The sequence below is a fragment of the Coffea arabica genome, chromosome 2c (genome assembly GCF_036785885.1).
Source record: "Coffea arabica cultivar ET-39 chromosome 2c, Coffea Arabica ET-39 HiFi, whole genome shotgun sequence".
Taxonomy (NCBI): domain Eukaryota; kingdom Viridiplantae; phylum Streptophyta; class Magnoliopsida; order Gentianales; family Rubiaceae; genus Coffea; species Coffea arabica.
In genome coordinates, this window is record NC_092312.1 from 30,651,261 (window position 1) to 30,766,018 (window position 114,758).

At 35.1% G+C, this 114,758-nt stretch overlaps 3 protein-coding genes and 1 long non-coding RNA gene across 5 annotated transcripts; all 4 read left to right on the forward strand.

Annotated features, from left to right (window-relative positions):
- Window positions 1–43,108: 43,108 nt before the first annotated feature.
- On the forward strand, window positions 43,109–58,927 carry LOC113727172 (protein transport protein SEC31 homolog B). Of its 2 annotated transcripts, XM_027251183.2 has the most exons (22): window positions 43,109–43,698; window positions 44,654–44,726; window positions 44,864–44,986; window positions 46,058–46,154; window positions 46,238–46,274; window positions 46,397–46,502; window positions 46,584–46,641; window positions 48,837–48,934; window positions 49,060–49,179; window positions 50,182–50,224; window positions 50,902–51,011; window positions 51,100–51,227; window positions 51,338–51,893; window positions 52,017–52,109; window positions 52,663–52,848; window positions 52,959–53,172; window positions 54,182–54,273; window positions 54,365–54,553; window positions 55,902–56,027; window positions 56,107–56,359; window positions 58,129–58,367; window positions 58,462–58,927. In XM_027251183.2, exons 1-22 carry the CDS (start codon window positions 43,382–43,384, stop codon window positions 58,549–58,551), a joined length of 3,348 nt encoding a protein of 1,115 aa, XP_027106984.2. In that variant the 5' UTR covers window positions 43,109–43,381; the 3' UTR covers window positions 58,552–58,927. The 2 variants fall into 2 exon arrangements, with proteins under 2 accessions (XP_027106984.2, XP_071931789.1); XM_072075688.1 differs by lacking the exon at window positions 55,902–56,027 and having other exon boundaries at window positions 43,174–43,698; window positions 58,462–58,893.
- Window positions 58,928–69,272: 10,345 nt separating this feature from the next.
- On the forward strand, window positions 69,273–77,837 carry LOC113727174 (cyanidin 3-O-glucoside 7-O-glucosyltransferase (acyl-glucose)-like). Its single transcript, XM_027251186.2, has 13 exons — window positions 69,273–69,547; window positions 69,649–69,718; window positions 69,809–69,864; window positions 73,911–73,986; window positions 74,078–74,149; window positions 74,354–74,441; window positions 74,556–74,811; window positions 75,816–75,931; window positions 76,051–76,271; window positions 76,540–76,568; window positions 76,648–76,735; window positions 77,177–77,267; window positions 77,417–77,837. Exons 1-13 carry the CDS (start codon window positions 69,329–69,331, stop codon window positions 77,664–77,666), a joined length of 1,632 nt encoding a protein of 543 aa, XP_027106987.1. The 5' UTR covers window positions 69,273–69,328; the 3' UTR covers window positions 77,667–77,837.
- A 9,734-nt stretch (window positions 77,838–87,571) lies between these two features.
- Window positions 87,572–93,084, forward strand: LOC113724250 (cyanidin 3-O-glucoside 7-O-glucosyltransferase (acyl-glucose)-like). The gene is made up of 13 exons (XM_072077277.1): window positions 87,572–87,775; window positions 87,871–87,940; window positions 88,026–88,081; window positions 89,197–89,272; window positions 89,371–89,442; window positions 89,643–89,730; window positions 89,876–90,131; window positions 91,040–91,155; window positions 91,292–91,512; window positions 91,787–91,815; window positions 91,894–91,981; window positions 92,500–92,590; window positions 92,770–93,084. Exons 1-13 carry the CDS (start codon window positions 87,599–87,601, stop codon window positions 93,017–93,019), a joined length of 1,590 nt encoding a protein of 529 aa, XP_071933378.1. The 5' UTR covers window positions 87,572–87,598; the 3' UTR covers window positions 93,020–93,084.
- A 9,666-nt stretch (window positions 93,085–102,750) lies between these two features.
- On the forward strand, window positions 102,751–105,162 carry LOC140035906 (uncharacterized). The gene is made up of 3 exons (XR_011839802.1): window positions 102,751–102,942; window positions 104,256–104,317; window positions 104,981–105,162. It is a non-coding gene; the product is annotated as an uncharacterized lncRNA (long non-coding RNA).
- Window positions 105,163–114,758: the final 9,596 nt, after the last annotated feature.

Below are 114,758 nucleotides of genomic sequence, written 5' to 3' on the forward strand. Positions count from 1 at the left end.
TTTATGTTTACTTTAACTATATATAGCCTCATAAGAAAAGATAAAAGGAACTTAATGTAGGATAATTATCTAAACAAAACTCATCAATTCCTTCATTCTATCTAATTAAATTTAATAAATTATCAAAAAAGACTAGTTCCAAAAGTCATCTTTTTTTTTTTGTTAATTTGCAAAGCCAAGTGCACTTACTGGTTATTATTGACATTCCTCATCAAGTGTCATGAGTGCTTATCATTTAACATCTGATGTGAAAATTGAAATATTGAAAGACACTGGGGAGCATTTTGCATTTTCTGCACACATGCTATCTTTAGCATTTCCAAAGGAGAAAAAATAATCTGCGAATACTACACTCAAAATTAACTACGGTCTGTAACCACTTTAATGCTTGGCACGGAAATAGAATAGTTCTAGCCTCTAGAACACTACCAAGGAATTGTCAACACTTATTTTACCTCCGGAAATAAACTTTAAAAGTTCCACCATCCATCTCCTAAGGTAGCACCATCAGCATCACCCCCAATTGCGGCATCAGCATCAGCCCCAAAATCCGAGGTAGAATCATTCTGATATTTGGGGATGTATTTTTTCAACGACATGAACACATCTGCAGCAGTCCTCCAAAAACCTTGAGTACAAATTGTGGACCTAATGCCCTCTAATAACTTGCAAATCATTTTGTGATCTACGATGCTTTTCTATTGCAATGGGAAAAGGGTTTTCTCTGTTTGGAGCAGACTTCTCTGTTTCGAGGAGGATAGTTCCAAAAGTTATCTCATTAAATAAATAAAGGCAAATTGAAAATGAAAAAAAACTGAAACGAACAGTTACTAACACTAGTTTTACCAAGAGTTACCATACTTTTAATATGAGCATGAATATATGAATAACAGATACATCAATTAGATAGATTGCTGTTTGGTTTATTAATTTGAGATTATGTTTTGATGGTTTAATATAAATTTTGGAAAGGTAATCATTTGTTGATTTACAACTTTGAAGGAGAAATTACAAGAACAATTGTGTGAGGACCCGAAAATTTCTTATTTTTATCGAATATTAATGGTTTAATTAAGTATTTATCCACCTGTTTTCCCCAAATAATTTATTACGACCATTTTAAATCCATTTGTATGGAATAATGTCTTCATTATGCTTTTAAAACGTCCCGTTAACAACTTCAATTTTCGGAGGATTGTTTAGGTGAGAAATAATGAACACGAGTGTTTCAAGATGATATTATATTCGAGAGTATGATTATCCTGGGGAAATTAAGAACGGACAATAGCAGATTAAGAAAAGTTAATCGAGAATTAAAGGTGAATAAGTTCTAAGTGAGCATATACTACTCACGCGTGGATAGTTTTCCAAAAGACGCATGGATACAAATTTATTGGAGATTTGAGGAGTTAATACTTGACTCATGTGAGGACTCGTAAAACTCCTATTAAAACCCTATTTTGAGCTTATTTAATTAGTTACTTGTTCATTTATTTCGAGTATTATTTTCAAGACCTATTGAACCTAATTACGTGGAAATATAGCTTCATTATATTTTTAAAGTGACTTGTTTCAAAAATTAATTTCCGGGAGCGCGTTTTGTGAGAACAGTGAATAGTGCTTGGAAATTTTACCCGATTGAGAGTACAATAGGTTTGGAATATTAAAGACTTATACAATGGACCTAAATTAGGTATTTTAACGATTAAATACTCAAGTGATAGTTATTAGTATTATCGTTATAAGGATTTCTTGGAGGTTTCGCGTTATCGTGCTTAAATTGGTGGTACGCGTTTTCACATGCACGATTTTAATTGAGGGACTTTAGACCCTTATTTTGGGACGAATAAGAGTGAATAATATTTACATGAATATAAGTGCATTAGAGGTTTAGTGTACTAGTGAAACAAATGCGAGAGAAATCGAGCCCAAATGCACCCTACGCGCACTATTGAGAGTTGACTTTTGCTCCATTTTACACCACACAAATGAAGCTTCTCTTGGAAGCTAAAATTGAATCAACTCTCTCTCTCTCTTCCTCACTAGAGCAGCCGGCCAAAGGGGAGCAAAGAACAACACCCAATTTCTTCCATTTTCTTCTTCATTTCCCTCACCGAACTTGCACCATTTCACATCAAATTTTCACTACACTTAGCTTGTTACTTGGAAAGTTCATCTAGCTATCAAAGGAACTCACTTTCCACGGTTTTCTTGGAGCTTCAAGGGACCGAAATTCCGCTCTTGTACACCCACCAAAGTAGGTAATGATCCAACACTGTAATCTTGGCCTATGGAGGTTGTTTTACACTTAGGAGTTTAGATATTCATGTGGGTGGCTTGTTATTGTTGGAAAATTTTGAATGTGGGCTCTATAAACTCCCACTCTTGGGTTGATGGCTGATATGGTGCTTGATGATGGATTTAATGTTGGTTTATTGTTCAAAATGATAGATTAATAGTGCATAGCTAGTATAAACTTCAAGGAGTGCATGAGAGAAAAAGTTTCAATTCTGCCCCTGTTTTGATCGTGTCCCTTTTTGTGAAATTTTGAGGGTTTAATGACTTGTATATGATGTTTATATATTGTATGGATAGTGTACAAAATTTCATGAAAAAATATTGAGGTTTGGTTGGTCAAAGGAATTATTTTCGTGAAGCTAGTAAACCTGGAAACTGTTCCCGTAATGCTCAGACCAGCTTTCTTGTTTCGTCCATACCTCTGTGCTCCGATGTCAAAATTGAGTGCTGTCAGTGGCATTTGAAACTAGACATTCCCAGCTTTCCAACGCTATAAAATTCACGTTCTGGTTCCATGTGTGTGAGCCGAACAAACCATTTAAAGTTGGCTATTCTGTTTCTCTGTTTTCCTGGAATGAAATGCTAAAGCTGCGACTTGAGGCTCGAATTCGAGCTAGTTGTGTGCTGAATTTCAAAATGATTTCTTCTGTGAAATTATAGCTCTATGGATTTATTTTCTAATTCCATAAATCATGCTCAATTCGGAGTTAAATTGAGTGAGTTGTGATCAAAATATGGAACCTGCCCTGCTCTTGAAAACCCTTACTTTTGGACAGAATTGATGCAAGGCTTGGTGTAGACTTGCTAATTGAATTTCTTGGTGTTAGTCACCCACGAATATTGTTTTGGGATGCCCTTAGACCTTTTCTATGTAAATGGACCATGGTTGAGGTACCCTCTAGGTTAAACGTTTTGAAAACGGCAAAACGGAACTTACAAGGCAAATTGCCTTGGAAACTTTGAAATTTTGGTGATTTAGTTCACCAACTTTCCGTGCATATTTATTCAAGAAATTTGGTAGAGGAGTAACCCTCATATGGTAGTATGTCCATACCAAATTTGGTGCTATTCCAAAGCCGTTTCAATGTTCAATCAAACTTTCAAAGTTCATGATTTAAGCTGAAAAACCCTTGTTTATCAAGGAAATTTTGGTAACTTTGGGTCACCATATCTCGGTGCTTAAAATTCCATTTATCATTCCTCTTGTTTTGTTATACTTTTGGATTGCAACTCTAATAGATTTTAAAATTTCAAAGGGTAGTTCAAATCGAGTGAATTTTGCCGAATTTTCAAAGTTGACCAAAAACCAACTTAAAACTACCTTGGTAACTCAAGTTACCAACTTTGAGCCAAAATTTGAGTGCATTCCACTTAGATTCATGGAAAGGTGTCTTCTAGGAAATTTTAGTACTTTGGAAGACATTTCCAACGGTACCAAATTTACCAATTTTTGACATGTAGAAAATAAGTTATGATTTTTCAAAGATTGCACCAAAAAATGAAAATTTTGAAACTTTCAAAAGAAATCCGCGCGGGAACTATTCTACCAGAATCCGGCCTTGAATCTGGCCAGTTTCTGGCCAAATTAGCGGCCGGATTGGTGATGGGATTTGAAAAAAAAAAATGGAGGCTAGCCACTGCCTCCAACCCGGGCAAGAATCCGGCCGGACATCCGGCCAGGTTCCGGCCGGATTGTGACGTGGCCCGCCTCCTTCAGATTTCGATCATTCGTTTTGCAATCTTTTTACTCGTACTTGCTTCTGTCCAATGATTTCAAGAATAATAATCCGATTTTACTCGAGTCTTGTACCCTTTTGCGAATCCAACTTCAAAGACAAACTCAAACGAAATTTCCAAAATATTTCCAAACCCTACTCGTGTTCAATCTTTCTCACCACTTGGGGACCAGTAGTAATGGTTTACTATTCGTTGTTCAGACATGCACGAGGACCTTCAAGAGGATCCTACGGTGGAAGTTTGAACTCTCGGTTGAATCTACTTGCTCGCATAACTTGATGAGTGTCAAGTGTGTATCTACTTGAATTCTATGGACTTGATTCATGCTTGGCTTGTCGAATTACATGCTTAGCCTCCTTGGTTTTGAAAAAAAATGGAGTTTGGTGTGTACTTTATCGCACTCGTTCTCATTTGAAACAAATGACTCATGCTTAACATGATTTACCTGGTTTACATGACTTGAAATACCTGCTTAGACCTGTCGAATGGTTTATTACATGACATGGTGTGCTATCACTGCATACGTCGTTGGAGTGAATCTCCTCGACACTTACATGATACATGGGGGACGCCCAAACTCATAGGCTGACCTTGGGACTCGAGCCGGCATGGGTTTGGTCGGGAATCTTGGGGAACCATGAGAATCACATGATAAGTTTGATCTATTTGAGAGATCTTGCTTGGCATACTCGTGGAGTATAGCCTTATAAATGTCGTGCAGGCCCGAAGCGGTGTAGGGTGGACGGATGAGAAGTAAGTGGTGATCTACGGTTTGGAAATATCAACCCGGTTGACGGAGAGTCATCGCGGGAAGATATACGAATGAACTGGCAAAGCAAGTGGAACTTTGCTCTTGAGAGCTACTATATCCTTGAATTGTTTCTGTTTACATTTCGTTGGATTTATGAATTACTTGTAATTTATCACTTGAACTGTTATTTGGCCTTGTTACCTTGACAACGTACTTGCATATGTGTTCCTGACCTCACGAGCGTTTTGCTCACCCTGTAGATTTGTTTTCCCTAACAGGATTGGATTTGGAGAAATGTTGGAGAAACTCCTCTTGGCGTACTCTTGTTTTAGGGTTTCCGTTGCACTTTGGGGTTAGACTTGTGATTGATGTATATTTTGAATATTGATGTATTTCGAGATCCCGATGTAATGATTGGGCGGATGTTGAATATTGATAAGTTTGAATGCTTACGCACTAATTGTATTTATGATATTTAATCGTAACGTCTAGTGTTGTATTAAGTTTGGACGGAAATTACTTGAATCCTGGCGAGAGTTGGGCAGGCGTCCCGCGGATACCCTTTGATTCGCCTTAGGGAGAAGTGGGGGCGTCACAAATTGGCTATTAAAATAAGGTAAAAGTATTTCAAGCAGATTGTTGAAATATTGGTGTTCATTTATATGTTTGTGGAATGAAAAAAAATTAAATTCCAACACTTTTGGATTGGTTTTAAATAAAGGGTATGAAGCTATCATATACATGCCCATGAATATTTTCTTTTTTACAACCGTTGTTTTATATTAGATAATGGTGATAAGTACCTGAGTTGTGCACCTGATTTGTTGATATTATGCATCTGAATTATGGTGGACATGTGATGACTCAGAAAAAAAATTATTATCTTACCTCCCAACTATTTACATTTCTATTTAAATTATATTTTTATAAAATCTGCATTCATTTAGTGAATTATTTGTTAAATGATAAATGAGTTTCTCTTGTTTGCTTAGTTTAACCTTCGAGCGATTAATTTCTTAAAAATTGTTGATTTCGTGACTTATTAGTGAATTTGGCCAAAACCCTAGGAGAATATAAGTTAAGATATTAATGAAGTAAAGAAAGATTTTGGAGTTAAAAGAAGATTAGAAAAGCTAAGGGTGGATAATAAGAAAGTTTAAGTAGGAGACACTATTGGATACTATTCAAAGTTGACTTTACAAACCTTTCTTGTGGCTTGAATATTACCTCTAAAGAACAACCAAAAGGCCTTCATTTCTTCACTAGGCTGGCCAAAACTTGAGAGAGGGAGAGAGAGAGAGAATGTTCATCCTTCTTGAAAATTTTGAAGATCCAACTTTTTCTTCCACCAATCTACTTGCACCTTTGGATGATCTTGAGAGAAAGAAGCTCCTAGGGGTTGATCTTGCCATCATCTTGAGTTAATCTTGCTAGGGTTTGAAGTTTTGAATAGGTAAGTGACTAATCTACTTCATTCTTTTGCTTTTCAAAGAAATTTGGTCTAGATTTTGGTAGATTTATGGTATTTATGGAAAACCTATGATGGATTTGAAAGTTCTATGGAAGTTTGATATTAGATACTCCAATGATCTTGGATTACTTAAATCTTGATATATTTGGCTAGAAATTAGTGGATTTTGTCTCTTGAGATCCTATGGGTTAATGATGGATGAAACCCTTGAGAATTTGAGTATAATTTATAGTGGATTCTTGTCTCTTGAGATCCTAGGGTTAATGATTGATGAAACCCTTGAGAATTTGAGTATGATTTATGGTGATTGTTGGTGAAAATTGGAGTATATATATATTGAAATTTTGTTTAGATGATCGATTGTCATGGGTAAATTTTTATCTTTATTTTCCTTGAATTTGTGGCTTGTTTGTGCATTAGTGCTGGAAATTTTTTAGAGAATTTGATGCTACTTAACTCTATGTATATTAATAGAAGTATGTTGAAAAAATTTGTACGAAAATGAAGTGGTGGTGTGGGCTATTTGTTGGAAAAAATAAAGTCGCCAAAAGCTGAAAAAAATGGCCTAAGCCGACCAAATTTGTGAACTAAAGTTCTAACTTTAATTTTTTGTTATAAAAACTATTTTGGGTGGAATTTAGCTCAAAGGGTTCTAGTGGACATTGGACTTGGTATATATAAAGATTTTGGATCAAAATTTTGAAGTTTTAAGGGAGGAATGTAAGATTTCCTCCAAAGTTTAGTAGTTGACAATTTTATGGACTGATTTGACTTTGAATCATTGCTTTTAATGAAACTTTGGTTGGTTTAGTTCAAGAAAAACTTATTAAAGTTTGATTCTTGTTTGTGAGATGCTTTCGGGACAAAATTACGAATGTAGGTATTCGAAAAGTGGACTTTTACAATGATTTGCATGCTAGAAAACTATTGTAGGATCGGGAAGCCTTGTTTCAACTCTTGAAATGCTTTTGCCCAATGGAAAGTTGTATTCTCTTACCTGAATTGGCGATTTGAAAGCTTGATGGGTTGAAGTGTCTTGGACACCAAAGTTGACTAATTTGAAAATTAAAGTTTTTGTGCTTAAGTGAGTTGATTTGGTGAACACTATAAATTCACTTATATGTTGTATTTGTCTGTCAGGGTTGCAATCTGATCGTGCAGGCGATCCTTCTGTGGACGCTTAAGTGCTACTTGATGAGTGTTCTAAGTACATGGTAGCGCTATACATATGCTTGATATGTCAATGAGTTTGAGATATGTGATATGACTATGAACTGTCATTCTTTGAACTTGTTTATGAACGGTTGAGTATATGTACTTTATCGCACTCAACCCTACTGAATTGTTATTGGTATAGGTGATTATGATGTGATATTAATGATATGTGGGGCCCTGACCCAATGGCTAGTTATTCGAGATTAAGCCGACAAGGGTTTGGTCGTTTCGATTGGCGAACCTTGGATAGTATATGTATGTTGGATCCATACTGTATTGGGTATACTCGAGTAAAACTAATTTTTAAAAATTTGTGGTATGCGGGCCCGATAAGAGGTGAAAGGTGGAAAGAGTGGTGTGAACTGGTGATTCTACATGGACATGAAAGTTGACAGAGTGTCAACTATTTGAATTACTGATTGATTGAGTGATTGCTAGTACTCAGTATCTGTGACGCCCCCACCTGTCCTTAGGACGAACCTTAGGGTATCAGCGGAATGCCTGCCCAACTCTCGTCAGGACTCACGCACTCGTTCAAATTTAATATAGAGCCACAAACATCCAACGACTTAAATAAGAAGTACTTCGAATATACAAGTTACAACTTCTAAGGTTAACAATTATAATTACAATCCACTAACAAAGAGTAACAAAAGTTACACTTTAAGAGTCACCAAATTCATACAAAATATACTAGCTTTCACCAAATCGCTAGTCTAGATCCTCCAATCCGCCTCGAAAACCTATTAAGGAAAACAAACTTAAAGGGATGAGCGAACGCTCAGCGAGGCCAAGAAAACTTAAACAAGCAAGCACGTAGTACCAATCAATCAAATAACATACTTGAAAGCACTTTCAACATGAAGTTTCATTTCAATACACAAGTAGGAGTTAACACACAATGAGCATACATGAGCTCTCAGGAGCTATTCCCACGTCTCGATCAATTTGAACCATTTGAGGTTAACCCTCCGTCAACCGAAGTAATAACACGACCGTAGTGCTCCACTTACTCCTCCATCCAACATAACACCCATTCGAATTTGGAACCAAACATATATGAAGTGACGATACTATTCGAGTATGCCTAACGAGATCTCAAAAGATCAAGTTATAAAATTTCTCAATGTTCACCAAACTTCTCGACCAAGTCCTTGCCAGCTCGAGTTATAAGATTAGCCAATGGGTTGGGGCGTCCCTACAAGTATATTTGGTCGATGAGACAACACTCCAATCGACTTTGAATCGTTCAAAGCACTGAGTCGGGATGAGCGGTACCTCCCACCCAAATAGAGTGTGATACATCTAGCCGCTTAGTGCTCACGAGTTAAAACATTTCATGTACAAGTGCAAGTTATATATATTCATTTGATAAGAATCATTCAATCACAAGAGAGGGAGGATAAGGGCGATAAAGTACACCCTCACTCGACAAGTTCACGTATCATATATATAGCACTTGTACATATATCATTTCAATCACATTAGCATTTAACATGCACTTGACACTCACCACAAGTCAAGGGCAAGACAAGGGTAAAGCGAGAAGTCAGACAAACTCTTCGGCGTTCTAATGACCACGTGAGACATGCACAATCACAATTACCTAGGTGCTCGACCAAGGTTAATAAGAAAGACATTTTCTCGTTACTCACTTTCAAGATAACAAGTTCGAGTCAAATTAAAGAAGCTTTTCTCACTAAATCATTGAAATAATGCTCAAAAAGAGTTCGAAGGTCATTTTTTATTCAAGTCATAATAAGTAATCTCAATTCCAACAGAAAGTGCCATTTTCACTTTTGACACAAAAATCGAGAAAAAAGGGATGGATGGTTTTCATCTCCCAAAACTTCAAATCTCATGTCTAATCTTTAGAATATAAAGAGCATTCATTTTTTTCCAAACTAATGGAGTCAAATTCATTCAAAACTCTACTCATTATTATAGTAAATATCAAAGCTAAGGTTCCAAACTTCGAGTATAATACTAGTGAAATTCACCAAGAATTACTTTAGTCAAAACGCTCTCTTTTTAGAGTTCAAACTCATGAAAATAGAGGTCATAGAAATAGGGGTTGAAGTCTATAATTTAAGTATGAAGAGAGGTACCATTAACCAAGGAAGTTGAACAACCAAGAAAACGTATCAAGAGAGGTTTAACCCTTTGGAAACCGGATTAAAAATGAAGGTTTAAAGTTCCAAAGGAACCTTGTGTCCAACCATGAAATTAAACTTAAAACGGACCAACAATTACAAAGGAAGATTGGAAGTACTTAAAAAGGTACTTTGTTTGAAACCAGAAAATTTTCAGCTTGGTGAGACACTATTTCGAAAAATCATATCTCGAGTTTTGTAAATTCAAAAATTAGAAACTTTATACCATTGGAAACTAGACTCAATGCACTAAAACTCTTTAGAAGATACTTTTCTCAGTATCCAATCTGAAATCATTCAAATTTTAGTTCAAAATCACTGTTCTAGATAGGACAGGGCAAACCAAGCTTGCAATTTCAGTAAAGTTTGGAAATTCGGCAAAATTTGTAAAAATGTAATCAGCCCTTGAAATTTATACCACAATTAAAAATCAAAATCTAGTTTCAAATGCAACCAACGAAACTCAATTCAGACCTTTTTACACCAAGATACAACAGTTCTAAGAAAACTGATTTTTAGGAGCTGTTTTACGAAATTTTCAATTCTGATGTACTTGACAGAGTTTTAAATCTGATCACGACTAACGCTACACAACTCAAAATTTAGCGTGATTTATGGAATTGAAAATTAGGTTCAAAATTATGCAAACCACTAGAAGGAATTGTCTTCAAATTTATTTTGCAAGATAGGTAAAACTGAGCTACAAACTGCAGCTATGACTGTTCCTCAGATGAAAGCAGCGAGGAAATTCAGTCATCTTTGGTGGTTCACTATGGCTCATAGGAAATGAGTTAGGAGGTGCATTTCATACCAACGGAAAGCTCTTGGAGTCTAGTTTCGGATGCCATAAATAGCACTCGATTTCACCTCCCAGAAAAAAAAAGTTATCATCCAAAACGTGAACACTAGTCGGGTCTCCTGATCAAAAAATTTTCTATATTTCTTCCTCATGTTAACCCTACTGTAATACAAACAATTGAAAATTTTTTTGGAAGATATTCAACACACATAACCACTAACATGTATCAAGCATTATTGCACCAAAATAACATCAAAATTCGAAGTTACCATGAGGGTTTCAATAAGCCAAAATTCGGACAACATGCATCTCTCATCTTCTAGCTTTCTTTTCCAACTTTTCAACTAAAACTAAGCCATATCTTCTCAAAATAAGCAAGCAAATAAACATTGAAAAAACTTCAAGGCCTCTACCTATAAAGCCACCTCAAGTCCACTACCTAGTGTCAAGGTTCTTGTGAACCCATCAACAATCCAACAACTAATTAGCTAGGCTAACTTGGAAAAAGATGAGAACTTTTGGATGATTACATTGCTTCCAAGATGAAGACTAATCACTAGTGTATGAGCTCTTAAATCATCAAAGTTTCTTCCTTGATCAAATCACTTTCCAAGCTTGTATGAAGAACCAATAGAAGAAGCAACTTTAGAGTGTTTTGTTGGAGGAAAATGGAAGACGGGAGCTGAAATTTTGATAGGAAATGAGGGAGGCGAAGTCGGCCAAGAGAGAGAGGAGGAAGAAAGGTTTTAGATGGTAGTTGAGTGATTTGATAGTGTGAGAAGATGAATGACATAAAGGTGTCTTGATACCCCAAAAGTCAACAACCGATTAGTGAGCAATTAGTGCTCCTAATTGAGTTTAATATAACTCACTTACCTCTAATCTCTCAGTTAACTTTTCTTAGTCTACTATTAATTATCCTTAATTCTCCAAGATTAATGTACTCTCGGATCGAATTTGCCTCAAAAAATGTGCATTTATTATTTCTCGCTAAACGAGCCACAGAAAAATTAAATTCACTAACGAAACGTTTTAAAAATATAAATGAGACATTGTTCCATGCAAATGGATTTAAAATGGATGAAATAAATTATTCAAAATAAACGGATAAATAAATAATTAAATAAGCCAGTAAAATAAAATAAAAGTAAGTAAAATAAAAATTCAGGTCCTCACAGTATTCTTATTGGTTTACATATCGATTTTATTGATATGCTTATATAGTACTTCTTGTTTATGTTTCTTGTTGACTTAAGAAAATGTGAAATCTTTGCTCTCTTGAATTGCATGTCTTTCTTAGACCTCACTGGGCGCAAGCTTATGCCTTTCTTTTGTTTTTCTTAGCAGGTTGGTTGGTGATTCACAGAATTAGCACTTAGCTTTTGTTTTAGTTAGACTAAATAATCAGGGTACTATATTATTTTGAATGGGAATTGTAAGATTAAACTCTCTTTTGTATTTTAAGTTATTTGACAGACAATTTTATGTATTAGTTACATTTAGTGTATCTTATGGTAAGTCTGAACATGGGAGAGTCCTAAGCAAGGTTTGTTAACGAATCCTGACGAGAGTTGGGCAAACGGTCCACTGATATCCTAGGGTACATCCTAGGAAGAGGTGGGATCGTCACGGGAGAGGTATGAAATTGACAAAAAGATGGATATCTACATCACAGTTGTGACTCAGTGTTTTAATTGTTACATTACTTTTTTTCATCAAATTTTCTCACACTTATATATGTAATAATTCTTAGAACATAACAAATGTTAATTTAGCATATCTAAAAATAAATAGACAGTCTGAGTGGATTTTATTTTTAATTTTAAATGTCTATGTGTGGATGCATGCTAGCTGTTCAAATACACTAGAAAGGCACTTACTACATGACCATCATATCCAACAACTTTGATAATTGTGGTTGTGCATATTATTAGATTCAGAGTAGAATAATTTTCAATGTCTACTTTCTTAGAAAAATAAAACGCATCCTACACAAATGTACATCTACCACCTCATCCTTGATGCTACAATAAAAGATCTAAATAGGAAAAGGGCAAATAAAAGCTAGAAAGAAAGGGCAAATAAATTTTATTAGGAAATGCTAAAGTAGCAAATATATATAACATAATAAAGTGTTGAATTATATTGTAAACCAATGATTCTTAGATTGGTACATTTGTAGGGCCCAGACATCAATACAAAGGGGCAGTATCTATTGAAATGATTTGTTTTTGGAGTTGTCTACTAGATTGATAAATCCACAAAATATGGATTTAAATGCTAGGTTAAGCAGAACTCCCCGACTCTTGCAATTATCATTACAGAAAAAGCACTATCAGTAGTACTGCAAATACCCCTATGAGCAAGGAAATGGTGAAAAAGATAAATTACCCAATTATTGACAAAACAAATAAAAAATACATGACTCAGTAGTAATTTAACCAAAAGACCTTTTAAGTGATAGCCCTTCGTCCTCTTATCATCCTTGATGTGATAAATTTGGATTATATATTATCATTTGCTTTGTATTATTAGAACTACAATTTACAATTCACTCTATTAGTAAATTCTTTCTTTTCTTTATATTTATTGAACTAATTAGTTTGGACATTACTACAAACATTGGCTTGCTTATTGTATTTTTATCTTCGTTATCTATTATTTTCTTGAAAATATTGATAAGAATGTTGATAATATCTACTTATGGATCCAAAATAATTTCAGATTGTTTGTACTACTTGGCAAGTAGATACGAAATTTCCTATAATTTTTCTCATAATACCCTTATAAGAGAGAAAATAAAGAGATTTGAATTCTAATATAGTTTAGTCAAAAAAAAAATGCCCAAAAAATTTTCTTCTATTCCTTACCAACAATAACTAAGAAGTAGAGAATTAGATAATCCAAATGCATTATTAGTCTATTCTCTAGTGTCGCATAAAATTTTCTAACATTTTCTTAGATTTTGGTAGCTTTGTTTCATTCAACAAAATTTAGATTGTGAAAGAATTAGATCTGAATTTCTACACTCTTATAACTTAAATTGTTAATCTTTTAGACTTTCAGTGGTACCATGTCTGCTATCAGAAACTAATATCAAATTTTTTGTGTGAGATTATTGAACTTCAATTGATTTGATCAAAGTGATATTTATTAGCATAAAGATGAAATTAATTGAATTAGTATAACTTCTTTAGTTGCCTTGTAGGATCCTTCTTCTTATGTTGCTCCTTAAAATTGTCTTGCTATTATATTTTGTATTTAACTTATACTAACTTTTTATCTAAGTGATTATTCAATGTGGGCATTTCAGCTTTATATGATGTTAGTAAGATTTCAATCTTCTTCTTATCTTTCAAAAGATGAAAATCAATTGGAGGCAAGAAGTTAAAGGCAAGCAGTGTAGAACCATGAAAGTTTATTGACTGAGTCATTTAATTTTTAGTTATTGACTTAGTAGTAAGTTGCATCATTTTTAGAAAAAGTACAGTTGAGGTGGTTTAAAAAGTCACATTTTTCATAGGATTTCGTGCAGGTGTTTACAAGTCTTATTCTAAGCATGGTAATATAGAGCGGAAATGATGCTCAGAAAAAGATACACGATATATTGTCTAATAATTAAAAAAAACTTAGGAAACTTAAGAGAAAATTGTTTGAATCAATTTAAATATTTTTCAAATTAATTAAGGTCCTATTATGACAACCTTAAGTTATAACATATTTATAGGCATAGAGAAACCAAAATATTTAAGAAAATAAAACAACAAAAAACCCTGTAAATCACTAAAAGATGTTGATGGCCATCTTAAAGCTGTTCTAGCATCTAGCTCAGTGCATCTGTATAGCCTGTGAAGTCTATCTAAGCAAAAAACTATCCAGACTCATACGATCTTAGATTTGACTCTAGGTCCTCAACTGATATGGCAAAAGATTCACCCTTTATAGGACGTTATAGCATTGCATTCTTAATAAAACAAGACTGTTTAGCTCCTCTAAGATGATGTTCGAGATAATATGATCCACTAAATTGGTTTTCAAATTTTATTTTTCAAATGAACAATGCCCTTATTAGAAAAAAAATGTAAACAACTAGAAAACTAGGAAAGTACTTGAAATTAGTTAAAAAAACTATGAAGAATACTCTAACTAGGAACCCTCAAAGGCTCATTGCACAACTTTATTGAAGGCATAAGGCTAGATAAAAATTCAAGTTCATGTATATTAGACTCCCTCATTTTAAAAGAACTCATCTTCAAGTTTCATGAAAAAACTCGATACAGATAAATATGTAAAATATTGCTACAATGCTTTCATGAATTTTGTAATATCTCTGCTCTCTCAAGAATTTGTTCTTCCAATAGCTTCATGTCTTTTTAAAATCCTTGTACAATGCATAGGATTTTGACAAAACATGAAATCTACTATCTTCTTGGTCTACTATTATTAAAATAGATTTTATCTTGCCTTCTTTAGTGCATGAGTATCTACTTGCTTAGCCTTCAAGTGAAAATTCTTAATAGAAGAAAGTTCATTAAATTCAATTTTTACATATGGACTGACATTGGTTAAAAGTAACTGACAAATTTGGTGGCAGTAAAACTATTAGAAATTCATCAAAAAATGAACTCTTCAAATTTAGCTAACAACTATTGATTCATGATTGAGGAATTGAATTCATATTCGAATGCCATCCATACCTATCTCATCTTCTTCATTAGATTCACAACAAATTTTTCTCATTGTTCTTGCGGTCATCCTTTACTATGTCAGCCGATAATATAATCTTCAAGATCTATTCTTTAGCTATAAAGTTTTTAAAGGATAGCATGACAATAGGTTCATCAAAATCAAAGTCCTAATTGTATTTTTATTTTATACACATCTCCTATTATTTTACTATTCCAACCATTGCAGAATTCCCATTGTTTTGTCAAGAAATTATCAATGTGATCAAAACAATTGTTTCATTTAGTACTAACTGATGCTGAAGTGATTTCAAAAAAAAAAAATTTTGTTAGATCTCTCTAGAAGATTCTGTTATGCAAAAGTTTTATTTTTTTTGACCAAAACCCTCTTATTTGATCTTAAGAGTTTTTGAAGTTCTATGATACGATGACTTTTACAAGTTTAAAAAAATTGGTTTGATTTAGTTAAAGGAGGAACCAAATGTTTTACTCAATTAATTATGCATGGTTCTAAACAAACTAGGAGGCATAGACGCGCTTTGCGCAAAGGCAATATAAAATGCCCAGCCCAGTTTTGCATAAAGCAAAAAGCAAAATATATGAAGTAATAAAAATAGTAATTTATGCAGAAAAATTATGCTGATTATTAGTAAAATTCAAAAGTGATGGATCATTAAACATGTAGTCTATGGAATTAAACCTGTTCAATAATTTGTTTTGGATGTGGAAACCATTTACAAAAGAAATCGCAAAAAAAGATAGATACCATAGCAAATGATATAAACCAGAATCTACCTTATTTAGCATTTTTTTTAAATTAAGAATTAAAATGTATCAACAAAAGGCAAAGAAATAAAAAATATCGCTTTTCATTTTAATTAATATGCCTAGACGAAGCGAAAGTATTACAAAACAAAGACAGATTTGTTTTCTATTTCCTCTTTGAACCAATTTATCTTTTTATCCACATTTTAAGCTCTTCATTTGTATATATTAATTTGAAACTTCAGATTACCAAGTTACAATTTTACCAAGAATTTGATAGTAGTTGCAAGACAACAGAGACAAAATTTAGATTAGACGAGTTATCCTAGTAAACGAAATATGGTTCTGATTTTTAATTAATAATATGCTCAAAGAAAGCAAAATTATTACAAAACAAAAAAAACACACTAATTTCCTCTTTTCTTTTCAAGGTAATTCATTTATTTGTCTACAATTTAAACCCTTTAGTTTTTTCATGTTGTTAGTTTTCCTTGCTTTTCTCATTGCCGTGCATTACCACCAACAATGCATGGAGATAAGAAATTATAAATCGATTAAGAGTTCTAAGAACATGTGCCCTTTATTTCTATACATGAATAAAAAATGAATTGATTTTTAGTTCTCTTAGTTCTGTTTAGAAGATAAGTGTCCATTTGAAAACCAAGGCTCGGTAGTTACACATCTATTGTTGTAACTGTTCTTTTGGCATTAACCAAGGAGCTCTACTACTTTCTGAGTCGCCATAATGCTCACTTGGAGACTCCTGAACTGACAAGTCCTCATCTTCCCAAAGGATTGAAGAATATTTGTTATGTAGGGGCTTACACAAGCCAAAGCCGGAAAGCGTCAGATGACCATTTTTATCAAATATTAGGTTATTTCGTTTTATATCCCCAAACGAATTAGTATTTCAAGTAAATATCAAATTGCAGACGTGTATTATGCACATAAATCTAAATAAGACCAAAAATAAGTTCATTTTCAAGCATGTCTCAACTACGTTAAGATATTCAACACAAATCCGTAACTCCAGAGTTTAAATATGAGCATCAAAATATTTTCAACTCATTGCAGCATCAATAATACCTTTGTAATACAAAATTAAGTAAAAAGTAGAAAAGTACTTCAATTATGGTGAAGCTACTGGGCATGATACATCAAGTCATGCTATAAAACTCACAAGTAATTAAGAAAAATTCCACTTAATTTGGACGCCATCAGACCTTAAACAGTTAACATATAGACAGTTTGGCACTTGAATTCTGAGGAAAGAAAGACTTGGCACTACCTATGCAGTCCAAGTATTTGTTTCAAAATTGATTTGAGGAATAGTCATGTGTACCCACATATTCAAAAAGAGACGCTACACTCTCCAATACACAAGGTAGTATGAAATTGGAGAATAGGAATACTCTCCAATACACAAGGTAGTACACTGCAATCACATGTATTGGTACCTATGTACATAATTGTGTTAATGAATCGAATGTATAACAAGAATACTTTCAGCAATGTAGAATCGGGCAACATCTTCAGAAAGAATATCCTCTCTCATCAGCAAGGTCATGATGTCCCCACCAGCTAAATATTCCATCATAAGGTATAAAAAATCTGAATCTTGGAAAGAATAAAAAAGTTCCACTGTACAGACTGTCAACCTCTACAAGCAAATTCCTCTCAAAGCGAACATGCTCAACCTGGAATGGAGTGAAAAAATTAGCAAGGACACAGGTAATCATGCTTGGTATACATTTTAGAATATGGAAGTCAAGAATTTAATCATCTTTTTCCCCTCTTCCATGCATATAGCTATTGCATTCAGAATTTTCATTTGGCCAATCAAATACATAAATTTTCCCTATTACTATATCAATTATGTAACTACTATTCTCTTCTTATAACCTTGGCTTTTGCATTTATGTTTGGATAATTTTCTTTCACAATTAAGAGTCATGAACGTGGCTCTTACAATCTTAATAACTCCTGATATTAACCCAATTGCAATTATGAGGTAGATACCATAAAATCTAGAAGGAAAACAACCAAATATGTTTACTGTGTTTTAAATTAGCAAGGTCTCACCTGTCCCTGCCTGAGCATATCTGACTTCCTTAATTTCTTTAAGGCAAATGTTTCTCCTGTACTAAATATTCCATGATAAGGTACAAAAAATCTGAATCTTGGAAAGAATAAAAAAGTTTCACAACACACTGACTGTCAACCTCTATAAGCAAATTCCTCTCAAAACGAACATGCTCAACTTGGAATGGAGAGAAAAAATTAGCAAGGACATAGGTACTCATGCTCGGTATACATTTTAGAATATGAAAGTCAAGAATTTAATCATCTTTTTCCCCTCTTCCATGCATATCGTTATTGCATTCAGAATTTTCATTTGGCCAATCAAATACATAAATTTTCCCTATTACTATATCAATTTTGTAACTACTATTCTCTTCTTATAACCTTGGCTTTTGCATTTATGTTTGGATAATTTTCTTTCACAACTAAGAGTCATGAACGTGGCTCTTAAAATCTTAATAACTCCTAATATTAACCCAACTGCAATTATGAGGTAGATACCATAAAATCTAGAAGGAAAACAATCTAATATGTTTACTGTGTTTTAAATTAGCAAGGTCTCACCTGCCCCTGCCTGAGCATATCTGACTTCCTTAATTTCTTCAAGGCAAATATTTCTCCTGTATTTTTAGTACAACACAATCCAACCTGCATACCAACAAGCATGCTTGAACTCTTAGTATCAAAGCAATGTATAAACAAGTGATCCATTGAAATGTAGAGAGAGAGAGAGAGAGAGAGAGAGAGAAACCCTGTAGTAGTCAACATCTGCATCAATTTCTTCTGGTTGGAATGACATTGCTCAACAAGATAACTATAACTTCATCTTTTACAGCCTACAGAGAAGTAAATGTGAGGAAATTTTTTGAAAATTTTGAAACCATGAACAGAATCAAGAGTTTCTACCGAGCAATCACTTGGATTGACAACTTGAAGCATGTCAGCTAAGAGATCCAAAACATCGCACATAGACCCTATGCTTGACAAACTATAACCACAAAAATAATCCAAAGTCAAACTATAAGCTAACCCAAAAAGATAAAGTAAAACGTATCAGATATAGAACACAAGATTTAGGAATATTATGTAAAAATTTCAAAGGTAATATTAACCTTAAATTTTCCATTTCTGCAGCCATGGCTGCATCAAGCCTAGTAGAGGAATTACTTAGCATTCCATAACCAAGCTGTTGATGTCATGGTGTTGGATGCATCATAAGCAGTGTAAATTGTAGAAACCAAATTTTTACTCGTTTTTGTTTTAATTATCTCAAAATTTTATCTTAGACATTTTTGAAATCATTTTGGACATCAAATCTTTTAATTTTGTTTTATTTGTTAATTTTATTCATTTTTGCTTATTTGTCTATTAATTTTAAGATTTAAAAAAAAAAAGAATTGCTCACAAAAAAAAACATTCTTTAAATTTTTAGATTCAAATTAGGAAGGTTTGTTGTTTATTTTGTTAAAAAAAAAAAAAGAAAAAAGAGGGAAACCCGCAAGCAGGTTTTGGGCAGTTTAAGGGGTTCTGAAAAAAAAAAAAAAAGAAACCATGCGATGCAGTGAATATATGAAAGATAGCAATTTCCACTGTTTCGGAGCTTTCCAAACATTCGGAACCTTCCGGACACAATAGCTATCGGATGGCCAGGAGAGAGGCGTCAAGCTGGGGTGGTTTAGAAACCATTGGATGGTAGGTTTAGGAGTCTAGGGGTGCCTTTAAAAGGAAAGCAGCCGCAAGAGAGCAAGGGGAAGGTTTTTTGGGGAGAGCAAAAGAAAGAAACCGAGGGTAAGAGTGACGGCTAAGCATTGGAGAAATAGAAAACATCAGAGGAAAAAGGAGAGCTGGGGGGAGGATCGGAAAGATAGAAAACATCGGAGGAAAAAGAAAAGCTGAGGGTTTTTGGTGGGGGGCAGCTGATTAAGAAAAAAGAGAGAGCATACAGGGAGTTCTATGACGGCTGGGTTGAGAGAAAATAAAAGAGAACAGCGACGGAGGTAAAGAACTGAGATGGTGGGTCGGCTAAGAAAAGAAAGAAATGGCAGAAACAAGGGATTAGAAAGTCAGAAACCTACGCGTGAGGAAGAAAAGCTAGGAAATCCGTGAGCTTGGAAGCGAAAAAGAAAGGAAGATTGCTGGGGGGGTTGTTGACTGCTGAAGGAAAGCTAAACTAGAAGGTTTTCGACCGTGAGGACGAAGAGGGATTTGCGTCATCATCATCGCTCTTCCATTGCCGCTCTTTTGAAAGTTTGGCCGAATCATCCGAGCCCTTTCTCCCTTCCTCGATTAAGGTACCGTATTCTTCTTTTAAAGTTGAAAGCTTTTTTCTTTTATTTGCATTTCTTTGCTGTTACTGATTCTGTTTTTGCTTCAATATGGCTAACGGTTCTTGCTTGGGTATTGATAAATCTGGAGTTTGGGTAATGAGTCGGTATTTTGCATGTTGGTGTCTTGGCCGAGAGAAAATGCAGAAAAATCTCCACCTTTGCAAGACTTTTTGCCCCCACCTTGCACGCTCTTGTTCCAGAATTTTCATTTATTAGTTTGGTTAGTTTAGTCGATGATTTTGAGACTCTATGTTTTGACCTTCTTGAGCCTATAACAAAAATGGACATTGCTGATTTTCTGTGCTTGTTTAAGAAACCAAGGAAGTTGTGGTAGGTTTTTCCAGATTTGCATGCATAATAGAGCACAGGAATGAGAAGTTTGATATGGTTTTGAGTTTGATTTTTGATTTAAAATGGCTGAGTGAAATAAGCCAAAAAACGATAGCAGGAATATTGCAGAAATTTCTTGCTTAAGGTTTGCATGTTTGAATGATCGAATTTCTGTAATTTTGTTGTTCAAAACCAGAATTCCAATGTTGGTTGTGATTCAAGTTGTGTTCCGCAAAGTGAAAAACTGCATCTAAAATCTAGCAGCTAGTGGAAAGTTGTTAGATGAACCTGAATTTTGCAAGTTTCTTTTTCACTCTAAATCTTTCTCTCCCTTGTATGGTATCTTGATGATGAATTTATGAAGCTTAATGAGAGCCTGGAGATCGGACTTTTCTTCTTGTTAGAATTTTGTTTGCCGCATAAGGTTGTTGAGGTTCCAGAGTTTCAGGTGAAAATTTCAGATGCAGAAAGCTTTCTTCGTGCTTTTGCATGCAAAAATAGCTTTTCAAACTTGCACCTTGGCCCCTCAAGTTTCCCCTTATGCCACTATGACCCAAAAATTTGGAAAACTAATCAATTTGGTCCCTGTAATTTTTGCAGCAATGTTACAAAGACCCAATTAAGTTCTAATTTCTTGCAAATAGGTCTTAGAATAATTACAATTTGAGCCATTACTTGACCTTTTCTTACTCCTGGACCTTTGAAGTTCCTAAAATGTTTCAATTGGCCTTGATTGGTTGGTTAATGGTTGTTATTCGGTCCTTAGTCATTTTGCTATTTTAGAAAATTGATCAATGATTCACTTTTGCTTGGAAATTATGCTAAGTGTTATGTGCTACGTGTTTATAGGTGATTGGCATGTCTATTTGCTTTCTATAGTCATAGATGAATGTGATGGATGAATGCGTCGCCGTGGCTAGTTCAACGCTGGCCATGGTCTTTCCCCTCGAGCTCTCGCAAGTCCAATGCTTGTGAGAGAATTTTAGAAAAGGGCTAGTCCAATGCTAGACCCAATAGGCCGTCCCCTCTCGTTAGTGCATATTTGCATGTTTCACTTCATTTCATGCATTTTTCCTAGTTTTTCTAGCATCTGGCATGCTCCTCCAACCCTTTTCCCTTCATTTTAGGGTTTTGCATTTTCATGCTAGTCATAGGGTACATTTGCTTGAGAGTCCCCTTTCGATATGGGAAACGCGCGAGTGTGGCTACAAAATAGCCTTAGCACGCTAGTTCTCCCTTCTAATCAAAGGAAAAATCAAAGTCATGAAATTAGGAGTCATCCCGTACCCGACTTGATGCATTCCTCTAGGTTCATACATTCTCATTTTTATCATATCACTTTTATCACTTTCTTTATCCACATCCTTTCACTACTTATATTTTTCTCAATCCACATGCCATGTTTGCATATTTTTCTTCTTTTATCATTTATTTTCTACCTCACAAATTGCACCCAATTGCACTTATATGTATCTACTATCATATTTTCATCCATTTGCACACAAACACCTTTATTTTCTCAATTGGCACACTTGCACTTTTCTTACATTTGCACACTTGCACTTTTCTTACATTCGCACACTTACACTTATACTTGAGTCCTCATTTGCATTAACCATGACCTCCATGAGGGCTTTCCTTATTGGCCACCACAACCCATGTGGTTGGGACCAAAAAGCGTCATAAGAGACATTTTAGATTTAGAATTGCATTTTTCTTTCTTTTTTCATATCCATTAGTCACGTCCAACATGCAACGCATATTTTGGGTTGAAAAATTAGGAAAAGTGAGGTTAAGTCACGCAACTACCTTTGGTTAGGGTAAGGGAGTGCCTTAGGCCTTGCCTTTGCCTTCTTCCTTATCAAATGTGACCCCCGATCCCTTTCTTTAGTTACGTAGACCTAAAAGTTCTTTAAAAGGGTTTGTTTATTTTTTCGTTCAAAAACAAAAAAAATCATTTTTGGGTGACTTGGTACACTCTAACTCTATACCAAGTGGCGACTCCATTTTTTCATCCAAAAAACCCTTTTTGAACTTTATTTGGCCAAACCGTCGCATTTCACAATCCCACGGCCTTCTATTTTCACTTTCACACACGTTCACATACATATCTCACACACTACTCACACATCCATTCAAAAAGTGGGGCGCGACAACTTGGCGACTCCACTGGGGATTTCCTAAGTGGGTCCGAGCATTTGATTTAGCCATTCTTCTCCTTTTTCTACCCTTTTATGCATAGCATTTGGATATTAGGGTTGCATTTTCCATTTTAGGACCTTTTGCCTCGCACGCGTATCAAACTACTCCCTCACTCACGTATGTATGACTGATTGTTTGGATGTATGTTTTACTTGTTTTATCTCGCGCTTTACATTGCATTTGGGTGGGGGACATTACCCTAGAGTCTCGCGTTGATCCTCGATCCCTCCCCTCCAAAAGAGCACTAGCATACGTGCATACGCTTTAATTTTTTCACCCCCCATTTATTTTTTTCTTAGTGGCTTGTCACGCCACTCCACCCTGTTAGAATTTTAGGCGACTCACTTGGACGTGTGATCGTGACACGACGTGTGCGCACGATCCGAGGGGCCACTTAATCTTCCGCTTTAAGTTTTGGGTTAATAGCCTTTAGCTTTTAGTCGAAAATTGAGGATTTTTGATAGATTCACTCAGACATGTGCCGTGACACGACGTGTGCGTAGCAATGTCTGGGGAATCGCTCGAGCCACCGACAAAGAACCTTGGGATTGATGACCTTTGATTTCTAAGTCTGAAGGCTCGGGGACCTAAAACCTATCGAGTCTAGATGCATTAGTGAGCCCTAATCTCATGCATCCATGATAGTTTTACCTAGGATAGCGTCTGCCTTACCCTATTAAGGACACTATTCACGAGGGGAGGGGTCCAACCCCTTTCACCTTTTTATTGCTTTATTTCTTTGTGTTGATTTCGTTGCTACAATGTGTTATGTGTATTTATCTGGCTGAACTAACTTTTCTTGGTTTTGTGTCCCCATTGCATTCACAAACCCTAGCAAATAAGAGGTCTGACATGACTTTCTTTTAGAAGCCTACCTGTGTAAATAGGATATTGCATGTTTAAGAAGTTTTGGTATATTTCGTTCATAAATTAATAATGTCATATCATTTTAGGCTTACCCTGGCAAATGAAGGGTCCCTTAGGTCATGTTTCATTTCAAATTGCATATTTTACTGCTTTAATAAACTGGCATCACGCAAAAATCCTAGAAAGGGAATGTCATTTAGGGGATCCCGTGTTAAGAATAAACCACCTCGTGTCTCGGATATTTAATCCAAGAAAACTTGCACGTTTACATTTTGTATCATCCGAAGGGGTAGTGCACGAGGTAAAGTAGGATCCGATCATTTTCAAGAGCGATCTTTGGGATATGAGCGTCTAATAATCACCTTTTGGTCATTTCGTCAACATTGGTAAAAATTCCTTGCGTAAAGAACATTAATTCGAAGAAATTCACAAATAATTCCTCACTATTGAGATGATAAATGAATTGAGACCAAAATCTGATTTTAGAAGGCTCATAAACCAATGCATCGCAATAATTTTTTGAAACTACCAGTTGATAGATTGCTTTTTAAATAAGCTGTTAATTCCATTCAATCCATTGGACCATTTCATTCATCAATTTCATCCAGTCCATTTTATCAACTTGTTCATTTTTAAGGCAACCTAGTCGATTTGGAATTCATTTGACCAATTTACCCTTTTTTAGGGCAATCTAGTTGATTTTGAATAAATCATCAATTTCAATCAATTCATTTGACTAATTTACCCTTTTTTGGTCATTTGGTTGATTTTTGAATAAATCATCAATTTCAATCAATTCATTTGACCAATTTACCCTTTTTAGGATGATCTGGTCGATTTTTGAACAAATAATCAAATTTCATTCAATGCATTTGACCACTTTTCCCTTTTTAGGGTGATCTTGTCAATTTTGAATAAATCATCCGATACATTTGACCAATTTACCTATTTTTAGGGTGATTCGATCGATTTTGAATAAATCATCATTTCGCTTAATCAATTGATTTCATTCATTTGATTAGTTTAATTCATTTTTAGGGTTATCCATTCAATTTTCAATAAATTTTCAAATTTCATTCAATGAATTTCACCATTTTACCTCTTTTTGCACATCATGCGTCGATCAAAACAAGCAATCCATTCGGACTTTGTTCTCATTTTTAAGACAAATGTCTCTTCTCACTCCAATTGGCCAAGTTTTCAAATCATTTTTTTCACTCAATCAGTTGATCGGGATTCATCAGGTATGGTATAGTGCCTACCCTAGAGGATTGCATTTTCAAGATAGGCCTACCCTTGGCATAAAAGGGTTCCCCCATAGGACATGCATACCGATTTTGCAGTTTTACCTACTAACTCGGGGTATTTTTCTTTTGTTTTCTCCCCTCCCTTGCATGCATAAAAATGCTTTAATAAGGTGAAAACATTTTTCCATGTTTGCTAAATTTGAAAATTACAAGTATTACCTGGTTCTTGGACAAGCCCTACAATGTAAATTTGAAAATTCATCTGAGGGCACTCGTGTAAAACATTTAAGAGATTTCATTGCTTAAAGGAAAAGGAGACTATTAAGAGAGAAAAGTATGTATACACGTGTAAAGGAGTTCTTTAGAATTTTTCTCATATGTATTGCTTTTAAAATTTTTCAAACATTGGCAATAATGAAGCTTTTGTTCAGACAATTATTTGTTTTGTATAATACTCGTGTACATTTCATTCTTTTGCTCATTGGAGATTTCATGATGAATTTTAAGAAAATAAAATCAAATTGAGATTTTCTCAACCTGCAGCCTGAAAATTCACAAGTGTATACTTTCTAAAATCCTTACATACACTAGATTGGTGATCCAAGTTATACAGTAAGAGTGCTCAGAAAGAAAAAGGGTGAACGGTCACTCAAAAGGCCCAATGAGATACCTTGTCTCCTTCACTATACAATTCCTATTTTGCCCACCGCTATTTGCCCCCTCCAAAAAATCAGTCACATTGATTGATAAATTGTAAATTGGGGAAATTTTTGCTTGAAAATGCTCACTGGTCTAACCGATCCAATCCACATCTAAGTGAAAGCAAAAATGTGCATTATTCTTATTTGTTTTGAAAATTTGAAATGATACTTCGAGCATTCTTTTCTCTACCTATACACATTTTATCATTTGCTCTCCCATTTGAGCCTTTGAAAGAGTAATTTCGTTTCAAATAAGAGCCCTAATGATCACTATCCTATATTGAAAAATTTTCAAATATCAAAAAGGGAATGGATTTTCAATGACCATTTCGTTACTTTGGTTATCATGAGGTGTAAGAATGATACTTTGGCCATCGTTTCTACAACCTAAACACTATTTATCCCTTGCATCCTCATTTGAGTCAAAATTGGAGGTTTTTTTCAAAGCATCTATGATCACACCCCACATTGGGGAGGGAGATTGGAAAATATTTCAAAAAAAGAGAAAAGCAAAAATGCTAAAAGAAAAGAAAAGAGGGAATCACAAATTGGAGAAATTTGAATCTATCTGGGCTTCAATTTTGAAAAAAAGAAAAAGGAAGGGTTTTGTCCGACGAACTACTTATGGAGAGTCTTCCTCAGTCAATTAATTCAGATACATGCCAGAAATTTTCCATTAATGAAAGTTTCCTTTCAGAGTTATTGTAAGGAACAGAATAAAAGTCAGGCCCTTTTCTTTTCCGATCAAGCATTCTATCCCTAGTTATCCCTTTTGAGCCTTCAGAATAAAATACTTCATTTGGCAACCCCTGAGAATCGCAAACTCCATACTGGGGCAAGTTTGAGTTGACAAGGAAAATTTCAAGAAGTGAAAAAGTGAAAAGCCACAAAATCAAAAGACAAAAGAAGAAAAGAGAACCTCAGTTCACAAATAAATTGGGGCAAATTTTGAAAATTTCAAAGAATGGCAGAAGATCGAAAAATCAAAAGAAGAAAGAAAATGAAAGAGAAAAAGCCTCAATTGAGCATAAACTCTGGGGCAAGTCTTGATTTAATCCTAAAATAGGGTTGGCACAACAATGCGATCTCAGATTACTTAAATCACTCTTGAAATCTGCCTTCAAACCTTAACTTTTCTAAGCACCTCACCTGACCCCATTACAAAAGTCGAAAGTCCTGACTTCTGTTCTTTGCAATGGCCCGGTCAAGAAAATTTCTGATGCCGAAAAATTTTAACTGTATTTCTGAATTGCTTGGGTATGGGGTTGACGCTACTCACCATGTGAAAACCCACCAAATTGAAGGAAAAGAAAAAGAGGCGAAAAAAAGTAAATGCAAGAAAATGCAGAAAAATTCGACGCTGAAGTCCTGGTGAATGATGAGAAAAATACAAACAAAGTCTAAGTTTTTTTGAGTTCAAAATAGGAGCAATTTTGGAAAAATGCGATCTTCCGTACAATGTCCTTGACAGTCTTATTCTTTAACTATCGTTTTCAAGCCACATTACAAGCTCATAAAGTCCATCGTTGACTTATTCTTTCATGACAACCCGAAATGAGGATTATACTCATAAGAAATCCATCGATCACTCATGATCATAAGGGTATAATCAGTTTTCGCATGTTTAGCTATCGTTTCTACCCATCTGTTGCAAGCATATAAAACCTATGTGTTGACTAAGTTTTCTTAAGAAATAAGGGTGACAAACTATTTGTTTTCACTAAGATGTGGAATTGAAGGGATTACATACCAGTTGGTACAAGAATAAGACAAATCTTGACCTCTCATTTCCCAATCAGAATTAATGCCCCACTCGATTGGTCCTGAAAGATGAGCCAACAAGAAGTGGTGACCCGTTACCCAAAGCATCGATGCAAAAGTAAGGAAGAAATCTTTTGTAATTTGGCATTATTTCAAGAAATTCATCATAAAATTTTCTTTTTGGAAACATAGTTTCTTACAATGTTCAAATAAATGGAAAGTCATCCAAATAAGTTTTTGCAATTAAATGGCCCATACTGGGACAAAATTTTGTTTATAAGATTTCGTGACAACAAGCCCACACAGGGGCAAATATTTGTGTAGTCTAATTGAAGATTTCGTCCAAGAATCAAATAATACATTTTTCAAATCAATCACGCTGCCCTTTTCATAAAAATTTGAGTGCATGTAAGCCCCCCTGTGCAGGTATTCATAGTTGAAATCGACGAAAGAGCATCTGGTGATGTGGAAGGCTGATGCCGAAGAAAGAGAAGAAAGAAGGGAAAATGGCCCTACACTGGTGGCAAATTATTTTTGGAAAGATTCTCTCAAAAAGAATAAAAAAGAATCAAAAAAAAAGAAAGAAAACAGTCAAAAATCAAAAATCAAGTTCAATTTCTTGTTTCTTAGAAAATCAAATTTAATTTCTGATTATTTTGACAAATCAAATTCAATTTCTTAACCAATTGGATGGCAGGACTGGGTTTTATCCCACTGATCATTCACAAACTTCACAAAAATCATGTTGGAACTGGGTTTTATCCCGCCAACCTCGGCAGAACTGGGTTCTATCCCGCTGACTGCTTACACCACGTTGGAACTGGGTTTTATCCCGCCTACCTCGGCAGAACTGGGTTCTATCTCGCTGACCGCTTATATCACGTTGGAACTGGCTTTTATCCCGCCAACCTCGGCAGAACTGGGTTCTATCCCGCTGACCGCTTATACCACGTTGGAACTGAGTTTTATCCCGCCAACCTCGGCAGAATTGGGTTTTATCCCGCTGACCGTTCACACCCCGGCAGGCTCGGGTCTAATCCCACTGACCAATTCATTACATTGGGGCAAATTTTTGGATAATTTTTCAAGCAAGTCTTATACAGTTTCTTCTTCATACCAATATTTCTTTTATTTCGCCACTAGCCGTGGGTCTATCCCATTTACATTTCCGTCCGGGTCTACCCCGTGGGTCTATCCCATTTACATTTCTGTCCAAGACTATCCCTTGGGTCTATCCCATTTACACTTCTGTTCGGGCGAGTCCCGTTTAAGTTCTTGTTCGGGTCAGTCCCGTTTAAATTCCTGTTCGGGTCAGTCCCGTTTAAAATTCCTGTTCGGATCAGTCCCATGATTTTAAATTTTATTCGGGTCAGTCCCACGATTTTAAGTTTTATTCGGGTCAGTCCCATGATTTTAAATTTTATTCGGGACAGTCCCATGATTTAATTTTGTTCGGGTCAGTCCCATGATTTAATTTTATTCGCCCATAATTTAATTTTGTTCGGATCAGTCCTATGATTTTAAATTTTATTCGGGTCAGTCCCATGATTTTAAGTTTTATTCGGGTCAGTCCCATGATTTAATTTTGTTCGAGTCAGTCTCATGATTTAATTTTATTCGGGTCAGTCCCGTCAGTCCCATGATTTAATTTTGTTCGGGTCAGTCCCATGATTTAATTTTATTCGGGTCAGTCCCATGATTTTAAGTTTTATTCGGGTCAGTCTCATGATTTTAAATTTTATTCGGGTCAGTCCCGTCAGTCCCATGATTTAATTTTGTTCAGGTCAGTCCCATGATTTAATTTTGTTCGGGTCAGTCCCATGATTTTAAGTTTTATTCGGGTCAGTCCCATAATTTAATTTTGTTCGGGTCAGTCCCATGATTTAATTTTATTCGGGTCAGTCCCTTCAGTCCCATGATTTAATTTTGTTCGGTTCAGTCCCATGATTTAATTTTATTCGGGTCAATCCCATGATTTAATTTTATTCGGGTCAGTCCCATGATTTTAAGTTTTATTCGGGTCAGTCCCATGATTTAATTTTGTTCGGGTCAGTCACATGATTTAATTTTATTCGGGTCAGTCCCATGATTTTAAACCTTGTTCTGGTCAGTCCCATGATTTTAATTTTGTTCGGGCCAGTCCCACGATTTTAAACCTTGTTCGGGTCAGTCCCGATTTTAAATTTCTCGTCCGAGTCAGTCTCATCAAAGGGGGCCAGTCCTCATTTCAACAAATCAACAGTCATCGATTAGTTTGCAGGTAAAAATTTTTGGTGTCTATTTCTTTGTCTCAAATTTTTCCAAAACTCAGACAAAGAGGGACAAACTATAGACACCAAATTTTTACTCGTTTTTGTTTTAATTATCTCAAAATTTTATCTTAGACATTTTTGAAAGCATTTTGGACATCAAATCTTTTAATTTAGTTTTATTTGTTAATTTTATTCATTTTTGCTTATTTGTCCATTAATTTTAAGATTTTTTGAAAAAAAAAAAGAGAATTGCTCACAAAAAAAAAACATTCTTTAAATTTTTAGATTCAAATTAAGAAGGTTTGTCGTTTATTTTGTTAAAAAAAAAAAGAAAAGAAAAAAGAGGGAAACCCGCAAGCGGGTTTTGGGTAGTTTAAGGGGTTCTGAAAAAAAAAAAAAAAAAGAAACCATGCGATGCAGTGAATATATGAAAGATAGCAATTTCCACTGTTTCGGAGCTTTCCAAAAATTCAGAACCTTCCGGACACAATAGCCATCGGATGGCCAGGAGAGAGGTGTCAAGCTGGGGTGGTTTAGAAACCATTGGATGGTAGGTTTAGGAGTCTGGGGGTGCCTTTAAAAGGAAAGTAGCCGCAAGGGAGCAAGGGGAGGGTTTTTTGGGGAGAGCAAAAGAAAGAAACCGAGGGTAAGAGTAACGGCTGAGCATTGGAGAAATAGAAAACATCAGAGGAAAAAGGAAAGCAGGGGGGAGGATCGGAAAGATAGAAAACATCGGAGGAAAAAGAAAAGCTGAGGGTTTTTGGTGGGGGGCGGCTGATTAAGAAAAAAGAGAGAGCATACAGGGAGTTCTATGACGGCTGGGTTGAGAGAAAATAAAAGAGAACAGCGACGGAGGTAAAGAACTGAGATGGTGGGTCGGCTAAGAAAAGAAAGAAATGGCAGAAACAAGGGATTAGAAAGTCAGAAACCTACGCGTGAGGAAGAAAAGCTAGAAAATCCGTGAGTTTGGAAGCGGAAAAGAAAGGAAGATTGCTGGGGGGGGTTGTTGACTGCTGAAGGAAAGCTAAACCAGAAGGTTTTCGACCGTGAGGACGAAGAGGGATTTGCGTCATCATCATCGCTCTTCCATTGCCGCTCTTTTGAAAGTTTGGCCGAATCATCCGAGCCCTTTCTCCCTTCCTCGATTAAGGTACCGTATTCTTCTTTTAAAGTTGAAAGCTTTTTTCTTTTATTTGCATTTCTTTGCTGTTACTGATTCTGTTTTTGCTTCAATATGGCTAACGGTTCTTGCTTGGGTATTGATAAATCTGGAGTTTGGGTAATGAGTCGGTATTTTGCATGTTGGTGTCTTGGCCGAGAGAAAATGCAGAAAAATCTCCACCTTTGCAAGACTTTTTGCCCCTACCTTGCACGCTCTTGTTCCAGAATTTTCATTTATCAGTTTGGTTAGTTTAGTCGATGATTTTGAGACTCTATGTTTTGACCTTCTTGAGCCTATAACAAAAATGGACATTGCTGATTTTCTGTGCTTGTTTAAGAAACCAAGGAAGTTGTGGTAGGTTTTTCCAGATTTGCATGCATAATAGAGCACAGGAATGAGAAGTTTGATATGGTTTTGAGTTTGATTTTTGATTTAAAATGCTGAGTGAAATAAGTCAAAAAACGATAGCAGGAATATTGCAGAAATTTCTTGCGTAAGGTTTGCATGTTTGAATGATCGAATTTCTGTAATTTTGTTGCTCAAAACCAAAATTCCAATGTTGGTTGTGATTCAAGTTGTGTTCCGCAAAGTGAAAAACTGCATCTAAAATCTAGCAACTAGTGGAAAGTTGTTAGATGAACCTGAATTTTGCAAGTTTCTTTTTCACTCTAAATCTTTCTCTCCCTTGTATGGTATCTTGATGATGAATTTATGAAGCTTAATGAGAGCCTGGAGATCGGAATTTTCTTCTCGTTAGAATTTTGTTTGCCGCATAAGATTGTTGAGGTTCCAGAGCTTCAGGTGAAAATTTCAGATGCAGAAAGCTTTCTTTGTGCATTTGCATGCAAAAATAGCTTTTCAAACTTGCACCTTGGCCCCTCAAGTTTCCCCTTATGCCACTATGACCCAGAAATTTGAAAAACTAATCAATTTGGTCCCTGTAATTTTTGCAGCAATGTTACAAAGACCCAATTAAGTTCTAATTTCTTGCAAATAGGTCTTAGAATAATTACAATTTGAGCCATTACTTGACCTTTTCTTACTCCTGGACCTTTGAAGTTCCTAAAATGTTTCAATTGGCCTTGATTGGTTGGTTAATGGTTGTTATTCGGTCCTTAGTCATTTTGCTATTTTAGAAAATTGATCAATGATTCACTTTTGCTTGGAAATTATGCATTATTTGATCATTTTTAAGCTGTAAGTTGAAGAAAGATTCGATGATTTGGTGAATTCAAATTGAATTATTTACATTTTATCACTAAATTGGTGCATTAATCCCTTGTTTTGATGGTTTAGCCCAAGTTATCTCTTTCTTTGGTGGCTCTAGACCGAGTTGAGTTTTGTTTACATTACTAACATCACAAACGGGGGAGGTATAACTTCTTTTATCCTTTTTATTGTTTCTCCTATGTGATCCAACGTGCTAAGTGAGAATTGCATGTCTACTTTGCTTTCTTTGCTTTTCCTTAATTCCTTTCATTTATTTCATTTACTTTTGCTCTTATTAAGTCATTCTTTTATTTATTTATGGGGTATGTGTACACCTCTTGGCTTGTAATAGATAGGGTTGGGAGAGCATTTTTATTCATTTTCCCTCTTCCCATTTGTTTTAGTTAGCAAATGTAATAGTTAGGGACTTAATTGCCTTATGTGCCTTGCATGCTTAGTTGCTACGTGTTAATTTGCTTTATTAGGTTCTTGCATTTAGTCGAGCATGCTAAATGTTATGTGCTACGTGTTTATAGGTGATTGGCATGTCTATTTGCTTTCTATAGTCATAGATGAATGTGATGGATGAATGCGTCGCCGTGGCTAGTTCAACGCTGGCCATGGTCTTTCCCCTCGAGCTCTCGCAAGTCCAATGCTTGTGAGAGAATTTTAGAAAAGGGCTAGTCCAATGCTAGACCCAATAGGCCGTCCCCTCTCGTTAGTGCATATTTGCATGTTTCACTTCATTTCATGCATTTTTCCTAGTTTTTCTAGCATCTGGCATGCTCCTCCAACCCTTTTCCCTTCATTTTAGGGTTTTGCATCTTCATGCTAGTCATAGGGTACATTTGCTTGAGAGTCCCCTTTCGATATGGGAAACGCGCGAGTGTGGCTACAAAATAGCCTTAGCACGCTAGTTCTCCCTTCTAATCAAAAGAAAAATCAAAGTCATGAAATTAGGAGTCATTCCCGTACCCGACTTGATGCATTCCTCTAGGTTCATACATTCTCATTTTTATCATATCACTTTTATCACTTTCTTTATTCACATCCTTTCACTATTTATATTTTTCTCAATGCACATGCCATGTTTGCATATTTTTCTTCTTTTATCATTTATTTTCTACCTCACAAATTGCACCCAATTGCACTTATATGTATCTACTATCATATTTTCATCCATTTGCACACAAACACCTTTATTTTCTCAATTGGCACACTTGCACTTTTCTTACATTTGCACACTTGCACTTTTCTTACATTCGCACACTTACACTTATACTTGAGTCCTCATTTGCATTAACCATGACCTCTATGAGGGCTTTCCTTATTGGCCACCACAACCCATGTGGTTGGGACCAAAAAGCGTCATAAGAGACATTTTAGATTTAGAATTGCATTTTTTTTTCTTTTTTCATATCCATTAGTCACGTCCAACATGCAACGCATATTTTGGGTTGAAAAATTAGGAAAAGTGAGGTTAAGTCACGCAACTACCTTTGGTTAGGGTAAGGGAGTGCCTTAGGCCTTGCCTATGCCTTCTTCCTTATCAAATGTGACCCCCGATCCCTTTCTTTAGTTACGTAGACCTAAAAGTTCTTTAAAAGGGTTTGTTTATTTTTTCGTTCAAAAACAAAAAAAATCATTTTTGGGTGACTTGGTACACCCTAATTCTATACCAAGTGGCGACTCCATTTTTTCATCCAAAAAACCCTTTTTGAACTTTATTTGGCCAAACCGTCGCATTTCACAATCCCACGGCCTTCTATTTTCACTTTCACACACGTTCACATACATATCTCACACACTACTCACACATCCATTCAAAAAGTGGGGCGCGACATAAATATAGGAGCAATATCTAATGAACACTTGGAAAAACCCACACTGGAACACTGATACATGTAGAATCACAGATAACACGTAATAATCAACGTGGCTGCAAAGTGGCTAATGCCAAGTTAGGCAATAAACAGCATTCATAGAACATTATGCAATTAATGTGGTATTGCTGAAAAGAAGTCATTTGTCAGCTTCATTAGAGTGCTTTCAAGATCTGCTATAGTCTACAATGTAACATTATGCTTACATTGTTTTCTCATTTTTATTTTTTTTAATTGTTCTTTATACATAAACTATACAACTTGCTCTTTCTTAATTTAATAAATCTTTATTCCACAAGTCCAGTTTATCTTTAATAAATTTTATTACTTTTGAGTTGAGGGTGTATCAGAAAAAATTCTGAAGCAAATATGACAAAACTGAAGCAATACAATTCAGCATATAAAATAGCTATCACCAAAATAAAATTCAGATAATAAAAGCATTCAAAGGCTAATGGAATCAAGCGATAATAGAAGCTTTATAAACCAACATATAAGCCCATAGATTCCTAAGCAAACAGTCAGCTGTAATCCAAAATTTGACTTACCCTTAAGTCCTCATACCCCTAATAATACTGGGAATATTTTCCTCCAGGGCCACTTGCCAAGAGTCAAACAACACCAGTATTTTGTCTCTAACATGCATATCAGTCTGCAAAAAGAGTTGAAACAACTCCATTGGACTGAATCCTAAGTGACAACTTAAGCATGCATCCATCCAAAAAGCAAATAAAACTTGAGATACTTTACAGGTAGGGAAATCAAGGTCCAAAAAAGAACTAAGATTTAAAAAAAGAGAAGAAAACGAAACAAAACCAACCTCAATTAAATGACTTCTGAGGGTTTCAGGTTTCGTGGGTCATATCTTTGTTAATCTTGAAAACAGGTCACGTTAAGCATTTTGAAGGCGCATACTTAAAGAGTATATAAACTTCCACAGTCTTAGTAGTGCAATTGCACAACATTATTAAAAAGACTTTCTAACTACTCCCAACTCCATAGCAGCATTCAACTATTTGAATGTGATCACTATTAGAGACAATAAACTTGCAATTTGTACATACTCTATGGCTCATGCCACAGGCAATGCTCTTTTCATCATTGATAGATCATATACGGACCGATGAAAGATTCGAAGTTGTAATTTAACAGGAGCACCGCAATGAAGACACCCTACTTTCTTATTCAAATATGCAATATCACGAGCAGAGGATATCTGACTCGAACAAAATCTTCTTCCAATGAACTCACAGGCATGCGAATAACAGAAATCCAATTGAAGCTAAAATATTAGCACGTTGTGTCATACTTTCAGAAATGGCTAGTACAGCCCCAATCAGCAAAAAAAAAAAAAAAAAAAACCACACATGCAGAGTTATAACGTAAGGAAAACTAAAATGTTTATCAACACTCAGACTCATAGTCCCTTGCAAACGAAGAAGAGGAATAAACTTGAAGCAAAAAGGGGTGGAAAAGAAACACCAAAACACCAGTTTTTTAAAAAAATCCTCTGAATAAGCAAAAAATACAACCAGCCAAGGGGGAAAAATCACTAAATCACCAGCTCTTCATACCCTAGAATTTGAAGATATTTTGAAACACCAAACCAAAACATCACAAAAAAACAAAGGCATATTCAGATGCAGAGAAACAAGAAGAGAAGAGAAAAGAAAAATCCCTTGAAAAATAAAAAAAATACAACCAGCCAAGAAACAAAAAAACCACTAAATGACCAGCTATTAAGCCCTAGAATTTCACGATATAACATCACAAAAAAAGCAAAGAAGTCTTCGCATATAGACAGCGAAATAAAAAAAGAATCAAAAAACCAAAAATACCAAAATACTGCTTGATATTGATATTTCACCTGCAAAAACAAAAAAAAAGAGGAGCAAAAATTTAAAAATAAAAATGAATGCGAGGGAGTGGAGATCCTGGGAGGGGCGATGGTGAACTTGAAATTGAGAGAGGCGGAGGAGGAATCTCAGGGTTGGTGGGAGAAGGGAAACTTGTGATGGTGGGTGTAGGAGGAGTTGATAGAGGACATGGAGACGATACAGTGGTAGAGGAAGAGAGAACGAAGAGAGTATGAGGAAATGAAGGGCGAGAGGGCGGAGATCTAGGGAGGAAGTACAGATGCTGATGACGGCGAGGATCTTGCGATGGGATTCAAAGTCCTAGAATCCCAGGATTGATAGGAGAAGGAGAACTTGTGATGTTAGGTGTAGAAGGAGCTTATAGAGGTGAGGGAGACAATGTGGTGGCGGAGGAGAAGAGAACGGAGAGAGTCCAAGGAAAAGATAGATAGAGAGAGAGAGAGAGAGGGAGGAAGGGACGGAAAACAAATGAGAAGAGAAAAGGAAGAAAAGAAGAGAGGCGGCGTTTTAGTCTGACCTAGGCCTTGCACGATGCGCTAAATAGATAAGAAAGATAACAATGGAGATCGGCGAGCTCGAGCAAGTCACCTGGAGATCGGCGAGTCAGCAGTCACCTGAAGATCGGCGAGCTCGAGCAAGTCAGTAGTTACCTAAAGATCGGCGAGCTCGAGGAAGGTGAAACTCCGTTAAGGATAAGGATAGGAGCCTAGAAAAGTTACCCGAGGAAGTGTTTTCATGAGGCCAGCTCAAAACAAAAGACACCCGAAGGAGACATGTGAAACCAGCCAATAGAAGGCAATACAGTAGCAAGATATCCAGCGGACAAAAGAGAGCGAAACGGGCAAAGCGAAAAAATGGTAAACCATAGGGAAATGACCGGAAGAGATGAAACTCCATTAAGGAAATGAAGCTGGAAAAGTTTTTCACAGGGCATTGAAATGCGAAGACGATACACAAAAGAGGATAGAAAAGAGGTCGGATAAAAAATATAATAAACCAGCTAATAATAACGAAGCAAGCTGCCATAAAAAAAATAAAATAAAAAGACAAGCTTTTGGCACGTGATACCGACAATGAAAAAGCAAATGAACAGTAACGCCCTTTGCCTCTTAGAGTGTTATGTGAATAATGAATCTAGATGCTAAAAAAGTTTACAAAAGGATTTAAACACTCAATTGGTTAGTTAACCAATCGACCCAAAAAATGAATAGATATTTTGCTTCAAAAGAATCTGATCATCTTAATTCAAAAAAAAAATCCTACTATTTTACTAGTGAAAGTTTTCTTCTCTCCTAAACTATCCTAATGGGAGTTTTATTTAGTTTTTGTTAGTTTTCTTAGATCTAATAATTTTTTCATTTCTATATGTTAAATTTGGAATTTCTTGGGTCTTCTCATCATATCTCAGCATCAGTTTTGAACTTGGATTAGTTGGATAGCAGATTTGAGAGAACAAACATGCATAGATATTTATGAAGGAACTTATTCAATTGTTTAGATTTGATGTAACTTTGTTAAATTTAATGATTCCTCATATCAGATATATCTGCATCGTATTCTATGCATTTTTTAACATTAGTGCAGCTTTTTTTATCAAGCAAATCATGCTGGATCATTTTCAGTCAGTCTGTTAATAATATTAGTTTCTGTTTTATTAAGAAAAAATGAAAGGCATAGTACAACTTAGTGCTCAGTAAATTTTAATTTTCTTTGTGAAAATCTAATACTTACAGGGCAACTACTTTATACAAAGTTGGATAAATCAGGTGCTGTTAGAGTACTTCCTCCATTTGTTACCCTACATTTTTTACCAAAATACTAATTTGTTATATACTATCAAAATCATACAAATACATTTATTATTTAAAAGTAAAATTTAAGCCATCAACATCATATAATTCATAGTTTATAGCTCTTTGATTACATAATTCAAGATTCATTAATAGAAAAGATGAAAAAAACACAAGAATCTTGGCAATGGCAATATGAAATTCCTAAACTAATTGCTTGAACTTTTTCCATTCAAGGAAACTCAGTAATTGCATATAAACAAACTTTAATTTGAAAAACTATACATAAGCATACCAATATTTTATTTGAAAACTCAACATGAATCAAATTCAAATGGTTGCTGCAAGTTGAATTAGCACACAATTTACACATATATTGCGAAATGATATCTATCAAAGTTAATAAAACTATTGTTTACATAATTTGGGTCATCTTAACCATTTATTTTACACATATGTTGTGAAACAATATCTATTAAAGTTAATAGAACTATTGTTTACATAATGTATACCATCTTAACCTAGAAAAGAATTATCTAATTAAGAAATGTGACAACCTAGTAATTAAACTGTCATGTGCAGAACATATCATGTGATGCCCAAGTATTATTTTCCTTATGGTTGAGTTCCTAATGAGTTAGTGGAAGTTGGCTCATTAAATGTTTGGACCATCTGAACGACTTGTAATTTTGAGTAATATCTGTTCAATGTTGAGGGTGAAGTTGAACTAGGATGCTCAATTATCCAAAGATCTTTGGTTTGTTTGAATAGTTCGGATGAAGAAAAATAGATATGTAATTGTTTGCCTTGCATCCAAACACCATTTGCCTTGTTCTTGTTCATCCAGAAAGCTTTCTTTATGAGCTCTATATACTAGGACCATAGAACTAGGATCAACATTCTCATGCCACAAGGATGCAAAACTAAGTATATTAAATTCTCATTGTAGGTGGGAGAGGTGACTTGGATAGCTTGAATTGTGCTTGGAGATAGTTCAATTATTTAAGTAATTCACATATACTTTGATAGTGTAAACTACTAATGTGAATTTTCAAACTCTAGAACTGGCTTTTATTCTAACTCTTAACATTAGAAAATTGAGATTGAATACTAAAAAAACATCTTGTAGGAGGAGCAATTGTGTTTCATTTAAGTGGTTCATATATTCTTTGTCTTATGATTTTTTATGACTTTAACAATATTAAAAGTTTACTTTTCAGAACAAATATACATGCGTTCTATGGGAAGCATTTTGGGGGATCCAAATTTCAAAATTAAGACTCATAAAAAGTGGCATGAAGAATGAGATAAACAAAAACTGTGGCAGCCATGGTGTTGCCGGAAGATATAATCCATCACATACTTTCTTTCCTGAATCCAAAACAAGAAGTCAGAGCTAGATATATGCATTTTATTTCTTTATTATGAAAATGTGATACAGTCAATTGATAGCAATACTTTGATCTTGTTAAAATTTTCATTACTTGTTAACAGTCAATGAGGCTAATCATGACTTTTTATGAATATTTGTCATAATCATTAGGAGGAGGAATATTTAGGATTACAGTCCTTCAAGTTTTTCCTGGGAGTATGAATATTTGGCCCCTTGACAAGAGGAATAGTTAAAATTGAATTTCTAAATTGTCTATAATTAGAGAGAACTAACTGTGTATCGAGTTTATTATGAAAAGATTGAGCACAATGTATATGAATTTGACTCAATATAATTTGATGATCACATTTCACGAATATGCACTTAGACTATTTACTTAATGATATCATGAAATGTATTATACTATGCTAACATATTCAAGCTAATGGATAAATACATGCATATTTATTAGGCAACATATACTTCTTTTGTTAACATTTTCTTGAATAAGATCATGGCAATACATGGGGCTATTGATAAATTGGAAGACATGGCACGTTTCTCTTGTTGACAAGCATTTAAGTTCCTGTTTGGATCATTTGATTTTGCCTTATAATGTAATTATATATGTTAACTTGTATATTGCCTTATAATGTAATTAATGGATTGTGTCTCAAGTTCCACACGCGAATGCTCTATCCAGGTGCATGAGACATTTTTGCTTAAGATGCATTTATCTAATTTGGTACCTCTCCAAATCAGAAAAAAAGACACATGTTGTTTCACCAATTTTGTGTTGGTACTTCAATTTATGATTGTCCTTTTTTCTCATGAATTTATAGTTAAATTTTACTTTTGACCTCTTGAATACAACTATTTTTCTTTAATCTCCAAAGAAGCATTATTTTCTTCTTCCTTTTTCTTCAAAGTATTACATGCAAGATTCTTAGAATTTTGGAGTTAGAATAACTTGTGACTAAAATCCTTATACTATATAAGAACGAGTTTAAAACTAGATTTCAACCGCAGGGGTGAGGCTATTTTGGGAATGTGAGAGTGTTTGAAGAATAATTGGAACATTGAGTACAAGTCATTATAGCTTTAATTTCACTATAATTACTTATATAACCTTTTAGACATTTAAGGTTAGGGATATGTTTGGTATGTTATAATGTTTGGTGTAAGTTGAGTAACAAGTACAACCGAATAAAACTTGTATTTTGATAGAATTACATAAAAGTCCTTTTAATCATTTATTATACTAACATCCAAACTTTCCAATTTCCTGAAACCTTTCTCATCTGTTAAGGAATTAATTGGATGTTTACATAATTTGATTTTAATTAAAATTAATTAACTTAGTTATTATCTGAACAATCATTATCATATTTATGTCCCCATGTTTAGCCGATACCCTTTCTTCTTTTTCTGTTTCACCTCTTTGATTTTATTATGGCTATTAAATATTTTGTGGAATGCATAACTTTTCTTTTAAATTGAGATGAGTTCTTTGGATTTATCTTCTTCGATTGTAATTTTTTTTGGGTTTGTTTTCTTCGATTGTAGTTTTTTCTTCTGATGATTGGTTTATTCAAAAACTCCATATAGTTTGCCTTTTGATACTTCTAATTCCAAAAACTGACTAATTATATTGTTTTTCTTAGTAGATTCCCAAGTTTTTGTCTCTGGTCAAAATACAATTTGAGATAATGTTGTCACTTTCTAAAATAATCAGAAAAGTAATTTTATCATCTTCTCCTCCTTAGCCAAGGTATTATCTCTTTATTTAAGTCAAATAACCTTATTTCTCATGAATTTTCTTTTATTATTCTTGACTCCAGGGATCTGTTGACTACATTCCAACAGTTATGGTTCAAGTAGTTATTTTTTCATGTAATATGATTTGGAATTCAGCTTGTATTTATTTTAATTGGGAATGTTATGATTGTAAAATTTATTAACTTAGAATTTTGTACTTCATTGAAACTAAAACAGAAAATTAATCATGCTACATAGTACTAAGATGTCATTTGTACTCTATTTGCTTTCCATGTTATGATCTCGTTCTTGTATTATATTGTTTATATAGTGTCAAATACAAAAAATTTATTTTTTTATACTCTATAAAAGAATTTGTAGTGAAACTTGATGAGTTTAAATGCTTTAGCTACAGCACCATTTTGATTGCATTGTATTAATTCATTTACTCATAATTGTATGTTGTACAATGATAAATAATATTTCTTGATTTAATTGAAGCAACTATTATCCATAGTTCAAACGAGTCAATTAAGTAGAGATGTTATATTGGATACTTATACAAGTAAACATTGAAAAATATCATTAAACAGTTTCTACCTATAGTTTGCAATTCGAATTCATATGAGGAATTTCTTCTGATTTTACTTACCATTTTCTATAATTTCAAATTTAGAAAATATTATTTGCACCAATTTTTTATAATCAAGATAGTTTCAATTCAGATCTTTAACAATTATGCAGATTTGAACTTATGTATGAAATTATAAAGAAATACCCCTAGCAAAAAACACCAAATCTGAATAGTTTCTACAAAATTTTGAAAAAAATCACTTAAGTTTCTTATCTATCTATCATTTTGGGGCATTATTATCTCTGTAAGAAACATGTGATTAAGTCGTATTATACCCACCAAATTATATAAATAGTTAGTAAACAATAAAATTATTTTAGATTAGATTGGACGCAAAGTGATTGATGGATAAACTTGACTTGATAATTCAGGTTGAGCTTAAGTCGAGGGAGAAATCAGAAGCATTGCTTGAGGGATCTTTCACGAACATATATAGATTCGAGAGATGAAGGGTCCAATTGATACTTTAAAATGTTTTATCATCTTGGATAAGTTTTAGAAGAGACCTTTGGATACTTTTCAATTGCACTTCAAACATTCTTATATTTTCAAATTACCCTTATCTTTGCAGTTGAAATTCAAACATAACCTTTGATCACAACGGATTCTTATATAGTATAACGATAAAGATGTCTTATTGCACATTATTTTTATTGACTCACTATGTAACTTATGATTTTTTTATTAAAATTACATGATAAAATCATCATATTTCAGTTCCTATACTACAAAATATTAAACAATAATTATTAATTATCTTGAATCACAAGCACCAAATTCCCGCACGTCGCGCGGGCTGTCCCTCCCTAGTTTGGTAAATATAAATGGCAATGAATGATTAAAGGTCATTCATGCCTTGTACTCCTGCTACTAAATGATAGGGGCTATAGCTACAATTGATCCATTACAAAAAGTCAATAACTAATGGCATTATGACAGTTGTATTATATAATTTAGAATAAATCCTGTATATACTAATAATGTGTATAGTATTATGGATACATGAATGCTACATAAGTGAAATTTATGTTTGAAGCGTAGCATTCATCTAAGCATAGCACTGTATACGCGATAAAGGTAGAAGACTAATCGTATAATTTATGTACTAACATGATAAATGTCAACTTCAAAACCACAAATACGAACCTGAAACTATAACTTGCACAAGCGAACATTAATGTCTTTCTATGTTGCATTAATTCCGTACACTGCATGACGCAATTGCCATCAGTAATTGCAGAGAGCCCTTCATGCGCAATAATGCCATGCGAGGAGGAGTCAAGAAAATTGAGGTGAATATTCTGGGGTTCTGATAAAATTTTTGCAATTTACAAGATTTGCTTGTAATTTGATAAGTTAATTCCAAGAATCTGTTTGGATTGGCCATTTTTTCAAAAAATAAAATTTTCAAATATAATACTATAATAATTAAAAAAAATATTTTATCCATATAATATATCAAATATTTTAAAAAATTTTGATAATAAAAATTTTTCATATATATCATTATAATAAAATTTTTCAAAAACATAAAAAAAAAATGTTAATCTAAACGGAGCGGAGCAGGCAGCATAATTAGTTCAAAATACAATATGACTATGCGCATAACTCACACCGTTCAAAAATTCTCTCTCATTTTTTCCTTTTGGGCTTAACACCACTTCTCTGGTGGCTCAGCCTTGGCACGGCGCCCATACTCAGGTAATTAGAGGTCGCAGAGGGGCATTTCCGTCCTCCAGCTAAATTGATATACAAGTGTCTACGTGGCAAACCCTCGTTGGATAACATGACTAATCACTCAAATTAGTTCCCAAATTCTCAATCTTCCAGTTCTAGAGAAAAATTCGAGTAATAGAAAGATAAAAAAGAAAGAACAATAGAGCGAAAAATCAGGCACTACTCTCACTCGCTGCATCTCTTTCTTCTTCCCCTCTCGATCTGTTCTTCTTCTCGGTTTTCTCTCTCACACAGTCACACAGTGGGTTTCGGAACCCTAACCCTAGATCGTTGGATTTGATAGGGACATAGAGATTTAGATTTGTAATTGGGGGTGATGGCGTCTATAAAAGTGGTGAACAGATCGGCCTGCGCGGCGTTCGCTCCGGAGGGGCCGTATTTGGCAGCCGGGACGATGGCGGGGGCGGTGGATCTGCAATTCAGCTCGTTGGCGAATCTTGATATCTTCGAGCTGGATTTTGCGTCGGATGATCGGCAATTAGTCTTAACTGGCTCCGCTCCGAGCACGGAGCGGTTCAATCGGTTGTCTTGGGGGAAAGGGCCGTCGGATTCTGAGGAATTTTCGCTCGGACTTATCGCGGGTGGACTTGTCGATGGGAACATTGGACTGTGGAATCCAAAGCGTCTGATCTCGTAATTCGATCTGAATCCCATTTCTTTTATAATTTGATGAATTGACGAAAAAGCTTGATTTTTCATCCGTGTGTTGCTTGAAATATGCTTTCTTTGATGGTTGTTTGTTGTGCAATTAGTGCATTCTTGAATTTGAGGATCGGAAGGCTACGGATTTATAGTGATGCAAGTGATCTTTGATTGGATTGCCACATAAGCACCTCCTGGATGGAAAAAAATTCCAGTGAATTTAATAACTGTCATTAAACGTTGATTTTTATAATTGAATCTGTTTCTTGACGTGCTTTTGATTCATAATGTGCAGTTCTAGAAATCTGGAATTAGAAAATGGTTGTGGTTTGGGGTGAATGCTTGTCTTTTTACAGTACGTAGTTTTTTTGGGAAACCAGGATACCAACCGGGGTTTGAAGGATCAATTTTGAAGTGGATGAATCTATTTGGCTCAGTTTACTCTAATTATTGGGAAATTAATTTGGCTGTTAGGTAAGCTACGGTTGGTTGATATTCAGTTGATGGCATAAGTTTTCCTAATGCTTAATCAATCCAGGTAATTGAGATTTGGGAATGGAAAATTGCATTTTGACCTTTTATTGAAAAAGGGGAAGAAGTTTTCACTTAAAGCAAATTTTATGCAAGGGCATCTTGGCAGATTAGATTGGTAATTGAAACAAATGAATATGAGGGCAGTTAAATCCTTGCTTCATAGACTGTGATTTGACTGTTATCTCGAAACTTTGGGGTTAACAATATCAACATTGCTTGTGAAGACGTAAAAGTAGAAAAACATTGGTTGCGAAGATGTAAAAAATGAAAAACATTGGTTCTGAAGATATTGCAGTATCTGATCTATCTGAATTTTAACTCTGTTCATCCGCTTCTCTCTTCTTGTGCTTTTTTTTTTTTATTGGTATAAAGCGATATAGCCAATCCTCACTCAGTCTATGGATCTTTTCAGTGCTCAATCAGGTAATAGAAGCTCCGAGGCAATTGGTGCTTTTCTTTGCCATCTTTCAAGGCATAGAGGGCCTGTAAGTGAGCTAATCTGCTTTTTTAGTGCTCCTTTTTCATTGTTTTCTTTGTTCTGTGAGGAGAGGTAGGGCTGTTAATTTTTTCTTTACAATCAGAGAATGCATGATGCGAGCCCTTTGAACCTTCTAATTTTCAGGTTCGAGGACTGGAATTCAGTACTCATACTCCAAATCTGATTGCTTCTGGAGCTGATGAAGGTGATGTTTGTATATGGGATGTTATTAACCCAACCGAACCCACTCATTTTCCTCCTCTCAGGGTATAGCCTTTTACTATATTTGCTCTTTGTAGAATGGCTCTTCTACTTTTGCTTGTATCTCAACTTTTGATGGATCATAATTTTGTCAAAAAGATAATTGAAACTGTTGCCAGAATATTTTCTGCCTCTTCCTGAAATGTCTGAACAAATATTCAAGAACAATTAACTCTAAGAGAATAACCTGAGTAGTAGAAGTTGTTGAAGTACTATTACTAATTGGTTACTGTCACAATGCTGCCAATCCTTCTGCAAAATTTGTTCTGGGTACATCAGTTCCTCGCATGGAATTGCAGTTTCTATGGAGATTTGATTTAATTGTAAAAATATCATCATGCAGCTTTTAGACTACATTTTCCTTTTTTTTTATGCAATTTTATTTGCTGACAGTGGGAAAGTGTGAAATCTAATGCTTGCCTGTATTTTAATGAGGTCATACTGTTTGGACCAAGTAGCGGGAGTTTATGCATTCTAGATAGATGATTTTCACCATTTGTTTTAAATGTTAGGCAGTTACTTTGGTAGAGATTGTTGGGCCACTAATTGGCTTTGGAATTTTTTGGAGATGTATTTTACTAAATGAAATACATGTTCCTGGATTAAGTGTGACAGAACCATTAACTACCTGTGTCTTCTTAATCCAGTGATCAGTGTATCAGCTTTCTTATATGTTATTATCAAATTGATGTGTGGTTAGTTATAATGAACAACCTCATAATAATTAAGGCGATTGACTTGTGGATTTCCATGGTTTATGTATGTTCAAAGAAGTGATAGTTTGGGATGTGGGTTTAATTATTCAAAATCCTTATTTACAACTAAGACAACTGGATGATGGATTTCATGGTTTGTGTTAAATTTAAGGGTGTGCTAAATTATGTTTATTTCCTAGTGAGAAGGTACCATACTTACCTCTAGCATTAAAAGTACTGCAATTGAGTCAGTATTTTCTGCACTTGGCTGAAAATTTCTGTTGTTTTGCTTTGATCACTAAGTTTTCTTGGATTCTCTTGCTTGCTTCGATGTGTAAGTTTTCTTAAGGTATTTCACTTAGTTTTCTAGAACCTTTTGCAGGGTAGCTCGTCTGCCACTCAAGGTGAAATATCGTTTTTATCATGGAACTGCATAACTTCACACATATTGGCCTCAACTTCATACAATGGCACAACTGGTGAGAAATGGCTACTTTTAGTGAAATGTTTGCTGCTTACCCGTTAGTTGTAACTTGGACTTTGAAATTTTCTGTAATTTCAGTGGTTTGGGATCTGCGGAGGCAAAAGCCAGTGCTAAGGTAAAGCTCTATGCCTTTGATGAGAAAAGCATTTGTATCATTGGTGTTGTCTGCTGATATGGTGTAACCATCTCTATTGGCCTTTATCATTGATGAGCTCACATATAGTTGGCAACTTGCAGTTTCGCTGATTCAGCTAGGAGACGATGCTCTGTTTTGCAGTGGAATCCTGATGCTGCAACTCAACTAATTGTTGCTTCGGATGAAGATAGTTCACCATCTCTGAGGGTAATACATATGCACGGTGGCTTTTTCTTTAAGTCATTAAATACAATACTTTAAGTCGAACTCATTGATATGTTGGTTCAGCTCTGGGATCTGCGGAATGTAATGTCTCCCAACAAAGAATTGGTGGGGCACACAAAAGGTATTTCAGTTTATCTTTAATCGACTTGTTTCCGTTTAGTTGCTTTATGATAGTGGTTTATAGCTGGACTTCCTTGTGTTCTTTTCAGCTGTGTATCTAATTCTGTAGGAAAATGGTCTTTAATATTGATTTTATCCTCTCTTGAGCCCTTACAATAATCATCATGTTTTTAACTCCAACATAATCACAATCTAATTCAGTTTAGCCGGAATTGTAGAGGTTCTTCATAAACCATTGATTTTCATGCATCATTATCAGTGCATGGATGGATCTGTCTCAATGGTAAGAGTTTTCCTGTCTTGCATGCACAGGATAACTTAGAGTAAATCAGAACAAGTGGCGGATGGCCAGTCTCTAATCTGCTATACTTGTTCAATTAGTTTGTCACTGAGGTCTTGATTCAGGTTTCATGTCTGGATATGGTTTGTTTGGTATTTGCGGGTTCTTCCAGTTATATAGAACATCTATTGAAGCTATTTGCAAAACTTGTTATTTATGATTTTGTTGCAAAACTATGTGTTTTACTCATTCACCTGATCGAATTTTTACTTGAATCAAAATTTGGTTAAATCAAAATTTGGTTATCTTCTGTTCCTTTTTTGGTTCTATAAATCAAGTTGCTGGACCTAATTGTTTATCTCTACTGTATATTGAGAGGGATAGCTGTTTTTCTGTCACTTTATAATATTATTTTTGCCCTGCCAATTAAATTCCTTTACCAATACCCACGTGTATTACTACTACAATTGATCAACTCCCAAGGCAAAACCCCAAACTATCAAATATATGCATCTCTCTCCACAACAAGTCCATAAATTAGTGCCCTTAAAGGGGATTTATTATAAGATGTCTTTCTCTGCTTTTTTATTTTTGTAGTTGAGGAATCTTGAACTTAATCATGTACCAAATAACTATCTTGGGTTCAATCCACAAGTTGGCAAGTCCCTGATATAGTTCACACTTATTTATTTGTCAAATTTTCTACATATTTTAGTTATCCACATGTGAAATCAATTAATTTTTTTTTTATTCATGAATATACATAAAAAATTTCTTCTACAATTCTCTCTTTTATTAGCAATGGGTGTGCCTTAATTACTAGATGTAATTGCATCTTCCAAATGTGCGTGTGTGAGAGAGAGAGAGGGGGGGGGGCAGAGAGAGAGGGGGGAAGGGAGGAAAAGGAAAGATAAACCAATGTGAATCTATTGAATGTCTAATTCTGGATTCGCCACTAGATGCAATTTGTTCAGTGGAGCAGAATGAACATTAAATGTCCTGGTTTATTGAAGCTGTTCTTGGTTGGTCACTTTGGCAATTGATCCAATACGAAAATGGAATTTGCAAAAGGCATAACACAATGAAAAGCCTAGCACAGAGTACAGCTCATCATGGTTTGGCCTAGAGGCATAGGGCCTTTGCTGACTGTGGGTTAGTCCCAGGTCATTTTTCAATTTGTGTTGTTGGGAGTCACTGGATTACCTTGTGTTGGATGTATTGAGCACAGCCAGTTCATCTCCCGTCATTTTGGTGTAGAGGTAGGTCTGAAAGATGCCTTTGCCTTGTCTGGGGCATTAGAGAATTCAGAAAAGCTCATGTTAGTACATATTAATGCAAGTGTCAACGCGATTTGGGTGCTTTTAGCGAGATGGAATGGATTTAGTTAACTAACTGATGTATTGGAACTTTTAATAGAGCTGCCTCATATTTGCTTTCTGGTGAGTCTTGTTAGCAGAAAGCCTACACAAGTCTACAAATAGCAGGTTCTGGTGTTCGTTTCTGGTCTATATGGCCATTCCCTAGTAGTTAAACAGATTTGTCATAATAAGATTGGGCGTCTTAGTAGATATTTGTCTTTGAAATCTAAGCGAATAATTTGGACCTGATACTGTAGACTGAAAAGAATAGTAAATGAATTCTAATTCGCAAAAATGGATGTTGGATGTCTGTACCTGGCATTCACTTTAAAGCTAGGAGATGGCGGAGGGAGTAGGATGTATGAAAGTAGCACCTTGGTTAGTGGTACTTCTATATTGCTTGTGGGAGATAAACAGAACTGCAGATCAAAATTTTGTCTGCGAATTGCTGGTGCTTGTATTTCAGTTTTGTTTTTCTTTACATGTTTGTCTGATGAGAATTTAGGCTTAATGAAGTCTTTGAGATTCAGTTCTCCATGTTTTGTCTCTTACATTCAGGTGTGATTGCAATGTCTTGGTGTCCCATTGATAGTTCTTATGTGCTTACCTGTGCCAAAGATAACCGCACTATCTGCTGGGACGTTGGATCTGGAGAGGTAAACAAGCAAGTTGATGCCTTTTTTTTTACGCCCTCCATGTCTTCCTCTGGGTGTGTCTCCGTGTTGGTTAAGGCATCTGCAATACGTACTGTATAATTTAAGTGTCCTTCAATGTTATGCAGATCATTTCTGAGTTGCCAGCTGGAACAAATTGGAATTTTGACGTACACTGGTATCCTAGGATACCAGGGGTTATATCAGCATCTTCTTTTGATGGAAAGATTGGGATTTATAACGTAGAGGTTAGTATCTTTGATTTTCTTAATGATTGTTATGTTTGCTGCCGGTTTTCTATGGCATTGTCTTATCCAATTGTATTTGGATCTGTGGAGGATAAAATGTCCATTTGTTTCTGTTTTTCTCCTTATCCTTTGAGACATAACTTGGATCACCCGTTGAGACATAACTTTGAAGGAGGCTGTACCTAAATGCTAGAGGTTTTTGAGTTGTTATGCGATTATGTAGTTACATTGTGATAGTAAATCGTGATTCTTGTTATGTACTCTTTTTAGTGGTTTTCCAATGAAGTATTTCTTTGTTGGTACTTGTTGAAATAACTTGCATCATACATTCAAGCTCCATGTTTCCTTGATTGTGGTAAATTAAGGTATCTTACACAAGTATATGTTACAAAATGATTGTGGTCCTTATCTGTGATGGAGGTGATTGTGTGGAAATTGTAGATTCAAAGGATCCTTATACCGCTCTTGTTTATAAATTTTATGATAATCAATTAGGGTGGACATATCCTGATTACTAAAAGGACACTATTTACTTAGTGGTGTTCATGTTTTCCATGACATTTTAGTGTCCTATTTGCATTTAGAGTGAAGAAATACTCTTTTGGGTGGCTCAATGCACCTTTAAGTAAAGGTGTGATCAGGTATCGATCTTTTCTTTTTCCCTTTATGATATGTTGGACACAACATGCACACGTAAAGTATGGTGCCCTTTTATGCATATGGATGTATGTAAATGCATGCATATCTTGAAAAAGCATGTAAGCTTGTATCAGCATGGTTAGTTTCAACTGATGCCTTCTTTTTTTTGATAGTCATATTATGGCTTTGGCTAGGATGTTGGGTACAATTGCAATAGGAATGTGAAGCAGTAAAATAGGAATTTTGCTTTTCCAAACAAGAGACATCTGGTTTTCAATAGTAGTATCGAGATCTGCCTGATAGACCATCATATCATACCTTATATAATGGATTGCTTCTAAGGTTTTATGCCTCATTTTGCAGGGCTGTGGCCGATATGGGACTGGGGAAGGTGATTTGAGCACAGGTATGATTTCCACTGGATAATATGATTTCACCTATTTTTGCCTTTGATATAAATATTGAATACTATCTTTCTTGCTTGTGGACAAGATATGTGGTAGCAGGAATTCATTGTCCTCTTGGACCAATATATTATGCTATTATAAGAAAATAAGTTGGAATTTTCCTTTCCATTGTGATCCATTGTTTTTTATTGACTTTGCTGAAGCATTCTGATTGTAATTTGAGTAAATCATCTTTAACAGCTACAGAAAGTAATTTTGAAGGGTTTGATGTGTCTCTGAATTTTTGACTTGTTGAGATGTTTCACTTGTGATTTTTTGCTTCCGAGAATGGTGGGGTACATTCTGTATGATTTCACTTCTGGTATTTGGAACTGGTTGCATAGGTGTTGGTAGCTTGAAATACTATTAGGATTGTGACAAGTACTTCTGAAAACCAGTGTGTAATAACAAGCATGGGAAAGGACCATGGTTAAATTTCAGTCCCAACCGCCTTTCAATACTACACATCATGTGTCTAGTGGCACGCAAATTTTGCTTGTGCGTTATTTCATGTGGCCATCTATTCCCATTTTGTGTCCATCCCTAGCTCTGACTGAAGTGCTGTTTTGCTCCATTATCCTATTTATTTGACTGTACTTTTGGGCTGATTATCTTGTATTTGATTTATCTTCTTCAGCACCTTTAAAGGCACCAAAATGGTACAAGCGTAAAGCCGGAGTTTCATTTGGATTTGGTGGCAAGCTTGTTTCATTTAACTCTACCGAGGCTCCAGCTGGATCGTCAGAGGCATGCTCAGTGCCTCTATGCAGATCAATTTAGCTAATTCACTCACCTTGAAAAAATGTAAAATATGATGCTTGCGTGTGAATTGCAGGTTTATGTGCACAGCTTGGTCACGGAGCATAGTTTGGCAACCCGTTCTTCTGAATTTCAAGCTGCCATACAAAATGGGGAGAGGTCTTCTTTGAGGCTTTTGTGTGAAAAGAAATTTCAAGAATCAGAGTAGGTTTTTTTTTTTTTTTTTAAAGGCTTGTTGAAGGAAAATACTACTATTATGATTGTAGCTGTAATCTGAGTTACTGACTTTAATTTTGCTTTGCTTCTTTGGCCAGATCTGAGGATGAGAAAGAAATATGGGGTTTCTTAAAGGTTATGTTTGAAGATGATGGGACAGCACGATCAAATTTGCTGTCCCACCTTGGTTTCAGTCCCCCTTCTGAGGAAACAGACGCAGTTGAGAATCATATTTCTGAGCAGGTGAATGCTCTCGATCTCAATGAGAGTGGAAAAGATAAGGATGGATTTACTACAACTAAGGAAACTGTCATGTATGCCAATGATAATGGGGAGGATTTCTTTAACAATCTTCCAAGTCCCAGAGCTGATACACCAGTTTCTACTTCCGAGAGCAAATTTATAGGTGGTGATTCTGTGCCTGTTGAGGAAGGATCTCAACAAGAAACGGAACAGGAGGATATTGATGACTCATCATTTGATGATGCTGTTCAACGTGCTTTGGTTGTTGGCGATTACAAAGGGGCAGTTGCACAATGCATATCTGCAAGTAAAATGGCAGATGCATTGGTTATTGCTCATGCAGGTGGTTCTGCATTGTGGGAGAGTACTCGCAATAAATATCTTAAAACAAGCCATTCTCCTTACCTGAAGGTAATCATAGTAGATTTTATTTGGGTTGGCAAAGTTTGATTGTTATTAGTTTCATCAGTGGCAATTGTCTTCATTGTATTATTGCACAGATTTTACATTATATGGTTTGCTGATATGTCACAGGTTGTTGCCGCGATGGTCACTAAGGACCTCACGAGCCTTGTGAGTACGAGGCCTTTGAAATCCTGGAAAGAAACAATTGCTCTTCTCTGCAGTGTAAGTTTCTAGTTTGGAGAATTTTTGCCTATTTTTGCTGCTGTTGTCCTACTGACAATTAATATCATGTTCAATTATGTGTACAATTTACATAAGTTTGACATGTTGCTTTGCACTTTCACGGCCAAATTGTTGTTCTAGTGTTAGTCATTTTTAACGAGTGATGATTTATCATTTAATACCTATTAATTGTGAATGAGCTTGAATCCCTCCGGTTTGCTGCTGCATGTCTATTGCCATCCCTTTCTGGAGATCCTTGGAGTACTTTCAAACACCCCAAACAACACCCACCCACCCACCCCCCCCCCCCAAAAAAAAAAAACCCAACCCACCCAAAAAAAAAAATCAACTAAAATTTACAGTTCTGTTATGTAGCACTTCATTTACTTGGAAGGCTCCAATCAGAAAACCTGAAAATTTGGGCTATTGATTTTTTAACTTTGTCTCACTTGATCAAAGGGGGGAAATGTAGAATTTGTGAGGTTTTATAGGGCCTGTGGTGCACTTCTCCTTCCTTTTACTGTGGATTTACTGTATTTTTGGTGGATTGCAGTTTGCACAGCCAGACGAGTGGACGTTTCTATGTGATACACTAGCTTCCAGACTTATGGCTGCTGGTTATACGCTTCCCGCAACACTGTGTTTTATATGTGCTGGAAATATTGACAAAACAGTTGAAATTTGGTCGAGAATTCTGGCTAACGAGCATGATGGAAAATCCTATGTTGAGCTTCTTCAGGTTCTTTGCTCTCTTTTGATGCTCATTAAGTTTTTCGCTTTTTGCTTTTTTTTTTTTTTTTTTTTTTTGAGCAAGAAGACTAATTTCTGCCTTTGGATTTTTATTAAAAGGATTTGATGGAAAAGACGGTTGTCCTGGCTTTGGCAACTGGGCAGAAGCAATTTAGTGCTTCTATCTACAAGCTTATTGAAAAGTATGCTGAAATATTGGCTAGTCAAGGCCTTTTAAGTACAGCAATGGAGTACTTAAAGCTCCTTGGCACTGAGGAATTGTCTCCAGAGCTTAAAGTGCTACAAGATCGTATTGCATTATCCATTGAACCAGGTTTGTCATAGTTTAGATGTATTTTACATGTTACATACTGACATTGAGTTGGATGTTCAAAATTTTTTCTTCTAGTCATCACACTTTTTATGGGGGATTCTGTTTCTTGCCCTCAATGTGTGCTTAAATAATAGGACTACATTCTTTGCTGAGCAAATTCTGCTCCGATGCGTTGACTGATTTTTAAATGCTTTAGAGTTCGTAAGGCGACAACCCTTTTTCATCCAAGGGCTTATTAAGTTTGAGCTCTTGGCAAACATTTCTTCTAGTGTATGAGTTGTTCTTCGAACATGTTGTATACATAATTAGGTTGTTAGCGTTTTACCGGGAGATGGATTTGCCAAGCCTCTCCATCTCTCTCATTCTCTGGAGGCTGTTCAACGTTGTTCTGGACTTGATAGATCAATAATGTAACTAATAACGTTTCTTGAAGAGAAATCTGACTTTGAAACATGTTATTGACTCAATACTTTTTCCCTTCATCTGTCGATTGGCTTGGGGATAAATCATCTGACAGTAAAATATGGTAATAGCTAAATGAAAGAACTAGTTTGGTAGGCCTCTAGATTTAAGTTTGAATTTATTATTTTCTGTTATCCTGCAATTGAAGTCTTTTGCCTCCCTAAGCTAGGTTCATGTCATGGACAGGTCTCACTCAACTGACTACTGTTTTCTAGAGTGCTCGAAGTGATTGTTATGAACAAGTGACACATGACATGTTCTTTATGAACTGAATTCAGACCGCATACAATGGAACCCTTATAGCTAGTATGAAGTTTGGGAAAAAATGAACTACGATCTTGATCAAACACAGATTTTGAATACTTCCTGTACAACAATTATTTAGTTTTTCCGAGTAAGGCTGGCATCAATTTCTCAATTAGATTATATCAATGTCTAATTGCTATAGGAAAAGAGAATTCTTGTTATTTGCAAATGAAATAAAAACAATGGTTTTGTTTCTTTTTTTGCTACCAGAAACTTGATATTGATCCTCTGGACTTGACAGATAAAGATGTACAACAGCCTGAACCTGGACCCGTTCATGGATTTGATCAACCAAGTTATGGTGGTGTTGATGCATCTCGCAGTTTTTATCCGGTACTCTTTCCATTGTTTCTCAGAGTGAACTGCTTGTGTGGTTTTTTTGGATATTCTGGCTATATCTGATCACTGTCCGTTTCCTGCTTAGGAGCCAACTCCACCACAGCTTCAGGCTAGTGTTCCTAGCAGTCCATATGCTGACAACAACTATCCACAGCCACTTGCTTCATCATTTTCAAGGGGTTACTCTCCAGCTCCCACATATCAGACCACTCACCAGCCCAGCATCCAGCAGCCCAACATGTTTATGCCATCTCAGGTTGCGCAACCTTCCCAGGTATATGCACAAAGTTGAGTTAAATTCACTTCTATGTTTTGTGATGTTGAGAGATTATGTTATTGGCCTGCATGTATGATTTGAAAGTTGGTGTAAGCTTGGGCTGCTGTCTTCGTCGAGTTGGGTATCTCCTATATTTGGCTCAAACTGAAGTTTACTGTGTCGAACTCAAATTTGAGCTCGAGCTTGTCTTGATTTTTTGGCAAGAAGTTTGATTAAAAATCCTAATACAGTTAAATATGTACCAAAAAAGGTATTAGAATTTTGCAACTTTTCACAAAACTAACATCAAGCAATCATTATATTACAAAAATTCATTGGAAAGAGAGTAAAAATGTTGAAAACTAAAATTGCTGATCTGACCAAGTCTTGAGGTGGGGTGCTGTTGTACCAAAGTATCGGCAAGACTGAGTGATGAAGAGTAGAAGCGAGATGGCTGATAGCTGTTGGTTGCTGTCTGCCGCTGAATTTGTACACAGAGAAACTAAAAAAAAAACAATAAAGGGGAAGATAAAGGCAAGGAGGGAGAAGAAGATGATGTTACTTTCAGACTGGGAGAATGAAGACTAATTGGGTTTTGCCTTGTGGAAGACGTGACATGCAGAGGGAATGGAGTAATATTTAGTGCTATTCTTCATGAATAGTTTTTGACTTTCTAGAATGGTGACTGGATTTTAGAGGTATCAAGGATTGTTTTGGGAAGGAAAAAAACATAACGCAACCTTTTTATTTTATTTTAATTTTTTATCTTTTGGTCTTAAATATGTTATTTAAAGCTCGGTTAAATTGCAAGATGAGTATGACTAATTGAAGTCAATGCTTAATCGAAGTTTGTGAACTTGACTCTGCCTAATTGAAGCTGTGTCTTTCTCCAAGCTAGCTGTTCACAAGCAGCTGACATCCATTGCAGCCCTCGCATTAACAGCCTGAAAGTGAATGAGGAATTTTTACTGCTGTAACTAATATCATACAACATCCTTGCCTGCTTCTATTTCTAAAGTTGGACTGTATTGATGGGCAAGGCTGTAGTCTTATTGAATCTGGTAGTCTTGGTACAAAATTAGTTAGTTGGATATGGATGGTTATTGCAACACTATCCTTCTGTGATTGTGACATCTATCTATCTTATTTTAGATGATTGCATTGCAGAAATTGCTGAAAATTCTTCCTTTCACTGTTACTAGGGTGCATAAAATTGAAACAATGTTGTAGATATCATTTCCCCTATCACCATCAAAATGTTAATATGAAGTTGAAAAAGTCACACTTGATATTATGAGATTATTGGGCTTTTAAAATCTGATAGTAGATTATAGTTCTGATATCCTGTTGTTTTTGTTCCTTTTAGGGTAACTTTGCTCCACCACCTGTTAATACTCAGCCACCCTTGAGACCTTTTGTTCCTTCTGACACCCCTATGTTGAGAAATGTGGAGAAGTATCAGCAGCCAACGCTGGGTTCCCAATTATATCCTGTATGTTTTTTGACAATAATAAACAGAATATACTGATTTTGGTTATAAGCTAAAAACTTTCCTTGCATATTTGTTTCAGGGGCCTGCTAACCCTAATTATCAGGTTGGTCCCCAGATGGTTCGTCCACCTCCAGTACAGAAGATGCCTCAGGTTGTGGCTCCTAGCCCAGCATCCAGAGGATTTGTGCCAATTAGTAATTCAGGAATTCAAAGACCTGGAATGAATCAAATACAGCCTCCTAGCCCTAACCAGGCAGCTCCAGTTCAAACACCAGTAACCCCTGCTGGACCCCCACCCACAGTCCAGACAGCTGATACTTCTAACGTACCTGGTATGCTTTTTTCTGCTTTGCATTTTTCCCTTTTGAAGATTGTATTATTATTGCATGAATGGAGTCTGCTTGGCCCATTAGTTTCCTTGTTAATTGCATTGCTTGCAGATCTGCCAAAGTTTTGTTGGTATTACTTGCCCGCATTTGGCAAATGATTCGATGGATTCTCGAATAATCTCAGTGGAATGACATTTGGAAGCCATTGTTTTTGGTCCTATTCCTATTGAGAGTGGGGAACCTTTAATTAGTTAGACTGGATTTGACAGTAACCTGGAAACTGGCATGACCCCTGGCAAAGATGACTTGATGGAGTTCTAAATTTGAGATTAATAGTTTCCTTTTAGATCCTCCTAAAGAGGCGTAATTGGAAGCCTGTTCTGTTTTTGAAATCTAGAATACTACCTGAGCTTTGTGTTTTTATGTGGTTGTATCAGGACCTTCCTCCGATTGTTACAAACCTGCTTCTGGGTTTTCCTTCCCTTGAATTTCTTGAAAGATATGTTAACAGAGATACAAAATAAGTAATCCATTCTACTGTAGCAAACATGATCATCAGCACTAACATTCGCATTCTGGCTTGCCAAACCCTTGATTTGCTTTCTCACTTGTCTGCAATGTATGGTTGTGAATCCTTGGACTATGATGAACAGGAGATTGATTTATGTCTGGATTAAGTGCAAAGTGAGAAAAGATGCAGCTTAAGTGATGCTGTGCATTGTCCAAATTCCTTGTGGACTCAAATTGTTGATGAAATCATTTCTGGTGCAAATTTAAACTGCAAGTGTGACCGGAAACGGGCTCTAGTTGTCCAAGAAATTTTTTGTTTTGGTTCTCTTGTGAGTGCCACCTTTTTTTAGTGATTTAATTGCAAATTCCCTGTTGGAAGGTTAGCTAAGCTTCAAGGGCAGATGAAATTGGACTGTTGACTGTTTGAGTTTGAGGCAAATCTCTCTTGATTGACTAAATCTAATAAACATGCACATCAAGTTGAAATTTAATTCCTCTAATTTGAATATCTGCAAGTGTGTAGCCGGATTTCCTGGGTCCATCTTCTGAATAGGGTAAAACATGAAAGTCAGTGCCTGATTTATGCAAGTTTCTCATGTTTTGTTTAACTTCATACTGCACAATAATGAAGGAATTATGTATATGTAGAGAAGGTAGGGAGTAATTTTTCCTGTATCTAGGATGTAAAGAGCTACTGCCAAAGGGAATATGTTCGCAGTTAGATTATGGACGAAATGTACTATTTGTTATTACATATATGCTTAATTTTTAAGCCATATGGCTACTTTCTACAACTTTTTTTGCATTATGTAATTCATCTATTTTGGAGATCATTTTTGCCATTGAGTAGAGAATTTTCTGAATTACCTAACTCCCAGGATCCATGCTATAGGCCATTATTTTATTTCAGTCAGTAACATAACGTCATTCTTCACTGGAAATTGTGGAATTAATGAATTCAGTTATTCCAGCTACCATTATTAGGAACATTAAGAGAGGCCTGTGAAAGTATCCTTTGTCTTTTAATTTGGTGCTTGGAAAAGAAAACTATGTTAAGTTTAATCCTTTACTCCTGTCCTCATGTCCAACCAAAAAGTTCTGTTTTTCCGTGTAGTGACTTTTTGGTGGTTGCATAGAAGCTTATGTTTAATATTTATTTTTTCCTCCAACTCTTTTCTTTAGTTGTTTTCTATCTTTCTTGTTGAGATATGGTGAATCCCTTCCACTGTAATACTTGAGCTGTTTTATGTTCGCTGTTGCAGCTCAACAGAAGCCTGTGATCGCAACTTTGACTAGACTGTTTAACGAGACATCAGAAGCTTTAGGAGGGTCACGGGCTACTGCAGGCAAGAGGAGGGAAATTGAGGATAATTCGAGGAAGTTGGGTGCCTTATTTATGAAACTAAATAGTGGTGATATATCAAAAAATGCCGCTGAGAAGCTTATTCAGCTGTGTCAGGCACTGGACAATGGTGATTTCAGTACTGCCCTTCAAATTCAGGTACCTGTCAGAAGAAATTTGTGATTGATTTCTCCGTTAAAGCTCTAGGTTGATATGGATTTTCAATGTGCTATGTATTTTTGTGCCTCGACAGGTACAGCTTACGACAAGTGATTGGGACGAATGCAACTTCTGGCTAGCAACACTGAAACGTATGTTAAAAACAAGGCAGAACTTTAGATAAACTACTACTACGGGCATTAGTTAGAACGAGGCTTGCTTCCTTCAAAGTTTGGGATCATCCAATGTGTACACAAGGCTGGCATCTTAGATTGTGATGGTGTCAGGGTTTTGGTTCATTCTTATCTCTGTTTATCCGAAACATCTGACTTCAAATTTCTTGCTATTCTTGAAAGCAGTTAGAGATGATAGTTCCCAGGATAGCAGTGGATTTGGTTGATTGTTTTTCCATTTATATGAGATATATGTTAGTTTTGATGTAGATCTGGCTTTCGTCAAATGTGCTTGAGCTGTAATTTTTCCCCAAGTCAATATTCTCAAAGAGCAATGAATGATTGGCATCTAAGATTTTGCCTCGTGGTTTTGTAGGAGGCGGTTAATTTGTACGCTCACCAATGTTTTCAAGCTTAATAAGTAAAACCTTTTTTCTTGGTTGATGCCGCGAATGTAAATTTACTACTAATCTTGGTTATTTGTTGATGGATGCTGGGCTTGCTTTTGGTAGGTCATGAACTCTGCATTCCTTCAGTTTCTAGTAATTTAGGCACCATTAAGGTTTGAGCCTTTTATAAGTATGATTATACATATTTTATATGTATAATAATATCTATAATTTATGGTTATACATATTATGACCTAAAATGTTAACAATTTATATCTAGTGATTTATAATTACAAAATATATTTTGTGTATAATTATACATTTAATTATGAGTTTGGACCAAGTTCCATTTGAACCTGAAGCTCATATAATGTGAGTGGAATTGGAATCTTTTGTGTTTGAAGCTTGAAAGGCCTAAACACAAAAATCTATAATAATTTGTGAGTCGAACTTGAGTTTGTGTGAGTGGAATTGGAATCTTTTTGTGTTTGAAGCTTGAAAGGCCTAAACACAAAAATCTATAATAATTTGTGAGTCGAACTTGAGTTTGTCAAAATCTGACTTAGAAAGTCCAATTGGCATCCTTACAAAAAACATCAATTTTTAATGAATTGGTTGGATCATTCCCAACTCTAGTTGAACCCAAAATATTTTCAAAGTTGGTCAATTAACCTTATTAAATTACATGCCCCATTTAATAATAGCCAATTAGAATGCATGATTTTCTCTACTACTTAGGCAACAACATTTAATGCTCTGTCCCACTTATCTCTCCCTCACAATTACTTTTTTTTGGGTCTGATAATGTATTCTATAGTAAAACCTTTATAAATTAATAAGTGCGGGCCATGCAAATTCTATTAATTAATTGATAAATTAATAATATACTAATTTATGGAGTGCGCTTATAATTTAAAGAAACACTCATTTAATCAATTAAAGTTTTATTTTATCTTATAAAAATATGAATTATTATATTAATAAAAGAAAACTAAAAGTCTAAGGAATATAAACTGATCCACATCGACTTTATTTGCAAATAAAATGTAATTCTATGTATGTATGCAACTGATATCTTTTTTCTATTACTAAGAGCTCAAAAAGACTTCCATTTTATTAAATCCATACAATAAATCAGATTAACAACATTATGTATATAAATGAAAAGGAATTCTTCTTATGATAAACACATACAAAATCTTATTACATATCTCATTGTTGAACTATGATTTTCATTTAAAAAGTGTTCATAAATCAACAATAGACTCATATTTTATGATATATTAGTTTAGTGAATTATTAATTTATGATATGAATGGAACCAAAGGATTATGAAGGATTTTTTTTTAAAAAAATAATAATTATCTTATTATTTTGTCTAAATTGTTAACTCAACTCATTACCCCAAATTGGGATCATGAAAAACTACTTAATGGAGTCGGGTATTAATTTATGGAGTTTTTACTGTATTTGGATATGGTACACCACTTTAACTATTTGAAAATCTCATTTAAACCATTGAACTAATTTTACACCGGTCAACCCAACTTAACTTCCAGCAAATGTTCATTTAACTCATTCCGTCGATTTTCTCAGCAAAAACAAACGGAAAACATTACATGTGCTCGGCAATATACCTTACGAGGGACATTTTGGAAGTCTCTGTGTAACTAAATAAACTCCAATCTTTCATGGCCTAGTAATCTCCAGCTCCACCTTCCATGGCTATTTCCACCACCAATTGCAGCGACTACAATTTCATTTTAACACTTCCAGTTCGAATTTCGGAGAAGGAATTTGTCTTGCAACAAGATCATTTTACCCATTAGCCTCGATTAACAAGTCCACAAACAATGGTGGTTAAAAAAAATTACGGGCATAAGAACTCTGCGAGCGTCATCTTCATCTTTCCCGCTCCCACATACGCGCCAAAGGCCTCTGGCTATAGTCACTGAATCCTTCGACTTTCACAACCTGTTCTTGGCTGACCTGAATGTAACTAGCTTAGGCTTCGCAAAGCAGAGCCCTTTTGCTACATGCCTCAATGAACGTCCCCAACTTAGATGGCCCGAATTCAATGAGGGTTTTTTTTGGGGTCTCTCACTTGCATTTAGGGTGTAAATCTAATGAGATGTGTGTAGGCAAAAGAGTTTATCATCTGATCAAGCTATCTAATTTTGTGCCTTGGATTTTTACTTTGAACAGGATTCTTGATTTTTTTGGCTAGTGTGGAAGTCTTGAACATGCATGTAAACTTTTTTGACTACATGGGTGAGAGGGACTTGTGTTCCGAAAATATATCGATTTTTACGTGTCTGATAAATGGTGGAAGTGATCAAGCGAGGAAATTGCTCGATGAAATGTCCACAAGAGATAAATTTTCCTGGACTATGATGGTTTCCAGCTACGTTAACATAACCTGTCAAGCCATGCGCTTGAGTTGTATAGGTTGCCGCAGAAGAGTGGAAAATTGGTCTGTAATTAGCTTCAGTTTCCAATCCTTTTCTCGACTGCTGCTTCGCAGCTTGGGGAAGGAGGTGGTTGAAGAGATATGTCCAAATTTTCCCTAGTAAGTTGGTGCATGGAGCATGGTGGAACATTTTCCATATCTTCTTGCTAAAAATTGATAGAATGGGCTATATGAGCACTTGTGAGAGTTGAATGGGTTAATTGGAACAAACATAAGTTTAATGGTCTATATGACAGAGCAATAACCATCTTCAAATAGCTTCAGAGTCAAATGTGTTTGTTGCATGCATGCAAATGTGTTTGTCTGTCAACTTCTTGTGGAGATGAAGATGAAGATCTTTTGCTGGTTTAAAGAAGATTTCAAACTTTACAAAGAGGAAGGAGAGGTAGAAATTTTGAGAGTCGAGTTAAGAATTTCAGACTTCCCTAGTAGTTGAACTAGATCTCAGTCAAGCTTATGATCAGTAGGGGCAGGATTGTATACCTAAAATAATGTATTTTTTATGTAAAGAAAAATTCCATTTGGGATTTTTTTTTAGCTTTTTGAAGTGATTCTTATATTCTAATAGTAATCAATTTTGTATTTAATAGTTTTGAAACTATTGTACCATAAGAGAGATGCCTAAAAGAAATTGGTTGTTTGGGGTGGTAAAGCAAGGTAAGTGGAGTATCCTTCAAAATATAGTGGACCAATATCAAGGAAACAAGGTATTCTTCAAAGGCAAATACTTGGCCAGGTTTGGTCGGAGGTTCAAATTGTGCACACCGTCTCACTACCCTAAGAATTGAAGATGTAACAAAATTTGGATCACATGATCTACAAGACCAGATCTATTCAAGTTTTTGCCAATTATTATAGAATGAGTTGCTAAACTAACTCAATAAACTCTCTCTGCACTTTCTGCATATTAAAGATTTTTTTTTGAATCTCTACTTTTCTTAATTGTATTGTCTTTCAAATTATTAGCTTGACTGTTAATGACATACATAATAACAATGCAACTTAAGACTGTCTTGTCAAAGTATGGTTCTTCATTTGAAAATCAGCTTAAAGATTGCACCGCTTCTGTATTATGGCTTGTTCTAATAATTTAGTCCTTTTCTTATACTTTACCAATTAATTTACCTACGCAAAGATAATTGAAAAAGTTCATAGGAAAATAATTTTAATTTGGGGTCTGTTTGATTGGACTGAAAAATATTTTCCCGAAGATATTTTCTAGAATTTCCAATGTTTGGTTGCATAAGTGTGTGGGAAAATCTTCTCTGCCGGAAAACATTTTACACCCGCGGCTGTAAAACAACTTCCTTTCTCGCCATACTGAAGTCATTTTTCTCGCGTTCCGTGACTTCATTTAAAGAACGGACAATGATGCGTCCACTACCCTTCAAAGGCCATCGTTAAGAACTCAATCTGTCACACAATCTTTACCTATATGATTCGTTGGTGATCTCATCGGCACTTTTCCATAGCAATCTCTCTCTAAACACCCAAATTCTTGCTTTGTCAATCAAAGGCAACTTTTACATCTCACAAGCAGATTCTGGATTTGATTACCTATCTGATCATGATTTGATATTGGAGTATGGATCTTTGAGAAAAGATGCTCCTTTATTGACGAACTAATTCGATGAATCTTAATTTCTGCAATATCCGATAATCCTTTTGAAAAACTAATCCGATACTAATTTCTTGACGAACTAATCCGTTGCTCCTTTTGAAAAACTTCTTGTTGTTTCATAAGACTTCCCCATTGATGATAAATTTCTTTTGCCGTGAGGATGCGGCAGGGATGGTGCTGGGGCTGGCAAAGAGGAAGTGGTGGCAATGGTGGTGATAGTGGTACTAGGAGGAGGTTTTTGCAACTGTGGTAACAAGGGGAAAAAAGAATACGGATGGTAGGCAGCTTGGCTGGCATGACGGAGCAAAACGTATACCGGGACGCAAGGTGTTGCTGTGGGTTGGATATTCGGGATCTAACAGATTTAAAATTCTAGGAGACCAAATTAGTCAACCAAACACCAGAAAATGAATAGGAAAGCATTTATTTTCTCTGAAAAAAAATTTCTTTGGAAAATATTACACCCAATCAAACAGACCCCTGTGGTGCAAGCAATGTTTTAAAACCCGGACCGTCAATTGAACCGGTGAAATGAAAGAGTCGAGGTTTAACATGTCGGATCGGTTCGACTCCGATTCAATGAATTTTTTAAAAAATAATTTATATAAATATATATATGCACAAAATAAGACATGCAACGGACTAATTTAAAACTTTATATGATGAAAAGTTTACTAATTTTGAATAACTTGGATTTTAAAAAATAAAATTTTTAAATTATAAGTTGAAACAAATAAATTTCATCTCAATTTCAATTATATCTACCAAAAAAATCTTAAATCCAACCCAAAAATATCACAATATTTTGAAATTATACAAAATTCACATCTATGAGAATTTAGACATTGTGAACTTAAATTTTAATTTATGTTTTTGAGATTTAGAGATTGCAATTTAAAAAAGGAAGTTTGGAATTTAAAGGAAGTCAAGAGAATCAAAAATAGAAATGCAAACTTGATAAGAAATAAAAAAAATGAGATAAAAGTGAGTGGTTGTGGCATTAAATAATTTGGGTTAAAGAAAAATAATTATTTTTTAACTTTTTTCAATTTAATGGACAAAAACAAAATTAAAAGATGGAAGAAAACATCAATAAATTAAAACTAAAGAGGTTTGATTAAAAAGGGAGTAACAAAAGAAAAGAGGAGAGAGAGAGAGAGAGAGAGAGAGAGAGAGAGAGAGAGAGAGAGAGAAAGAGTTGAAAATTAAAAAGAAAGAATCATGAGAGAATGAAATTTTGTAAAAAAAAAAAGAAAAATGAAAAAAGAAATATAAATATTTGTTTTATATAAATAAGTTATCAAAAAAAGGTAATAAGATGTGATGATGCAATGATTACTACATTGATTTTCTATTACAACGGTGTTCGAATTTTGATAGCTGCATTTTGCAAAAAAAAAAAAAAAAAAAGGAAACTTGAAAACTGAAAATCACCTGTTCAATCTGGTTCAGCGATTTTTCACGAGTTGACCGATTTTCTGACAAAGTCAACTCTAACATAGAATCGGACCGTGCCATGGCCGGTTTGTGGTTCAACCGGTCAAACTGGCCGACCCCGTCGATTTTGCAAGACGTTTTTCCATGGCAACTATTTCAGAAAAAGGCTTAAGAGTACTTATTTTGTTCTAAAGAATGATTTCAAATGGTCAATTCCCTCAGTGCAATACAGTTTAGACCTTTTGAAATGAGAATCAACATTTTACTATGACATTTCTTTTTTCTTTGCTACGAGATGTTGATTGATGGTAGCACTTTCTCTGAAATGATACTTGTCCTAAGATTCGATTAAAAGATTATTCATTTTTTATAATTATATTAAGGGTCGAAGAATTAATATTTTTTTAAAGATGTAGATCACAGTCATTTGTAGCTTTTTCTACTATTATTTTTTATTTTGTTTAAAGGGGTGGAAGTGTTGGGGGGTGGGGGGTGGGGAAATTAGCTAAGTTAATGCTATTGGTGTTTACAACGATAGAATGTTGACAAATTAAGAGTCTAAATGTGTTAGGTGAACATTGGAAAATGGAAGTTTACTAACGGGTAATCAAATTTAGCAAGAAGACATTTCAAACTTTATGCTTGTCAAGTTTTCAACACTTCTTTTCTTTTGAAAGAATCTTTTATTTCATTCATGTATTGTGCAAGGTTGATTCTTCCTTCTTAAGTAAATGTGGAAGATGATACATGATCGACATGATCATCAGATTATCCCCTTTTATTTTTTACTTTCTTCTATGCTGCTTCGTACTCAAGAAACCTTACTTTCTGTTTTGCAGTTTTTTTTTTTTCTAGATTTGAAAAGTTTAATGCAAGCTTATTGTGCAATATATATATATATATATATATATATATACGTATAACTACATGGATGTATATTATGGCAAAGCTAGTATCTTATGCGTAAGGCGACAATAGTTAACTTGAACATTTCTAGTAGAATTAAATTCATCTCCAATGTGGCTTGTTGTATCTCCCCTCATGTTTGAGATATCATCCGTTTGTTTAAGCTAAAACAGGCTGAAACCCTTTTTTTTCTTATAAATTAACATAAATATTTTATTTATAGTACATTTGAGAGAAACCCTAAAATAATATAGACATACGAAAAGTGCGACCCTTACCGTAAAAGTTGATGAAACTTTGATTTGTGAGAAAGTTGGTGTGTTCTCAAGATGCCATAGTTTTGCATCATTTTAAATGTAGGGGACAAGAAAAATATGCGTTTTTTTTTTTTTGTGAAAATTTTAGAGACAAAGTAAGTCAATTTCTCTTCTACTTACAGAAGGGAGGAATTTTATCTTCCTATACTGCACCTTAAGGTCAATTAGAATTGGATTCTGGGATGAAATTGGTATGTTTTCAAAATGTAAGGGATGATTTTTATTGCTTTAAATGTTGGGGGACGAAAAATGTATTTCTTGAAATAGTTAGGCACAAATTAGATAAATGACCCACATGTCACATTCGTATGGTCAGAAGGACTAGGCAAGTGTCTCACGCTTCATTTCATGTAAGGCTAATTTATTACTACTATTTTAGTGGGATAAATGGAGCCGGCAAATGGAGGATACAAATCGCATATTCTTGACAAAAATAATTATCACTGTCTTTTCCGTGAAAATGACGACCAACAAAAAGTCTGATATGATGAGAACCAGGCACTGATGGAAAAGACTTCAGAATTCGTGAATAGACAATGGGAGAGGAGCACGAGCACGAGCATTTGTGGTGATATTATCCAACTACACAGAGCGACAACTTTGAATCCATAACTACGAACGACCATATTATGAAAGGTATATTGGTACGACATTCGAAGAGAAAAATTATGCAGGTCATATCTGAAGTTTTTTTTTTTAGAAAAATATATTGTAACTATTTAATTTATATGAGATAAAAAGATGGTTGAAAAATGTGTTTATGAAATATTAAAAAGTTTTTTTGGAAGGAAAATAGCTTTTTAAACAAGGTCTAACTTATGCCAAAGTATACAATATCATGAGGAAACTTTGTCAAGCATTTAGATTAGGAAACTTGAATTTTGCAGGCTCAGTTCAATTTGTATACGACACGAAATATTGACCGAAGCCATAAAAAATTTGTATACATGATGTAGACAAAAATGTAGTGTTTTCAACTACCAAAAAAAAATGTAGAAAAAAATATACAGTTAACTATGGGTCTACAGGGATGGCTCCGGCCCTCTCCCCCCCCCCCCTCCGGATGGGCCCCTTCTTAATTATTCCAAAGAGTTTTTCTATAAAAAGCGATTCAAAAACATGATAAACAATAGATACAATGCTGGGACATCTCCCTCCCTCCCTTTATTATTTATTCCAAAGAATTTTTTTACAAAAAGCGATTGAAAAATATGACATTTTAAGTGATAGATATAATGCAAAAATTTCTAAAATTAAAGAGATGGGTCATCTTCATTTATGTTTTTTTTTTGGTACAGTTGTGTGTTGTATAAAGTAATATTTTTCTATTTTAGAACACATTTTAAATGCACAATATCCACAGTAAAATTCGAAAAGCACATTAAAAAACTCGCCAAAAAATATAGAAGTCATGTGATTGTGCGCATTATATAATATAAAAGTTGTGGCCATGATTCTAGAGAAATATGAGCTAATACCAATAGGCCACGATTGTGTTACCGGACATTTTTTTTGGGTCAAATTTCATAGTGAGGAAACTACTACTAGAATTCATACTCCTACTCAACCGATTTATTGCTATTTGAGTACTAAAATTCTCTAAGTTGTTGACAAAAGATAATAAAAGACGAGGCACCAGTGAATGCTACTGAATGCCAGAAACAAAGTGATAATAACATGGAAAAAAGAAAAGGTAGAAATATAGAAGAAAAGAAACATGACAGGAACCTCCTGATTGGTTTCTTTTTTCAATGCGTTGTTTTGTTAAGCATTGTCCTTTTCGTAACGATAGTAAATTTGCCTTTGCATTCTTAGTTTTCCTACTAATCAATGTCTCTGTGATGTGAAGCATAACAACGACTGGAAGGTTCAGGATGAGCTTAGGAAGTAATCTTCAAAGCCAGTTTCAATTTGTTCAAGTAGGTTGTGCCATCCATCATCACATCAAAAGTTGACACCTATCTAATTTTACATTATATAGAAATTTGAGATTTCATAACTTTAGTGGGCATAGGGTATGTTTTCCGTTTAAGACTTTTTTTTTAATTAAGTTTTTCATTTAAAAACCTAATTAAGTAAAATTATGCTTTTAATCAATTTTTAGTTATGTAGAGTGGGCATCGGACTTGCTTAATTAAGTTTCAGATTTTTTTTTCTAATTAAGTTGGGTGAACATAGATTTTTTTCTTTTCTTTTGTTTTTTGGTTTGCCCGTGCATGTGGATTCAGGGTCCTTGTAATTATTAGTGGTAATTGCAGCATACAAAGCACACACTAGTTTTTTTTTTTTTTTTTAAAGAAGATTAACAATGATTCCCTATTTACTTCTGTGAACTCGTGACCTTTCGATTACAAGTGAAGCATCTTGCTGATTAGATCATGCTTTGTTATTAGCATAAACTAATATGAATATGGGCACGAGAGTAATATAGACAATATGATCAAATTGCAAAAGAACAATTTGTATACGGTGCCGCATATGCTCACGTTCTAATGTTTACCTTCATAGCTTAGCATCAATATCTATTGTATTAATTCAAACGTTGTATCATATAATTATGGGTTAAAAATAAAAAAGCTCCCAGTGGTACACTTAATGTACAAAAAAACTCCCCATAATTTCAAAACATATAAAATAACACATCATGTTTTGAACTAAATTGTAAACTAATAGAATTCATTAAAATTAATGACAATGACGGTCTCGGCTGTTAAACTTACCAGATTCCATTAAATTTAGCGAATTCTGTTAGTTTACAATTTAGTTCAAAATATGAGGTGTCTTTTTTTATGTATTGAAACCACAGAGGCATTTTTGTGTATTAGATATAGCACATGGGGCTTTTTTGTTTTTAATCCTATAATTATACTATACTTGCAGGGCATTTGGTAATAGATTGTAATCTATTCTTCCTTATAAACTAACCCACCATTGTAACATCAATACAAACACATTACAATTCAACATTATTATCAATTCACACTACATTAACATTATAACTAACTCAAAAATAGTGAGATAAGCACTAACACACACAAGATTAAACTCATTTTTATGGAGTTTAGTTTGCAAAAATGCTAGGTAAAACTTGGAAAAATGTAATATGAAGATTGAAAATTTACAAGTACAGTGTAAGTATTAAGAAATTTGTGAATGGAGTATGGGTTACTATTTACTAATTAAATAATTAATAAATGTATTGCTAAATAACTAAATTACTCTTGTAACAGTGCACTCGATTGAATAGAAATGTGTGCCTTAATGAATAAAAATGTATGAATGTATGTATATGCACGTGAGACTAAATTTGTAATTTTGCATGCAGCAAAAATATTTTTACAGTTTACGAAATATGACTATTAATACATAACTTACAGCATATTTATAAATCCACTTTTCCTTATTCCCTTCTTCCAAATTTTCCCAAAAATACCACATATTTCATTTGTGTACTGCAGATTTCGTTTGATTATTGTGGTAAAATTACACTTGGTGGACGGGCGGCTGAATGATCAAAGCAATGACGTTGTTGCCAGTGTCCACTTTTCTGTCTTATAAACGGCCAAATGAGATTTCTGGTACTTCTGAGAACGATTGAATGTGTATTTAAGTCAACAAAGAAAATAAATCAAGTCCACAAATGGAAATATGAAACAGCAGACTAACAATCTCTGGAATTTAGTCACCATGTTGAAACAGAAACAGAGGAGTCTAATGTATTTTACTTCTGCTCCATTGATTCTAGTACTAATGGTGCTAATGTTGTTGCAGTCTCTGGCTGTAATGGTAGTAGCCAGAGTGGAGAATTATACAAGATCAGACTTCCCAGTTGACTTTGTTTTTGGCTCTGGCACTGCCTCATATCAAGTCAATACTCTGATTACTCTCTGTGTTTCATTTTCTTGTACATGATTAAATATAGTAACATGAACTCAGTAAATTTATGATCATATAATACGTATATATAGGTAGAGGGAGCAGCTCTTGATGAAGGAAGGACTCCTAGCATTTGGGATACCTATACCCATGCCAATAAAGGTATGTTTGTTTTGAGAAAATTTTATTTGTTGTGCTCTAATTTTTATCATCTATGTATGTAAAACTTTTACTGATGAATAAAATGATCAGGTCTATCTAATGGAGCCACAGGAGACATAGCATGTGATCACTATCACAAATACAAGGTAGATATATCTTTCCTGCCTTTTAGGTTTCTGGCATACTGATGAAATTGCAACTTCAGTAGCCAAACTTGTTTTAACTAACGTGCCAAATTTGGGTCTTCACTAGAGACAGTAAATGGTTATCACATCCCAGAATGAATTTTGTGTGAGGGAGATTAAAAGATCAAAAGGTTTAGAAACTCTGAATGATTTGTATTATTCCTATATGACAGTTGTATTAGTATTTACACTTGTTGTGTTAATATTCGTGTTAGTTTCTACATATCTCTCGAGCAATTGGAATTGCCAATTGCTAAGGTATCTGATCCCCCAAATTGTGAGACTTACTGAGAGAGGAGCAGATACTTGTTAGCCTGCAAAAAGTTTAATCAATATTAAACTGATTTCTGTATAGTACTAGGTATTATTGGTCACCTATGAAAGTGATTTTAGCAGTAGATTGTAAGGGTAGAAGCTTTAAAAGATTCAAATTTTCCAACTTCCAGCAGAAGTAGCACTTAAGCAGAGGCAATGGGATAGAATTGGCTACTAGATATATGCCAAAAGTAAATGCAACTAGTACAAGAAAATGGATCAAGTTTTTATCTCTCAATGTCCCCTCTCCCTACAAAACTGAATAAGGAATCTAAAGTAGTTCTCGCCTTTATGACCTGGTCGGTGAGCTGGTCATCTACCTTCTATTTCAAGCAGATGCAGCATCTGAATCTCAACTTTGTATACGGTTACAATTGAAAACCAATAACTATAATCTTTAGGCAATTCTAATAGTTCCTTTATTGATAAGCGACCCGAAAGTTACCGGCAGCATAGCTGGTCATTGCATCAGAAGAACATGCACCCAAACAAAAAACTTATTAAGAAAACCAAAACAACCTGCGGCTACTATCATCATTACTTATCAGACTGATTGTTCAAAGATGCAGGCCATTCCAGATTCCATCCGGAGGTATCCGTAAACATTCTGCTCTAGTACTGAATTCTGCTCCAGTGTCCTGCTGCTTGAATGCATTTGTTGGCTTTTTGGATCATAAACTAAGAAACAACACTTTAGTGTTGCAAAAAAAAACTTATAAGAGACTTGTATTGAAGGTAAAAATGAGTTTATGCTCTACATTCATCAACTCACTATTTATAGTGATTACACGAAACAAACTAGCAAAATATACAACTAACAATTATCCTAAAAATCTCAACAAAATATAATCTTCTACTACTAGCAAATCTTAGCTAATATATTTGTTAACAAACCAACATGATCTTTGGTTAACAAATATCCTTATTTTCTAATAACTAAATTATTTTGATATCAAACTCAATCTGATAAAATCTGTAGAAAAAATTGGCATATCTCAACATTCCTCCTTGCCACTTTTGCTGCAGATTTTCAATTGTCTTCTCAAATCTTTGAACCTTATTTTGGACAAGGCTTTCATAAAAATGTCTGCAATCTGGCCATCAATCTTGCAATGTTTCTTGAGCCAAACTTCAAAATCAATACCAAATTTTCCGATGTATTCATATAACTTCTTTGCAATTTGAAAGTGGAACTCCCATATGTAATAGATGAACCTAAAGAAGAAATTCACAATACAAAAAATGATTGCTATGAGAGATATAAAACAATCCTTCAAATTTTTGTATGGCTTTTTATCAGCTATGTTACCACCATCATCCTTGGGTAGCATTTCATGAATTTTCACAATATAACTTCCTTCAATTGCCTCATCAGTGATCTCCTCCTGAATTTTAGCAACATCTGAATTTTTTGGTTCACCTTATTGCACCTTAGAATTGTCAATTTTTGACAAATTCAAAGCAAAATTTTTGCCTCTCATTTTCACTGAGAAAAGTTCATTCCCAACTGGATCATGTATAACACAAGTCCTATTTTTGAAGATGACAGAATAATTCTTCTCTAATAACTGTCCAACACTTAATAGATTTTGATTAATTTCAGGTACATACAAAATATTAGAAATAATTTTGGTACCTGAACCATAATCAATAGCAACACTACCTTTGCCTTTCACCTCAATATAATCTCCATTTCCAATTCTGACTTTGGAGATTTGTGATTTATCAAGTTTCCTAAATATAGATTCATCATATGCCATGTGATGAGTGCAACCACTGTCTATTAGCCAAGTTTCAGTATTGGAATTATTGCTTGCAAAATATGTGGCCATGAAAAGTTGCTCCTCATCTTGTTCATCAACCATCTGAACGTGATGTTCTCTTTTTCCTTTATTTTTGCAAACTCTCTCCATATGTCCCATTTGCTTACAAAACCTACATTGAATGTCAGGTCTAAACCAACAATATATTGAAAGATGTGAGGTTTCTTACAGTGTGGATACGGAGGATTTCTGCCATTTTTCTTCTCATCTTTGCTATTTTTTTCTTGATCATTTCTTTCACCTTGTCGAATTTGATCCTTGTTTATTGCTTGAAAAGCACCTTCAATGACTTCTTCAGTTCTTATGGCTCGTCTTTGTTCTTGTGCCTCTAGAGCATTGATCAATTCTGGCAAGGTCATCCGAGAGAGATCTCTTGAATCTTCAAGAGAGGAATCTTGGCTTCAAACCTTTCTGGTAAACTCACCAAGACTTTCTCCACAACTCTGCTATTTGGAAGTTGTTCTCCAATCAATCTGATTTTGTTCACAACATTTAAGAGTCTGTCAAAATACTCTTTAATGTTTTCTTTGTCTTTCATCCTAAGGAGTTCAAATTCTCTCATAAGGTTCAAAACTTGCATCTGTCTTTTTCTGTCATTGCCTTGAAAAGCCACTTTGAGAGCATTCCAAGTTTCTTTTGCAGTTTCACAAGTCATAATTTTTGTGAATGCTGCATCGGAAATTGCTGAATGAATGCAAGTCATGGCTTTTGATCTCCTTTTGACTGCATCTCTATGAGCTCTCATCTCTGCAATAGTTGGATCTTCTGACAATTCAGGAACATGATCTATCTCTACCACATCCCAAAGATCATTAGCATCCAAATAGGATTTCATTTTGACAGCCCGGATTTGGTAATTTTCACCGGTAAAACTTGGAGGATTGGACAAGAAGTTGTTTCCTGGCATTTTGATGTTGAGGGCTTAAGTGTGAAAAAGGAATTCTCACCAGATTCACTCACTCTCAAAGAAAACAACCCCTTAAGATTTAGGCTCTTAATACCACTTTGATGGCTTTTTGGATCATAAACTAAGAAACAACACTTTAGTGTTGTAAAAAAAACTTATAAGAGACTTGTATTGAAGATGAAAATGAGCTTATGTTCTATATTCATCAACTCACTATTTATAGTGATTATATGAAACAAACTAGCAAAATATCCAACTAACAATTATCCTAAAAATCTCAACAAAATATAATCTTCTACTACTAGCAAATCTTAGCTAATATATTTGTTAACAAACCAACATGATCTTTGGTTAACAAATATCCTTATTTTCTAATAACTAAATTATTTTGATATCAAACCCAATCTGATAAAATTTGTAGAAAAAGTTGGCATATCTCAACAGCATTTGTTGGCTGAGAGATAGTACATTATGAGATACCTGGATCTCAGTAGCCTGCTACTCGAATCTTCTTACAATTAGCACAAAGATTGTGGATAGCAAGTGGCGAAATCATGTATTTTGTTTAATATTAAGATCATAGTTCGTTGTTGTGGGTCACAATTGTGTCACGGAAAATCGGTTGGATATAGGGTGACACGCACGTTATAGCATACAAAAATTTTCAAAAAATTTGAAAAAATTACTAAAAATAAAAAATACCATAAAAGGCAGAATCTAAAAAAAATATCCGAGTCGACTCCGATATTTTGGCCAATTCTATGTATCGCAGATTCAAATCAGCTAATATCGGTCAAGTCAAAGCAGATCGTTGCAGATATTAAATTATCCACAATTCGATGATCGGTATTGTACCGGTCCCTCTGTTCCGGTTATGACTCGGCCGAGTTTGTGTGAAGATACATGATTTTGCCACGGTGACATCTTAATGCAGTTCACTCTAGGAAATTTATCTGTTTCAGGAAGATGTCCAGCACATGGTTGAAACAGGTTTGGAGGCTTACAGATTCTCTATTTCCTGGTCAAGACTTATCCCTAGTATGTTTAATTCTACTGTACTACCTTTGCAATACTACTGCATATTTTGTTTTTTTCTTCTCATACTCTGTTTTGTCTTTTCTCTTTTCAGATGGAAGAGGCCATGTCAACCCCAAGGGATTAGAATATTACAACAATCTCATTAATGAACTCCTCATGCATGGTAGGTTTATTCTGTCTGATAAGTAAGCACTTAATGAACAATCTGTTTGTGTGAACTGTTCCATAAATGAGATGATATTGACAAATCTTTGTCTTACAAGAGCACGGGTATAAACTTCCCCTATGCTGTTGACATTCTATCTGAGTTTATTTTCGTTTTAACGTTTTTTATGTTTTGACATCATTACTGTCGGATGACACACAGGAATTCAACCACATGTCACGCTGGTTCACCTTGATAATCCTCAAGTTCTTGAAGATGAATATGGGGGGTGGCTTAGTCGGAAAATGGTGTAAGCATTTGATTTTTGTCATTTTGATCGAGCTTTGTTTCGTATATGGTTTGCATGGTGAACTATATGCGCATATTATGTGATTAAATCTAAACAGTTATTACTTGTGTTCAGGAGAGACTTTACTGCCTATGCGGATCTGTGCTTCAAGGAGTTTGGGGACAGGGTTCTGCACTGGACTACTATAAACGAGGCCAATGTATTTGCCATAGGTGGTTATGATAATGGACTTGCTCCCCCAGGACGTTGCTCTCCGCCATTTGGACAGACGTGTACCGAGGGTGATTCTTCAACTGAACCATATATTGCTGGTCACAACATGTTGCTGGCACATTCGTCTGTTGTGAAACTATACTACGCAAAGTATAAGGTAGTACTATGATATAGCATTTCATATTTTTCTCACATAATCTAGTGTTTTACTACCTAGTTCTACTTCAATGATGGGCACTTGATTTTTGTCACATTGATCTTAGTAAGCTTTTGGTTCTTGAAAAATTCTAAGTGCAACCATATACATCTCTGCCTGCACAGAGGAGAACTACTATGGTACTATTAGTTAGTTGTGCTAACTGGAAGTGCTTGAGATGATTGTACAGAGTTAGATGATAATTCATTTCCCATTTATAGAGATAGGGATGGAAACGTGCTAGTTCTTTCCAACCCGGTACTGATGCTCTGAGCCACTGGCTTTTTAACTACTAGTATCTAGAGTTGCACTTGCACCTGGAATTTGCTTTTGTAGTTTAATTGTTCGACATTTACATCATCTAGCATATTACAAGTATCTTCCATTACATATATCCTACCAAAGAGTGGCTATTACGAGTCTTTTGTGCTACATTCTGACTCTTGTGTAGCCAGTTGCGTTGGAAGGGCTTGTTTCTAAACATATTTGTCACCAATTTTGGATTCAATTCTGGAAATAACAATTTGCTTTAAGCTGGAAATTGGAATGACAATATTTTGTCTGTTTCCATAAGTTCGTAGAAAAAATGCCTAGTCGCTAGTCGCAACTCACAAGTGCCGTGAGGACTTGGTGGAACTGCAAGAAAGGAGAATAGGTTTGGATAGAGATCAAATACTCTATAGTTTACCATTAGGGATTAGTAAAAAGGGTAGCTTAATAGGTCTGGGAATGGATAGGCAATCCTATTGGTGAGCCCCTAGCTGCCACTCCTACTAACATATAGGGTATGATGCAGCCTGACAAAAAATTTCCAATCTTGCATCAGCCAAAAATAGGATTGGAGTTATAAGATTGACATTGATGCATCTCTTTAAAGTTCTGATGGTGGTCTTTTGTTGATCTTCATATCTGGGAAAACATGATGGGAAGCAAGTCATACAACAGAAATTTATGTCTGTGTGCAGGCCATTCAACGTGGTTTTGTGGGACTAAACCTCTATGCTCCTTGGTTTTCTCCATATAGCAAAGCTGTAGCAGATGTAATTGCAACAAAAAGAGCCATCGATTATTATATTGGTTGGTGAGTTTCTTCACCATGCATTTCGTCATCCCTGGCAAGTAGCAAGATAACTTCTTTCCTTTGCTACTTAAAGCAAAAAGATAAGCTCATTTTATGGTTTATCCACAATTCGACTGCAGGTTTCTCCATCCATTGGTGTTTGGAGACTATCCTGACATTATAAAGAAGAATGCTGGCAAGAAAATTCCAACACTCACTCCGCGTGAATCTAAGCTAATCAAGGGCTCCATTGACTTTATAGGGCTGAATCATTATTTCATATTCTATGTCAAGGACAATCCCAGCAACCTGAGTAGGAACATCAGGGACATAACTGCCGATATGGCAGTAAGCATCTTCTGTATGTGATCGTCATTTCGCAAGCTTGAATTACTTTTTTCTTATTGAATTTCATTTTGCCTAGTGAATCAAGTACCTGCACCCCTTTTGAAAAGCCTTTTTTAGTTCCTCTGCTTGTGAGTTCTTTGAGAACTTGTCCACAGCTTTAGTTTCATTTTACTGTCCTTAATGCTTCTCTTTTGTCAAAGTCTCTATCTCTCTGATGACGTTTATCGCTCTATATTGTTGTTGAATTGAACTAATTGCTTTATATGTTTTGGTTTCTTTAGTAGAGCCAGAAGATGCAACAACGGATCAGGTTGGCATGAGGAATTGAATTCCATGATTTTCTGTTCATCATTTTTGGTCCCTGTTATTAACCATCTTATTTGGCACAGGATGAAGTTGAATCATCCAGTCTTTTTGCAATTCTGGAGTATCTCAAGAAAGTTTATGCCAATCCACCTATTTATATCCAAGAGAATGGTTCTCTCTCTCTCTCTCTCTCTCACGCACGTGCATGCACACACACAAAAAAACACATTTGCCTCTGCTACCTCACCAAGGATGTACAATTACTAGAAATCTGCCGACCTAATAAAACCTCCTGTGTATATATTGCTTGAGAACTTTCATTTCCTTTTGAATGGTTCCCCATTCTGGAATGTGTATGCTTGGTTGCAACTCTCTAAGGTTCAGCCACCAAAAATGCAAGTGTGGTATTTTGACTTTGAAGCTCGGGATGCTCTTTTACTGGTGCAGTTTCTTTTCCTTGCTATTGGAGTGTGCATTAATTTGTATCTGTCACCTGATCAAATTATTATCTAAAGATGTTTGAACATATATAGCTCGTCTTTCTTTTCTTTTTTACCACCATAGTTTAACGTCTTAGAATCTTTTTGGAGACTGATTGTCTGGTTTTAATAGGTAAAGGAATGGAGCGTAATGGAACACTAATTGACACGCCGAGGGTGAAATATGTGCATTCATATATCGGAGCCTTGCTCGATGCTATAAAGTAAGCATGTGCTGATATGTACCTTTTTAGTGTTTTTTGCACGTTCTGTCTAATGCCTTAACGATTTACTGCATAAATGCCTCTTTTTTACAATTTTACTGGTTAGCATTCCTGACCTGTTCTGGTCTTTCCTCTTGCAATGTCGGAAGAAACGGATCAAACACAAAAGGCTACTTCCTGTGGTCTTTCTTAGATGGTTTGGAGTTACTTGGTGGCTACCAGACAGGTTATGGCCTGTACTACGTGGATTTGGACGACAAGCAGTTGAAGAGATACCCAAAGCTCTCTGCACATTGGTACTCCAATTTCCTCAAAGGAAGAAGCATCAGGCCTGATGAGATTATAGTAGATGGAAATGAAGCCTTTGTTTCTTCGATGTCAGAAGCCTCTGACCACTAAAACAAATCTTTTGTGCTTATAACTGCTCAAATTCTGTATAATAGAATTTCTGGTGCAATGGATTCCACCTTAGGGTGAACGAATCTGTTCAATTACACCATTAAATCTTCTATGAATCAAAGAAAGAAACATCGTTATAGTAGCTAAATTGAAATAATCTGTTTGGAGCTACTCTTGTTGACGAGACATTCAGCAGTAGTAGAATATGACAGTAAAATGCAAAATTTGTAGAGCTCAACTAAGAGGATATGTTGTATTGTCAAATGATCAACCAAATTCAAGGTAAAACCACAAACTAGATTGCACAGATAGTTGATTCTCTAGGCAATTGGTAGTGGAAGTTTGTATTTTCCCTGGATTGTTATGGATTTTATACTTTGCTGTAACTTTCTTTTAAGACATGTTAACCTTTAACGCAATGATTGACATCCCAAAAGGAGCAGAGAAAAAAAAAAAGGTATCAAGCTTGTTTAAGCCAATGAATTAAATGGTACCATCCTTGTTCAGCCAAAACATTTTGGAGTGATTTTGATCAACTCTTACAAATGCATCTGGCAGTGGCAGTGCAATTAATTGGAAATATTCCTACATGGATCCAGATAGAAGTGCAGTTATGAGAAAGTTCTTGTTGTTTTGATGAAATTGAAGTTAGCCCTTATATTTATTTCTGAAGACCCTGAAGTTTTAGGCCATGTGACATACAGTTACATGTCGAAACTTCAATAAGTCAATGACAAACGATCCCTCTTTGGGGTTAATTATTATGGCCTTCAATTTATCAGTAAGAGTTCAACCAATCATAGGTTGCTTCATTGGGATGCAAGAATGAGTCTTTGTAGATGTGAATCAAATGTCAAGTGCGTCTGAATCTTGTTACCTTTTCTTGCAGGAGGATTTTCGAGAGCTCTAGTTTCTTTATTTGATTGCATGTGTACAATTCAATTAGTTAGACTGTGCAGTTTATGATATGTACAATTAATTTTTCATTAATATTCTTATAATTTACAGTGATTCTTACAGATCCTCTAATACATACCGTACATGCCATTTACAATTGACATGATCAAAATTCACAAGATGATATGGATGCTTGCAGGTTTAAACGAATAGCACATATATTATCACTTTGTCTCATATGCCCAATTCAACAATCAAGTCGTTCGATCAATGATTGGCTTGCCCCCACGCAATCTTTTTCTCCGTCTACTTATTGTGAAATGACTTCGTAACTAAAGACTACTTGTCCAACTGCAATTGTGCATTTCAAAGAGATTATTTGACCATCCAATTCCTAATTGCTACAAGGGGTCATTCATATACCCCCAACCCCCTTTGATTTAATCAGGAATTCAATAGGTGTTCCATTCGAGTTTACCTAAAAAATTATTGAGTGGAGAATTGGTTAGATCCCACATGAAACGGATTAAACTATAACTTTAAAAAAAAAAAAACTTTAAGAACTTGAGTTTTTTTTTTTTTTGACTATTTTATTTCTTTTTTTAGTTTTTGATTTTCTTGACTTTTCCAAATCTCTTCACACATCGATTGGCACTGCACTATGCAAGGCAGTAACGACATTACTCCTGCTGTTGCTTGAATGACAGAACAAGTTAAGAAGCCGTGTCTCTCTCTAAAGTAGAGGCTTTTTCTCTCTCTAAAGAGAGCTCTCTCTCCCCCTGGTGGGAGCTACCGACAAACAGACACAATACTGCTTTGAAGTTTGAATTTTAACTCTGTCCAAAAGCCAAATTCTTGGCGCACTTTCTTCAATCTTGGCCTTTTGAGTTCCTTTAATGCAGGGGGTTAGAGTGATGTCGTCGGATTATCAGCAACAGAGAGCAATCCATTGCATTACTCACTTCGAACGATCCCATAAATAGGACCACAGTTTGTCTTTACCGGGTGAAAAAAAAAAAAACAAAAACAAAGAGGGAAGGAAGTAAAAGAGAAAGAGAAAAGGAAAATATGGAAATATGCTTGTAGAGCAGGATTGAGAAAAGAAAAACAGAGAGTGAGTATAAGATAGAATCTTCTATAGACAGAAGTTGAAGGGTCACTACTACGCAGAAGCAAGCAGGCGTCTGGGAGATAGCGGCTCTGCATTACGCTTTCAGAACTTCGTGCTACTCAAGTGAGCGACGACAGGTAAGTTCTCAGCCATAGTTTTCCTTCCCAAGTTGAGAGTCAGTATCTTTTTTCTTTTTTAGCTAGAGTTTTTGTGGTAGAATAGGGTAGAGCTCGCCTTTTGTTCCGCAGGAAGGTAGATCTGCAAACCCTCAGAGCTGTGTGTGGTATACCATCCAGAACTGCTGTTAGTATGGCGGATGAGCTGGCAGAAATCTTGCAAAACTTTGATCTTTCTAGTGCAGAGCTTCAATTGGCGAGTCTGGAGAAGGAGGAGCTAAGTGGGGGAATTAAGGAGTGTAAAAATAGTGTGATTGGCAAGGTAATGGGTGAAAAAGTGGCCAACTACACCGGGATCAAGAATTTTGTGGTAGCTGCTTGGAGTTATCCTAGAGATCTGCAAGTGGTGGAGCTAGGAGTCAACTTGTTCCAGTTCATTTTACCTTCAGAGAGTGAAAGACAGAGGATTCTGCTAGGGGGACCATGGATAATTGATAACCAAATGTTGGTTTTGAGTGAATGGTACGAAGGTATTGAGGAGGATGACAGGGCCTTCAGGATAGCTCCTTTATGGATTCAGGTTTGGAATTTGCCGGTACATTGGATGTCTAAGGAAGCAGGCAAAAAGATATGTGCAAGTTTTCATAAGGTTAGAGAGGTGATTGTTCCTCAGACGGGAGGGAAAGAAGGAAGACACCTGAAAATCTTAGTGATGGCAGACATTACTAAACCTTTGCTTCGAGGATCTATTGTGAAAGTGGGAGAAACAACTAGATGGGCATGTTTTAAATATGATAGGTGTCCGGACTTTTGCTATAATTGTGGAATTATAGGACATAGTGAAAGGACGTGTCTGAGACAAGGAAATAGTGGGGAAAGGAAAAAGGATAACCAGTTTGGTCCTTGGCTGCGAGCTGGCACTATAAGGAAACACCCTCAAAACAATCAGGCTAGCATAGTGTTCAATCCTCAAAAACACCATTGGAGGCTTAAGGATGGGGAATGGAAGGAGCAAAGGAAACCTGAGGAGCAGGAGATAGGGATAGGCGCACACAATGAGACAAGCTCTATGAGTAAAACCAAAAAGGATAATGGGGAGGAAGGCAGGATTATGAATGATGGAGCGACCCAGAGGGCACAGGAAGGTGACTATAAGGAATGCGGGGAACTAACACTAGTCAAGCCTCTAGAGTCAGTTAGGAAGACTGATCAGGACATAAGGAGCTGGAACAAAGGGGAGGAGGCAGCGGGTGGGGAGGCTGGCTTGCATTGCACGATGGTAACTGATGGAACAGGACAGGAAGAAGGCAAAGGGGTTAGGGAATCAAGTGGTGATTGTATAATGCTGGAGGAGGAAAAAGCACAAGCAACAGTCCAAACACCATGGTCTGAAAGCAATAAGGAAAATACACCAGTATGGGAGGAGGAAGGCATGGCAACTTTGAGAGGACCTAAGGTGAAACAGGCTCTGGTGAAACAGGCTAGAAGAATACTGAGAGTGTTAAGGTCGCCTAAGAAACAAAGACAATCACTACAGGAGTTGAGTTCGAATACCTTGAGGGAAAGGAAGTATGGGAAAAGGAAAGGAACTCAGGGGGAACGTGACATGGACATTGATGAGGAGGTAAGTCTGGAAGGAAAGAGAAAGAAGGTGGGAGGGGAAAGCAAAGAATCAAAGCCAGGAGATAAGGGAGAGGGGTCCAACCCTTTAAGGACCCAAAGGTTTAAATGAGGGTATTGGTGTGGAATTGTCAAGGTGTGGGGAGTCCCTTGACAATTCCCCAGTTGAGAGAGGTGAAGAACCTCTTCTCTCCAGACATAGTGTTCTTATGTGAGACCAAAAATAGAAGTAAATATATGGAAAAAGTAAAAAATATTCTGCAGTTTGAGGAAGCTGTTTTTGTAGAGGCTATGCACAAGGCTGGAGGTATGGCTCTGCTATGGAAGGAGGATATAAGAATAAAACAAGTGATTAAGACTGCTTTCACTATTGAAGCTCAGATTGAGGACAAGGAAGGAAAGTGTGACTGGTGGTTTATAGGTGTCTATGCTGATTGTGAGGATCAAGTAAGGAAGCAGCAATGGAAGGTGCTTCAGGCGAGGAAAAGATTGTGGGGGGACAAGTGGCTAATAGCAGGGGATTTTAATGACATAGTGTCAAATGAGGAGAAATGGGGTGGCAATTGGAGGGAGGAGAGCAGTTTCAAAGCTTTTAAGGATTTCATTAACGACAACCAACTGATGGATGTGGGTTTTGAGGGACACCCATGGACTTGGTGTAACAATTGGGAGGGAGCTGGGGAAGTGAAACAAAGGCTGGATAGAGGGTTGTGTAGCTATTCCCGGCTCCAAACCTTTGAGAGGGTCATATGTAAACACCAGGACACCTTTTCTTCTGACCATAGTATGCTAATCTTTGATACCAAGCCAGGTCAGAATAAGAGGAAGAAAAGGTTCTATTTTGATAAAAGGTGGCTCCAAAATCCAAAGATCAATGATATCATCAAACAGGCTTGGGATCAAGAAGATGAAGGCACACGGATGTATAGAGTAATCCAGAAAGTGAAGAGGTGTAGGGTGAATTTGTTGCAATGGAAAAACAAGGTACAAGGTAATGCGAGGAAGGATATTGAAGTGCTCAAGAGCCAACTGCAGGAGCTGAAAACTAGGGACGTGAAAAACAAGAAGGATATCAGAAATGGTCTAAAAAAGAAATTGAAAGAGGCATATAGAGAAGAGGAAGTCTACTGGAGGCAGAAAGCTAGGCTGCAATGGTTGAAAGCAGGTGATAAGAACACCAGCTTCTTTCATGCCAGCGTGGAGGGGAGAAGGAGAAGGAATAGAATGACGGAGATACAAAGAGAGGATGGCACTTGGACTAAAAGTGAGGAAGAGCTAGGTGTGGAAATTGCTGACTACTATAGGCTGCTCTTCACAACATCAGAACCACGGGATATGGAAGAGGTCTTGGATGGTATACCACACACGATTTCTGAGAGAGTGAATGCTAATTTAACTAAACCTGTGGGAGAGGAGGAAATTAGAGCTGCCCTCTTCTCCATGAACCCAGACAAAGCACCAGGTATAGATGGTATGCCGCCTATTTTCTTTCAGAAATTTTGGAACATAATCAAAAAAGATCTGGTTGGTGCTATTCAGACCTTCTTCCACACGGGTCATCTCATTAAGTCTGTCAATCACACCATTATTTCTCTCATTCCTAAAGTCATGATTCCCACATCTCTTAAGCACTATAGACCCATTAGCTTATGCACTACTGTGTATAAAATCATAGCTAAGATCCTTGCTAACAGATTAAAACCAGTCCTTCACTACTGCATTAGTAAAAATCAATCTGCTTTTATCCCTGGCAGGCAAATTTTAGATAACATAATGATTTCCCATGAGTTCCTACATTATCTAAAAAACAAAAGACTTGGGAAAGAAGGTTTTATGGCTGTGAAATTAGATATGTCAAAAGCTTATGACAGGGTAGAATGGGGATTTCTGGAAGCGGTAATGCAGAGGATGGGTTTCAATGAAACATGGAGGAGCTGGATAATGAGTTGCATTTCTTCGGTTTCCTACTCCTTCATGATCAACGGAGAGGTGAAGGAATACGTGATACCACAAAGGGGAATTAGACAGGGTGATCCGCTGTCACCCTATCTATTCCTGCTTTGCTCTGAAGGCTTCACTAATCTCCTCCAGAAGGCAGCAACGGATAGAAGAATGGAAGGAATGCGAATCAGTAGACAAGGGCCTCGGTTAACTCACTTGTTTTTTGCAGATGATTCCCTGATCTTCTGCAAAGCTGACTATCAAAATGCTTCAGAGCTGAGGAGGATACTCCAGGTGTATGAAAGAGGCACTGGACAGCTGATCAACCTAGAAAAATCCTCAGTCATTTTCAGTACGAATCTGGAACAGGAAGCCAAGGTGGAAGTTTGCCAAGCACTCGGAAATATCCAGAAGGTCAACCAAGGCAAGTACTTGGGACTCCCTATGGTGGTCACAGGTTCGAAACAACAACTGTTTGGCTATATTAGAGACAATATCCAACAGAGGTTGAAAAAATGGAAAAACAAGCTGTTAAGTGCGGCAGGCAAAGAGGTGATGCTCAAATCTGTTGTAATGGCAATGCCAACGTATACGATGTCATGCTTCAAGATACCAAAGCAGACATGCAAAGAGGTTAACGCGGTGATGGCAAACTACTGGTGGGGTGAAGCAAATGGAAGGAACAAGATGCACTGGAGAGCTTGGGATAAAATGTCAATGGACAGAAAGGAAGGAGGGTTGGGTTTTCATGAGCTAAGGGCATTCAATACAGCTCTACTGGGAAAGCAAGTTTGGAGGCTAATCACACAACCAAATCTGTTGGTTAGTAAAGTGCTTAAGGACAAATACCATCCCAAACAATCGCTGCTTAAGTGCAAAGTAGCTGGGAATGCATCTTGGATTTGGAAGGGTCTGATGGGAGCAAGGCAACTGGTAGAGCTAGGAACCAGGAGAAGAATAGGCAATGGGAAGAGTACCAATATATGGGAGGATAGCTGGTTGCCGGATAACCATCAAGGAAAGGTTATTTCACAGAAACCACAGGGATGTAATCTGCTTAAAGTAGAGGAGCTGATCATCCAGAAGAGATGGAACAAAAATCTGATTTTCAGAAACTTTAGTGCCAAGGAGGCAGAGTGCATTCTAAGCATCCCCATAAGCCTAACCAACAGAGAGGACAGCAATTACTGGGTTCACAGCTCAAATGGGAACTATACAGTGAGATCAGCCTACAAAGTACAAGCTGAAGGCCTGATGGAACGTGAGCAGGTAAACAAGGAGGTAACTGGTACAAGCTGGAGCTCGAATAGGAAAAAATGCTGGAAGCACCTGTGGAAGCTGAATATCAAACATAAGGTGAAGATTTTCTTGTGGAAATGCCTGAACCAGGTGTTACCAGTTAGACAACTCATCTTTGATAGAACCAAACAAGGTGATCCAATATGCAGAAATTGTGGTGAGCAAGGTGAGACGATTGAGCATGCTCTGCTTGATTGCAACCAGGTCAAAGTAGTGTGGAAAATGTCACCTATTCAGTGGGAAGGCCTACTAGATCAGCATGGTAACTTTAGTAGGTGGTGGGATACATTGATGGAAGCTACCAAGAGGATTGAGGGAAACAAACACATCTCCCTAACAGCGAATATTCTATGGCAAATCTGGAAAGGTAGAAATGCAAAGGAGTTCAATGCTAAGCAGTACCCCCCTCTGAGAATAATACAAAAAGCTCAGGAGGAATGGTTGGAGTATGAAGAGGCAGCGACAAAGACTTTAAGGTCGAGTACAGAAGGAACAAGGGAACAGATGGAACCCCCCCAGCACCAGGTAGAAATGGAAGACATTCTGAGATTAAGGTTTGCAGCAGAAAGAAGTAAAGTCACGCCTCAAGTGGGAATAGGAGTCACAGTCTCTAGGGACAATCAAAACATGATGCGAGGCTGGACCTTACAAGAAAGAAGTTCTGGTCACCAAGTCATAGACGAACTAACAGCCATCAAACTTCTGCTGTGTAAAGCTGCAGGGCAACAAATGGAAAGGATTGAAGTGCAAATCCAGAACAAACGAACGTACAATCTCATTCAGCAAAGGAAAGTTCAGGATATGCGCATGGTCACTCTGATGGAGGATATCGACAACCTTCAGTCCTTGTTCCACATGTGCTCTTTTTGTTTAGTAAATTGGAATAGTAACCATATTAGTCACTGGCTGAGCGTGCAAGCGCTTGAATTGATAGAGGATCAGGAATTTTGGATTCCTCAGTGTTAGGATACACTGACTGTAATGTTCTTTCAAGTCTTTACTTGAATCTGTATAGATTTACTATTTATAAAATCATCTAACGTTTCGACAAAAAAAAAAAGAATGACAGAACAAGCACCCCCTAGTTCTACATAGGTATATGACATGAATGATGTTAGATCTAGGGTTCAAGCCCTCATGGTATCAGTATGTCTGCTTTCGATTGGAAAACAAGAAAAGTAACTCTGCTCCCAAGATTAAAGTCGAAATTTTCATGATAAGGACTTTGATTCATATACTTTAAGAATAGTACTTGCAGGTTAAAAAAATCATATAGGATAGCCAAGAAGAATTCACTAGAGAGTCCAATGAAGAAAATGTTAGGTATCCAGACGTGGAACAAATTATTAGTGTGAAATCAACAATATAATAATTTAATGAAACATAGCATGAATAAGATTTAACATGATTCAATTTAATACCAAATATATGTCAACGGTGAGAAAACCATTCTTCTATTATGAGTATAACGTCACTCTCGCCCAACAACGCTCTCTCACCTTCTCTGTATGTCTATACGGCTTCCTTGTGTGCATCTTGTAGTACGCCATTACTTTTTTTTTTCGATAACACTTATAGTAATTTCCAAAACACGTATAGATAGGAAATCTTTTTGGCTAGTAACTACAGAACTGTTAGAAACTATTTATTTGTCACACGAAAAAGTAAGCAGTTTACTCAAGAGAAAAACTCAAAACAGTCCACCAAAGAGGCCCCATATATAAGTCAATGTCTACATTGATTTAGCAGCTTATTCATTGAAATGACAAAGTGTAAATACTAAGATAAACTCAAAAATGTACACAATAATTACAACATATTAAAACACACCTTTCAATGCGAACCTAATAAAGTGTTTGGATATTGCTATTCTAGAGAAAAAAATTTGTTGTTTGGTGCGTACACTTGTTGTATAAAATTATATAGTGTAATTGCTCTGTCAATTATTATAATGGTACTAGTGTACCTTTTTTAAAAAAATTCTTATAAACTAATCCACAATTATAAGAACAATATTTCAATAACATTACAATTAAATCAACATTTAACAACATCATGACTAGTCCACAAATAAAAACATAAATCACCAGTACATAGGGAGTACAGTACCCAAGCCCCTCGGGTTTTGGAGGGGCATATAGCAACATTGGTGGTGAATGCTGAAAGTTAGAAACATGAGGGATTATTATGCACGGTATTACATATACTAATGTGTTCATGCCAATAAGAAAGTACATGTGCTACTTACTGAACAAGTTGTTATTCACTCCATTTATTATCATTTTGCAGAGATTATAGCATTTAAAGAGGTTCAAGTTAAGGATTTGCGGTGTTTAGTCTTTGAATCTAATGGAGAGATGATTGCAATAAAAAAAATGGAAATTTATATTTGGTTTTCGATATTTGCTTAGTTATGTAAGTACTTAAAGGTGGTTGATTATATATTTGTATTAGGTTGGATCCTTAGTGAACTTGTGAAATGAAATCTCCCGTAGTTGTAAAGAAAATGTTTGACTATGTAGATGAATGTATTTGATATTTGATGAAATTTAAATTCATTTAGCTTTGTGCCTTGTGGATTAATCACAGGGTACGGTGGTGTTATGTACCGAGTATGGAGCGTCACAGATTGATTAAACCTGTACAACTATTCAGTTTAGTGTGTGAATGTACTACTTTTTTCATTTACATACGTACTGCATATTTTAATTTGTTTATTGTGGTAGAATTACGTTTGATGGACCGCCGGCTGAATGATCAAAGGAATGACGTTGTTTTCTATGGAAATTTAAGAGCCCTTGCCCACATTGCAGTCCTGTAAACAGACAAACAAGATTTCTTGAAATGTGACTATGTTTGGATGTGTATTTAAGTCATCAATGGAAATGAATGAAAGCCATCAATAGCATAGAAATAGCAGATAAAAAAGCTCTACAAATTTAGACACCATGTGGAAACAGAAACATAGAAGTCTTACGCATGCTTCTGCTCCTCTGATTCTAGTACTAGTGGTGCTAACGTTGTTACAATTTCAGGCTATAATGGTGGTAGCCAGAGTGAAGAACTATAAAAGATCAGACTTCCCAGCAGACTTTGTTTTTGGCGCTGGCGCTTCTGCATATCAAGTCAGTACTCTCTCTGTTTTCTTTTTCTTGCACATGATTATATACATAACAGTGTTATAGATATAACAGATTAATAATCATAGACATATACATAGGTAGAGGGGGCAGCTCTTGAAGATGGAAGGACTCCTAGCATTTGGGATACCTTTGTCCATGCCAATAAAGGTGAGTTTTCTTGAAATAAAATTTTTTTTGCTCTAGTCTTTTTCTTTTCCCACCAGTAAGCCCTACTGTTGAGTAAAATTTTCAGGGTTTTTTAATGGAGACACAGGAGACGTAGCATGTGATCAATATCACAAATACAAGGTACACATTTCTTTCCTGCCTTTTGGCTTTCTGGCATATTGATGAAATTGCACCATCATTAGCAAATCTTAGCAAAAAGGAATGATTCCCAAATTGGGGTTCACTTTTGCTGGAGAAAGTTAATGGTTATTATATATCAAAACAAATTTTATGTAGTGGAGACTGAAAATTTGAAAAGATTCAGAACTCCGTAGGACTCGAGGGTGATCACTGCATGTATACGTCCTTGTTGTATTAGTATCTGCACTTACTGTACTAAGATCAGCTTCGTTATTGTCTTAGTTTCTACATTCTGTCAAACAATTGGTACTATCAATTGCTAAGATATCTGATCCCCCAAATTGTGAGGCTAATTAAGAGAGGATTAGATATTTGTTTACCTTCCACGAATTTGATCCTCAATCAGATTTTTGTGGTTGTAGATAGTAAATGATCATGGATGAAAGTGATTTATGTAGTAGTAAACTTTGAGCATAGAAGCTTTAAGTGATTCAATTATTGCAGCTAACAGCAGATTGTAACAATTAATTCAGAAAAATCAAGATGATTTTATAGTAGATGTTTATAACAAAAGTAATTACTACAAGTATTAGAACATAAATCAAGTTCTTATCTCTCTTATTTCCCGTCTTCCTACCAAACTGAGGACAGAAATCTAAAACAGTTCTCATCTTTCTGACTTGCTTGGTAAACACTGGTCTTCTATCTTCAATATTACAATTGCAAACTACTAACTGCAATCTTTAGGTCATTCTATAGTTGTTTTACTGATAATCAGTAAAAAAATAACCAGCAGCATAGCTCCACATTATGTTAGAAAATTATGCAACCAAAAACAAACTTATACAAAAAAATAAACAACCTGCTGCCTCTATCAGCAGCTACTGTTATCACTAGTTATCAGACTAAATATTCACGACCTCAGGCCTTTCTTGATTCCATCCAGCAGTATCTCTAAACATTCTGCTGTACAACTCAATTCTGTAGCCTGTTCTTTGAATATATTTGCTGGTTAAGAGATAGTGCATTATTAGATATTTTGACCTCAGTAGCCTGATAATTGAATCTTCATATAATTAGGATGCGGTTCACTATAGGAAATTTATTTGTTTCAGGAAGATGTCCAACACATGGTTGACATAGGTTTGGAGGCTTACAGATTCTCTATTTCCTGGTCAAGACTTATTCCTAGTATGTATAGTGCTATTGTATTACCATTAACTTATATAAGACCACTGCACATTTTATTTCTTTCTTCTCAAACTTGGTTTTTTTCTCTCTCTTTTCAGATGGAAGAGGCCATGTCAACCCCAAAGGCTTAGAATATTACAACAATCTCATCAATGAACTTCTCATGCATGGTAAGTTTTTCTGTTTAATAACTAAGCACTGAATCAAGTCTCTAGTTTACAGTTAAACTTCGGAAATGAGATGATACTGAATCAAATCCCAATCGTACATTTAAACTTCCTGAACACTGTTGAAGATCGATCTATCCAAGTATCATTTCATCTTAATGCGTTTATGTCTGATTATATTAGCTCTCTGATGATACAAACAGGAATTCAGCCACACGTCACGCTCTTTCACTTTGATGCCCCTCAAGTTCTTGAAGATGAATATGGGGGATGGCTCAGCCAAAAAATGGTGTAAGAATTTGATATTTGTCATTTTGATCCATTCACTTTTAAGCTTGTTATATACACGGTATGCATTGTGAAGTACATTTGGTTATTGCATGATTAAATTTAAACCATAATTTGTATTTATACCATCATTCGTTTATGACTTCAGGAAAGACTTTACTGCCTATGCTGATGTATGCTTCAAGGAATTTGGAGACAGGGTTTTGCATTGGACTACCTTAAATGAGGCCAATATGATTGCCATTGCTGGTTATGATACTGGAATTATTCCCCCAGGGCGCTGCTCTCGGCCTTTTGGACTGATGTGTACTGAGGGCAATTCGTCAATTGAGCCATACATTGCTGGTCATAACTTGTTGCTGGCACATTCATCTGCCGTGAAACTATATTACAGAAAGTATAAGGTATTGCTAAAATGCCTTATTTCATAATTTTCTCACGTAATCTGGTGTTTTCTACCTTGATAGTTCTACTACAGTGATTGAAAACTTGATTTGTCACAGTGATCTTATTAAACTCTTGGTTTTTCAAAGATTCATGATCCAACCATATACATCTCTGCATCTACTGAGGTGACTCCTACCTAGTAGTCACAGATGGAAGAACTACAAAATGTTAGTGGTGTTAACTGGAAATGCTCGAGATGATTGCACAAAGTTAGTTGAACCTGTGCAAAAAAGGGTTGCACCTAGAATTTGCTTTCGTAGTTAAATTTTTAACATTTACGTTATGCAATGCATTTATTCTACTTCTCATAGTATACCAAGTAGTAGAATCCTTGCCTGGTGGCTGTCTTGAGTAATTCGTGCTACATTCTGAATCTTATATAGTGATTTGCATTGGAAGAGTTGCCGTTATAATCATACTTGCGACCAATTTTGGTTTCAATTATGGATATAACGATTTACTTTAAGTTGGAATGCCAATATTCGTTTGTCTCGTAGAAGAAAACCTGGTTGCAAGTGCTCCCAGCACTTTGTTGAACTGGAAGAGAAGAATATTTTGGAATAGAGATCAAGTACTGTACAGGTGGCCATTAGGGATTGGCATGAGGTGTAGCTTAATATATAGCCTGGGAATGGAAAGGCAATCCTATGGGTAAGCCCCCTTTCCCCACTCCTAATGACTTATGGGGTGTGATGCAGCCTGAATTAATGACTTCCCACCTTGAATCTGCTCAGGAAGAACAGCACAATAAGACATTAAATATTTCTCTTTAAAATTCTTATTGGTAGTTCTTTTTATGGATCTTTGCTTCTGGGGAAACATTATGGGAAGTAAGTTAACTAACGAAAATTTGTGTGCTGCACAGGCCATTCAACATGGTTTTGTGGGACTAAACATCTTTGCTCCTTGGTTTTCTCCATATTCTAATACTACTGAAGATGTATTTGCAACTCAAAGAGCATTTGATTTTTATTTTGGTTGGTGAGTAATGAATCATTGGTAGATAAGTACCTTTGCATTTAATCGTCCCTAACAAATAGCAAGATGCTATCTTTGCTTTGCTACCTGAAGCAAAAAGATAAGCATATCTTAAGGTTTATCCACAATTCCTCTGCAGGTTCCTCCATTCATTGGTGTTTGGAGACTATCCTGACATTGTAAAGAAGAATGCTGGCAAGAGGATTCCAGCATTTACTCCCCGCGAATCTAAGCTAATTAAGGGCTCATTTGACTTTATAGCGCTGAATTATTATTTCACATTCTATGTCAGGGACAATCCTGGCAGCCTTACTATGAATATCAGGGACATGACTGCTGATATGGCGCTAAGCATCTTCTGTATGTACTCTTTTTTTTTGAGCTTTAATTACTCTTTGCTCATTGAATTTGCTATTGTCTAGTTAATCAACCATCCCCATATTTTTGCTAAGCCATTGTGCCTGTCCTCTGTATGTTAGTTCTACGAGAACTTGTGTACGGACTTAGTTTCATCTTAAGCATCCTTAATGCTTCTCATTTTCCCAAAATCTACAACTCTCTTATGACTTTTGTGGACATATATATCTTGTGTTTGAATTGAACTAATTTCTGTACCTATTTTCGGTTTCTTCAGTTGAGCCAGAAGACGCACCATCGAATCAGGTGGGGTTAAGAATTTAATTTCATGATATTCTGTCCATCATTTTCGATCACTATTATTAACTTTCTTGTTTGGAACAGAATGTACTTGAATCATCCGATCTTTTTCCCCTTCTGGAGTATATCAAGAAAGTTTATGCCAACCCACCTATTTACGTCCAAGAAAATGGTTTGCTCTCTCTCTTTCTCTCTCCCTCTTACACATACAAACACATCAATGTACAGATCCAAGAATATTTGCCTCTTTTCCTTTGCATGGATACCTGAGACTTCTTTTTGTAGCTGTCCTGTTGTCCTGATTCAGTCAAATGCTTAACATGGTACAGCATCTGGCCTTTTTGGGCCAACAATGAGAAATGGAGCAATTACTTTAACCAGAAATCTGCCAACTTAATCGAATCCGATGCTTGAGAATTTTTCATTTTCTTTTGGATTATGTTTGCATGGTTGCAACAGCCAAAACTCTAAGGTTCAGCCACCTAGCGTGCAGAGCTCTTATAGACTCTAGTCATTTTTTTTTTCCCTTGCTGCTTAGCTCTGCTTTAATTTGTAATTCTCACCTGATCAAATTATGATCAGAAGTTTCTTGAACATATGCAGCTTATCTCTCTCTCTCTCTCTCTCTCTCTTCTTTCTAACCACGATAGCAAAATGTTTTAGAATCTTTTGGACGATTGGTTTTGATAGGTAAATCAACCAAGCGCAATGGAACACTAATCGACACGCCAAGGGTGAAATACATGCGTTCATGTATCGGGACCTTGCTTGATGCTATAAAGTAAGCATGTGCACATATGACATATGTAATATCTACTTGTGTGTTTTTTGGATGTTCTGTCTAAATGTCTAATGCTTTTAGCTTTATGACTTACTGCATAAATGACTCTTTCTTTTTCTATTTTTTTTCTTCTTAATGTTCCTGATTTGTTTTGGTCCTTCATCTTGAAATTTCGGAAGAAACGGATCGAACACAAAAGGCTACTTTGTATGGTCTTTCATGGATGGCTTAGAGTTTCTGGGAGGCTATCAGACAGCTTATGGCCTGTACTACGTCGATTTGGATGACAAGCAATTGAGAAGATACCCAAAGCTCTCTGCACATTGGTACTCCAATTTCCTCAAGGGAAGAGGCATCAGGCCAGATGAGATTATTGTAGTTGAAAACAATACCTTTAATCCTTCAACTTCAGAAGCATCTGATCACTAAGTCATAACTTTCGTCATTTCACTTTTTTCTTATGACTTTATTAGATCAATTTGTGGTTCCTATGATCTCTGTTGAAATTTTGCATAATAGATCTCATGATAATGCACAAACCCCACTACACGATGTTCAAATCTGTTTGAATACACCATTGAATCTAAGCACAATTTAGTAGCTAATTCAGGTAATCTGTTTGGAGCTGCGTTACTAGAATATGACAGGAAAATGGTTGAATGTTTTACCGAGTGTCAAGTACTAACCACTATCTTGGACCACTTTTCGTTCAAGAAGACCTACTGATTGATTGCGCTGACCACCGACAGTTGATTTTCTCTGCAATTAATAGTGGAAATGTGCAACGGATTACCTTTCTTTTTAGTCAGGTTAACTTTTAAAGGCAGTGCCTCAGATCCTCAAAATGATAAAATGGTTTATAGCTTGTCTAAGCCACTAAGTCGAATGCTGTTGGGATCCAAGCGTGGAGCAAACTACTACTAAGACATCAAGTACACAATAATTTAATGATAAAAAAGTCACAAATATGAAAGATAAACGATACACAAGATTTAACGTAGTTCGACTCTATCATTGAGTTTATGTCTATGGAGAGAATTTCATTTTTTATTATGAAAAGAAAACCCTATATAACAATACAAATTGAACTCAAGCCTAACCCTTCGTATACCATCTCTCATCTCATTGAAGCTACACATCACCTTTGTGCGTCCCTTGTGTTTCACTTTGTAGCATGCTAACCCCCCACTTATTTATAAGTTACAATACTTGCCAATATCCAAGTAATAACAGGAAATAATTGCTAATTCCTAATCTCATACGGAATAAAAAATAACTTCTAATTCCTAAACAAATACAAAATAGGAAATAATTTGGCAACTATTCGAAGTAACTAAATACTTACACACAAAACAAAAAAACCCGCCTAAAAGAAATTAAACTAATTTCCTAACAAATGTTAGTGACTTTGATGATTAAATTTCAGCATCTCATGTAGTTAAAAGTTAGCTAGGGTTCAAGATTTTTTTTTTTTTTTTGCTTTTCTAGTAGAGAAATGGTGGGATTTAATAAGGGGGCAACAGGTTTAGAATTCAAGATATCTAATTCCCGAGACATCAATTTTAACCACCAGACCAAGGCCTTTTTGGCAAGAATGATCCTTTTGGCATGCATTTGGATCTACTGGGTTCATGCTCCTGAATTCTGAATCTTGTTAATTGACCTGGCACATAAAACATAAAATTTCTTGCAAGAGGATTTTCAAGAGCACTAGTTTATTTATTTGATTGCACATGCAAAATTCCAACAGTTACAAAGAAACATTTCTTTGAGTTATGGTGAATTAAAAAAAAAAACAAAGAAAAACCAATTCATTGCATTTCATCAATAATTAAGCATAGTCCAAAATTTTCTTAAGATTTGTAGAGTATTCTTTTGCAGCCCGTTCTTTAGAATACATCCATCGTCTATGCATATCAAAACTCTCGAACCTATATATCACTTGTCATAATCAAATTTCCTTATTATTGCATAAGAAAGACTATTAGAGAACTTGACAACGGATATTAAGTACAATTCTACATTCAAATAAAAAAGAAACAACTACTAATTTCCATCAAATAAGCAAATACAACACAAAAAGTAGAAAACTAAATCAAAGAATGGCATATTTGTTAAGTAATAAAAGCTATTTAAGAAATCTTAATCATAATCTGTCCAACCTTTTCGGTCTAACTTTTGCACGTGTAAAAGAAAATAATCAAATCAAGTTCATGAGCTTTTTCTTTGGTTTATCTAATGTTGAATTCTTTTTAGTAATTTTATGTGATTATTAGGTAAAATGATACTTATCCTTTAGGCCACAAAAAATATATACACTTATTTAATTACCTTTAGAAGCAATTGTACTCATTTTCTCATTAAAAAAATGTAGTAGTTAGTTCATAACTATTCTTCTATATGAATAGTTTATTTTTAACGTTCAATGATTCGGCAGATTATTTTTCTATTTTCTTTATTATAGAATCAGCGATTCTTTTTGTTCTTACATGGTCTAGTTTTCAATGCTCATCATCATTCTGATTTAGAATTTAATCATCAGTACTATTGTCTTATAGGAGCTCCAAATTATGTTTCATCTAACATGATTCTAGTTTTGTTGAAAAGTGATACATAGCTATATTTTAATTGCTCAAGAATACAATTAAATATTCAAAACAAAATTTGCATGTTCTTCAAAGAAAAATTGGGATGTGTAAAAGGCAAAAATATCACGGAAAGTCTTTGATTATTAGACCTCATCAACTTAATTCTCTTAGAAAAAGCAATGCTTATTAGACCTTTTCCTTAATACATAACTCCATAGTATAAAATTGCAACTATTGAATTGTAAGTAAAATCTAATGTACAATCGACACAAATACCAAATTTGTGCTCTGCTTTATTTCTTTAGGGCATGTTTTTAAATTTTTTCATCTTTTGCTTATGACTAGCCTTTCTGGTTAATTTAAAATCTTTTTATTTCTAGTATAAGTTTTGGCTTTACCTGCTCTTTAGTTTATTTCATAGTATTCCACATTACGTAAATCAAGGTAATCCTCTAAATTTTAGTTTAGGTAGCCACATCAATCAAAGGAAAAATCATTAACAGATCCTAATAATATGTTTCTCCATGAGCTCATGATTGGCAGCCCTCACGTGATCTAGACTTGTACTGAAATTAAAAAATGGGAAATGTTAATTCAACTCCCTATTTTTTGTTAATCCCACTTCCCCTATCACTTTTATCAGATAGTTTTTTTATTTATTAGACTATATGATAATTACAAAGAGTAAAATATCTCGACGACTATTAAACTATTACTTGCATCTACTTTGGACTATCAAACTATTTTTTATCCCAATTCGTCACTCAACTAACTAATTAGTATATCTATGACTATTTCGTCAGATTTTGCTCTTAATCAACAAAATAAACCTAACACGTGCAAATCACATGTCAAAACCTAAGCGTAAATATGTTCATTGAGTTTCTCGACTTGAAGGCAAAAAATTTCTGCAGTCACTAAACTGTTTTGATGATACGCTTTTAATCATTCAATTATTTTTTGATTCAAAAAGGCCACTCAACTCACAAATGTATATATTAGTGGCTATTCCATCCAAATTCAATGTCAAACCTAACAGAATGAGTTGTTTGTGCACTGCACGTGCCAAAAACTATAGGCAAATTTGTCCAAATAGATAAGCAAAATAATCTTAAATACCCGTTGAAAGATACAAACAATATATTCTTGGTGATCTTTCATTCAAATTGGACACTCAACCTATCAAAATAGTATATTAGTGAGCTTTCATTCGAATTTTCCCATTAAATCTACTATGTATATTTATTTTTAGGGTTCTTGGAAATAATTCACAAGAACTTGAGCATATAATTTAGATTTTCTCTAAACTGATAGGGTGTTAATTGTTAGTAATTTTATTATTAATTCCCCCCATTGTCCTTGCCAAATATTGTTTAATTGTTTATATATACTTATATTTGGTATCTGGATTCAATTTCAGGGAGTGGAACAGAAAAGCACAAAATAGGAGGGACTTTCTGGAGAAAATTGAGACTTCTAAGGGCTTCACAAACCGGGCCACATGGTGTTGAGAAGCTGTGTTTTCAGATTCGGACCGGTCGAATCGGGAACCGGCCAAATGTCCGGTCCGAATCATGATTCAAAACTGGGTAAGTAAAAACCCGGTCAAATCCGGTCAAAAATCGGGTTTGACCAAAAAAACCGGATTTTCCGGTTCAAACAGTTTTTTCAAAAAAAAAAACTCAAACTTTTTCAATATTATGTTTTGACCCCTAAATTGTTAAAAATTATTAATATACCTCAAATATTTCATACTTTATCAATATTTTCTTAAAGTTTGGTATTATTTTTCAATTAAGTCCATAATTTTAATTCTAAACTTGTTAATGCTCATTAAATAATATAAATTGTTACTTGATTGTTCTAATTTCTTTGTATTTTCTTGTTAAATATATTTAAAACATCAAATATATATAAATATACCTTTATTAATATAAACATGTTATTAGATATTTTACATATAATATTTTAATTTTTAAATAAATTTTATTTATGACGTCATCCAATTTAACCCTTATCGAACCCGATTGAATCCATTGACCCCTGACCCCTGAGCTTGACCGAGTCGATACCCAGTCCGGTTTTGAAAACATAGTTGAGAAGGAGACGGATTTCCTTTTGCTTTTGGCTGATGAAGAGCTGCTGACTAGCAGTCCTCCTAGGAATGGAAAACGAAAAGAAAGGGAATTCTGGCAGAGCCTCACTTTCGGTTGATTCTCAATTTCGGCGGGGACCAGGGAGATAGAAAGGCATTAGTCAATGTTTAGAAACAAACGTATAGAGGCTAGGGACAGTTTTTAGCAATAGTTTAGTTTTCCTTCTTTTTTCATGCACGCCTACTGTTCGACAAAATTCCCAACGGGGAAAAACATCTTTTACTTGATTAATTAGTGAAAAATGGTTTGACATTCATGGAGTCAATTAATTTGAATGGAGATTTATTTATGCGGCGTGGCTAAGTCTTTCATCTAGTCAAGGATCAACTCGACGGCGTAGTCCCAAATATCTATAAGATCTAACTAGTTTTCACGCATTTCTTAATTTGTTAATATTTGCACATTGCCTATTTGAATTTCCATGGGATTATTTTGTTAATTGGATGTCAAGGGCCCGATGTTCAATGTGACTTATTAATCTCCTGTCAAATTAGTCAATTAAATCCGTAATTATTTGATTGATTAATATTAGTGGCAACTGGCATGTTTACATACTAGGGGAACGTGCAATCTAATTTAAATAACCCTCCTACTGTTATTGATTGGGGTTAGGTTTTTCTAGTTTTTAATCCAATTGGAAAATTAATTCCTATAGTCGTACCTAGGAGTATTTTCTGGTTAGGGATAATCAATGGTCGTACATTGGTTATCAATAAATTAAGGAAAAATTGGTCGTTAGAGTTTGTCAGTGACTATAATTAGTCTATTAATAAATTAAGTGAATCTCCCTTGCATCAATAATCGGATAAGTGGACTGTGTCTGAGTAGTTGTATCTTTGGCTAGAATTTATCTATTCTTGATTTAATTCCTACTATATTCGTGCTAGTTAATTATTTATTTTTTTAGTTGAATTGCTTAATTATTTTTTGTTTCATTCCGATAAAATCCACCTTTACCAATTGAAATTTCAAAGAGACGAATATCCCCAGTCCCTGAGAAGACGACCCTGCCTGCCACTATCTACTATTTAGTAATTCTTGTCAACTAATTAATTCTGATATATCGGATTAAGTACACTCTTCAGGAATAGGGTGAATCAAGTAACCCATTGCACACCTAGAATTCCTGCTCCAGTAACTAGGATTAATTATTGACTACTTTTAGTGATAGTTAGGTTCTATTTTTATTATTGCACAGGCTCGACACTTGTCATAAACTTATAAATTAGAATATATTAAAGCAACTATTAAAGATTCTAAATTTTATTTTTTGTTAGCTAGAAAATCTAAAACTCTAGATTAAAAAAATTTTAAAAATTGACCTTACGAAATTGCCCTTATTTTTGGAATGCGAAATGCACATGGGGCTCATTCTGTTAGCACTAATAGAAACATTTGACGGAATGATCACTACTATACTGATTTAAGAGTTCAATGACTATATTGGAAAAAAAAATGAAGTGGCCAAAACTGTACGAGCAGAATAGTTTAGTAGCCGTTGGAGTTTTCATGTTCGGATTGAGAAGTTTAGTGGACATATTTACCCTTAAATTCCGACATGTGATTTGCATGTGTTTGGTTTATTTTGTAAACTTAGAGCAAAATCCAATGAAATGGCTGCAGGCATACTAATTAGTTAGTTTGAGTGTTCGAATTGAAATGAAAAATAGTTTGATGGTTAAAAATAAATGTCAAAAATAGTTTAACGGCCGCTGAGATTTTTTGCCCAAAAACAAATGGTGGGAGTGAAACTAACAAAAAGTAGAGTGTGATTAACATTTCTTTGAAAGAAAAAAAATTCTACAGCCAGAATAAAGAGGCCTAAAGTATTTGTCTGGAAATCTATTTTTGTGGACCTTGAATATTCCATCAATTCTTTAAGAGAAAGAATACTCTATCTAATAATGTCATATCCATACATCAAATAAAAATGGAGCCTCCACATGGCAACATCTTTTTGTGCATGCTTTGGAAACAACTTTCAAGCAAAATTAAATTGATTATAAGACAATCAACCCCTACCAGGTTTCTGTTTCTTCCACAAAGGCCAACCCTATTAGGTTTCACAAAGGCTAAAGAAGATGGGTACAGGAGATTCTAAATAATGATATGTTTCTCTTAACGACGGTTTCTATGTGACATTGACTTATACGTCCTTTGAATATCGGTAGATTAGTTTCTATGAAGCATTGACTAAACCTCAATATAATCCAAAAAATGAGAAATGATTGGACCATACTAAAGACCATATAATTTGGGACAATTTTTCAGAAACCTCCTTTGAGTGAGGTTTCTGACAATTTCACTCGACTCCCTCCAATTTTAGAAAATTACACTGACCTCCCTCGATTCAATAAATGATTACAATACCCTCTATTTAATAGATAATTTACCACATATATGGGACACAAAAACAAAACCAAAAGTAAAAGAAAAAATAAAAATCTATAACAACTCGACATCATCCCCAATTCTACTTTAATTAACAGCAGTTTCTTTTCTCTTTTACTCCCTTTTTTTCTAACTCTTATGATTCTCTCCTTCCTGCCTATAATCCCATAGTCTCTTCCACCCATCAACTACACCACTATGCAAACCTACTTGAAGTGTTTATTTCTTGTATACTTCTCCCTTTCTGTGGTACTTAACTATTAGCCCCTCTTGTTTATTTTTTCTTGTTTTATAATTTGCATACATTAAAGAATCAAAATTTCCAAAATTACAAATTGAGGGAGCAAATGAAAATTTCATGGTCAAATTAGATAGTGATGGTTGTGATAGAGGGGAAAAAATGAAATTAATGAGCTATGGTTGGAAGAGAAAAAGGGACGAATCTGGGTTATGCTACTATGTTTGTTACACACTAGAATCTAATATCTTTATTTGGTTTTATTTTTGTTTGATTTACAAGTATTGGTGGTGGTTTCTCACAAAGATTAGTTTCTCTATTCCTAGTGCCATTGGAGTATGGGGTTGCTCTTGGCAAGCATCAATAATGGTTAGCCAGGTCTTTTTATGTTCAAGGAAGGTGATAGGTGATAGGTATTGGGCTCATAATTTGAGATGTGAGATTAGTCAATAGACAAGATATAGTGTTAATTTGGGGCAGGAAGCTTTTTGAGGGTAGTTTAGTTGGTGGTGGTTGTTATTGTTGATTTGTAGAGGAAGTGATTCAAGTACAGTTTGGGATTTTGATGATGCCAAAATTGATAGAATTTGGGGATTAAGTTGGAGTTCATTTGAATCGGTTGATGAGATTTTGGATTTACAATTATCGTGGAAGCATTGCAAGTCTAGATGAAAGTGTTTCTTTTTTTTTTGGGTTAAATTGATCACTAAACCTTTTTTTCACTTTCTTTTGATGTATAATATTGCATAAGCGTATTTTAGGATACTTAAGTATAATTCAAACCTGATGGGTAAGAGAGATCAGTATAATTTTTTAAAATTAAGGAGAGTTGAGTGAAATTGTCAGAAATCTCAAGGGAGGTTTCTAAAATTATCCCATATACTTTTGACTAAAACCAATAATGGACACAAAACAAGTGGACATCATAACTTATTCTATAATAGTAAAAGTGGTACCTCAGCAATATCATGCTCAATATTTGAATATTTTTCGTAGATTTCTCTTGCTTTTAAGAGCATACTTTTCAACATAACCGTAATTTTTTATTTTTTGTGAAAAAATTAGGGTGTTATAAATACGTCAAATTAAGCATAACCATTCGAAGCGTTAAGTAATCGAGAAAAAATAAACAACCTAGCATAACAAATCAAATAAGCATTCAAAATAGATTAAATACTATCATTAAAAGTGATACAAAGGTACAACATGCCATAAGAATTCTTGTAAGTATCATCCATGTTGAGTCTAGTAGTTAACAATGTCAAATTTTCTTCCTTAAACAAGTCGCTGTTGCAGTCTAAACCATCTTAAAAGAGTCAAATGAATTATAGACGTAAACATGCTTATACAAATTTCACAATTTTATAGGCGTGTGTGTCACAATCATAAAGATTACCCCTCTAAACGTACACCACACAATTATTAAATTTGCTCTCTGTGCATGTTTTCATTTATAAGGTGCAATGGATGACTCATTTAAATGTAAATATTTGCATGTGATTAAGTTTTAAATAAACGATTTGATTGCTATGTTATTTCCTGATTTATTTTACCCACTAAACTAATCTCAATCAGTCCTATGTTAAAAATCAAGTCACTATGCTCTTTTAATTCCCTAGTAACCTGGTAAGACATCAAGGAATACCTGACTATACAATTGATAAGAACTCAAGGGATACCTGACTAAACAACTACCAAGCGAAGCATTTAGTAGTAGAATGATATATTATGCATATGAAATAGAGCAATGAAACATAATTAAGCACTCTACACCATGGACTTTTCAGTTCAACAATTTTGTGTCTACTCTTTCCTTTCTTTCTTTTGTTAAGTTTCGTATTAGACTTTAGAAAACAACTAAATACAAGCACAATGATATAGAGGCAGACAAGATAACAACAAACTGCATGCCCATTGATTCAAGTGCATATTTCTTTGCAAAGATAAATATAGTTGTCATTGATCAGATATGCTTATTTGTCCCTAAGAAGGCACCCAAATTGAAGATCGAAAATGAGAAGTGTGAGAACCCAAAAATTTTCACATTTTCTCAGCATTATTTTATTCCTTTGCCTACATTTTATACTTTTCTTGGAAATATTAAACTTTCTATGCATTTTTACAAGCAAGTACAGTTTTAAATTCATTTTCCTAGTATGAATTAGTGTACGTTAAATTTGAAACGCATTATCGATGTGAGGACCCATAAAATTCCTTATATTTTTCTTACAAATACCCTTTTATTAGAAAATTATTACTTTATAATGGCTCTACTACCCAATCACCCCACAATAAGTGCAAATGAATATAGAATTAAGGGTTTTTCCTTTTCGTTTTCAAGTTAGTGCGAATCAGGGGTTTTACGCCTATCCATGGTGTGGCTATCCGGTACGGAGTGTGGATCAAATTTGGTGATTAAGAGTGAGTTTTAGATGATATTAAGTGTGTGATTAGAAGTGCTAATAATAAGTTAGTGAATTATAAGTTAAAACCCTAGTATATGCGATTTAAGGAAAAACGGGTTGAACCGACGGGTACCGTTCACTACCGATTGAACACCCCACTTGACTACCACTTTCTTATCATAAAATAGCCTTGATATTAGTGCAAAATATCAGCCCTTAAACCAGCTCAAGTCAGCCGAAATTGTGGACCAAAATAAGGGAGAAAAGGAAAAAAATTGACTTCCAATCCAAGGGTGACATTTGTCCACTTTGACCCAAATCAATTCCTATCCTTTTAACCTTCTTGAAGCTTCAATTGCACTTTATTTCAGCCTCCATTTCTGCCATATGAACCGTGAGAAAGAGAGGGAAAGCCAAGAGAAAGAAACTATAGTCCATCTTGAGTTTGATCCACTTAAGTGAGAAAACAAGAAATCTAAATCGATTAATCAATAGTTTGAGAGCTTGGGAAGCTTAAGGAACCAAAAATTTCAAGGAGTAGTGGAGGATCACTCTTGCAAGGCCTTGTCTTGAGGTATAATGGCTGATCACCCTTTCTTTTCCATTAATCATGATTAAGTTGGGTATTAATGTTAGAATTGTGCTTGTGATGCTTGTTTGAAATGGTTTTGATGATTGGAGGGATGAATTTTGAGATAGGGTTTTGATTTATTCACTTATAATTCTTGTTGGTTAGGTGTTATATGGTGTGTATATATGGTATATAATCTTGTAAAGGAGAAAGTAGTGGCGGCTTTAAGGTAAAAATGTAAATTATAGCTTGATGTAGCAAAATTCCAGATTTCTGGAAATTGAAGCTTCAGTTTTGCCCGGTTCTAGTTCCATATGTTAGAGGCCGAATTAGGCTTAGCACAAAACATAAAAGTTGTATAGAATGATGTTTTATAGTTTTTTGAAAAATATCAGCTCAATCGGAGCAACGTAGCCTGTGAAAAGACCGAAATACCCATGACTACCACAGGTTTAGTCCAATGGACAGTTTTGACATTTCATCAATCTGATCGTGTCTTTTCACCTTTATACATACTAAACTAGCATTTAGCCAAAACATAAAAGTTGTATTGCTATGTCCTAGCTTTCCAACACCCCTGGAATCACCTCATTTGGACTTCGGTAGCCTGAGTTATGGTTGTTTACGTATAGTGCGGTTAACTAGCCCGAGTGTGAGATTCTGATTCTGTAATTTGACATTTTGACTTAGATACACTGCAAAATGGACTGAGCGGTCTTCATCAAAGTTGTAGATCTTTGTTTTAGCTTCGAAACGGTTAAATTGCACCTCAATCCGATAAGCGTAGCCTCAGTTGTGTCCGTTACGCAAAATAATGTCAAATCTGTCTTTTGTTTCTTGACTTAAACTTCATTTCCGCACATGCTCCTAGCTTGATTTTATACCTGTATGACTTGGAGCCTATGAAATGGCTAGTGAAATGAGATGATTCTGTATAAGACTTTGGGTTTGATTGAAGAAAAGAATGAAGCCATAAATGGTTGGAAAATAGATAAATACAAAGGGCGTGCTGCCCAAATTTACGCTCGAGAACTAGGTCGATATACTTGCGACTTGAGTAAGGTTTGAGAGCGAATACCATGTGAACCATCTAGGGTATTTACGTTTTCTTTGCCACTTCGACTCAAATAGCAATTTTAAAGTTTTACAAGTGAGTCTAAGTTTTACAAATATTTTACTTATGTCTTTTGGTTTCAATGTACTCTTTTCACTACCAAAACCATATTTATACTTTGTACTAGTACGTTTGCGACTTTTCTTTGACTCACTTATATCTTTGATGGTTGAAGCATAATGTGTTCGTTTGATTATATTAGGATACCTTGGTGATTGAGGGTGTATCCGGAAGGAAACTTTGGATGTTATTTTGCATAAATAGGTGAGTGTTCCTTGTTTGTTATATTTTCATTGCCTATGTGGCTTGTTCTTATTTATATGACTTGTTATGAACGATTGATAACATGTTAAATATTTTCAATGATTGCTTAAAATGAGTTTGTTAGGCGAGTGTATACTTTATCGCACTCGACTTAAATGAAATTTGAAATTGTCAATGTTTACGTGATTAAATGCTAGTTGTGCATGAATGTAAGCCTCTTGGCTGAACAAGGCCCTGCCCTTCGTTACTGATCGACTCAAGTCAGAAGCGGACTCGGTCGGGCAATTTAGTGACCCTGGGTGAACGTTTGGTATACTCGAGTATTATCTTGAAGTCTGGTGGAGCCCTGGCCAATGTCCGGGAAGGGGGTGAATGAAATGAATGAACGAATGTCAACGCAAATGAGGGATTTTACTTATCAAAATGTATTTTCAAATGATTGGAGGAATAAGGGGAAATGACAGGAGAATGAATGAACGAATGAATGAATGGCTCCTTGTGAGCACGTATCCTTTTAATGAATGTGTTCCTATCGCTTTCCATTGTAATGTTTCTTGAGTTATTGATTGTTTGTGGTAACTACATTGAACTTGTCGCTTGATTATATGTTCGGAACCTCATTGAGCTTTTAGCTCATCCATTTAGTTTTGTTTTCCTTAACAGCGGAAGGCGAGCAAGGACCAAAGCTCGGTGTAAACTAGTTTGGTCTAGTTCTTTCATTTCTTTTGTAATGGTTCTCGCCCTAGCGCTTGGCATGGGCTAGATGTATGAAGAATTGAGAACCTTTGTATATTCAATGGTTAAACTCCCTTTTGAGATAGAAATATAGATAAGTTTCGTTTTAAGTTTTGGATTTTGTTATACAAATTCTTGTGATTTTATTCCGATTTTGATTGAGGTCTAAAGTGAACGACTGAGTCCCGACGAGAGTTGGGCAGGCGGTCCGCCGAACTCTTTGGTTTGCCTTAGGGTGAGGTGGGGCTGTCACAAGAAACACACAAGAGATGCTCAAAATTATCATATGGACCAGCAAACAATCCAAAATAATTATCTGTAATAAAATTATTCTTCTTGAACAGTTGATTTTAATCCTTTTGTGCAATAGAGCCAAAAAAATGAGCTTGCAAGAATATAAAAAATTTCCTAAAAGTAGAAATTTATGCTAAAGGAACAAACTGCTTGAAGAAATGCGATCACAACTCAAAAGAAAAAACCAACCTGGCCAATTGATGCTTGAAAGAAATTCACGCAATGTGAAAATTGGACACTTAAAGAATTCACAAAGTTACTTCAAAGATTCTGAAGAATGTTTTTTTTGTTGTTGCAATAGAATTTGTTTCTTCATGTGTCCTCCTGCAACAATAATAAGTTGACCATCTGAACAATATGTGGTAGCATTATTTAGTCGTGTATGCCTCAAGGTTTGCATCGACGTAGGCCTTCACAGCCTTGAACATATCCAAGACATTTTTTACAGCCTTGATTTTTTTCTTTTCTGGCCTCAAATTGTTCTTTTGCAATCGGGGGCATCACATTTGATTACTTCTTCGTGTCAATACTCCAAAACTTTTTTTTAGACAATTCATAAAATGAACTACTGAAAAAGTTATTCAAATCATCCACGAATCCTCAAGGAACTAGTGAAAAGATGGTTGAAATGATGCAAGAGTCCTCAAGCAACTACTGAAAATGTAGTTCAAATCATGCAGGAGTCCTCTTGTGTCGTGTCAAAATCTAATCAAGCGCATTCATTTAGGATTTTGCTAGAATGGAGTAGGCAATTTATATAAGTAAAGGGTATATTAGACATCACAAAAAAGGAAAGAAATATGATTATATTATATATTAATAGATAGATAGCTAGATAAAGTAGAACTCAAAGTCTATAGCTAATAGTGGAATAGCAATATAAGGTATGTAAGAGTCAAGGAAAGCAAATGACAAGTACATGATAATTTTAGAGATAACCACAATCACCAAATTTTGTACCACAAGTATATGGGATTATCGTCACATAGTTTATAGTACTCTTCGTATGCTTGTCATTCACCAAAGTTTCTAACTATGATTTTGGTCCATTATTTGAAGCCTCAAGCACCCAAAAACATGCTTCTGATTTCACTTTTACCTTTATATAAGTGTTCATGATGAGGTTTGAGCACCTAATAGTTCAATTCTAATTCTTGCTAAAACTATTCTCGATTAAATTTAGTTTCCTTTCTATGTTTCATTTCACATTTCAAATATTGTTTACGACTCCATCGTTGTTACTTCATCACTAACATTTTAATATTAAAATATATTTTCAAAATTTAGGCTTGACACCATGAAAATTAACTTGTGGGAAGATGTGGCGGTTAACGAGGGGCAATCTCTACAAGAAGTTGCATCTCAAAAACCAACAATTGCAATAATGCAATTCTAACTATCTAAATACCAAAGCAAAAAAAAAAAAAGGCAAGAAAAGGAAGAAAAACGTGTGTAATATATACAACTTAATGTTTTAACATATTCTAGGAGAGTTTCAATTGTCGACAACTTTTATGTTGTTGGTGTATTTTAATAAAATCTTAATTTTTGGCTAAATCTTTTCAAGGAGTTACAATAGTATTCATTGGTGAGTTATGGGAATTATTATTGAATAAGAGTTACAAAAGAATTATTTGGTCAAATGTATTATTGTGGGAGTTACAAAAGAATTATTTGAATAAGTCTTTATAACCCATTCAAATGTGAATTAACTCTTTAGGTTACAAATTATACCAATTAACTACCTTTTAATATGAAAAATCGTTACACATTGGATCTTCTTTTACTTAAGATTTTGTAGCCTATAAATAGTGGAGTTCTCAAAAGGATTTGACACACACTCCTCTCAAAAAAAAAAATCACTCTAAAATACTGTCCTCCTCACATTCATTTCTTTCTCCTTCATTCTGTTTTCTTTGGGCAAAGAAAGATATTGGGAAGCTTCTGCTTCTCTTGGTTGTGCAGATCAAAGAGAAGTAACAACTATAGAGTTGGGCTATTGTATCCTGGAGGCGGCGCGCTAGACCTTCTGTATCAGTTTGAAAAGTACCGTAGAGGCGCGTATCGTCTTAAAGAGAGCGTTCTACGCGCCTTAGCCCTACCGAACTTCTTAATAGCTGTCAATTCCAAGGTGGTTATTCTTGAAGATCAGAGATTGTTCGTGTACTCTCCTCCAACAATTTTAAGACGATACTCAAATGGAGAGCAACGCTAACTCTACTATCCCTACATCCGTCGGAAGTTCTACAGATCTCAACAAACCTTTCAAGTTCAATGGCGAATACTTCAAAAGATGGGCTAAAAAAGTACTTTTCTACCTAAAACTCATGAAGGTAGCTTGGGTACTCACGGCAAAAAATCCAACCAAAATCCGTGTTGATGACATGGATGAGCAACAGAAGCAAGAGCACGAACAATGTGTTCAAAAATGGAGAAGTGATAAAGAAGATTGCAAAAACTATCTTCTTAATTGCTTATTTGATGAGTTTTATGATTACTATTCCACTTCTTATTCCACAGTTAAAAAGATTTGGAAGGCTTTGCAAAAGAAATATGATACTGAAGAAGCTGGAGCCAAGAAATACGCTTGTAGCCGCTACTTCAAGTATCAAATGGCAGAAAATAAATCTGTCCTTGTTCAAATACATGAACTACAAAATATAGTTCATGAAATTCAATCTGAAGGCATCAAGGTGGACGAACAAATGCAAGTGGCCGCTATAATTGACAAATTACCAAACTCTTGGAGGGATATTCAAGAGGGACTATGCCACAAGCAATCGGAGATCACTCTAGTCAATCGCATGGCTCGACTTAGAATTGAAGAGGAGGCAAGGAAGCAAGATAAGCCTAAGGAGACAAATGGCAATGATGACACTAATAAGGTACATTTTATTACTTCAACTGATAATGTCTCTAGAGGTCAGAATTTTAAGAATAATGCATACTTGAGACCTAGAGGAAAAAAATATGAAAAATAAGAATAGACCACATTATCAATATAAAGGACCTAGAAAGAATCAAGAAACCCCTTCTACTAATAATAAAACTCTTAGGGGTCCATGTTTTGTATGTGAAAAATCTGGTCACCAAGCCAAGAATTGTTATTTTAGAAAACGTGGACAACTTAAAAAGCATGGTGATAAACCTCAAGCTCCTGTAGCTGAAGAGCCATTAGTGGCTATGATAACTGAGGTGAACATGCTAGAAAATGATGAAGGGTGGTGGGCAGATTCAGGTGCTTCTAGGCACATTTGCCATGATAAAGATTGGTTCAAAAGCTACACTCATGCTGAAGAAGGTAAAATGGTCCTACTTGGTGACTCACATACCACTAAGGTGGTGGGTGTTGGTGATGTGGATCTAAAATTCACCTCTGGGCGTACTTTAACTTTGAAAGATGTTCTTCATACTCCTCAAATAAAAAAGAACTTGGTTTCAAGCTATCTTCTCAACAAAGCTGGATTCAAGCAAATTATAGATTCTGATCAATATGTGATTACAAAAAATAATGCATTTGTTGGAAAATGCTATGCATATGATGGTATGTTCAAATTGAATGTTGAAATGAATAATGTATCTCTTAGTTCTGTTTATATTGCTTCTAGTACTAATTTATGGCATGCTCGACTTTGTCATGTTAATTCTAAATATTTAAAGAATATGAGTTATATTGGATTGTTACCTAAGTTTCAAAATGATTTTGAAAAATGTGAGTATTGTAGCTTGACAAAAATCACAAAACAGCCACATGTAAAAGTAGAAAGGAGTAGTGATTTACTTGAATTAATACATACTGATATTTGTGAATTTGAAGGCACTCTTACACGTGGTGGTAAAAGATATTTTATAACTTTTATAGATGATTTTTCTAGATATACTTATGTATATCTTATGAAACATAAAAGTGAAACACATGAAAAACTTGTAACATATGTACAAGAAATTGCAAATCGTTTTGACAAGAAAATTAAAAAGTTTAGAAGTGATAGAGGAAAAGAATATGAAACTTTGGGACTAATTGATTACATTAAATCTTTAGGAATTGTTCATGAAACTACTCCACCTTATTCACCTGCATCTAATGGTGTAGCAGAATGTAAAAATAGAACTTTAATAAATTTAACAAATACAATAATGGTGAATGCAAATGCACCAAAGAATTTTTGGGGAGAAGCAATTTTGACAGCTAATTACATAATGAATAGAGTGCCTAGAAAACAAACTCTTTTAACACCTTATGAGTTATGGAATAAAAGGAAACCAAATTTAAACTATTTTCGTGTGTGGGGTTGTTTGGCATATGTTAGATTAGCCGATCCAAAATTTCCTAAATTAGGAGTTAGAGTTAGAAAGTGTGCATTTGTTGGATATGCCTTAACCAGTAAAGCTTATAGATTTTATGACATAGAAAGTAATATTATAATAGAATCTCTTGACGCAATTTTTCATAAAGATAAATTTCCATTTGAATTAAGAAATAGTGGGGGATGAAAAGGAAAAAATAATAAATGAAACTAGCTCTACACATTTGAAAAATTTTGAAACTAATGAAAATTTGAGAAGAAGTAAAAGAGCTAGAGTAGAAAAGAACTTTGGACCAGATTATTTAGTTTATTCTGTAGATGGTGATCCAAAAACTATAGAAGAAGCCTTAAACTCACCTAATTCTATTTTTTGGAAAGAAACTATAAATGAAGAGATGGAATCCTTATTGTCAAATAAAACTTGAAAGTTAGTTGATTTGCCTATTGGTTGTAAAACTATTGGATGCAAATGGGTACTTAGGAGAAAATTAAAACTAGATGGCACAATAGATAAATATAAAGTAAGACTTGTAGCTAAAGGCTTTAAGCTAAAAGAAAATGTAGACTTTTTTTATACATATTCACCAGTAACAAAAGTTACATCAATAAGATTGTTTATAGCTATTGCAGCCATTCATAATCTTAAAATTCATCAAATGGATGTAAAAATAACTTTTTTGAATGGAGATTTAGAAGAAGAAATATATATGGATCAACCACAAGGTTTTGTACAACCTTGTCATGAAAACAAAGTGTGTAAGTTAACAAAATCTTTATATGGTTTGAAACAAGCTCCTAGGCAGTGGCACGAAAAATTTGATAGGAGCATGATATCAAATAATTTTAAAATAAATAAAAGTGATAAATGTATTTACTATAAATCTATTGAAGATACTCATGTTATCCTATGCTTGTATGTTGATGACCTTTTAATTTTTGGGACTAATTTGAATATTATTGAAAATACCAAGGGGTTACTAAAAAATAATTTTGATATGAAAGATTTGGGTGAAACCAATGTAATACTTGGAATGAAAATTACTAGAACCCCTAGAGGAATTATGTTAGATCAAGCACATTATATTGAAAAAATACTTAAAAAATATAAGTATTATGATTGTAAACCAGTTTCCTCTCCTTTTGATTCTAGTGTGCATTTATATCCAACTGAGAATGATGCATTTGTGTTAAATCAGCATGAATATGCAAGTATAATTGGAAGTTTGAGATATGCCACTGATTGTACTCGACCAGATATTGCTTATGTTGTAAATATTTTGAGTAGATTTACAAGTAAGCCTAGTTATGATCATTGGAATGCTATTACTCGTGTTATGAAATATCTTAAAGGTACTATAAATTATGGTTTACTTTATAAAAATTACCCTGCTGTTCTGGAAGGGTTTAGTGATGCAGATTGAAATTCTCAATCTGGTGACTCATTATCTACCACTGGCTATATTTTTATTTTGGGTGGTGCAATTGTGTGTTGGAAATCTAAAAAACAACACATTATTGCTAAATCTACTATGGAAGCAGAGCTCATAGCTTTAGCTTCTACCGGTGAAGAGGCTAGTTGGTTAAGAGATTTATTATCTGAAATTCCTGTTTGGGATAAACCGGTATCACCCATACTTTTACATTGTGATAGTACTGCTGCAATTGGTAGAGTACATAACAAATATTATAATGGAAAATCCAGAGCTATTAGAAGAAAACACAGTACTGTGAGATCATATTTATGTGATGGTGCTATAAATATAGACCATGTGAGATCAAAAGAAAATCTTGCTGATCCATTAACGAAAGCTCTAGCTAGAGAACAAATTTCTCAAACATCAAAGGGAATGGGACTTGAGCCTAAAAAATTTTTAAATTGGAATCATCTATGAGGATACAACTATCTAGGGATTGGAGATCCCAAGAATTAGGTCAGCGATAAACGAATCATAGAATGGTTTGGGTGAAAAGCATGCATATATTAAATCCCTTCCCATGGTGTAAAGCATGCTCGTGGTTCTATGACGAAGAAAAGGGTAAGATTTGATATAAATCTTTTAATGAGTTCTATAGCCCTTTATGGGTGGGATGCCTTAGTCATAGGGGCATTCTTGATAGACTCACCTATATGAGTGTGGAAGTAAAGGCCACTTCCTATGAGAATTTGGCTAATTTTCTAAAGCATTCATGAATCTGGGATAAAGCACAAGGCCGTAATGTGCTGGCTTAAGAAGCATATTAATTAATATCTTGAATATCATGTGGGTGACATAATCTTACATATCTTAAAGTAGTTTTAGTTTCAAGGCTTTAGTCCACTTTGACTCTAATATGAGGATTATGGAAATACTAAGTGAAGGTTTCAAGGCAATGCCACTCTTACTATGCATGATATTCTCACTTTGCCCAAATTTCCTTTTATCTCTTTCAGATTTTATTAAAATAAGTGGGGGAATGTTGGTGTATTTTAATAAAATCTTAATTTTTGGCTAAATCTTTTCAAGGAGTTACAATAGCATTCATTGGTGAGTTATGGGAATTATTATTGTGGGAGTTACATTGCATTTTGAATGGAGTTATAATTGTGAGTTACTTTTTTGAATAAGAGTTACAAAAGAATTATTTGGTCAAATGTATTATTGTGGGAGTTACAAAAGAATTATTTGAATAAGTCTTTATAACCCATTCAAATGTGAATTAACTCTTTAGGTTACAAATTATACCAATTAACTACCTTTTAATATGAAAAACTGTTACACATTGGATCTTCTTTTACTTAAGATTTTGTAGCCTATAAATAGTGGAGTTCTCAAAAGGATTTGACACACACTTCTCTCAACAAAAAATCACTCTAAAATACTATCCTCCTCACATTCATTTCTTTCTCCTTCATTCTGTTTTCTTTGGACAAAGAAAGATATTGGGAAGCTTCTGCTTCTCTTGGTTATGCAGATCAAAGAGAAGTAACAACTATAGAGTTGGGCTGTTGTATCCTGAAGGCGGTGCGCTAGACCCTCTGTATTGGTTTGAACAGCACCGTAGGAGCGCGTATCGTCTTAAAAAGAGCGTTCTACGCACCTCAGCCCTACCCAACTTCTTAGTAGCTGTCAATTCCAAGGTGATTATTCTTGAAAATCAGAGATTGTTCGTGTACTCTCCTCCAACATATGTCAACTATACAAATCAACCCAAATTGCAAGGAGGCGGCAAAGCTTCAAAAGTGGTATGAACACAAATTTTTCCAACTTTTGTATTCCAAAAAAACATTGAATGCTTTCAATTACCGTACTCAAAACTTATACAAGATTACTTCAAAGAAAAGTGAAAATATTGAAGCCATGATTTTGAAAAACAAAATGAACTTGGCCAAGCACATTCAACTGAAACACATCATTCATCAATTACATTCATTGAAAGAGGTGAATTTATTCCCCCACAATTCTTTAATTTAGAAAATCCCTTCCAAAAAAAACACATAAGCATATATCGTAAAAAAAAATAACAGAGTACCTTCTTCTTCGGCATGCTTTCTACATATTCAATGCAATTGTTAATGACATAGACAACAAAGTGGAACCATACTACAATGCTTGCAAAGAATGTAGAACCAAAATTGTGAACTAGAAGAAGATGCAGAATGGCCCAAATGTTACTATTCAGCAAAACATTCTACACCAAGTTTAGCCATTCAATTAATTTCATGACATAAAATCTTGAATTAAAAAGGAAAAACAAGAACCACACAGTTAACAACATTTTAACAATAGGTACAATATAAAGATGGAAGTCGCTGATGGACATAACATATTTGAGGATTTGCTACCAATTTTATTGGATGTCCAATTCAAAAATATACTACATCTACCAAGGTAAGTTCCTTAAAATTATTATATTACAATTCTAAAGATGTCAACACTTATTAGTTATGTACATTTAATTCGAATCCATCTAATCTACAAAATTGAAAATTGAACAGGACAAGGAGAAATTAAAGTTGTATAAGAAAATGGTCACCACAAAGCATAAGGAGTTCAAATTCCTCATCAAGTTGAACAAGATTGGTCAATCCTCTAATGGAAACCTATCAATGGTTGCAATTGCATTCAAGCAACTACCAAACATAGTAAGAGATGAAGACGCCGCTCTAGTTGTTGCATCTGAACAACATGCTCAGCAAAACACACTAAATAACAAAAAATCAAATGCAATCAAAATCGAAGATGATGTTCTAATACAATGCTTGAAAACCAAAAAAGGGACGGCAAGAAGTGATGCTCCAAGCTCAAAACTCAATTGAAAAAGAAAATAAAAGTAGTGAAAGATTAAACTACTGATGATTACTCTTTCTCCTTGTGTCCTTCTTATATTCAACAACGTTGATTTATATTGCTCACTTTTTAAAATTTTGTAACACCTTTTTTCCACCCTTACTTCTATTCCAAAATCTACACTACAAAGATAAATACATAAAAAAAAAACATACATCAAGCAAACAATATAAAGTCCAATACAAAATAATGAAACTACACATATTATACAACTACATTCAATGCACATACATTATTACTAGTGTGTGTATATATATATGTATGTATAAAAAAAATATACAATTAACTTTGAATCTGCTAGGATTAACTTTTTTTTTCCCTTTCAAATAATGTTTTTAAAGCACAAAATGTATAGTAAATTTCTAAAGTACCTCGAAGAACACACAAAAAACATAGAAGTTGTGTTATTGTGCACATTACATAGATAAAAAAAGTTGTGAGGGATGATTCTGCAGAAATATAATCTAATACCCATATGTAATGATTGTGTTACCCAAAATTTTGTTGGGCCAAATTTCATAGTTGGGAAATTACTGCTAGAATTATACTCTTGTATGAAGTACTCAGCCGATTTCGCTATTTGAGCACACACAACGTTGAGAAAGAAAAGACGGTAATAGAAAAGAAACATCAAACATAGGGGCCTACTAGGATGGTTTCTTTTCCATATGTTGTCTCTTTCCGGTTGTTTTTCCTTTAACATTCCGTCCTTTCCATAAAGACCGTAAAGGTACTACTGCTTTCTGAGTATTTCTGACTAATCAATATCCTACGAAC

Bases quoted from the DNA above. Each gene is read 5' to 3' on its own strand.
- LOC113727172 (XM_027251183.2), top strand. From the start codon at position 43,382: ATGGCGTCTATAAAAGTGGTGAACAGATCGGCCTGCGCGGCGTTCGCT. The intron at 44,727-44,863 runs GTAAGTGAGCTA...TCTAATTTTCAG, and splicing joins TTTCAAGGCATAGAGGGCCT to GTTCGAGGACTGGAATTCAG. The intron at 58,368-58,461 runs GTACCTGTCAGA...GTGCCTCGACAG, and splicing joins GTACTGCCCTTCAAATTCAG to GTACAGCTTACGACAAGTGA.
- LOC113727174 (XM_027251186.2), top strand. From the start codon at position 69,329: ATGAAACAGCAGACTAACAATCTCTGGAATTTAGTCACCATGTTGAAA. The intron at 74,812-75,815 runs GTAGTACTATGA...GTCTGTGTGCAG, and splicing joins TATACTACGCAAAGTATAAG to GCCATTCAACGTGGTTTTGT. The intron at 77,268-77,416 runs GTAAGCATGTGC...CAATGTCGGAAG, and splicing joins GCCTTGCTCGATGCTATAAA to AAACGGATCAAACACAAAAG.
- LOC113724250 (XM_072077277.1), top strand. From the start codon at position 87,599: ATGTGGAAACAGAAACATAGAAGTCTTACGCATGCTTCTGCTCCTCTG. The intron at 89,731-89,875 runs GTAAGAATTTGA...TTATGACTTCAG, and splicing joins TGGCTCAGCCAAAAAATGGT to GAAAGACTTTACTGCCTATG. The intron at 92,591-92,769 runs GTAAGCATGTGC...AAATTTCGGAAG, and splicing joins ACCTTGCTTGATGCTATAAA to AAACGGATCGAACACAAAAG.